This window comes from Drosophila nasuta, chromosome X, assembly GCF_023558535.2.
Source record: "Drosophila nasuta strain 15112-1781.00 chromosome X, ASM2355853v1, whole genome shotgun sequence".
Lineage (NCBI taxonomy): Eukaryota > Metazoa > Arthropoda > Insecta > Diptera > Drosophilidae > Drosophila > Drosophila nasuta.
In genome coordinates, this window is record NC_083459.1 from 17,828,583 (window position 1) to 17,950,478 (window position 121,896).

Here is a 121,896-nt window from a genome sequence, read left to right on the forward strand (position 1 = left end):
AAAAGATTGTGCATAAATTACAATTGTATAATATACAATTAATCTATTAATTTGAAACTTGACTGAATAAAGAAATGAGCGACAAAAAAAAAGAGAAACAATGCAAAGCATATATATTTTAAGTAAACTTGAATTTAATATTAGGTTCATTGACGCACAGAATCTTTAATTTTTAAGTGCACAAAAAAAAAATCAGATAACAAAATTTAATAACTTGCCTAGCAAATAACATTTCTTATTTACTAATTTTGATTGGCTTCTTTTGTCATCTGTTTGCAGCTGTTGCGCACTTTGCAAAACAAAACTGGCCTAGAGCTGCGGCAACTGAAGTTTGAGAACATTCATCGACATGGCAATGAGGCCATTGACATCTCAAAGCATGACCAATGGAAGGTGCAGAGCAGCCAATATAATTTTCTGCCTCGTCTCAACAGCAGCAGCAAAAATGTAAGTGATAAATAAATAACTTAACCACAAGTTGAGTTCACTCCGTTTCCCATTTAATTTCCATTTCCATTTCCATTCCCCAAAACGTAAACCCAAACCCAAACCCAATCGTGAAGTAATCAAATTGATTAGAGGCTCAGTCAGAGGGTCACGTGAGCCGCCTTTTCACCGTTCGATCGTTCGTTCGCTCATACGTTTCTTCATTCGTTCGTTCGTTCGTCATTGCGTAGGTGCAAAAAAAGCGTCACAAGTTAACCAAGCGCGAGTCAGTCATATGAGTTCCACAATCTAGGCTGCGAGGGTGGCCACTGGCCACATCGTTTGACTTAGCAACAGTGATTAGGCATTGAGGCGAATTACAATAAGAACCGCTAAGTAGACACATATCTCGCTTAGTTGCCAATTTCAGTTGCACTTAAAGGCAACATAAAACAATGGAAATTCGCTTTAAAAATCAAAGCAAATAAAGAAATATTACATAGTTTAATTTTAAAGTAAATTTTCTTAGCTGCCTGTGGCCATTTAAATGAGATACTCTATAGAACTGCCCTCGGCTAAAAGTAAACATTAAATGGGAGCAACTGAAACTAGGTAAAATGATTTAATAAGCGAAGAAAGTAGCCGCTTTTCATGGCATTGAAATTCGTATTTGCAAGTCGCGCATAAGTCAAGCTCATTAAAATTATCTATCAAAGAAATCTAATCACATAATCGAATCTCTTGTAGTGTCTCGCACGTTGTCAGCGATCATTTCGTATGTTATTGTCAAAAATCAACAAGAATCGCACATATATTATCATATATTCAGACTGTTTGTGTGCAAAATGATAAACGTGAATAAATACAAAACAAAATTCTGCAAATTGAAGGAGCACGCGACTTTCGTTCAAAGAGTGTCTTGGTGCAGTGCAAGTCATGATCAATTAGAGATCAGACTCAGTACTAACTTAAGGGCCAATTGTATCGAAAGTAAAAAACAAGATTTGGCAAACAAACAAGATACAAATTTAGCTCGCTATTAATAGTATGTAGATATAAGACTTGTGCACTAATCAGAAAATTATACATCCACTTCGAGTCACGCGATTTAATAAAAGCAAAGTTAGACTAAAAATAAAATAATATGTACACAGTAATCAGAGATTACTCGTCAAAAACTCAAAGGCAGTTAAGTCCGCAAAGTATATCATATTGGGGGCTAGATGAGTGTGGTAAGTGAGGCCCAGATAAGATCGTCAGTGTTCTATGAATAATACCTGAAAAAGCATAGTATCAATGGCAGTTGAAGTTTATATATATGTTACTGTTTCGCCGCCATCTGATTGTATAGTATTTTGGTTTTTTTTTTTTGGCACTGCTTTTATCTTGCAAATTGAACAAAGCAAGAAAGAAAGCAAATGCAGATAGGTAGATAGGTAGACAGCAAACACAAAAAGGAAACACAAATGTAACACTTCAGGTTTTGAACGGAACTATGAAATATATTCGATATGCATTTCCGGATTTGACCGGCCTTTAAGCGAATTAGCATGGCAATAATATGCTGCACAATACTTATTTCAACTGGAATAACAAAACTTGATTTTTGCCTCGATTTATGATGTATTATTTTATTTACATCTGTTGTTGATTGAGAATTTGACTTTTCGAATCAAATATTTACTTGTGCAAAGAGCGAAAGCTTCGACTCTTCGACTTTGAAGCTTGTCAAAATAGTAGTCATCATTACCTAGCCAAAATGTGGCTTACGCATCGCTTTCTCTCAGCTATTCTCGCTCGTTTCTCTCTCTCTCTCTCTCTCTCTCGTTTTCTATATACATATGTATATATATTATTTAGTATAGATCTCTTAAACTTTGAGATGTTCTAAGCTTCAATTTAATTTACATACACTTATGTATATTACTTTGTACTTAAGCTTTCGCTGAATTTCTCATTGACGTCAGTCAAACAAGCAAAACAACACAAAAAAATGAGGGAAAAAAACACGAATTATTGGTAATGGGGATAAGTCAGCGTTTAGCAATAAATTCTCAACAGCAATGGCAAATAACCTACCAATAATAAGCATAAATGTTGACTAAAGACCGAACCGACGTCAATTGCTCTGGCAATTCGCAAAAAAAAAAAGAAGAAAAAACAACAAGATGACAAGTTTTGTTAAATATTTAATATAATAATCAAGGCCAATAAGTTGTCCCCTCTTTCACTATAGTATAAATTTGTAATTATCTGTGTATTAAGTGCAGAATAAGTCAGTATTTGAAAGAAGTCAGTTATCCCGCCGATGACGGAGCTTCTAAGGGCAAACAGAAGTGTGGCAGCTAATCGCAGCAGAGCGATCGCCATGGCTATTTATATAGAATGCCATCAGACATGAGTTGTTTGTTTATCGGTGTGTTTGTCAAGTGAGTCGAACTTGCGCAAATCATATTGAAAGTCAAATAAGGCTTAAAGAACTTGCAACTCACAGTTCGCAGTTCGCGTGGCCTTTTGACGTCACTTGCACACACTCGCACACACACACGACAAACAAACGTCGAAGAAGCATGCCGCACCATAAAATACTCTCGCATAGACGACAACCGCAGCTCAGTGCCTGAGGTCACAACGCAGTCGATATGCTTCAACAAAGAGAGCGAGAGCGCGAGCGCGAGCGAAACCAAGAGAGTGAGGGCAGAACAATAGAGAGATAAGCGATACCAACGAACGAACGAAGCGCGCGCGTTGTGTGTGAATCATGCGAATGAGCAAGCCGTGGATTCCCCCGGCAGCGGCATGAATGAAACGAATGCCGCGATAGGCGGAGTAGAGATGACGACGACGACGACGACGACGCAACGACGCAACGACGACGACAAGCGACGAACGAGCGTCGCTTCGTTCGGCTGACGTCGCGACGTCACGCGGCCGCGAAATCTTTGCGTATGTGTGTGTTGCGAAACCGAAAGCACAGTTAAGCGAGCGAGCGAGCGAGCGAGTGCTCCCAAAGGGTAGTCAAAGGGAGAGCAGAGGGAGTTGGGATGAACTGTGGGGGGGAGTTCGTTTTCACTTTCAGCCAACATGTCGTATGATTGATTTTGATTATTAATCAGCAGCGACAACGTTTCGTTGCTGCTGCTGCCTGCGTAAAGAGTTCACTCAACTTGCCAGCTTTGCAGAGCGCGACTCGCCAGACACAAGGGCGGTGCGTTGGTGCGAGGGGGCGGCGAAGGGCATGGCACATTTTTGCTAGCCGGTTTTCAATACGCTTTAGATTCCGCTAGCAACAGCCATAGTTAATAACCTTTTGAGATCGAAGCTGAAAAATACTTTGCTCTGCTATACTCATAAATTATATTATACTTAGTATGTAATTGTATATTATTATACTAAGCTTTATACTAAATTGAATTGCTAGCTGAGGTAAAGCATTTTTTTTATTGCCTTAGATCATGCGCGATATTTCTACTGATTACAAATACATTATTAAGTCATGGCATCGTTACAGACAAAATATTAACTGTTTGTAAAAATAAACTATTATAAAAATAGAAACAAATAAGAAAGCTACAGTCTACAACACTCAAATAAACGCTACGAATTTTCGCGAAAATACTTAAATATACTAATGGTTATGTTGTTTATACAATATAGTAGTAAAACATACAAAGTTGTCAGCCAAACAAAATTATGTTCCGATTAAAGTAGGTGTTTTTGCCATACAAAATCATTTCTTAAATAATTTCTACAATTTTTATCTGATCACAACCAAATTTTCTGGACTCAAAAAGACTTTACTAGTAAAAAAAGTAATAAATATAGTTTTGATTAAAAATTAATTTGGCTGATTTCTTTATTATTTTGTTTTATCTGTTTGCAACGAGTCAATCAGAAAAGTCGATGAACAGCCTATAGATAACATAGAATGTTAGTAATTTTTTACCAAACAATAAAGAATGATTTAAATACAGGCCTATTGTTTGTTGTGTTCCGCTTCAAAGAATTAGAGTTAGGAATAGTATTATTTATTTTTGCGTAACGAAGTCTCCTTTCAATTAATATTTATATTAATATGAATCAATCGCTTTATCGAATCTCATTTCCATTCCACATCACACATTTAATTTGATTGAAAACTTGTTTCACATGATTACTAACCTTTCACTTTTCCCTCAACTTTTCTCTCTTTTCTCGAACAGTTTCTACGACGTGTGCATCATGATATCCAGTTCTATGTGGCATCGTTCAGCTATCTGCGGCACGCCCAGCTGCACTTCGACTACGAGAATTGGCAGACGCAGAGCGCGCTGTCCGCCGAGCTGTTACGCTATCGAACCAGTGCGCGAAACATTCTCTGCTTAGTCGAGGAGGCCATCAATGCGACCAATCGCCTCTATGCGCCTAGTCTCAATCAGAGTCAACAGGGGCAACAACAACAACAACAACAACAAAAACAACAATTGTTGTCGCCTGGCGTCGTTGGTAGCATCAAGACCGTGTCACGAATGGCGATGGAGAAGCGTCTGCTGCAGTTCAAGACACCGCTGGTCGAGTTGCACAATCAGGCGGTGCTGGCGGCAGGAAACAAAGCCGCTGCTAAGCCGCAGGAGCCACATGTGTTAGACGCTCTATTTCTCAAGTTTCAATACATTGAGTACCTGAAGCACCTCACAAAAGCGTTGGCCAAACAGCGGACCAAAAGGAAGTGCAAGGCCAAAGCAGCAGCGAAAAAACAGACGCAGCCACGTGTGAAATCACGTGCGAAGCATCAGCAGAAACAGAAACAGAAGCAGCCAAAAGGAGCGTAGTTTCTAGTTTTCTACTTTCCACTGGCCACTTTTATTTTATTATTTATAGTTGACATAAGTAAATTATTCTATTTTATAAAATACTGTACTGAAAATCCATTCTCAAGAACGGCTATGAGACATCCGAATCCGAACTTCGAAACGCCCAAAACAAAACAAAACAAAAAACTACATTTCCAGCAATCTACATTAACTATTTATTATCAGCACGATGAACATTTTTTACCTTAATTTTAGTTTCTACTCTCATTCTATTTTTTTTTTTTGTATCATGAAGTTTTATTTATTTCCCCCAATCAAATACATTCCACGCACATTCGATATAGAGAAATAAGTATTCACTATTGTAAGATCGCACGACTTTTGCCTTGTATTATAATGCTGTGATAATAGTTGATAGACAACGCTCGCTCTTTTTTTATCGTTCAAATACGAGAAAATACACAAAACGCGTTTGCAGAATATCCATAACAAACAAAATATCTCGCCCAGTTTGCTATCAATGCATTATAGGAATATAGTAATTACGTTAAAAATATAAATCTAGATATCTAGTAGGTACTTAAACGTGTTTTTTTTTTACCAACATTTTTATGTACGACCAACAAAACTGTTTGTATTCAACATTTGTAATTCCAATATATTTACAATATATATTGTACTTTAAAAAAAATCGAGTACAAAAACGACAAAAAAATGATGTTTGCTTTGGGGGATCAAAAGCTTTATAGAGGGTTGGATGGAATTGATTTTACACTGATTTTTAAACTGATATATTTTATGGCTTTACACAATTGCTAAAAAATGGAAGCTAACATATGTAAGTTTATTTCCATTGGAAATTTAAGTTAATTTAATTTTAATTAATTTTTTTTATGAATTTTGATATTTAAAGTTATATAAAAAAAACTTGAAAAATGTTTCCAAAATTTATTAACGAATTTTGACTTTCTCATTTTCATTATTAATTGGTTTTACTTAAAAAAAATGATAGAAATGTATTTATCATTTTTTAGTAAGTCTGGCCAATAAATTTGTTGATCAATTTCGATTGAATTTTGTTATTAAATTTGATAAAAAAAACTTGACAACTTTTTACAATACTATAGATGAATAATTCGTAAATAATTTTTATTTAGAGAAAACTTTACAAATATGTTTAGTGATTTTTTTATTTAATTTTAAATGAAGAAAACTTAAAACATGTTTACAAAATTATGGATAATTATAATTGTCGATATTTCTGCATGAAATGCTTAAATATTAATTAGTTATTACCCAACTTAATTGTTTGAATTGTTGCTTATATTTTATTATTAATTAACTAAATGAATTGAATCCGCACTTTCCCGAACTTTTTCGCAATTTTCTGGTTAATTCAAAGAATTTAATTTAATAATACAATTGTTGATATTTTGTAAAATTCTTTTACTATTTTATGCAGCAAAACTAAATGCATTTTGGATGAATTTTGATAGCAAACCTTTTTCAGCATTTATTTTCGAAATTTAATTGATGCTGCCCATGTTAATTGTGTGTGGGGTCCACTATTAACGTGGCGCCGTATTACTTACAGCAACTCGAAATTCATTCCCACATTGTTGACGGCGGCAGCGGCAGCTGCTGCTGCATTGCAGCATTGCACATACGCAGTGTATGCCGGCGATTGCAATGTGATCGGCTTGTGAATGCAAGGCAAGCAGAACAAGAGACACAAGACTATAAACGAGAAACAAAACAAGGCAAGTGGGGTATGTCGATCTTGAAGATACTCCTTACATATTATTTTATTGATTTATTGTATACAAATTGAACTGCATTTGGTAATCAAAACAATACACTTAAGTGAATCAAACATTTATGAATGAGCATTTATTGAATTTACATTCAGTTAAACTTAAAACTGATATACCCAACTAGTGTAGCTCACTTGTGCTGGGTAGCAAAAGTGGCCGGAACAATTTCATTTGCTGTAGATTCTTCATTTTGCTGGAGATTCGTTTTAATTGCAGCCAGAAGTAAATTACGCGGCATTTATAGACTTGTACAAATATTTTATGAGCCATATAATAATTCCACAGTTGCATTGCCCTGATCTCTTCTCATTATTGTTGTTGTTGTCCAGTTGTTGTCGCTGTTGTAGTTGTTGTTGTTGTTGGTCGCCGTTATTGTTGTGGTTATTCTCACAGCTATGGGTTCCAGCTCTCTGACAATTTTTACGACACGAACGAACAAAACGACAATTTTGTTGCACGTGTATTTTTTTTTTTTTGGTTGGCATATTTCGTTTCGAGAGCGAGAGAGAGAGGGGCACTGAGGAGTAGTGAGTAGGGAGGAGAAAGAGGAGGAGGAGGAGGAGGAGGAGGGGCGCTGGTTCTTTTGGGCCTTATCGTGGCAAAGGAATCTACGCACACCCTGCACTTGGACCCGACTCGACTCGACTCGACTCGTTCCTTTATGTGTGTGTGTGTGTGTGTGTGTGTGTGTGTGTGTATATTACTAATGTCTTTCACCTCGTTGTCTCTCTCTCTCTTTCGCTCTCTGTGAGTTTGTCGCGGTTTCCACCAATTGCCCTGCGCCTGCGCTTGCGCCTGCAGTCGCCTTTTATCTCACACAATCAGCAATTGTCATTAATTTCGGACGCTGTGTACGTGCTCCGATTTGTCTCTTGGATTCTCAGTGACTGATTCAACAATTTAATATGCAGCAGTCGCCTGCAAAGTCCACACAGAGAGGCGATCATCTCAGTGCGCAGTGCTCAGCCGCTGGGACACACAGTAAAGATGCTTATCGCTTTGATTTTATTGTGGCCGATGCAACAGCAACAGCAACATCAGCAGCCGCAACAGCAGCAGCCACACATCCCTTGTGCTCCCCTTGTTTCACTTCTCGGAGAGAGACATGCAACTATGCATCGTTCAGCCATTCACCAAAAACACAAAAAATACAAAAAAAAACTACAACACAAAGAAGTTCAGGTTGATCCCTCTCTCTCCCTCTCTTGGTGTGCGTTTGGCAACCCTTTCTTCTTCATGTAGAAGCGCCGTTTTAATGGAATTTCCAGCAAGTGCACGTAGTGCTCATCTATCTTTAGTTTTGATAGTATTTTACGATCCTATTTATGCGATGCCCTTTATTAAATTGAAAATTATGTCTTTCTATGAGAAATGTCTAAATTGCTTTCCCTGTTTTTCTTCTGTTTTTTTTTTTTTTTTTTTGTCTTTGTGGGCACCTGGAACCTTCTCTCAATGAACTTGACTCCAACTCTCCGACTGCGACTTGAACTGATTTAATCTAAATGTTTATTTGGTTTCTTTTTAGTTATATACACACAAGTATATAACAAAATATATACATTTTTTTGTTGTTTCTTCTGTTTGCTGTTTTGCCGGCGGTCACGTGCAGCTTCTCATAAAACTGACTTTACTTTTTCGTATGTGTGTGTTTTTTTCTCTTCTTTTTTTCGGTGACAATTAATTAAAAATATCTTATTTCATTTATGTCTTCTCTCCATGTGTGCGTGTGTGTATGTGTGTGTGTAAGCTTCGTTTGTTGTTTTGTTATTTTTGAGTTATGTTTTCCGCTGCAGATTTATAGATAATGGCGTTACATTTATGGACCTTAAATGCGACTAAACCAAAACTCACGAAACCTCAAAAAAGAGACGAAAACAAAAAAACAGACGAAACCCAAACGCATTTCCTTAGCATTCGACCCACTGTAAGTAATTCCTCCAAACTCAAATGACACTCGACTTTTTTTTCTGTTGCTTATTACAGATCTGTCAACGACTTCCCCGCTCTATTCTATTTCTATTTTTTATAAGTATTTCTTTTTTCATTGACGCAGTATAATAAAATTGCAAAATTGTTTCGTCTGCAATTTTTGTTTATATTAAAAAAAAAAAAAATAAAAAATAAGAAATAAGAAAATCCGAATCTCACGACGATTGCAATAATCAAAGTGCTGGCTCAGCTTTGAACGGTTCGGGGACAACGCCTGGGAATATAGGTGTTGAAATCTCTCAATCTCTGATCGCAGCCTCAGCAGTTTCATCTTTCGTAGAAAACTTTAAATAATAACAAATTAAAAAAGAACAAAAAACGAGCAGCTGTGAGGCAACCAATTCGAAAAGCCAAGATTCAGCATTCAAATCAAATTTGAGTGCACTCATCTTCATCTGTGAATGTGAAACTAGAAGTATAAATATTCATAGTTCACTGCAATTTATGTGAGACTAGTAAAAAGTGATACCATAAAATTTATTTTAGAAGAAGAAAGGAAAATATAAATATCATTAATAATTAGAGCAATCCAAATTGCTGTTGCGTCAATTGCACTAGTTTCTTTGATTAGTTTCTTTTATGGATGGAAATAAACATACTATATATTTTATGGTCCCCCACAAGCCGATTCTCAATAGATTAATTATAACTACAATTCATTTCAAATGACCCTGAACGCTTCACACTAATAAGAATATTGATTTTTAAGCAATGCTAATTTCTATGAGAATTTTGAATAGCAACAACATTTCAGTGCTAATATGTTTAGTAGTTCAAATTTGGTAATCAATATGATAATTTCGCAAATTTCTATTCGCTTTTTCTTTTCTCTCATTTCGCCATATGTTTTTTTTTGTGTTTTATCGAGCTCAATAAAATGTTGTTATCTAAAAAAAACTTATTTGACTATTATTATTATTTGAATTATTTGAATTTTAGGACTAATTTAACATTATAAGATAAACACATTTTCTAGATATTTGAACAGTCGACAGTGGCCGAAAAATATGGGCATACATTTTAGATAAAGAATTTGAGATGTATATGAGAAAATATGTTGAAGAAAAGATGTTGAATTAAGAGAAAAATTATTTGGCTTATATTCTTAGACAAAAGTTTTTGATGTGCATGTAAAAAATATGTTCAAAGAAATTCATTAATATGACAAATAGAATAGAATAGAAGAATGAATAAGTGTCTTACATATTTAAATTGAGTTCAAACTACGATTATAATGAGAATGACTATCTCGCAATAATTTGTGAATAAAGCTAAAAAAAATTTCAAATTAATTCAAAATAACAGCTTTACATACTTCAATAAAGTTAAAACTTTTTAAAGTCAGCAATGAATTATTAAATTCAAGTGAATATACAATAATAAGTATATATAATTAAGTATATATAATTAAGTATATATAATTCAATTAATTAACTGCAATGTAAAGTAAATTTGTTTGATGAACATTCTTAACACGTATTCGATTTGTGCGAAGCCATTTGATATGCCATTTATTGTGCTCTTTTTCTTGTTGTTTGTTATTTGGCAGGAGCCGTAACACCTTTGGCCTTGTGGCCTTCTGGCCGTCTCTGCGGCGCCTTGACTCATATAAATTATGCTCGGTTAACAATGCGGATCACTCACGGCATTCATTTCAGGGTTTTCATGGTTTTTCTCAGTCACTCTCCGCCCATGTGTGTGTGTGTGTGTCTGTGTGTGTGTGTGCAGTTTTCCACTTAATACGCTGTAAAAGGTGTTTTTCAATTGCAAAACAATATTCGGTAGTTGATGCCCCATTCCCATTCCCATTCCCATTCCAAATCCCATTCCCAAACTCTCCCATCCCTGAAAATCTATTGTGTACATACTCGAAGAGAAGTGCCAAGAATTATGAAAGAATGGAGAAGATCAAAGGTGACGCGCGCCCACTTTAAAAATTCCGAAACTACAATTGCATATAATTCAATTGAGGGCGCAACAAAAGGATCGAGGCCGAGTCCGAGTTGAGGACAATAAAGTGATCAATACTGGACAACAGATAGAAAAAAAATGTTTTTAATTGTCAATGAATGTTGAACTATGTGCGTGTGTGTGTGTGTGTGTTTGTGTGTGTGTATGCGGACCCTTGACCTTTTGCGGCTGGCAAGCCAAGCTGCATCGCATTGTTCTCGTTATTATTGTTGTGCAATTTCCGTGTGCATTTAGAAAAGTCGAAATAAATTGCACACCACCCAGGTGAGCCAACGACATCGGCTTTAAGGATCGCTTCAACTATACTCTATATATTTTCCACACTCCTCTGTATGTGTGTGTGTGTGTGTGTGTGTACGTGTGTGACAATGCATGGCATCGTTATAATTAATGACCAGGTTGGCGCCAGTTGCCGCCGCCGCCAACGACGATGACGACGACGTCGCATTCGAGGCCTGTGAACCAAATCCGAACTTTGCATCTGAGATTTGTGTTATTTGTTCGATGTTTTGTTGTGCGTGTGTGTTGCTTATGTCATATTTGAGATACGCGCACAGGAAACCGGACAACAAGAATAAATGAACGTGCTTCGTCTCATTCTCATTCTCCCTCTCGATATCCTTTGACTGCGATGCCTTATCACAATTTTGCATCGAGAGTCAAGAGAGAGAGCAGAAGCCGCTGCCATCAGTCAATGAACACACACACACATACGCATGCTTACACACACCTTACCTTTTCACACACAAACAAACAGGTGATCAACAAGGGGGGAAGGTTGAGAGGAGGGGTTAGAAGAACGTGCCTCACAAGTACCTCGACAAACATTTGCTTGTTGTGTCCTCTTGAAAGGATTCGAATTGGAAAGTGTGAACAACCTCACAATCAAATGCGAACCACAAATATTTGCTCAACGCAACAAGCCGAACAAAAAACAATAGAACCCAACAAAAACGAAAAATAAAAAGAAAAGGTTGAATCGCGCAATCAAACAATGTGGAAAAGTATGTGCTGTAATCGTATTTCTTTTCTTTTCTTTTTTTTATGCTGGCTTCTCAGCTTTCTAGCCTTGACTTCGAATGCGATTTGAACCTGTTAAGCAGTTAACCATATGAGATCCTGACAGTTTCATAAACTCTCCGTTGACTTGGTGTCCACTCAACTCGCAACTCTTCGGCAGCTGCGTGCCCCGCCCCAAAAATGGGCATTGAGATACAAGTGCAAGGATGAGAAATCTTCATGACGATTACAAGTCGAATGACGAACGATCTACAATAAAATGCAGATAGCAACTTCTTGAAATAAAATCTATTATGCTCTTTCTTTTCCGATTGATTAAACTATGCAATAAAATATGAAAAGATTTAATTCAGATACTCGCATACATTTTTAAAAGCATATCCATTAAACTGTCGTGGAATAATGCGTATTTAAAGTGATTTAAAATTAAATTCAATTCCCTTATTTTATAAAGATTGTTAGTATTTTAATGAATTTAGTTTAAGTGTAATATAAATGATTATTTTATATATTATTTTTTTGTATTATTCAGAAATTAATTTTATTTTTATTACTTTATATTGCTAACTTAAGAAATAAAATTCATAATTTGCATTAAAATTTGGCATGTTAAAACTCTGCTAAGATCTGCGAAGTACGAAAAATGTTTTTTTTTTATATTCTACCACCAAATTAATACTATATACATAAAAATAACTTAATGGCTTATGTTATAGTATTTATTATAAATTTTCAAGTCTATGTTATTTGAATAATTAGTATAAAGGTACGAAGCCCCTAACAATATGAATATTATATGAATCATATTTATTTTAAATTGAGTTTAATATATATTATTTAAAAGAATGTTTTGATGTTAATTAATAATATAATATATAGTTTTTATATCATCTCCTTTTACATTTTTTTAATATACATATTATGATTTTGTGGCTTGCCTCTTTTTTAAAATAAGTTAATAAAAAAATGTCATATTATAAATATTGATTGTTGTGTTGATTTTGCTTTGAAATCGGTGAAATTGTGCATATGCTTTGTGTTGAAATGCGTAATTTGATTAACATATGTTCAGGCCATGTTAGTGAACAAGTCGCTGACCAAGTGTGGAAGAAGACCAGAGTCTGTAGAGTCTGCAGAGTCTACGGACGGAGTCTACGCAGTCTGTAGTCTTATGTCTGAAGGAGTCTAAAGTTGTCTGCCAAACAGAGAGTCAGAGAGAAGGCAGGCAGACACAAAATAGACTAATTGCCCGCGACTAATAAGACATCGTTCTCATTCAATTAAAATATCCATATCTAGTACAATTAGACGACGACAAATGTCCACATTGCGGAGACTCATTAAACTTGCACGAATTATTGCACGCACTTTGTCATACATTTTAATTTCACTTGAGAGAGAGAGAGAGAGAGAGAGAAGAGGAGAGAAGAGAAGAGACTGTGCTGAAACGAAACGAAGCGAAACGAAATCGAGCCCGATTCCCAATACAAAGAGTGAAGTGAAGTCGAGCCAAGATCAAGACTAAACTGCAAATACAAAGCAAAGTCCGAGGCTATAACTAAATCGTAAGCACAATCGCAGTGGCTTCAACTCTGCAGAGCTCAGAGCTCAGAGCTCTGGCAGCGTGCGCTCCTCACACACATTAGCAATTACGCTCATTACACTTAATTACAGCAAAACTAGGAGTGCATGAAGATTTCCAACTGCGGTCCATGGATGCAACAGCAACAGCAACAGCAGCAGCCACAGCAGATCACTGTCCAGGTGGCTGCTTTGGCCTCCGTTTCAGTTTCAGTCTCCGTCTTGGTCTCGGTCTTGATCTTGATCTTGGTCGCAGTCTCAGTCTGGTTGCTGGTTGCAGTTGTTGTTGTTGCTGGTTGTTGTTGTTGTTGTTATAACAGTGCCTCGTTGGCTTGTGTCTTTATATGCAGTGCATCGCCGCCGCCGCAGCCGCAGCCGCCGCGAGGATCACGAGCATGCAGAGCAAGTGAATTATTGCAGTCTCATTATGTGCGATGAGTTATGTATGGCGTATTGCTTTCGTCGTCAGGCCAACAAAACAGTCTCGTCAACATCGTCATCATCGTCAGCCTCAACCTGACTTCGTTGACTTGGCTAACTCACTCATTGACTAACTGACTAACTGACTAACTGACTGACTGCCGCACTGACTGCTGCTTCGAAAGTGCTCATGTATCTGCATTGTAACATCCAAACATTCAGACAGCCAGTCAAGCATACAAGCGGCCATCTATCAGTCGAAGTCGCAGTCTCTGTCTCAGTCTCAGTCTCAGCTTCAGCTTCAGTCTCAGCTTCAGCTCCATCGCCAACTTCATCCAACACAGAGACAGACACACAGTCCATGACTCCGTCGAAGAATGTAGTGTGATGGTCGCCTAAATCAAGCGTACTTAGCGAATGATTTACATTCCAAAAGACAGCAAACACACTGTTTTGCGGTATGTGATGTTATGCGAGCAGCAGCAGCAGCAACCACAACAACAACAGCAACAACAACCACTAAAAGCAGCGCACGCACTCACATACACACATACTCACACACTCGTGCATACACGGATGTGGGATGCGCGTGTATGTGCTCCACAACGAGGTTGGAGGCTTTAAGCAACAGCCACAACTACAACAACAGCAACAACAACATTACAAGCCTAACAAATTTATAAATCACCTACACTGTTTTTTTTTTTATCTTTTTTTTGGGAAATATTTTAGGCAAATTTCAATGAGACATATGGAACGTTATAAGAATCTAAAACAAATAATAATTCAGACATCGATTAGCAATAATCTATTTGATCTATTTAATTTTTCATTTACCTAAATTTAATATTTAGTATTAAATTGTTGTACGTCTTGTTCATTTATATATTCACATATTGTCATTTGTGCGGTTTGTGCAACTCAATCCGTAATACTTCATATACTCAACTTAAGCTAAATGTAATTGAGCTTTATTTTTTATACAAATTTAAATTGCTTTTTTATTTTTCTTAGAACTTTTAATGAAGTTGCCGTTGAATATTACTTTGTTTTTATTTTGGAAATCTTCCATTAAAATTTAATATTATATATAATATTTTTGAAAGAGCCTTAATATAGCTATAATAGATTTAAATATTTATATTGAACTGAAACACGATATATAAATAAGAATAAAACATATTGCAATAGTAAATATTACATTAACACATGTATTTAAAAACATATATCACATTTAATTGAGATATTTATTTTCATCCAACTAAAATGTCAAATATATTAAAATATAAGAATAATATAATCATAATATATAGCTATTGCATTAAAGAGATTAAATATCATATTTGTTAAGTTAAACATTTATTTCCGTTTAAAAAAATACAAAATTTAAATATTAAATATTTGTAATATTTTTCAAAAATGGAGTTTAATTCAATATTTATACTATAAGCTATTATTATTAGATATTATAGATAGATATTATTTATATTATATATATACCGTATACTATTCAAATTAATTCAATTTCTTGTAATATTCCAATCTATACTATATATTATATAATATAATAAAAGTATCGCAAGGACACGCTGAGTACTCTATGTTTATATGAGGATACAAGTATGACAAATAAATGTGAACAATCGATCAATATGCCATGAGAATCGCACTGTGGGGCAAGCGATAATAGCAGCAGCAGCAGCAGCCAGAGTAGCAACAACAACAACAACAACAACAACAACAACAACAGCTCCGAAAGATACACGTCGGTAGTTTGGACGTGGTCTCCGTCACCGTCACCGTCAAAGTTGATGTTGCCCGTTGCTGGTTGCTCGTTGCTCGTTGCTGGTTGCTCGTCGCTGGTTGCTGGCTGCTTGTTGGGCAGTGTTGGGCAGCATCGTCGTCGGACGCTTCGTCGCATAAATATCACCAGCAATTACTCAGTCATAAGTTTGCTGCTTGCTCGTTTGCTGTCATGACATGAGTAACTTTGCTCGACGCTCGACGCTCACTTTATAAGGCAACCTGGACCAAGTCGAGTCCAGCAACCACCGCGACCGCGACTGCGACTGCAACCAACAACAGCGACTGCGAGTTGGCTGCTCGGCTGTGTCTTGGCCATTTGCCGGCATTATCTGAGCACTGACGATGCGCCTGCGCCAAGTGCAGAGCTTTCGGCTTCTTTAATGCCAAGCCGTCTCTCTCTCTCTCTCACTCTGTCTTTCATTCCATCTCTCTCATTCGCACAAGATTGCTGCTAGGCTTTGTGCAAGTATTCGATATGGAGATGTGTGTCTGGCAGTTTTCGCTGCTGTCTGTCTGTCTGTCTGTCTGTCTGTCGCGTCTTGTCTCGTCTTGTTGCTGTTGGTGTTGGCTTGGCAAATTTTTACAACTTTAATAAACAGCTCGTTGTGCCGGCAACTAGGCGGTAATTTGTTAAAGCTTCTTTACTTCTCAACACTCGCACTCGAAACGCGCTCCAGCTCCAACTCCAACTCAGCGCAGCTTAGCTAAGGAGGCACCCAAAAAGGCAAAGGCAAAGCATCTGCCTTTTTTTCCTTTTTTTTTTTTTTTTTTTTGAAATGTGCCCCTTGACTTCCTCTCTCTCTCTCTCTCACTTTCTGTGATCCTTACGCATGGGCCCATGAACAATTTGTTGCTGTTGCCGCCTGGCTGCTTGGCTGCTACTTTATCTTCTGGCACGCATGATGATAAATTTCCGTGGCCATCCATCTAAGCGCAACAGCCACAGCAACAGCAACAGCAACAGAGCAACTCGGCAACAGCATGATCATCAGTCCCCGATCATCATCAGCAACAGCAACAGCAACAGCAGCAGCAGCGGCTGCCGCTTCTCGCCCTGGCTAAGTAGGTCCGCCGTTATTCATAACATACTCGTCGTTGTCGTCGTCGTCGTCGTCGTCGCCAAACACTCACACACGGTGCCTTGGACATAAGCACTTGCTTCCTCAACACAAATCAACAGGATGACGGAGCTGACACCAGTCCGAGTCAGTTGTTGCCTCTGTCTCAGCTTTGCCGTCATCGCACTCTGATTTCTTCTCTCCTCTCCTCTGCTCTCCTCTTCCCATCTTCTCTTTTTTTTTTGAGTATGAATTTAAGTTCGAGGCAAAGGAAAGCACACTGCACAGTGGTCAATATTATTCAAAATGTCTCGCTCTTTCTTTAACTTTGCGCAATATTTTATCAGCAACTCAACGATTATAATATAGTATTTATTCAGAAATTATAATTACGATAAACAAAACAGCACAACTTTTGTTTCTTTAGTCTAAATATAATATTTATAATAGCTTATATTATGTGTAATACAATTTTCTCGATCTTTTTAGTAACCATTTCACAACTACGTAATAAAATAGGGTATATATGTTATTTTTAAATTAGATCATAATCTATTTGTATTTTATAAAAATAATATAATTCATATGTCGTTTAAATTATTTGGAATTTGTATTTCAAAATGAATAAGTATTAAATAAATTAATAAGCTTATAATAGCATTAAATATAATTTGAAAATTTAGGTTATTTTGGAGACTTTGATATTTTTGTAATAATAATTTGCAGAAGTGAAATAAGTCAAAATAATAATAAATAATGTCAAAGTGTTCTTTAAAGTCTGTTGCAAATCTTTTAATAAAATACTTTTTTTTATATTTCCAATTATTGTTAAATCAACAACAAACTAAATTTAATACAGATTTTCCATCAATTGCTGATGCAGTGTTCAGAGAAGACTGCAACTGAGCCGCAGGCAAACTGAGGCAGCCAAGCCCAATCATTGTCCCCTCTTCAGCTCCATCCCCCAGTCTCAGTCTCCATTCGCTTTCCTTCTCCTCCTCCTCCTCCCCCTTCGCAGCCCTTAAAGCAAGCACTGACTCAATGAAATTGTTGGACATCTTTCACTAACATTAAATATTATTTATGTATGACTTGTTCATTTATATTTTTCGTTATTTTATTTGCATTCAAAAAACAACAAGCGGAGCAAAGATGATAAGATGCCAAGCTGTCAAGCTCTTCGCAGCGTCACTGGCAGATCAAACAATTTGCAGGTCTCCCAAGTTGTCAATTTGCCAATTTGATAAGTGATTCGTTATCAGCGCTGTCGTCATCATCTGTTTACTCACTCTACGCACAGCAGGTGCAAGAGTTGCGCTAATAACATCATTGTTGTTGTTGCTCAGGTGTCGCCTATCATAATGCTGAATTAATAAACATTTAAGTGTTGCACATTCTTTTTATATTATATTTTTAATCTCCAACAATTTCAGCAGCCGTGGGTTTAGTTTTTAATTTCTAGTTTTCAAATTGATTTATCGCATTTAGCTATTAAAATAGAAATGAATCGACAAACAATGCGAAAAATGACACAGTAAAATAGCAATATTTTTAAATATAATATACAAAACGAAGTGCAATCAAAACAATCCAATTTAAAATAATATAGTTATACAAAATAAATAAAAATCGTATTAAAACACGTAAGAAAGCTACTTGAAAGCTGCATTTAAAATATACCATAATGTGCAAATATATTAGATTGTTGTCCAATGAACCGAAGACCCGTAGTAAAGAGCCCCAAGTAATGATTTCTTAAGTAACTAATACAATTTGTATCTGATCTTACAAATTCTTAAAGTTTGTAGTATATAAAATGTATCAAAAATCTTCGCACTTCAAAATTACACTTGCTATTCGATTTTTGTCGATTTTGGGGGGGGAGGAAGTGGGCGTAGCAAAAACAAGTAAGAAAGCTACAGTCGAGTGTACTCGACTGTGAGATACCCGCTACCCATTTTGAATAAAAGCAATATATTTTGCGGTATTATTCTCAAAATGAACCAAATATACTGCACAAATACTACTACTACTATCGATATAGTACCGCATTCAAAATATACCATAGACGGCGCAATATACCAGATTGTCGGCCAAAGCAAATTAGACCCCTAGTAAGTAGGCGTTTTTGCCCATACATCTGATCGCAACCAAATTTTCAGGGATCATAAATACTATAGTTATTACTGTATATACCAAAATTCGTAACTCTAGATTTAAAATTACGCTTGATTGATTTAAAGGGGCGGAAGTGGGCGTGGCAAAAATTTGAAACAAACTTGATCTGCGTGCAAACATAACAAATGCTGTCGAAAAAAAATTATAGCTCTATCTCTTATAGTCTCTGAGATCTAGGTGCTCATACGGACAGACGGACAGACGGACGGACGGACAGACGGACAGACGGACATGGCTATATCGTCTCGGCTGTTGACGCTGATCAAGAATATATATACTTTATAGGGTCGGAGATGCCTCCTTCTACCTGTTACATACATTTCCTGCCGGCACAAAGTTATAATACCCTTCTACCCTATGGGTAGCGGGTATAAAAATGAAACAATCTTGATATGCGTGCAAATATAACAAGAGCTGTCAAACTATCTGTATGTCTTATTATATCTGAGATCCACTTGCTCAAACAGACGGACACACAGACGGACATTTCTATATCGTCTGGGTTGTTAAAGCTGATCAAGAATGTATATTCTTTAAGGGGTCGGAGATAACTTCTTCTGTCGTCTACATTCATTTCCTGGAGGCAAAAACGTAAAATACCCTTCTAATGATTTTCCCATTTAACATTATTATAATGAACTTAGTTCTGGGGCGAATCGCTAAACTATTTCCGGTTGCTTTGAACTTTAAGAGTATATTAAAGTATATTCCCAATTACAAATAGATTGTTGAAAAGAGAAACCTATCAATGATGACAATTTGGCTTTTGTAATAACAACAAAACTACATACAATAAATTTCAAAGGGTGCAAGAAATATGATTTTAGAAAAAAGGACCGGAAAAAAATGTATACTATTTTTTAATTGTATAAAACATTAAATACTCAAAACGTTATTTTTATTGGTGGTTACATATTTATTTACATATTTATTAGCTCCAAATTGTAGAGTAAATAGTTGACAAATATTTTTTTTTTTTGTCTTGTCATTGCTTCGGTTGACTATATCGGTTTTTTCTCTTCATATTTTTAACTCAAACAACAACAGCAACGAAATTCAATGAATTCATCATAAAATTGCGAGAAACTCTGGCGTTTTTCCCAGAAATATTAACTGTGTGAGTAAGCGTGAGACTAATGTCGCTATCGTTGTTGCTGTTTGTTGTAGTTGTAGTTGTCGTTGTCGTTGTCGTTGTCGCTGCTCTTACTTTTAGTCGTTGTTGTAGTTGAATGTTTGTTTGTCACTGGCATGAGGCACCCGCAGATACTTCCACAAGAATGAGAACAATCGAAAGAGAAATAGAGAGAGAGAGAGCTGAGAAATGCATTCAACTAACTAACTAAATAATTAATATAATCCCATAAATATAGATATATGTATATACATATCTTACAACAATTTCTGCTAATATGCGTTTTTAAAAATCTATTGTCTCTGCTGATTCAGATAAAGCAAATGGTGCACTGAGATGCATGTAACATTCATATCTAAACTCTTCATTTACTCAGGCATTACTTGCGACCTTCGAGTTAGTTACTTTACTAACAAAAGAGTCTTAGGTAACTTTCCTGTGCGTCATTGACATGTGACTTGACTTTTACATTATTTCCAGACGGTCTAAAAGATTGTTTCTAGGGCAAGTGAAGAGAGTATCTCAAAGCACTGCTCCACATAGTTTTGCTTACTTTTTGATTCAATTTCAATAATTTGTTTGTACATCATTTTGTTCTGCACAAACATTATGACGGAAGTGCTTTATTGTAAATTTTGAAATGCCGTTGAATTAATTTAAATGTTGAAAATAAAATTTCAATTCGTTTAAGTTCTTAGTTATCGTTGAAAGACATTTGTTTTATTTGAGAAGACATTTGAAAAGGCACTACTCTAAACATATAACATATATATAAATATATTATATAATATATATGTATGTATATTAATTACTTTATATTGTAAGGTAGAAAAGTTGCCTTTAGGAGTATCAGTTCAAAACTCTAATTAATATTAATGTTTTGTCAACACTTCATAGTTAAAATATATTTAGTTTTCATGATTTTTTTTTTTAATTGTGTATAATCTTGTAAGTTTCAATTGTAAAAATAAAAAATAATAGTAATATGAAACATACTAAATCAATATTACCACAAAATATTAAAAATATACTGAAACTAAGTATATTATTAGTATTTTTACGGCATATTAATGGCTATTATTTAAAAACACTCGACTGTTGCTTTCTTACTTGTTATAGATTAAATCAGCCGAAATAAAATGGTTCTAACTAAAACGTGAGTAATAAAAAAAAATATATATGTATATATAAAATACTTATTGTATATACAAAAAAGTATAAGTTTTATATAGAAAATCTATGTTTTATTCGGAATAAGTAAGCTTAGAAACTTCAAAAGTTAATAAATGATGTGATAAAGTACAATTAAAATATACAAAATAAAATCCAATTGAATTAATCAAATTTACAATTATTTAATTACCCATAATTAATAAAAATATTTTAAAGAAATCAGTTTCTTTCTTTTAATTTATCATATAAATATATACAACTGCGAACTTTAAACGTACTAATAACAATTACTAAATAAATATTGGCCACTACGAATGAAATAAGTGTATTAGGGAATGTTCGTAATCTGCGACCGTTTACTTAGTAAGTTTATTGCCAAGTCCTCAGCTATAGTAGGTGAATTGACACATGTCATTGGTATGCAAGAGATGTTTGAATTTCCTTCAGTCGCGCTTATCAGCAGCGACCAAGCCCCGCTCCCCCCTCTAAACCACTCACCTCACACGTCAAACGTCATAAAAAATTGAGGAGAGAACAATGTGAAGACTTGTTGCTGTTGTTGTTGTTGCAGAAGTGTACAATAATTGCATAAACATTCCGAAACATTCCCCGTCAAGAGCTAGCTTATGGGTATTTCCGTTTTAGTTACCACGCCAAAAATAGGCGTTGAAACAAAAAACAGCAACAAAACATGGAGAAATAGAAATGTGGGAAAGAAAGGGGGGAGAAAAAACAGTGCAGCGATTTACGTCAATGGATCCAAAATAATCGAAAGCTAAAAATAAGACATAATATTGTTCTTGTACTTAGCCCTTAGATTTATGCTATAAATTGTATTTGTAGATTGATTGATTAATTGAAGTAGTACGCAAATTTAATAGGAAAATTGAAGTGTGATAGCAACCGTCGCCGTCGCCGTCGCCGTCGCCGTCGCCTGATATCCGGCCTAATATTTTTATGTGTGACATTCCAATCGAACTAATTTCCAGCGAATAGATACCAGAATTTTGTTGCCACACACGCACACACTTTTTGTACTTTATGCTCCTCAAAAATATTCAGCAAAACTAATAATAGCGAATTTCAAAGTTCAATTTGTCAAGCTGGGAACAATGTAAAGTCCCGAAATGTGTTTATTCGCTTGAGATGCTCGTCTCGCTTCACCTGTGAGTGCTCACTTGCATTCAAATTAATCTGTGCTTCCCACGATGCCTCGATGCCTAACCCACAAATCTCGCTAGGTTAACTGTTTGCAACTACAAATGCAACGCTGACAATTGCGAAACGGGGTTTGCCCCAAATACAACATCATCCAACCCCAAAACATGATGCAACCCCTTGCTCATCTCCCGGATGGGAACTATACGAGTGGAAAATAGAGCTAAAGAAAAAGTGACTATAAGATACCCTAATGTCGAGTAGTTTGATAGTTGAAGAAATTTCACTTAGGAAGAGCAATGACATTAAAGTTCTTCAAATGTGAATATTTCTTTGTTCTTTTAACGTATTATAAATGAAATATTGAAGAAACTTAATATAAGACAAAATAATAATAATAATATCACAACAGAAAATGATATATAAAAACAAATTATTTGTAATTCAATTTGATTTGTCGTTGGCAATTTAGATTTACGATTTCAGCAAAGAAAAGTAAGAAATTCGTTCTCTGAATATAGAAATCTATTTTTATCGATAATTTTTCTTATATAAAATAATAATATCACGTACTATATGTGGAAGGAATATATAAAGTTTTATTTTTTTGCCCATTCCGATAAGTATGAAAGTAAAACTCACATTTTATGCTTCGAAATGAAATATTAAATCGAGTAGATATAAATATTTATCTATTATTTATTTTTAAGAATATTATACGAATTTCTGGCAAAGCACACAAAATGTGTTGCCAACATGAAGCGATTGTTGTGAATAGATAAGGTATTCTAAATAGGTCTCACAATAAAGTTATATGTAAATGCAATAAAGCTATAAACAAAATTGATTCACCACAATAGAAAGATAGTCTCGATCAGTGCCGTTTTATAATGACTGCAGGGTATATAACAAAATCACACTATTTTCCCAATGAGCTGAGCCACTTTGAAGTAGGTAGAAAAACCTAAAGCGGCTGCCGAAAGCCCCTTCCGTTTCCACACACCGCGCGACCTGTGGCATTTCCGCAGGGCGACAGAGTGCAAGAAAGAGACAGCGCAAAAGGCAGAGGGGAGAGGGAGAGGGAGAGGAAAGTATAGAGAGCCCTTAGAAGTTAGATGGTAGGCGGTTAAGGGGAGTACAAGCCAATTGCTTACACAAGCAAACCATTTGAACCGTTTTTAATTTCGTTTGCTTTGTATAAAGTCGGTTTATTTGTATACCCTGTACCCATTAAAAATGGCCAAAACCGGGTGTTCTGACCAAGAGGGAGTAAAGGAGCATAAACTCTGTAAATCAACATTAAGACTATGAAATGTGTTATATGAAATTAAGGATTCATTTAATTAAAAAAATATTATTTATTTGGTTCAAGTTTATGTAAAATACTAAATATAAATATTCCAATATATATTATTTGAAATGTATTATTTATTAATTTTAATATTTATATAAACATTACGTACATATACATAAAAATACACATTTCTACTTAAGCAATCAAATTTACTTGAAAGATAGTATCACATCGTATCAAATTGATGCGATCAAAAGATTGTATTGTCTAGAATCAATATTTAATAGATAAGTAATTTTCAATTTAACTTATCTATACCTAAATTGCATTTTAATTTAATTATGTATATATTGTAATTATATTTTATCTAAAATTTCGTTGTACTTAGTTAATTTTCTCTCAATTAATATAAGCTAATATTTGTGTAATTTTCCATTAACATCACAATACACAAATTGAATTTTGATACACATTTTTTCTACCTAATTTAATCATATATATAATTATTATATTTCATTATATTATCTAAACTTTCGTTGTATTTAGTATATTTCTATCTTTCTTTTCGTTATTATTGCATTACACAAATTGAATTTCAACCACAAATTTCATATACTTTATTCAAATGATAGTTTATTAATATATTTTATCTAAACTCGCATTGTCTTAAGTTCATTTTCCATCTTTCTTTCTTTTATTATATACAAACTTAATTTAAATACAAATTTCATATACGTAAATGTTAATTGAATGATATATTTTATCAATATATTCTATTCAATATTTTCAATGATTTCATCATTTTCAATGCCATTAACTGTACATTAATTTTCACAGCGTATCTTTTAGTCGATCACTCGTAGACTGTCAGTGTTCTTAGTTGTTGTCGTTTCATTTATGAAGATGGAGCCAAAGACGCAAACGTGGAGCGTTCAGTTTTTTATGATGGGAAACATTTTGTCTGTTAAGTTGTTGCTGTTGTTGGCGTTGTTGCTGCTTAAATAATGTGAATGTGGCAACAACAGCTCTTGGACATTTCCAGTGTTAACTTTGTTGGTGGGCAAACATCAGGCAAACATACAGACACAGCGAGTCCGGGACTCAGTACTCAGGCTCTAACTGTAGCTGTAGCTCTGACTCTGTCTCTGCCTCTGCCTCTGCCTCTGACGGTGGCTCCAACTCCAACTTCGACTGCGACTCTGACTCTGACTCTGACACTGACTCTCTGGGCCACGGCGGCCGCCCCGAAGTCGAAGCGGCGCACAAAAACAAAAAAACACAAAACGAAAAATGAAAAAAAAAAGCTGTAACCCATCCATGGATGATGGTTTAGAGACTGATTGTTTTGCTTTTTTATTTCGTCTCGTTTTGTTTTGTTTTGTTTTGCCTAATGACAAAGACTAATATTTTCTTCCTGTGACATATCTCTTTCATGCATTCCAAATTGACATCGGACATCGGACATCGCAGTCGCTGTCGCCGTCAGCGTCGCAGTCAACGTCGCCGTCGTCGTTGTTGCGCGCTCCATTTACAGGCGGTTTTTTGTCGTCATTGTCGTGGCAGCATTTTATGGAAATTATTTGTTGCATTGCGCTGCTAATGTGTTAAAACAATATGCCCCAGGCCGCCTGCACATTTTGCTCTTTGCTTCTTTTGTATGTGCCACAAATAAAATGAGGAAATATTTACACAAGCGGCGGCGGCGGCGGCGCAACAGCAACAACAACAGCAACAACAACAGCAACAACATCATGAACGACAACCAGCTGTGCACGGCACGCCCCTGCCGCCCCTGTGTCTCTCTGTGTCTCTCTATTAGCTCAATTTGCAAGGCAAAGACTATGTGTCTAAAGTGTCGTGTCTAGGACCACCCAAGCCAAGCAAGCAAACCGAGTCGCAGTTGTAGTCACAGTCACAATCACAGCATCGGCCACAGCATTGGCCACAGCAGAGAGCCACGCAAGGTGCTCTCGAAAGACTGCCTGGGCATTGTACAATCTCAATGCCTCAATTAACTCCCACTGCGCCAGGTGTTTGCCAACAACAAAAAAAAAGAACAAGGAAAACAACATAGAGCACAACATGGCGTATACGCAATGGGGTGGCCGATTAATTGCCAAACAACTCAATTAGAACCTGCAATAAAAGTATAGAGTATTACGTATTCAACAACTATTGCAACTAGTAGAAGCGTGCAACGAAAACGCTTGTGAAAAGACGCGAGTCTCATAAACTTAAAGTCAGCCAGACCAACAGCAAAAGCAACAGCAACAGAATCAAAGTCATAGCACTCTCTTGAGGTGTCTCACGCACACACTCACTCTTCAGCATTAATCACAAATCAAATAAATACAAATAGAGTAGAACACAACCAGAGAGGCAACGAGGCATAGCGGCAGATATAACATATATTCTACAGTGCAACCAAAAACAACACTTAACAATGACACAATGCCGTCAACTTTGGCGGCGGTTTTTTCAATGCGGTTGCACTTGCTCTGAGCTCTGAGCTCTGCGCTGTGAGCTGTGAGCTGAGCTGCGCCCATTTGGATCAGCCGAAAGCCTTCTGGCCAACGAGTGGCTAAAACAAAAAAAAAACTGAAAAAAAAAAACTGAAGACTTTTCAGAGAGACTCTGCAAGAGATCAAAGCAAGAGTGCCTCAATAATGACAATCATCATCATGATCATAATTCTACAACTTCTGCCTGCCGGTGACTCTCTGATTCTCAGCTTCTCAGTTTCTCTGACATGCCACACAACACAATACAATAACAATAATTTCTATATATGCAGAAGAAGTCGACTCCAACTGCAAGTTGTATGTGTGTGTTGAGGCTCTGTTGCTCTTTTCATTTCATTATGTGGGACATTTAATACAATTTTCTGATGATTTGTACCCTTTTAAGGACCCTCAATCAATGTGTGTGCCACCTGCGTCTCCTTCACTCAATCCCTCTCTCTCTCTCGCTCTCGCTCACGCTCTCACTCCCCGTGCTGCTGTCTCGCTCGCTTGATCGTTTGGGGCAAAGTTGACGGTCAGTTGACGTGTTGGTGAAAATAAATATTTTGAACGCCTCGTTGATCTTGACACAACGATGCTCATGATCATGATCAAGATGTTGATGATGATGATAACGAGGATCGCGATGATGATGCTGTTGATGCTGATGCTGATGCTGATGCAGATGCAGATGCTTCTGATGCTGCATTTTGGATGAGGGTTAAGCAAAAGCGGCTTAAATGCTAGCCCTTGAAGGGGGGGATTAGCCTGGAGCACATTGCACATACGCCGCGTATGCCAAAGCGACTTTCTCGCTCCACAGACAGACACACCCACACTCACACACACACACACACATGCACACATATACAAAATTGTGCGTGCTTCTTTTTGTCACTGTCACAACACACAGCAACAGCAACAGCAACAGCAACAGCAAGTGAGCGACAATCGCCGCACGCGTTCAAAAGGTTTGTGTATTTGCTATTGTTTGCTTATAGCCAAGCCAGAGGAGATGGAGACGGAGACGGAGACGGAGATGGAGGAGGAGGAGGAGAAGAAGTAGGGTTCAAAGACGAAGGCAAGGGAAAAGGCAGAGACTGCGACAGAGACTGAGACTGCGACGAGGCGAGGCCAAAAGGCGGAACTGATCAAAGTCATTCAAACATGAATGAAGTTCATTAAAAACTGATCAAATCTGTTGAGCAAGAACAATGCAAACAACAGAAGAGTAGATACAACAAAACGACGAGGCAAAGCCAACAGCACAACTGCAACAATGCCGCGAGGCTGGGGACGAAAATTGAGGGAACAAAGTTGATGCTGCTGAGACTGAGACTGAGACTGAGACTCAAACTGAGACCGAGTCTGAGGTCTTGTCTGACTGTGTGGAAACTGTGGCAGTGACATTATTGTGATGCGATTGTTGAGTGTTGTAGCAGGCAACTCTCTTCTTTTTTTTTGTTCTTCTCTTTCTCTTTCACTTACACGCTCTCTGTGTGTGGTGTGGTGTCCTGCGAGTATGTCCTGTGTGTGTTCGATTTAATTCAATTTTCCCCCCCCCCCCTGAGTTGTTCTTTTCAAATCTCACTTATGCCATACAAAATGATGACATTTCCTGATATTTGTTTCGCTCTATTGACAACACGCATCAGCAACAAAGAAGGATAGCAACAGGATAGCTGTATAAAGGAGAGCCTCAACAACAACAATGACACCGCCAACATCGTCAACGCCAAGACACATTTCTATAGCTTGAGACTTTCTCTCTCGCTCTCCTGGCAACAACATCATCATCATCAACATCAACATCTTCAGCATAACGGAAGTGTTAACGGTGCCCAAAAGAATGACAAATCTAACGGGAATAACGACAACAACTCTATATAATGCAAACGTATGTTCGCTATGCATACACATAGGAAACTTCCATTCAGTATTTCAGGAAATAGACTATGTAATAAATGGAGTATGAGTTCCATTTGATTTTTCCTTTATATCTTCAATGTTTATACGAGGATCATTATGCAATTTGAAATATGTATTTGCAATTGTTTTGTATTTCGCATCTGCATGACAAATTCATAGTAGTAATATGATAGTAGTAGAAGTTACTTTTCCAAAAAAAGTAAATAGAAAATATACTATAGCATAACTTGTTTGTTAATCTTGACGATCTAATCAGTATTAAATCAAAAGATCGATATCTTTGATAAGGTAAAGAAAGTTCTCGAAAGTTAGAATACGACTTTCCTAAACACTGAAATGTGTGTCTTCAATTTTATATAAATAATACATCCATAATAATACATACTGAATACTTGCGTTAATTTCTAGTGTTTATTTTAGAGCTTCTCGACATGTCTATAAACATATTTATAAACAACAAAATCTATTGAAATTTGAAATATAAATATTAGTAGAGTTGAGTTTCTTCAATCGAATATTATAAATAAAAGTTCTAGAAGAATGCAGAAGCAACTGGCATAAATCAACTGACAGCAACGCTAAGTTGACGCCTTGTTGAGTGCTGAGTGTGTCACGGGTGCTGCTTCCGATCCCGATCCCGATTCCGATCCCGTTGCCATTGTTGTTCAAAGCAGGCAAAGTGAGGGTGAAATAGAGAGCGAGAGACAGAGACAGAGACAGAGACAGAGAGAGCGCGATGCTGTGGTGATTATGACGACAAACCATAAAATGCAGCCAAGGATGAGGTCGCGGAGCGCGACGCGAGTTAGCTGCGGTCGTGGCTTCCAGGAATGAGTATTTGGCCAACAAACTCACTCACTCACTCACTCTCTAACCCAATGCTCGACGGTGGTCGATGGTCGATGGACGGTGGACGGTGGCTGGTCCTAGAGAGACGTGGCTTAATCCACGCAACGAACTCAACGCAAACTGCAAACTACAAACTGCAAAAAGGGAAAATGAAAATGAAACGCGAGTGCGCGACACAAACAACAAATGCAAAACAATATCATCATAAAAACGCAATACGCATAACGCAAGTCGCGCATGTCCGAAAAATGAAAACCGAAAACCGAAAGCGAAGGCAAAGCGCGCAAAGAGCTCAGACTCAATCTTCGTTTTTGGTCTTCGTTTTGCGTCTCTGTTTTAATTCTCCCTCTCGCTCACACTGCGTGGTGTCAGTGTCAAATCAAACGCAAAACTAACTAAGCAAGACAAGGACAAAACACTCTCGTGACCGCTATAAATCGATGAAGTCATTGTATATGCGGCTGCTATCCTGACAGAGTGAGATGCAAGCTGCTCTCTACACTACACAACCGTACACTCTCTCGCTCTGTCTCTGTCTCGCCCACCCGCTGCCCTCTGCTCAGCATTTGCCTTTATTCATTTCATTTTCGTAGTTGGTTCGATTTTATTGCCAACTCATAAAAGCAGCATAAACATGTTAGTAGCCTGTTGCTACCGCTACTTAAGTAAGTTACTTGCCATCAAAGCGTAGCCAGTCGCTCACAGGGGTGGCGGTGGAGGGGAAGGGGGAGGGAAGGGAGTCCCATACATATACATATGGACATGTACATACATATTTCTTGCAAGCATTTTTACCACAATTCTATTTCATTTTTCGATGCCCGCTCCAAGTTTTTTAATAAGCAAAAAATGTTCGCACTTTTTTGTCGAGCATGCGCAACTCTCACATACCCATTATATGCATTGACGACAAAGACTTCCGCCACTTCCGGGAATTATTATTTTACTTTTTTCCCTTACCAGCACATACATCAGAGACCTTAGCGATTAAAAGTACTATTTAAAGCACAATTGAGTTAAAAATAATACAAAACAAATTCCAAAATTTGGGTAATTGCCCATTTCCGGGAATTATTATTCCTTACCAGCATCAGGGACCTTAGCGATTATACGTTTTATTTAAATCACAAGCTAAAAATAATAATTTTTTCAGGAAAAATTCCGAAATAAATTTCAAAATTGGAGCAATTGCAAATACAAAATACAGAACTTTTTCCAACTAACTCTGGTAAAAATAGGTTAATGTGCCATTATTCATTAAAATGGCATGATTCAATTCGAAACGTCATTGAAAAGTGTTAGAGTTCAGCTGGTTAAGAAAATTTATATTAATTTAATATAGCAATATATTTATGAATTAGATTAGGAAAAAATATTAGTTGAAGAACAGAGTTTTTAGTATTTTAGTATTCTTACGTATATTATCATCTCATAAATTTAATTTATAAAATAAAATTTAAAAAAAAACATATTATCACTAATAGAAATGATATGAAACTACTTCAGTTTGCAAGAAAAAAACAAAAACAATTATTAATTACAATACAGTAACATTTATTTATTTGAGTAGTTTCTGAGGTACGAAGCAGTCGAGCTTACTCCACTAAAATGTTCTTCATTATTTTCTGTATGTTTTTTTTTTATACACTTTATTTGCGTTTACCTCCCCAGCCCAGCCGTTGTTCTTGTAAAGTTTTTCCTTCAGTGTCAAAGTGTAATAAAATATTACTCATGGTAATTACAATTTTTTGTGCTGCGTTGTTTCTGTTTCTTCAGCTACTGTTGTTGTTGTTGTTGCTGTTGCTTTGCTTTTATTTTCGCTGTCGGCTCAAGTTCAATGTGCACGGCAGCAGAAAAGAGAAGAAAAAAAAAACACACACACGCTGAAAAAAAATTTTAACAATTAAAAAGTGTTTTTAGGTGCTTAAAAGCTCAGTAACAACATCGGCCGAGCAGAGCTCAACACCAACACAACAGCAACAGTAGCAACAACAACAACAACAACGTCGACGAGAAACAACTAGGCAGACGCGACTGCGCCATAAACTTAACAAAAGTGCTGCTGGCGACAGTTCAACGACATGTTTATTAAGTCATATGCAAAATTTGTTAGGCCTGCCACCAAGACCCAAAACCTCTCTCAGTCCCCCAAGCAGTTCCCAACTACAACCACAAAAAAAAAACCAAACCAAAAAAACACACACAATCCCAGAGTGCGACTGTTAAATGAGAACTCGCTTTGGGATTTATGTGCTCGCACTCTATGAGATTACATAAATGACTATAAAAGTGTGTGTTAATAAAACGACAACAACCAAGCCAAGCCAAAACAAAAAAAAAAAAAAAAAAGTTGAGAAAAAAAACCACACACAGTCGACAAATTATATAATTAGTAGCAAAGAAGTTCGTGATTTAAATGTTCAATGCGAGGCGGGAAATATATTATATATAGTAGAGTATATTAGTATATATATATTATAATTGTATAGTATAGTATATAAAATATACTGTACACACGATGGGAAATATATGTAGCATATTATAATAAAGTATATTGTATAAAATATGTAATATGTAGATAACACTTACTACTAATGTACTGATTATTAAACATAATTGTATAAAATACTATTCTATAGCATTGAATTGTATATACATTATACTACAAATATGCCAATATACTATAATTTAAGCATACCAAATGGGAGATTCCACTTACTACTAATATATGTAATATGTAGATAACACTTACTACTTATATACTGATTATTAAGCATAATTGTATAAAATAGTATTCTATAGCATTGAATTGTATATACATTATACTACAAATATGCCAATATACTATAATTTAAGCATTCCAAATGGGAGATTTCCAATCAAATAACGTCTACTAGTAGCAGCTGTGAACTGTAAACAAGCAGAAAAAAAGCGAATCAAATAAAACACTCCATCAATAAATCAATAAAAACCACAAACACTTCAAAATGCATTTCACACGCGCCATTTGACAAAATAATTAAAACAGTTTATTTGTTAACAAATTAAATGCCATGAAGCTGGGGGCATTGAAGCATTCAAATTCAATCTCCAAACAACAAAATCAGCATAAACGTTGAACGTTGAACGTTGTATACAACTCAGATATTCTTTTGTTTATAACAAAGCAAATAAACCAAATTGTTTATGGCAATAAATGATAAACCAATTATAGCTTCAACTCTTTTATTTTTTGTTGGAAACGGAATGGAATGTATCATATGCATAGAAATCAAACCCAATAAATTAGAATTAAAGATACTTTTCAAATTGTCGAATTCACTAATTAATGAATTACATAGAAATGTGTAATAATTAAATGTAATCTAAAATGAAATGTAAAAAATAATATTTATTATTAGGAATGAGAATCATTTTCTAAATTATTGAGCTCCATCATGAAATTGTTACTTTATTTTATTACTAACAATTTATAAACATAAATGAAATAAAGTTCACAACAAAAAAAAACTCAAATTTGTGTAAATTACTTAACACAATCAAACAATTGATAGCTCATTCAAATTTGTCATTTAATAAAAGACACAATTTAATTGAATTATTGCACTCAAAAAGCCAAGCCGAAAAATTGAGTTGAGTTGAGTTGAATTCAATTGAATGTGGCAACAAATTATGATTGAATTTCGTGATGATGATTGCTTGTCAAATAAATCCGATAATGGATTTGCCGCTTACAGTCGATTGAGCAAATTAATGTCACTGATTGTCGTATCGTAAACACACACACATGTGTGATGTGTGTGTGTGTCCAGCTTCCCTTCTCTCTCTCTCTCTCACTTTGAGGCGATCACTTAATTTCATTGCGAGACAGCCCAGTAGAAACGTTCTGAGAAAAGTGCAGCCGAAACAATAAAAAAAGAGAAAGAAATGAAGAAAAAAACAAGGAAAATAAATTGTAAATATAAAAATGACAATAGCAAAAAGTGGCAGCAGCAGAAAGATGCAAGCGGCGGCGGCGGCGGCAGGGAAACGAGTAAACACAGGGCCAAGAACAAAGGGACTGGTCAAGAGAGACACAAAATGCAGTTATCTGCATTATAGCTAAAAATGTTTCGCCACAAAGAAAACCGAACCGAAACTGCAGGACGAACCCGAAAAATGCCCCGAAAAATGATGGGTTATTAAATGTTGTTAATCTTTTGCCCCTGCCTCCGACCCTGGACAATATTCAAATTTCATGCCGCAAGTGTGCAAAAAAAGAAAGAAAGGAAGAAAAAATGAAGTAAAATAAACATACATATATAAAGATATAGACGGTCAGGTAGCCGAGGCAAATTCTGCTCTCGACACACAGGACACAATAGAGTTAGGCAGGCCGAAAGGACGTCGTAGACGGAGAAACAGCAACAGCAACAGGAACAGCAACAGAAACAAAACCAAAACCCGAACAAGCCTCTGCCATTTGCCTTTATTGTGCACGCTGTTTAAATATTTACGAAGTTTTACAATATTTATGACAGCTAAAAATATAACAACACCTACTTTCGACAACGACCAAAAAGGACACCTTCGTCGACCCTTTGCAGCGTCGCGTCCAGTCCTTGGCCTGGGACACTTGACACTGAGAGACAGAGAAAGCGAGAGAAGGAGAGGGAGAGAGAAAGAGAGAGAGAGAGCGAAAGGTAAGGCTTAAGTGCAGCGCACATGGGCTTAGCTAACATGGCCAAAGACAAAACGACAACGACGACGACGACGACGACGACGGCTTCCTGGCTCGATTGCAATCAATAAACGGCTTAGCCACAGCGGCAGCATAATAATATTCAAATATTTTTAGTAAGTTATTCGCTTTGGCTTGGTCAGTGTTGCAGCCTAATCCATTTGTATGTCAACACTTGGCCCTGGACAGAGGAACAACAACAGGGACAACAACAAGATGTTGTTGTGTTGATGACACTCGAGATACAGCTTCCGTTTTTGCGATGTTCCGTCGTGTTAATCCGCAACAGCAAACACCGACATTGTCCTCAGAGAAAAGGTGCCACTAAGCGCCCTAAACGGAGCTTGGCGTATTTGTCCTCTTGTGTCCTTAGACTATGGATTGGATTGGCTCAATCAGCCGAAAATGCCATACCGAGATGGGCATTAAAAAGTAAATTTGCGTAAATCCGCTCTGCAAAACAAAAGCATGGATTATATTAAAAGGTGCTTAGCAAGCAACGATCTTTGTGGCTAGACAAGTGCAATCGCTCGCTTAAGCGCTTGCTTAACGACGGCTAAACGAATGGCTCAAAGTTCATTGAGAGTTAGTTGGCTCAGTTGATTTTTAAGCTCACTTCGCTTCGATCTCTTTTGATCGTTTTGAGCTCATTCACGACGATCTTCGCACACTCAATATACTGCTAACCATATAGCATAGATTCATTGAGCTCACCTGGACAGCCAGTTACCCAGGTAGGCAGGTGGAGGCATCTCAGACTCAAACTCAGACTCCGACTCTGACTCTGACTGCAGCTGGCAGCTGCCAATCGCTGTATCTGGTGCCAAGTGCTAATAGTTTGACGCCGCCGCCTGACACAGATCGTAAGACTCCAAAACTGAACAAAGAGCAGTTGGCAGACAGATCTTCAACCAAAAGATGATCTCTTAATATCAATATAATCAGCATCTTCGGATTACCAATAAAAGTGAAAAGAAATTAAAAAGAAAAATATATATATTATATTTTGTTCATTTAGTTATGAATTTCACTTTTAGAATGTATTCAGTCAATCGAAATTTGAAAGATCCTAAAGCTAAACTATACGAAAAATAACAAATTAAAATATATATATATGCATTTATGTATTACATTTTTAAGTTCTAATAACATATATCAATTCTTTGAAATACAATATTCATTTTATTTAGTCAATTTAATTATGAATTTAATATGTAAAATCCACAAGCTGAACTACATTGTTTAAATAATAATGTTACAAAATATTGATTCCATTTAGTCTATTTATTTAAGTCTTTAATTTGTAAGATCCAAAAGCTTTTGAATAAAAGTGAAAAATTAAAAAATATAACTATCAATTATAAGTTTCAATCGTTGAACCTAATTCTCTAAAATAAAATATTCATTTTATTTGGAAAAATCGTTTAGGAATTTAATTTGTAAGCTCCAGAATTTCTTTGTCAGTCTAAGCAGCATCGAAAATCTTTGATAGAAATACGAAAAAATCAAATAAAAATATATTGCTTATATTTAATTGATTTATTTCTTTATAAACACTATTTTGTTTACTTTAATTCTTAAAGTTATTTATTGAAAGAAAAAAAACCAACACAAAATCTAGGCAAAATCAAACTAAATATGAAGCTAGCTATGGCTAGCTATTTTTTTTAATGCAGTTTCAGAAAGTTGTCAATAATTTCTTTTCTTTTATTTTACCTATAGACACATTATATGGATCTTTATCAAAATTAAGAGAAGCACTTAATCTTGGAACTCTGTAAAACAAAAAAATGTTGCCAAAGTATGCAAGTAAAACGCATTGTTAATTTTATTTGTCATGTATTTATTGTTTGCTTTTATTTCGCCAGCTTATTTTATCAAGTTTCTACATAAAAATGTGTGTGTGTGCGCTAAATATATATATTTACAATTTGATCAGATATTAAAAAAAAAAGATACAAACTAGCTAAGCATAACGCGGTTAACACTCACGACTATATCACAGTTCAAACAATGCTTATTAAATGCTACTGAAAAAAAATGTTGTATGGTAAATTAAGCTACATAAATTAACTTAAACAATAAACGAAAAAAAAGCAAAAAAAAAAAATTAAAAATACGAATAAAGATACAGATACAATTATTGGTATTTTATAACTAAGAAAATGTTTTCGAGAAAATTCACGTAATACTTTCGAGTTGGTTAGGATGCCAAATAAAATAATAAACTAAATAGGAATGCAATGATAATCATAATGCGGTGCGGTGCGGTGCGGTGAGGTTGATCTTATGTGACTAGAACGGCAACAGCTTCAAAGGGGAGGTAGATATTATTAGGGGTTTGGTTGGGTGAGGGAATGTTTTGTTGGTTTGTAGTTGCTTCCTATTAATTGTAATGCTTAATTAGATTGATATTCGATTGTGATTCGGGGCGATAAATAACTTAAACGAGAGCCTATCAAAATAATTAAGATAATAGTAATACTTATGACGCCGTCGGGGGAATAATTTTGCGGGTAGGGGTGAGGTAAAAAGAGAGAGAGAGAGAGAGAGAGAGAGAAGTGGAGTGACTTTGTTTGAAAACTCCATCAAATAATTTACTTAAACTAGGCAAGCTTGGGATTGCGTTTTGGTGGAATATACATAATAATAATATTTAAGATTGTCTTTTCCTGTTTTTTTTTTCTTATTTTTGTTGTTGTTGTTGTTGTTCCGTTTGTCACTTGTGTTTGTTTTGTGTGTTTTTCACGTGCGCAGCACGCGGCGACGCTGATGCAGACAGAGACGCTGACGCTGACGTTAACTTTGACGCAGACGCAGATGACGATGATGATGATGATGATGATGATGAGGATGACAACGTTGATGGCTGCTGGTGGCGCTTGCCACGTCCACGTCTGCCCGAGACTGAAGCTGAGACTGAGGCTGCAGCTGACTGCGATGCTGAGCTGGCATCGAGCGACGGTTTGGAGACCTCGTTGAACTCTTTGCGGTTACCGCCGCCAGCATTATTGGCAGCCAGCTGCGAAAGCTGCAACCGCTGCTGCTGCCGTTGCCGTTGCTGCTGCTGCTGCTGCTGCTGTTGTTGTTGCTGCCACAGCTGTTGTTGCTGCGACGACTGTGATGGCTGCTGCTGCTGCTGCAGCTGTTGGCGCTGTCGCTGCCGCTGCTGCTGGCTGCGCTGGCGTCGCTGCTGACGCACTCGCTTGCTGTCGCGTCGCAGCAGCTGCCACATGGTGCGCAGAAATTCATAATAATGATGCTTCACAAATCGCACATCAATCGCATCGGCTTCCACCAATTGCATGGTCGATGTTGCCGCTGCACTTGCACTCGCTGTGGTTGCAAGTGTTGCAGTTGATGCTGCTGCCACTGCAGCGGCAGCACCTGGACGACGCTTGCTGCGCAGCTTGAGACGTTTGTTCATATCGCTGCGCGATATTTGTGGCAACTGCGGCGTTTGGCGACGTTGCTGCTTCATCGATGTTGATCGGCCCGGCGCCATCGCCGGATACGTGTTGTTAACGGCCGTCTCAAGTTCACAGAGCATGCTCCGTGAGCTGATCAATAGATCCCTCAGCTCCTTGGCCATCGGCGACTCGCGCTTCAAGTAATGACGATCCCAACTGATCTGGATGCGACGCAAGTAAGCAAAGCTTGCCACATAAGTCTGCATGTTGCGATACCAACGCTTCAAAGCGATCTGCGTGAATGAAGAATAGAAGAGAAACAAATATGTTGAAAAATTAGTGAACGAATTAATTGGGAAAGCGAGAATGTAAGTATATCTCGCTTAGCGGCCTTAATCACAGTTTTCTAAGTGTTTACAATGTGAAACTAAGATATTTTTCTCTGTTTTACTTGGAAAACAATGCAACTAACTATTAACTATCAATTATTGAACTACTTATAAGCAACTTAGCAAAATAAACTAATGTTAATTGACTTTAATATCATTTCAATTTTAGTATCTGTTAAACGCGAAATATATGCCACTAAGTGCACTAGTGGCGCTTAAGTGCACAATGAGGTTCTCGAGTTGAGCACAGCATTTGATATGCATTTATGTTCTTAGCTAAATATATTTTTCGTGCAAAGTAACTATGCCGCTAAGTGATCATGTGGCGCTTAAGTGCAATGTGTGATTTACTTACCGTTGAATTGGGCTTGAGCTTAGGCAAAAACTTGTAGTTGGGATTGTGCAGCGACCACATCTGCATGTCCCGTATATCGATGCCCTTGTGATCGTGGCTATTGTTGAGCGTGCGATATTCCGTGCCAGCATTGCGCTGCAGTATTTTGAAGATCTAAAAGAAATAGAGAGAAAGCAACAGGGAAGAAACGTATTTAGTAATTGCATTAGAATTGCACTTTGCAGCTTTTTTTGCCTTACCTCCTTGGGACGATGGGCGCGACGTCGCTGATTGGCCGTGGATGTGGCGTGATATGTGGGCGGAATGTGTGATCCGCCGCAAGGATTCATCCACTCGAGAGCCGTGGTATTCTCATTGTAATTGCGATAATCATCCCAGCTGCTGTTGCGCTTGCGATGTCGCTTGCGCGCAAGTCCAGCCAAGACTACAGACGACGACGACGACGACGACGACGACGAGGAAGACGACGACGACGACGACGAAGACGATGATGACGAAGAAGAGAGGGTTGGAGATGGTGATGGGGAGGTTGTGCTTGTACTGCGACTGATGATGGTGGTGGTGGTGGTGGTGATGCTGGAACCCTCGATTACGGTTAGGCCACCGTGAGCTGTGGCTGCAATCGTGGCCATCGCGAGTGTGGCATGTGGCAAGCATGTGAATTGGAACAGCAGCAGCAGCAGCAGCAGCGGTAACAGGCGATTGGACCACATATCCGCATTGTCCTGCCGCCGATGATGATGATGATGATGGCTCCAGTGGCGCCGATGCCTTTGGTGTTGACTTGTTGCCAGCCTTCTCGCTGCCACTGTCGCTGGCCTTGTGCTTGGTGTTCTTGTTGTTGTTGTAGCCGTCTTGTTGCCTTTAACTTTGGTTGCAGCGTGATGGCAACCAACTGAAAAATGAATTTATATATTTTTTTTATTGATGTTGTCGTCTTCTTGCTTCTTGCTTCGTACTTCTTGCTTGATCTATTATATATCTATTACGTATTTACTATATACTCTTATTTATATGTGATTTTGATTTTTTATATATGTATATAGAGAATTTTATTTGATTTTATTCGATTTTTATTTTTTAATTTTTTTTTTGATCGTGTGTGTTCAATGGGCCAAAAGAAAAGAAATTGCGAAATCGTCTGTTTTGTGCAGTATTCCAAAAAAAGTGTTCTTTTTTCTTAGCAAATGCAAAAAAGGAAACAGAAATAGAGAAAAAATAAATAAACACACACACACAATAAATATCAAGTGATTAACATGGCAGGAATTGTTGCCGCTGGCTATTCAGATTCGATTCGATTCGATATATAGATAGATATATATTAGCGATTTGTCTATATATAAACAGGACTTCCGTTTTTTTTTTTTTTGTAATTCCTTCAACAATGCAAATGCAACAGCAATGCAACTTGCTTGTATCTCAAAAATTTTGTTAAAATTTCTAACATTTTTTAACGCGTTCAAAATATCCGGCTTTTTGGATATTTATATATATATTTTTTTTTGCGATTTTTTGGGTAATTTTCTAAATACTTGAAATTTGTTAACAGTTAACTCAAATCTCGAAAACTTGATCCGGAGTTATTCAAATCGTTGACTAGAATATCAATTAGCACTGAGCTCGAGCAAAACTTTTTGTGCTGGAACGAATCCTTTTCAAAGGATGCAAGGAGCTGCGCATGCGTTCAATCGATTTACGTAAAATTCGAATTCAACTCGGACTATCTGATGATCAACAAGAAAGGTGGTAAATAATAATTAAGAAACTAAACTAATACACACACCGCATTATTGTTGAAAAAGATATCCACAAAACAAAATTGTTAGATGCAACAATTTTGCAATATAATAATCCAGTTTATGTCGCGATCTCGTTTTAGTTTATTATACGTATTTTGATTTGTATTTTTTTTTTTGGGTCACACGCGACGAGGCACTTAAACAAAAAAATTATTGAAAAATTGTGAAAATTGTTTTCACAGATAGTTTGTAGTTTGTTGTCTTTGAATTTGTTTGCAGAAGAAGAAGTTGTTGAAGAACACTTCTCGCGGGCACTTCTGTTCACGTTCAGGCACAAAACCGAACTGAACTCAAAGTTGCGCTGAATTCGACCAGCTTTCTTTGTTGAGCAGCAACAGCAACAGCAACAGCAGCAGCAGCAGCAACGTCAACGACAGCAACATCAGCAGCAGACACCCGATAACCCGAAACCGAACCGACCGAAGCGACGTCATTCAGACCCAGTGTTAAAAGACCATGTGAAAAACGAACGGTACGTAAAACAGAAAAACTGAAGACTGAAGACTCACTCTATATATGCGTGTGTGTGTGTGTGTGTGTGTGGGGCAGCGCTGCCTGCCAAGTCTATAGCCATATCCATATATCCAGGTCCATTTGCCTGCCTGTCTGTCTGTCCGTCTGTCCATCTGTCTGCCTGATCGAGCGAGCGAGCGAGAGTTACCTGGGCCTGCCCCGCTCTAAGTCTTTGTATACCTGAACCTGAGTGTGCATCCTACACTCACACTCACTCACACACCCATACTCACACACTCTGGCATCCAACTGCAAGGCAGACCAACCAGCTAGCTAAGCCAGCATTTTTCATTTCTTCTTTTTTCTTTTACGTTTGCGTTCGTTTTTTCTTTATTGTGTTGAAGCCGTGTCGCCATCGCTCTGTTGATAGTTCGGCAACAGGCTTATTTTCTACTCGTCCAATGAAAATATTTCACTCAAAGCGCCTCTTTCTCTCTCTCGCTCTTTCTGTCTCTATATATGCCTCCTCTCACACTCGCTTTGCAGAGCGGAATGGATAAACTACCTGAACCACATTACTCAAGCGCCTGCCCCAAGGCAATTCTCTCGTTCTCTCTCTCTCTCTCTCTCTCTATTTTTTTGGGTTCTGAGGTTGCTCTCAATATCACGCAGCCTTCAACAAAATGACCTTGGGAAGGCTGGCGGCTGTCGACCAGGGCTTCACCACCTTTCACTTAGCACTCCAAAAAAGTATGCTGATGAAAAATCAGCAAACGATCGCAAGGCGAAATTGCCTTTCTTTCATATTTCATTAAAAAGAAAAACAAATAAATAAATTTACATTTAATGGATTCAAATTTAATAATGATTAAATACATTGAATGCTAAAAGGATATATTAAGCTGAAAGAAAATAAAAGCAGAAAGCACTTATCAAACACTTATTAGTATTTTATTAGTCATTGTATAAATAAATGAATTTCTGAAATTTAGCTGAAAAGAATATATTTTCCAATCTTCCATTATATATTTAAGTTGCTTCACATAAAGTTTTCACTTCTCCATGAATAAGGCCCTAAGGTGCTTTTCAATCATTCTGATATTTTTGTGGCAAAATTAACAACAAATTAAATAGAAACATGCTAATTGCATATTATATTATTAAAAGATTTCCATTTTGTGTTCAAACAATTAAATGAAATAGTTTGGAAATAAAGAATAATATTGTTTTAAATAGTAATGAAAATATATTGTAATTATTTTGAAATCGCAATGATTTAAAAAAGTATTTAATATGTAAATCCAAGAGATTTAAAAAATTAAATGAAGAATTTCAAATAATTTTTAAAGAAATTAATATTTGCTACGATATATATTTTTACTTTTAAAGTATCTCAACTCTGAATTTCTGAACTCTCAAAGCCTTCTTTCTATTAAAAAATTAAATGAAATCGTGAGGAACTTTAATTGAAATACTAATAAAAATAATAAAATTAAATTGCATTTCAATGTGTAATGTTTAAACTTGTTAGAGACTTTAATTACTATATACCGAATTTAAAATGAATTTAATGCTTTTTATATAATGTAACTTTTAATATATCTCAATTCGTTTAATATTCGTAATTGCAAATCTCTCAAAGGCCACTTTGACGTCACTTCAACTTAAGCTTTCTCAATTAAATTCAAAATCTTATCACACTTTAAATAATTTTGTCTGCCGAGTGATTCCCTTTTTGTTTTGTAATCATGTCGAGTGAAATGTTTTGAGTGCACTGACAGATCGTCAGCTACTGTTTAGCATATTTATACATTTCTCGGCAGCTGCTGCGCCAACGTTTTTGCCGGTAATTAACATAAGCAGGTCAATTGCAAAATCCGCAGGATTAGCGCGTGTGGCAAAAGGTGGCAATATCGAGATGCCTCCTGCGAATGCCCCAAATGAAAAGGACGCAGGACGCAAAGGACACTCTCGAGTACCTGGTACCGAGTACCTAGCAAATTACTGGGCGGTCGCCTGATCACAACTGAAACGGCCTCCGTGTCGGTTCTCTGTTCTAGTTCTCGTTGTTGCTGTTGCTGTTGTTGTTGTTGTATACCTCCCCAATAGTGACACAGAAAAATAAATAGTTTAGGTCAAACAATTGACGAGTTAATTAAATGTTGTTGCCTGTCTTGTGTTTTGTTTTGTTACAAAAATTATGGTCACATTGTTTGGACCGAACAGCTGTGCTGTGCGCGCTGTTATGTGTTGTTCACTTTTGGCCCAGGACAACAGGGCCAACAGGGCCAACAAAGGCCATGGTGCCCACAGGGCCGGGAGCCGCCTCTCTGAGGCAGAAAGAGAAAGAATGAGAGATCCTTTTGGCCCTGCGTCTAACCAACGAATGCAGCAGGAAGCAGCAGCAGCAGCCGTGTTGCACAGCGGGGCAACTCGCCTTGATTTTCGCCGCGCGCCACACAGACACAGGGCCAGGACATGCTGCTGCTGCTGTAGTTCTCGCAGGACATATATCAACGTGGCAGCGTTCTTTGTGTGCCGTCGTCCCTTGGGTGACTCTCTTTCTCTCTCACTCTCTTTCCCACTCTATGATCGTAGTCGTATCTGTATCTCAATCTTGTATCTGTATCTCGTACTTTTGGCTGTCCAATTCGCACCAACAAACAACTTCATATACACTCGCACACGATTATTGCTTTGATGAGCTCCTGCTGCTGCTGTCTGTATACAACAAGAAAAGTGCGCAGGCGCGGCAGGACGCCCCGTCGTAAGGATCCGTGTGCAATACCAAATACCAAATACCCAATACCCAATACCCAAAAATGCCCAAAAACTCAATCGCAGTCGCAGTCGCAGTCGCTCAGTCTCTGTTTTACTTGCCATTCGTTCTGGCCAACAAAATATTTAGCTACAAAATTGAGTTGTTGTGTGAGGTCCCCGCTTTGCCGCCGCTGTCATGTTGTAATTTTTTACCGGCCGTATCTAATCGAAAGGATACGCTTAAATTGCGACAGCCAAAGCAAAAGCGGCCAAACACCTTGGCCGACCTCGCATCGAACGAGGCCAAAACGCACAGCACTCCGGAAGGTTGACCATTCCCAACGCAGCAACCACAGCGAAGTGCTGACTCAGAAATACCCTGCAAATTAGGTAGAAATTGAAAAACGATGCTGCTCATATTAAAATGCTTTGTATAAATGCAACAATATATTAAATAATACGCAACTAATGTCGAATATTTTGGAATTTATTTCATTATTAAATCATAAAGTCATTGTAATATTAATTATGAGGAAAAAGTTGAGCATTTTATTATATTTAAATATTTAAATCATTCAACAATTTCAATGAACATATTTTATGACAAACAGACATGCAAATTTAATTTGAATTCGAAAACCACCTTATAAAAACATAGTATAAAAAAATGATACAATTTAACATGATATAATGTAATGTAATAATATAATCAAATAATTTGTAAAGTCGTATAATACCTCTGCATAACATTAGACATTTTATGTAACACAAATGTCTATCTAACAAAAAATTAAATTTGTATTACTATTTAGTATTTATTTAATTTTTTAGTAGTGATCCATCAAATACGAAAATCGAATTATACAATTATTAAATGAATATGAATTGATTCCTACATCAGTAGTTTTTTTTATAATTTGACTTATTGTATTGTATATTATTGTATTCTAATTGAGATATACTTAAAATTATTTAAAAAAAATATTAATATATATAAAATTACTCGTATATTGGAAATATAATTACATTCTCTGTACTTTTACCTGTGCGTAACCAATATACACTTCTTCTAGGGTATAATCATTACACGCTGCTTAGCTCCTGTCCCACACACTCACACACACACACACTCACATCCATACACGCAGAAACCGTAACCGTAACCGAAACCGAAGTTGAAGACGAAACCGAAATCGAAACCAAAGCCGAACCAACAAAACCAGAACACAACCCTCCTTTGAGTTGTCTCCTGTGTTTTGAGTGCTCGCCTCTGTTTATGTGAGTGTGAGTGCGACTGTGCGTGTGTGTGTGTGTGTGTGTGTGTTTTTGTGTGTTTGTGGGTGTGCAACAACTTCATAGAGGTGTGAGTTTTTAGAGGCTAGTGCTGTTTTGATTATGCGTAAAATCGTTTCACTTTATCATGATTTTTACTGCAATTCTCACATTGAGGCAATGCTTCAGGTGTTCGGGGTCGGGGTCGACCCTCCGTCCGTCCCGCTGTCCGTCCATCAGTCAGTCAGTAAGTGAGCTAGCTGATTAGTTTGTTTATTTTGTTATCGCTGCTGTTTGATTTGCCAAATTGCCGTTGCAATCCGCATTCGTTATGGATTATAAACCCACAATTATCCATGACATGCTGCCGGCACATGAATGGAAATCTATTTTCATTTCAATTTAAGTTGCATTTACTCATTGCTAATATTGGAAAATATTTCAATTAAGGAACTCTTTCTGTTGGATGATGAATCGACTGACTGATAAAATACCTAAATGATATGACAATATAGTTAGAATTATTCAGTCTGCAAATTTTGTTTAGTACTTTTTATTAGAATGCTGGATCACTAGAATATTTGCTAATATATTGGTGTTCAATACTTACAAAAACTGAATATATTTATGGTAAAAAGCAATTTAAAATTTAAAATTATATATATTTGTATTCGTTTATTGAGGAACATGTTTAAAAAAGAGCGAAAGAGTTAAAGAAAAATAAATTTAATTGGCTTGATTCGATACAAGTATTAAAGACAAGAATATATAATATATACTTTATATATAGTATGCCTTCTTCTGCCTTTACATACATTTTCTGGAGGCACAACATTATAATACCCTTCAAGCCTTTGGTTACAGGGTATAAGAATGATAACTTCCGCTACTTATATAACAAAAATGTGATTCAGGAGCATTTTTTCAACGTCAACAAATAGGTTTATTAGTTTAGATGATCTTGAGTCAAAGTATTTGAGTTTTATGATTTTAACATATTTGTTTATTCAATAGTAAACACATATTTATATATTCACATACATATTTATTAAGAAAAAAAAAGGTATGATTAATAACCATTTGAATTATGGAAAATTAATACAACTTTCGTTTTAATTTAATAATCTTTAACAATAGCTCTTGCAATTATTTGAAGTATTAAAAAGTTTTAATGAAAATTTGTGTAACTTTATTTGATACTGATTTAGGTTTGTCATTTTCACTTTGCAATGGAAAAATACCTTCTACTGGGGTCAATAAAATTTTTTAGTATATCAGCGAATATCGTTGCATGTTTGAACACTGCAACTTATTTATTTTAGTTTGCATTCAGAGCTCAATCTGTTTATATATATAGTTTGTACAAATACTATTTTATTTAATTTGAATTTCAATTAAATTGCTAGAATTAGGAAATGCATTTCTTAATTCGTGAGGAAACTTAAAATTACAGAAATCATTTAATAATATCAGTATTCTATAATCATACAAATAATTCATATTTTATTTCATTACCATCAACTTTCTAAGGAAATTAGTTATCCCATATTATCTTGTTGCCGAAGTCAATTATTTTTGCTTCAGGCAAAGATTATAATGTATGCAATTGAAAGAAATGATTTTAATCAATGCCACAAGACAATCATAATTTAAGAATTTAAGATAAATAGAGACATCTGGCTAAACTAATTAAAATAGTGTCTTAATGAAAATTTGTAATTCACTTGTGTATTGATCAACTCTATTGATCAATTTCTTTTTCTTTATTATTGTATGCTACTAATTTATGTCTGTTGCTCAAGTTTAAGTTAGTTTTTAATCCTCCGCTAAGTAAATCCAGCTCACGTCAACAAGCGACAGATGAATAATAGTATTTTTGGTGCAGTTGGAAAATCCAAGAGATACTCAGATACAAATATCGCAACAATGATTTAACGAAGAAATTCCCCACGCTGATGCCAATAATAAAACTTGAGTCAACGGGGCACTTGCACTTTTGGGGCGGCGCTTTGAGGCGACTTCACACACACACACACACACACAGACACAGACAAAAGAGAAGAGCATGAGAATGAGAGTGAGTGCACACGGTGGCAACGCTCATTAATCTGCATTTGTATTGGAGTGTCTGCACTTGCGTGTATGTGTGTGTGTGTGCTGTACGCTTCGCTCATTGGCGCAGAGACAGTTTCGGTTGCGCTCAGTTGTTAAGTGAACGACAGCAAATGGACCAATACAAACACATAAATTATGCTCACTTCGTCTTTGCGCTCAGCGGGGAATGCGAGTGTGAGTGAATGCAGAGAGTCAGCGTGAGACACACGCAAACAGAGACAGAGAGAGAGAGAGAGAGAGCGAGAAAGAGAGGGAGAGCGAGAGAGCGCACGAGTGGAAATGTGAATGACTGAAATTGAGCGGAAAAGTGAACAAAAACCTGCTTCGCTGTTCAAGTTCACGTGTTTTTGCTGTTGTCACAGTCGCAGTCGCAGTCGCAGTCGCTGCTTCTGCCGCTGTCGCTGTCAACGTTGCGCACTGGCTCATTGCAGTCTTCTTCGTCGTTGTCGTCGCTGTGCCTCGTTGAATTCATTCATAAAACCCCGACGTCGACGTTGCCGTTGGCGTCACTGTTTGTATCATTGCTGCTGTCACTATCTCAGTCACTGTCGCTGTCGCTGTCGCAGTCGCTTTTGCAGTCACTGCTGACTCAATGGCCACGCGTTTGGATTAACAGTTAGCTCTGATTAGACACTGCTGAGTGATGAAAGGGGGAGGGAGCGGGAGCGAGGGGTTTGGAGGAGCACTGTATGACGCCGCCATTGCCACGCGCATCGAGCCAACCGCAGATCGATCCGATTACCTATCGATGTAGCCAAAGCATCGCACACACACAGGATACGAACCGAATGCGAAGCCAGCGAAGTGTGAATCAATGTCAACGTCAGTCTGTGGCAACGACGCGACGATGGCGCCGTGGCGCCAAAGCAACTCAATATTCGACGATCCGTGTGGCCACAAAAATCACAAATGGTTGCACAAAGGGTGCAACTTTCTTCTTCTCATTCGAGGTGTACTCCTTCACTTGTTTAATAATCTGAATAAAATAGTAGCAATATAAATAAATACAAATTAATACAAGTTCTCTAAGAAAAAGAATATTTTATATGAAATTTAAACAAACATAGAATATAATTTGATAAAATAAAGTGATAATTATATTACAGTTAAATTAATAATTTTGAACAACTTTAATCTTAATCTTGAAATTTTATAGATTATATAATAGAATTATTTAATGATCAGCATCATTTACAATTCTACCATATCATATCTAAAAGTGCAATCACATTTGTTACAATTCAAGATAAGATAACACTCGATTTAAAAGACGAAATAAATTTGAGTTGAAAATTATGCATTATTTTTTTTTTTATGTGCGGTGCATTTAAACTGAAGAAATTGTATAATACATTTATAAGGATAAAAATTGTTAATAGTTGAACAAAAGCAGTTCAACTAAAACTAAAGCCGAACAAGTTGCCATGCGTTAAACGGAAGCAGTTGCTAGTTCACTCAAAATGAAATTGAAGCAGTTGCTAGTTCATCAATAGAGTATAACGGAAGACGTTGCTAGTTCAGTAAGAGTATAACGGAAGACATTGCTAGTTCCCCAAAGAGTATAACGGAAAAGGATGCTAGCTCCCTAAGAGTATAGTATAACAGAAGACGTTGCTTTTAGTAAGAGTATAATAAAAGCAGTTGCCAGTTCAGCAAGTGTATAACAGAAGCCGTTGCCAAGAGTATAACAGGAGATGTTGCTAGTTCTTTTTTCATATGCAGAGAATCATGCTAACTTAAGAGTAGTTTGTTCCCCAAATTTGCTGCATTTAATTTTGTTTTGATGCTATGAGCGAAGACTTCTGTTCATAGCTATTGAAACACTAGTATTCTATGCTCATTTAATTTGGCAAAGTATTATGAACATTATTTAAAACAAAAAAGTTAAAAAGTGTGTTTCATTTAAAAAACAACGACGACTATCAAATGACTAAGTAATGATAATAGAGCTAAAAAAAATATAGTAATTGTAAATCTATTCGGTTATCATCAATTGGCCAATAGTTATTGATGCCAAGATACAATATCTGAAATCGTATTTAAAAGTGCAAGGAGAATCATAAGGCATACACAATTACTAGTTAGTAAAATATTATTTCATTGTAAAAGCTATTAAATAATACATGTACAATTTCTAATTAACACACATAAATGTGATTGAAAGCGAAAAATGTCACGAGCAACACCATTTACAATGAACAAAAACATTAACCGAAACAGTTTTAAAAATAGGTAAAGATTTTTCTTATATGTTTAAATTAACACTATATTCAAAGCTTATAATAATTTAGAAACTTATTCTGTTTTACGATAAGACATATACAAATTCATTAATTTTTTATATTTGGCATAATTTGATTAATTTTTTGAAATTACCTTAAAAATAATAATTCTAATTAACTTTAACTAAAGTGCTAATCAAGAGCTTTAAGATTCATCTTTATATAACATAATATATGTTTATCCATATATGTTATGTTTGCACGACAAGTCAATCAATATAAAATGCAATGAGTAATTTAATTTGAGATGATAATGTAACAAAAAAAAAACTACTCCTGATTTTGTCTTAATATTTTTTTCTTAGGTTACGAAATGCAAAAAAAGAAAGAACTGAAATGTTTTTATTCTTACTTTTAATTTCGAAATCAATAATTTTGATTACATTATATTACGCGTGATTTCTCGTATATTCAATGTGCAAATCAAGTTGAAAAGTATATATATATATGTATATACAGTACATTACTGCCGATGATGAAATGAAGAAATGACCTTAGGATATTTATATGGCAATCGAATTAAAAATAAATAAGAAATCCTATTTCAATCGGAGTAAGAATAAACCACATAGTCACAGCTGCGTTTTATATTGTTTGAACTTTTTTTTATACTTACTTTATGTGACTATAGTATCCACAAATTTTTTACGCATTAAATCAGTGCAATAAATATAAAATTAAACTCTGTGCATTTTGTGCATAATTCTCTCGCGTACTCTACGCAATACTTAATGGGTTAGTATAGCGATGTAGCCTTGGATAACCGGTTAGCGATGTCCCAAAATAAATGGGGCGATGTTTCCATCAAATTGACAGTTAACATAGTTGTTTAAGCAAACGAAACAGTTTGTGACGTAGGTGAGAAATTTGCCGGCAAGTTGTCAATACTTTTGCCAGCGACTGTCGCGAACACAATTTTGTTTTTTCTTTTCGTCACATTCACTTAGAACAAGATCATAATGATCTTTGTGAGTTTCGAGTGCAGTGAATGTGCCGCCTCCTCCCCCCTCTAAAGTGTTTGTATTACCCAACTAAACGATCGGCATTTGGCGAGCGTTTTGCGGCGAACCCCGCTGAGTCAGCTGCCAATAAAGTGAACACGGTATGTAGATGGGGTTTTTCAACGCTTCCAGCAATACGTACTTTTGCTATGTACACATACTTTTGTAAATTCATGTGTTGGTATCTATGAATGGAACGTGCTCGGGCTCAAGTTCGGGCATTGTACCATATATTTTATTTTCGTTTTTTCGCTTTTCGTTTTTTGCCGTGCTTTTGTTTTTTCGATTTTGGGTGGGCCAAGGCAAATGTCATTGGATTGTTACACACTATGTGACAATAGTTGAGATTTGCTGTGAACCGGAAATAACGGGAACTACTGTGACTTGAAAGCAGTCAAAAGGGTTTCCAATCAAAACACATTTTGTAGTTGAGACAAAAAAAAACGTTGTTTATTAGCTGATATAATACTTGGGGCTTACATTAGCAACGAGAACAGAAGACATAAGAAATAAATATATAAATATTGATGTGAATAGAGCAAGGAATAGAATTAGAAATGCGATATAAATAGTAAATAATATTCGGTGTGTGATGAATTAAATATAATATGCATTATGCAGTAATAATACGATAAATAATGCTATCAAATTCTAAATCAAAGTAAAATTAAAATTAAAATTACATTAAATCATAATGAGATAAATAAATAATGAATTCACGGTATTAGCTACTATATGCTATTAGTAAACATTGATTAAATAGTACACATGAATAGTACACATAACAAAAAAAAAATGTAAGTATGTTAAGTACAGTTGCGTATACTTAATATACGTATACGATATGAATTCGATGATCTTGCTGTAGATTTTTCTTTCTTTCTTTTTTGGCATTTTCTTGTACACTGTTGCTGTTGCTGTTGCTTGTCAGCTTCTTTAGCTGCTGCTACTGCTGCTGCTGCGGATTATTTAGCATAGGAGTTGCGCCAATCGCGCATATTTCTTCTCAATCACACGCAAGACTTCGAGCGTGTGATTGGCGGCAGCATACTCTGGCCAAATGTGTTTCTGATTGTAATCCACCATTGTCGTATGCGATAAATCAAAAGACAACTTGAGCAACCCCATAGCCTTCTCTCCATTGTGCTCAACTTTTTTCCTGAATTACACCGAATGTTTGTTTATCAGCCGCTGTCATATTCAACGACATCACATCTCTGAGCAATTGATGAAGGACGTACAATGTTCTCGTTATCTTTCCCACCTCTTCATCGAGGGACTTAACATCAGAAGCATCATATGTATCGTTCACATTGGCCTTGACCTCTTCGATAAGGTCATGCTTTAGCTGCAAATCTTGTAAGCTCAAAAAAATGGTTGCTGGCGTTTAAGTTTGCGTGAGAGTGATTCTTCGCCTGCGAGTAAAGAAAAATGTAAAACACATTTGTTCATTAATGCATTTCGATTTTGAGCTGCGAATATTGAACTTACATAAATCGTCAAGAGCTCTTCAATCTCCTTCTTAGTTTCATTCGCAAGCTTCGTCGCGTTGATCAATTGCTCCGACAACATTCTGCAGTCGATTTTCGTTGGCGCTGGCGTATTCACAGCCGCCCGCAGATGAACGTGATGACGATGTTTCAGTATCAAATGGCGACCGCTCAAGCGAATTGGACTCGCGTTTGTATTCGCCGGAAAGCTCGCAGTTGCCACTAACAATATCACCGCAAGGACCAAATAATGTGAAGTGACTGCAATGGGAATAAAATGCTTTGTTTAGTAAACGAAGTTATTCTGTTTAAATGCTTAAATTCTAAAGAAAACTAATTCAATTTAAAATGTAAAATAAATAAAAATGAGAAGAAAAAACTTTGAAATAGTTCAGCAAAATATTATGTATACATCGTGTGAGCCAAAAAAACGTTGATTTCGATTTAAAAGAACTAATTTTAAATTTGCTACCAATTCTCAGTTAACACTGCTTAAAACTAAGCTATCAATTAAATATATATTATAGATTAATTTCATTATGCATTCAATACAATAAATAATATTTAAAATAAAATACATATTGTAATTTGCGAAATGTAAGAATGAGTTCGATGAGTAACTGATTCCAATCACAATTATATTTAATAATAGAAATGTGATTTATTGAAGCACACACAATTATAATTTGGATATTTTTGGCTTGAATCACAGTCAAATGAAATAGCAATTGTCTTGTCTAATTGGATCTTTTGATGCCACTAATTGAGAGCTGGTTGCTGAGCCGAAAAATAACCATACCAACGACCTACATACATAAGTACATACATATATGTATATCTGCTGTTGTCTGTAGTCTGTTGTCTGCTTTACGGCTCTAACCTGATGATGAATTTTTTTTTTTGTTACTCTTTTCTTTATTTTGTTGTGACGTACACTTGCTCAAATATCAGACAGAGATTAGAAATATCAGAATATCAGAGTAAAGTAAAGTGTGTGTGTGTGAATCATTCGTTGCGCAAAGTGGATATTCCATTAAAAAATTCGTTTCGATATGGATTTTGGGGTACGATCGCAGAAGTACGTATACGACACGTGGTCCACAAGAACTTACACAATGGACTGTAGATAATTTGTTGCGCGTTAACACGAGTGCAACATGTTGTAGTTGCCGTTGCTGTTGGCGTCTCATGTGCCAGACGCTGATCGGATGAGGATGTTGAGGCTGTCGCTGACGCTGACACTGACACTGAGGCTGAGGTTGCCTCGAGGCGAACACTGGAGTCAGGACTCGAGCGTTTGGATAATTTGTGGTCTTTGCGCGCTTGAATGCGACTATTGTGACGTGCGGTGAAACCACCACGAGCACTTAGCTCTGTTGCTGTTGTTGTTGTCATTCTGGTTATATGCGATATTCTTAGAATTTGATTTGATTTGATTTTTGTTTTTGTTGTAGATACTTTTTTTAAATTGTTGTTGTTGTAGTTTGTTTTTTTTTTTTGCTTTTGAGTTGTATTTGGTTTTGGTTTTTCAAGTAGTATTTTATTTGATTTAACTTTTTATGCACATAAATTTGCTATTTGGTATTTCTAGAGTGAACAGAAAAAAACGTGTGTGTGTTTTGTGTGTTGTGCGTTGTGCGTTGAGTGCAGCGGAGAATTGCGACTCCTTAGGCTTGGTGACAAGTTCTGACTGACTGACTGCTGCTGCTGCTGGAAGCGCACAAGTTAACTCTTCAAGATCTGTAACTTATTTATATTTGATGGCGAACCACACAGCATTTTTATGTTAAATAACGGACGCGCGGCTGGCGGCTGGCGCACGCGAGCCCCGAAGCCCGAACGCCAAGCTTCACACACTCACACTCACACTCACACTCATGCGAAAGCATCTTGAGCAACGTCAAGTGATGACGACAATTGGGTACGACAACCAATCATATGTAAGACCACCACACTTACACGCACATTTGCAAAAGCACGACGACGACGACGATGACGACGACGACGACGGCGACGTCGCGAGAGTTTGCCGAGGTGTCGAGATGCCGATGTGCAGACACACACAAGTGCGCACACCCTCGCTTCGAACCGAACGCAAAGTGCACACTCACACACTCACACAGACACACATACGCAGAGAACGGAGCAGAGCAGAGCGCAGAGTTTGAGCGAAATACACACACACAGAGAGAGGGAGAGGGAAAGACAGACAGAGAGAGAGAGAGAAAGAAAGTAAGTAAGCTAGAGCTGGAGACTCAACGTCTGACGTCGATTCGATTCGATTTATCGTGGCTGCTGCCAGCCACGCGCTTGGGGAAAATTTTTTGCTGTTATTGTTTTTTTCTGCCTCTGCTTCTGCTTCTGCTTCACACACACACACACATACACACACACATTGATTGGGATTCGCAGCATGCGAGTGGCGAATGTGTCGCCTTAGCTTTGGCTTTATCTCTTCGTTTTATTTTCACTGCTGAGTCAACAACAACAACAACAGCAACAAGAAAGCCAAACACACGCTCCAAGCAATATTTGTTGCTGTTTTTTTTTTTTGTTTGTTTTCTTCCTGTCTTAGGAAGGTTGTCTTAATTTATGCGCTTGCTGCATGCCCCAAAACGGATGTGCTATTGCACATTGCACTTTGGCTAACTTACGCGGCATGTTTACATACAACGTACACAATGATTGTCCACGTTGCTGTGTTGCATGCCGCTTACCGCATGCCGTATGCCACACTTCCGCACTTCCGTTTCAAATTCCTTTGCCTTCGTCTCTTCTCCTGCGATGCATTCTTAATTTATGAATTTGTTGTACAGTTTTTTCTTTCGACGCATTTTTCATTTATGCATTTGTTGTAAAGTTTTCTCCTTATTTATTAATTTATGACTTATTTTTGAATCGCTTGAATTGTTATAAAATATTTTGTCACACATTTGTCGATCACACACTTTATTTCATCATCATCTTGGGACACTAAATTGGGCTTATTTCGATAGAAAACCAATCAATCTTATCAATATGATGCAATTTTGTCATCGAACAACGCACACACTTTTATTTGATATTCTGCAGTATTATTTGCATTTTGCATTTTGTTTTTGTTTCTTGCTTCTGCTTCTGCTGTTGAATTATAATAATTCTGCTTTTGCTGCTGCTGCTGCTGCTTTGGCATTTCCGACTCGCGACGTTGCAATACAACCAAGGAACTGAACTGAAGGCCCCAACTCAGTAAGCAACTTAACAGACAATGGTCAAATGCCGCCTTATACAATTAAATGAAAAGACGAAAACGCACAGAGGAATCGAAGAGCACACAAAGTACAGAAAGTGCGTATATAAGAGATACTTGGCCAATTGCATTTGCCACTTTCATTTAATTCTTATGCTCTCTCTTCGATCGTTTAACTGATTTTTCTCTTACGCACATTGCAACTTCATCGACATAATTCGATTACATAAAATCACTCATACGCCCCATGTGATTTTATGTATTCGTAACAAAATTCCCAAAGATTTCTCTTCTCTTAATTCTATTGCTATTTATATTTCAATTAATTTTCAGTTTTAAATTCATTTTCTAAATTACGATTTTATTAAAATTTTCTCGAAAAATTAACAAATTTCGAAGCAAAGTTGAAAAAAATGCATATAAAATGCATACTTACATTTAACAACGATTTGCACAAAAATAATTAAGATATTCAATCCTGTCATAACTTATCCAAATTTTAAGCACAACATTAAAAATATGTTTTGATGCCATTCATAAATGCTAAATTATTAAAATTAGTTGATCTTGCTGTACTCTAGAATTATATTCTAAATAATATGCTTAATAAATACTTTTTTAATGTTCATAGCCATTTTTGTTTTATACATTTTAAATTATAAAGAATAATATATCAATTGTAATTTAATTACTTAAAATTAAGCATGACTGAGAAGAAAATTTGAGCTACAATTTTTGCAATATTCCTTTAATTTTCAACTAACATTTTGAATTAATAAAAAACATATTCTCTAAATTTATATTCATTTTGAATTATTCAAAAAGCATATAACATATTTTTGAAGTATAAATTGAGTTACAATTTTTGTACTTCTTTCTTTCTTTGATTGTGAACGTAACTTGCATTACTCAAAATTGGAAATGATGATGATCGAATCGCGCGTACTTTCCGAACATTTCGATGTATTCTTTGTCTTACTTGTTTTCTATTCCTAACATCCGCCAGTGCAATAACAACGAAAAGCAGATATAATTTGATAAGTACATAAATATCAGTTGATTCGTGGAAAATGTGCCTATAGCTGACCCGCAGCTGCGTGTAATTATACAAGCATATTTTTCGCCCTTTTTCCTTGCGTATTTTTTCCTTTTTAGGCAGAACGAACGAACGTATGAGAGAAAAAAATAAACAATTGTCATGACAACGCATAAAAGTGTTGTTTGCTAATTCCAGCACATGAGGTGCGAAATGACATCGATATTAATGTAGCTTAGTTAAAGCTATGTACACTAATCTGAACGCAAGTGCGAGTGCGAGTATGAATATATGTTGCTACAATATATTCGCATTGTTGCTGTTATTTCTGTGTGTATTGATTGAATGACACAAATGCGGCTTAAGGGCGGCACTTGACTTTGCGTCTTGCTTTATTTAGAAATGACCAACACAACAGATTGCGTATCATAGTGACGTATTGAGTTGACTTTACTCAACTGGACTTGACTTGTGACTCCACAACGACCGACGACGCTGGCTGTTTCCTCGACGAAGTGAATGAATTGCATCAAGCATTCTAAATTTGTATTATGAATGGATTCAATTCATTCAAATTCTATTACTACTAACTTGCGTAGGGGAAACTCTTCTTATTACGCTACTGTTTGCCATGATTAATCATACGCATTTGCTAATCTACGCTAGTTGCAGTAGAACGTCATGAATTACTTTACTTCAAACTACATACATTTCCTTAATGCTGAACCATATTTTTTTTAGTTTTAATAAAGAGTCATTCAAATGCGATTCTTCAAAAGTCAAATTTCGATAGTGGGAATTATGATCTGGTTGAAGAAGAATTCGTTCTTTTAGAATCTCTTTGTATGCTTTGTATTAATTTTGTATTTTTCATTAATCTATCGAAAATGTATGTATTAATGTAATTGAGTTATCTTTACTTAACTCGATTCGACTTGCTTGCCGTTTCCTCGACTAAGTGAATGAATTGCATCCAGCATTCTAAATTTGTAATATGAATGGATTCATTTGATTCAAAGCCAATTACTCTTCCTTACATATTGTGAATCATGTCGATGGGGTCCGGGATTAATCTTACGCATTACTATTCAACGGCGGATATAGTAAAAGGTGTTTAGTTACTTTACTCTTATCCTCATCCTCTTAAATATTGACATATAACGCAAATATTTTATCTCGCACAATCAGATTTTTATTGCATCAGCTGCCTGCCTGTCATAAAGCAGAGCGAAATTGTCTAACAATTCTCTATCATCCGCAAACTGAGTGTCTTATTTTCTTATGGACTCATCGTAAGTTCGCCACACAAACGCATTTACAAGTGACAACTTACAAATGGAATTTATGCATCCGGCATGGAGCATAAAGCAAGAAGCACCGCGAGATTTGAATGTAAAGAAACTACAGACTCAACATTTTTGATTAAGACTTATAAAGAATCCCATTTAAACGGGTTAATTTATTGTTGTATTTGATATTATCTAAAATAAGATAGTTATCCAAAGCACAATCTTTTATATGAAAATAGAACAGTTACATTTATATTGAATATCAGAAGAGATTCAAAACTTAATAGGGAATGAAAAGTGTATACATTATATTCAATTTGTTGTTGTTGTTATTCTTAAAATACACAAAATTAATGCACTGCTATAGTATCAAAATATAGGCTATATTCAGTATATTGATACAGTGCATTATTCATTTTTACAAATAGCAAAATAATGCGGTATTATTATCTTAAAATATACGAATGAATACACCGCAAAAATACAAAAATATATAGAAGCCCATATCTGGTATATTTATATAGTAATATATATTAAAAATATACCATACTATACATATCAGATTGTTAGCTAAACAAATAAAACTCGATTGCAAAAGTTGATTCTACAAAACAAAAGTATTTCTTAAATAACTTCCACAATTTTTGTCTGATCGCATCCAAATTTTCAGGATTCTGTAATATTGTATTTATTATTGCAAACTCGTCATGTTGACGCTAATCAAGAATATGTATAGGTGCTTCTTTCTGTCCGTACATACATTTCCTGAAGGCACAACCTTATAATACCCTTCTAACCTATACAAAGCGGATATAAAAATGAATTTAATTAGACCAGGAAATCGGTGGAAAACAATGGTTGTTCCATAATGATGATTTCAAGAGTTAGACAGCATAAACAACTGAATAATACATTTTCATACTGAGTCAATAGCTAATAATAAAATTAGCTTTGTATTACATTGTTTCATGACGTTTGCGAATGCTGGCAATGTTGATAATTCACATTGCTATGTAAATACATATCCAAGTATCCAAAGGTCCAAATATATAAGAAGTGTTTTCAATGGCTGACTAAACTATCAGTAATCAGCAATGCTCTACATTACTATATCGGAGTAATATTCCATTTCCTTAGGCAAGCTGTGTATAAACAAACTAGAATAAACTAATGATGACCAGGGATGCAATTATGAGGAAATTAATATTGTAGTTTACGAATTCTTACTATATTTCAATAATAAATTACTTCATCTGTAAAAAATATGTTAGATAAAATATATATTAAATATGTTTTTTATATTCAATATATATTTTTTCTTTTTTGTAATGCCAAAATGTTTTTTACAGATTATTTTTATTAATTTCTGAAAAATACCAAAAATTCATGTTTATATTATATTATATTATATAATAAATTATATTATTTTATTTTTTTATTATTTTATTATATTATTTTCATGTTTATATGAAAACTAATAAAAAGTAATTCGAATGTGATCCGATTTATGATCTCGTTTAGCGACATTTCAATTGTAGTTTTTTCGTTTCGAACTACTTTCAAGCCTTGATAATAATGTTGATTTAATTCCATCTCTTTGTAGCTATTATATTGTACTACAATATATTGTATATGTTGTTACACATTATACAATTTCCGATAATAATCCGATAAGCTATTTAAATGCAAATCTATCTACAGCTTTATTACTGGGCTTTTATTAAATTACAGAAGCCAAGTTTGGCAAATCATTTGCTAAAAATAAACTAATCTCAGTCGAACCAATTCAACTGTAGAATAGAGGAAGGATAGAGGAAAAACCAATTACTCAGATGGTTTATGCAAAAAACTTCTTGTAAGTCAAAAAAAAAACCCTAAACACGCTTAATTATGCTTGAAAATGTCTGAAATTTTTATACGCGCTCTCGATGGAGTATATGGGTATAATAACTTTGTGCGTGTGTGAAAGAAGTTATCACAACAACTTTGATCCCATAAAGTATCTTGGTACCTGTTTGTTCTTCTATCCGTAAGAGATATACCAATCTATTAGAGAGATAGATCTACAACTTTTGAAAATAGCTGCGTTCGCGTTTATGATTTGAAAATTAAAATAAAAGATCGCAAATGTAATTCAAAAGCTTGAACCCTTTGGCACACACAATAATTAATATAATCCTTATAGCTTTTGAAAAATTGTTGATTAAAAAATATTTTTTTACAGTAAAAACCGGCTGCAGCTATCGAGTATTGTCGATTATTGATCTCTATGTGTATATTACCACAATTTAGTATTTTTGAAGTAGATAAATTTGGTACATTTTAAAAAGGGTAGCTGGAATCTCAAAGTCGAGCACACTCGACTATAGTTTTCTTACTTCTTTTTATAAATAAATATAAATTACTAATTAATAAAAAAAAACCCAATGCAACTTACAAATCACCATTTTGGAAATAAAACCAATAAAACTTCTTTTTCCCCCACTTACAAAATGCGATAAGAACTTAATAATAAATTGCTATGAACTATTTGATTTCCGCTTGATGGTGGAATGTTGTTTATTGGTGAAAAAGTTGAAAGCCCTGTTTACTAAGCACTGCAAAGAGATTTGTGTACTTTCGTAGGCGGATAAAGATGATTGGCAAATGACGACGCTTCACAAATCTAGGAAGAGAGTTTGGATTCTGTTTGCCGTTGCAGTTGTCATGAAATGCTTAGTTGAGTTTTAGCAAGCAGACATTAAGTCGGTGGCTAATAAGACAGACCGGACCGGACATGAGTGAACAGGTGTTTCGACTACATCACCTTCCCAAAAATCGTGTGAAAATACCCCAAAAAACAAAGTTCAGATTAATGAGGTGTCTCTCTCTCGCTCTCTTTCTGTCTCTGTTGTGATCTCCGTTACTCATTTATGCCTCTCGCACACGTCATCGTTAACTGACCACAGACAAGCTACGAAGTCAATGCCTACTGTCTGGCAGCAAGCCAAAAAAAAAAACAAAAAAAAGAAAAAAAATAGCGGACGATTCCATAGGGTAAATCACCGAGTGCGCTATTGTTTGCTTTTGTATTTAGTTGAAAACACCCTAGACAATAAGCCACTGATGTGCGGCATGCCAAGCTAAAAAAAAAAAAGTATATGTACTTAAATTCGAGGCACGACAAGATGGCTCAATAAATGCGTTATTCGGGTAACCATCATCGAATGGTTTCTGTTAGATTAGGTAATTACAGAAGAACTTGCATAGTCCGAATTGAGTGCGGTGAATGCAAATCGCGTGCAATGAGCATGTGATGGGTATCATTATTGGCGAGATGACTTCCTCAAGACAATTCGATTTTGTTGAAATTGTCGTCATTAGCGCGTTTTAATATATCATCATCGTCATCATAACTAACTGGCACACTCAGTTATTTGTCTTGATCATTAGCCATGGCCCATGGGGCATGGGAAGTACTACAATTTTGCGCTGTACTCTCTTATATGTATGTATATGACGTTGCCAAAAACCAGTTAAAAATCTATTTAGCAATCAGTCAGTTGGCAATTGAAGAAAAAAAAACCGATAGTGAGAAAAGCAAAGTGTCGAGCCCATCTATTGGCTATTGAGTGTTGGGATGAAGGCAGCTTTTATTTTTGGAACTTGCGCTCTTTCACTGTGTGTGAATTCGCCATTCGGCATTCGCGGCTATTCGTTGCTATTTGCACGCCACTTATTTGCTCGACATATATGGTATGTATGTAGATTATGAACGGTTGCTGTTGCGGGGAACCCGAATTTGTTTATGCTGCAAACAATGATGATTGGTGACAACAAATCTTTTGACGTTTAAGAGAATTTAACGCTAGTTTTTCACCTATTATTTTCGCTATGACACATACGAAATTACTTGTAACTTATTACTAACTTACAACTTATTCATAGTTACCATATTATGTATACGCCACATAAAACCTATAACTTGAACTTACCTTAAATGAATTCGCAGCGCTTCTGATGGTTTCGCTAGAAGAGCTGAAATTAAAAGATGGCAAAATAATGTAATTAGTTTAGGAAATTAAAGTAATAAAAAGCAGAACTAAAGCAACAATATCAATATTAAATAAGTAAGAAAGCCCTCTATTGATTTTGAATAAAAAGCAAAACAGTGCGGTATTAATTTTAAAACATATCAAATTAATGTACCGCAAAAACTCAAAAGTATACCAAGGGCTATACTTTGTATATTGATTTAGTACCAAATTAATTTACAGTAAAAATACTAAAAAATACTATATGTAGTATATATATGTTGTACTACCTTCAAAATATATCATAGCCAAAGCAACTAAGACCCATAGTAAGTAGGTATTTTCTCCATACAAAAGTATTTCTTTAATACCTTCTACAATTTTCATTTCCAGGAATCGAAAAGACTATAGTAATTATTGTATGTACAGATATTTGGTATTTATTATTAAACTTGAAAAATTTTAAGCAAACTTGATCTGCGTGCACACATTAAAAATGATATTCCTATCTCTTACACATAGTTTCGGAGTTCTATGTGTTCATACAAGTACTGGCGGACAGTCAGTTAAACGGAAAGACGGGTATGGCTTTATCATCTCGTTTGTTGACCCTGATCAAGAATATATATACTTTATAGGATCGGAGATGCCTTCTTCTGCCTGTTACATGCATTTCTTGAAAGGACAAAGCTATAATAACCTTCTACTCTTTGGGTAGCGTTTCTTTTGCAAAAACTGAACAGCTTAATGGCTTGTAAAAATGTTGTCCGAAAGGCATTGGCTGGTATTATTTAAAGAGTAAAGGTATGCGATTTAATGTGCACTTTCCAAAAAAAGTATGGAAGGATCTAAAAAACCAAAGAAATATTCATTCATTAAAGTCTAGTCACCCGCCTCAGAATATATTGTTTGTATCTATGCAACTATGTAAACTAAATATTAATCCAATAAAAATCGTTTCGAAAAAGACCAAAATAATCATTTGACTTCTATACATATTTATTTTTCAATACACTCATTCTATTCCACTAATTTTATATTATTTAAGTTATTCATTGCGATTACTCGTTTTGTTAATATCTCACATAAAATATTTTTGAACTCATTTTAAAATCAAGTTGATAAATTTTGCCGTTATCTCCGTATTTGCATTATGAACTTGTTTAGAATACGTTTCAATCGTTAGTTTTAACGCTTTCAATTTGACAACATTTTTGGTTCCGTGAATTTAAAAGTTTTTAAATTGTTGCCGTAGACTCGTTGTCTCCATGCATACGAAAAGTCTTTGCCATGTCTAATATAATATAATAGTTATAAAGTATTTAAGATTTGTTTTAAATAAATGCATAATTTTTAATTATTACAAACTAGTAGTTAGTATGTAATTGATAAAAATGATCGAAATGCAAAATATTTACTTGCAATTTAATAACTAGTATTATAATTATTGAAGAATTTTAATCTTAATGTTGCCAAAATTTAACAATACAACAGACCGATTGATGGACAATTAAAATGAAAAAATTAAAGCACAAAAAAGATAGCACTTTCATAAAATAGAAACTTCTATAAAGTATTCACTAGCTCTTCACTGCTGTGTTGCATCATTGTTGCATGCGCTCATTTCCTTGAAGTTAATTCTTGTTAAATTTTTTGTTGCATACTTTCAGGCACGCAGTGTAAATTAGCGTACGACAAGTTCTGGTTGAAGTCTGAGCTAAAATACTGGTATTTGTTTGTGTCAGCACTGACCATTCACAACCCTCCAACAGATATTCTAAAAATTATTCACTAATAAACATTTATGTGAAGACAGCAATACAGTGAAAACTCTCTTAAGCGAACACATATCACCGAGAAATAGAGTAATAGAGCATTCTCTGATTAAGCGATGGCAATGATTTGCAATTAAACCAAAACAAAGGTCATTAAAAATTAGGTGTTAAAAGACGTATTCACTGTTTTCCCTATATTCACTGTACTCATCAGTCTTATTTGTCATTTCAATAATGAATGCCGATAGATCACATATTCAAAACGATTACAGCTGATTGTATAGTATTATTGTGAGTTTGCTTTGATGCTTATTCGCGCGCGATTTTCGTTAATAATTATGTGTTCGGTTGTGTGTTTTATCATTCTCACTAGACTCTCAACTTAGTTCATTTGCCATCGCGTGTTTAGGGTCTAGTGCCGTTAAGAATGTGAGAAAAAGCTCAGCAAGAAGCCAAAGCAAAAAATTTAAAGCTTTCATGAGTAACAACGAAAAAAATTAATTTTAGACTTGCAGGTGAAACTCAACTAGAAGATACCCTAGACATTAAATAATTCCGAAAATGTATTAATAAATATCATTATAATGACTATGTATCAATATAGATGTAGGTATATTCTCCAAGTCTGACAGAATATATATTCAATTCAAAGTATATTCAATTGTATATACCCAAGTATTGCACTTTGAGTCGCCTTGGTTACTTCGTATACTCTTTTAGTTGAGAATGTTGATTAAGTTGATAAGTTTACCCTTTACCAAGTCGTATATCGAGAAGTTTGCTTAAGAATTAATATAATCTGAACGCATTTCTGAGAATCTTATCGTTGACTACGTTGTAAACTATCCGTATTTGTTCGCTGCTTTTACATTTGAATTTATTTGTGGATTCAAAGATGTAATTTATATATATAAGATACCATTAGAATTGTTAGAAATTATTTAAATTACAAATTTGAAAATATAAAAAAGGTCAATATTTTTAAAAGCAACAATATATAAAAATAAAATAAGAATTGATTTGTATCTTGGCAATTCGAATATTCTCCCATTCGATTGATTTCTAGTCGGCTAACGATTTTTGGAATGTTTGTCGAAAATTCTACAATACCAGCATCGTATTCTTTCGTCTTTGCAATATGCGTGTAGCTTTCGTTCAGAGCGAGAGCCGGTCGGTTTCTCACCTTTTTTTTTGTGCCAGCTGTTCCAATACACTTGTTGAGAGATCGAGCAAAGCACACACTTATGTACACATTCAATAACCACTGATAAAATGTAATTCCCGTTTGCAAACAACGCGGACTTTATTCTAAGTCTTTTGCTTTAGCACTCAGAATAACACCAAAAATAATAATGGAGATATGAAATTATATGATGAATAATTAATCAGGTTAGCGCGACTCTCGAAATAATACAACCGTCAATGTGAAGCGATGGGAACGAACTGAAGCGTACCAGACCAGCGATGCCCTGAGGAAGTATCATGTAGAGGGTCAACACAAATACGATTGTTTACTGAAAGCTGAGACTAAAGCAGATTCTTTGAATTATTATCGATCGAGCACGCACCAAAGCATCCTTCAATAATTCTAGGAATTTTCTGTCGTACTTCGCATATTGTTGAATTAATCTATAATTTGTTTGTGGTACATACATGCATACATATGTACAAATTACATGTACACTGACGGGACTCTGGTACGCCAGTGTAAAAGGTTCTTGTCCATGCGAAAAGCTTCAGGTGGGTCCGTGATGAATTCAACTTTGCTAGCCGAGTTTCAATCCATACATGAAACAGCGACAAAGGTATTTTCACGAAGAACAACACCATTGTCGTAATTCCATAAGCGGGTGCAAGAACCCAAAGTCGAACGATTGATTTCGAATTTTCAACAACGGAAGCAGCATGCGTCGCGTATCGATGCTGTTAAATATCCTGTATCATTTTCTAAGGACACATATTGCAAGGATCGCAGAGAAAAAAGTAATTTCGCCGTCAACAGCATTGTTGAAATCCCATAAGCGAGTGCAAGAGCCCAGAGTCGAACAACTGATTTCGAATTTCGAGCAAACGAAGCAAAACACTTTGAGTATCGAGTTTGTCAAATTTCTAGTCACAATTTCAAAGGATCGCAGGAAACATCGAGGGATCAAAAACTTGTACTAATCCTGATCGATATCTAGGGGAAATTTTCAAGTATCCCATATCGAAATATCTCTTGGTACAATATCACGAAGTTAGGACCATTTTAATCGATTCCCACTAATAAAAGAATGAAGCAACAAAGTGTACACATAACTATTTATTTGGAATATATGTATGTATGTATATATTTATGGGTATATGTATGTATATGTGTATATATATGTGTAGCTGTCAACGCGAAAGAATCAGTTGCTTACACTACATCCTCCATATGTATGTTTGTCAGTTTGGCACATATACATACACACGTACATATGCATATGTAAGTTGTATCTTCTTTTTTAATTTTGTTGTAAGCATATACATACATCGTTTAGGGTCTTTGGGACTTGACATACATATCTGTAATAGCATTTATATGTATAGGTCTCTGTGTAAACATTCTATATTTGTAGGGATGTATATATGTTATAATTATTTTCATCATTTTTTCATCATATTTATATTTTTGTCTTGTATATATGTATATATATATATAGAAATACAAATAAATAGTTGTAGCTATATATATATATTTTTTTTTTGGTTTTTAATATTTTTCTTGGTTTTTGTTTTGTTTTGTTTTTTTTTAGCTGGTTTAATCCATTATGTGTCATCAAATGATTGTTACATTCAGTTTCAATTGAATTTGTTTGTTTTGTTTGTTTAAACGAAACGTAATTCTTGATTTTGTTTGCAGTTGTTGTATCGTTATTACATATATCCCATCTCTTTGAAATTAACTCATTTACATTTGCAACTTTATTAGGTATTATATAGTATTATCATCATCATCATTATCATTACCATCTCTTCAATTATCTGCCTTATTTCATCGCTACGCATACTTATGCTTAGAATCGTCTTTAATTTTTGTTTTTCGTCTTCGATATTTGTTTAACTTTATTTACATAGTATTTGGTGTAAAGGTATCGAAAGTATTTATATTCATTTCATTTCATTTTATTCATTCTTTTGCCTATATACGAGTAGAGTACTTGAGTATATACAAACTTTAGCCTTTAGCTCAGCTTGCCCTTTTTTCATTTCATTTCGCCTTGCTTTGATTATTGACTAAGTTATGCGTAGTTTTGCCCACTTTTCCCCCGGGTGCCAACACCTAACCAAAAAAAAAAATGTACATAATAAAAATACAATAGAACTAGAGTAACATTTTCTTTCTTCTTTTTTGCTTATCAATTTACATACTTGACATTATTTTTACTAGGTTTGCATTTACATTTTTGTGTTACCTTTCTTGCTTCTTGGCTCTAGTTTTATATGCATTTCATTTTACAATTTTCTTTTTGTTTTATTTTTCATCCTCCTTTGTTGCTTTAAATTAATGATTTCATTTCAAACGATTTCCAATTCGCTTTACATGAAATTTTACAGTGAATTTCGATACATTTCGTTTCGTTACGATTCGTGTGAATTCGCATCAGTTCCTCTTCGAATTATTGCTTTTACAATGCCATCATGCCATCATCATTATCAATAAATACAAATTACACATACACATGTAGAATGCCATTTCTTGAGCACGAAGAAGAACAATATAGTATGTAAATGATACGCTTGATACGGTAAAGTAATGGTCACTAGAGAAATCGATAGTATAGTATATGTTATAGTTATGTTTTGTATTTTGTAATGTTATTTTGTAGTACTCTCTCACAACACGTCGAAGGGTATACGGATATAATAATATAAGTAGGTTTCTTTTTTGTGTCTTCTGCATCTCAAGGATTTCCTTACGAGTCTTGAGTTAACGCTACTAAAGTATTTAAATGTCGGTGGTAACCGCTTGCTTTATGTAGTCTTAGCCTTAATACTATTTATTCGATAGAAACAAAAGCACATTTAGATGACAATAGCATTAGCAACAGTAAACAGCATAAATACGGAAGAAATATTCGCATTTCTTTGTCGAGGGGACAGAATAAGAAAGTGTTGAAGGAAGCAAGGAAGCAATTGTTGGCATAATACTTTAATTCTCAATTGTTTGCATTACCCCGATTAGAACATTATCGTTTGCATTTGCTGTGTGTATATAAACATTGTTGCCTTGCCTTCAAGTTTGCGATGCAAATAAATGTTGTAGGTGGGCAACTTGGGAAGAAGTAAATCTTTACTTTCTTTTTGTTTTTGGTTTTTTTTTTTGGTTTCTTTTCATTCATTATTATTTAGTTGTTAATATGTAGAATATAAACTACTATCAAAAATAGAACAAAGAGAATTTCGCATATTTTTGTATTGATTTATGTTTTTTTCTTTTTGTATATGGTTTTCACTTTTTGTACACATTTATTGTGAGTACAAAAATGTTTGTTTTTTGGTAGTTGCGTAAGTTGTTAAGAGAACAACGACAACAACGACAACGACAACAACGACACATCAACACATCAACATTGACAACAACAATGACAACAACAGTTGCAACAAACACGAGCAAAAAATGGACACGTATAAAACTAGAACAACATTTAATCACTAGAAAATATTTATGTATTATATGTAGGACCAATAACGGTCGCATTGACGTGTAAATAGTTGAAATACCATTCATTCACATATACATATTCATATATATATTCATTATGTATATATTTGTTTGTTTGTTTGTTGTTTTTATAATATAATTCTTATTGATACATTTAGCATTAAACGTGAAAGTTAACCTTGGGTTACCGTATTGATTTTAAGTAGTATTTGTTTGAAACACACATGGAAATCTACATACGTTTATTGGGCACATTAAAAGACTCACACATAGAACATGTTACGTGTGTATGTGTATGTGTATGTGTGTGTGTGTGTATTTGTTGTGGTAGACTTGAAGCAAGTATTTCTCGTTTTTATCTTTTGTGTAATTGTAGCATCAAGCAAATGAATTTAGAGCGAGATAAAGAATTGCGAATTGACATTGCTAAATCCAATATCTGTATGTGTATGTTTGTGTGTGTGTGTGTGTGTGTGTGTGTGTATTACGTACTCGTATAAGTACTTATGATTGAAAATACACTTCATTGATTGCAATATTGACTGATTTTGTTGTGTGTTTGTTTCCTCCTCATTTTGTATTCTTCTTCACCGAGTGGAAATTTTGTAAATTTCCCTCAAATTGATTTCGCACTTGCCACTTGACTGTCACATAAGTAATACAATTAAGAAACTTTTTTTGTTGTGCAATTTACTTTCATTTTTATACATTCAACATACACAAGTACATATAAATTTTAACATACATATGAGTGTATATATATATGTATATATAACGTACTATATATTTTGTATATTTCGAAGACCGTCAAGTATGTATTGGTATGTATTATGTATTATGTATTATGTATTATGTATTATCATATTATTATGTTTATTATCAGGCATTAGGTAGATTTAGTAATTTCAATTGTTGTTGTTCTTCTTGTTGTAAGCTCAAATTGCACACAGTTACAGTTACAGTTAGAGTTAGAGTTACAGTTAGAATTACAGTTAGAGTGAAGTACACGCAAATTACAATTATCGTTGCATCGACACAACTTCTCTCTCGCACAACAAAAAACACCTCCGGCCACGATTACAACTATGTTATGTATCTATCTCAAGTACTTGTTTGATTGCTCTTGGCACACATTTATGTAGATGACGATTATGTATTATTTCTTGTATTTGTATTTGGTTTTCGTTTTGGTTTTGGCTTAACATACATACACATTATTATGGAACCTTAACACCGTCTCTCAGCTTGTCTGCTTTACGCTTTGCAATATTCTGAGTGAAACAAAAAAACAAAAAAACGTTAATCAACTTTTCCTTCTCTTTATGTACATATATATACTTTTTTTTATATATGTTCAATTCATCAATATTTCATATGTATCTGTTTGCAATGATATGATCAACGCGTCATCATTTTATACATTCTTGTGGATCGGAAGCACAAATTGTTTCTCCCTTTTCACTTTCTGATTGCGTACGACAAAAAAAAATCAACCCGATATCAACTGCTATATACATTGTGTGAAATAGTTATATTTGACTCGTGTTCTTCTAAAAAAATAGTTTGGCTATTTCCCACTTTTGTATAATTATTATTTTTGGTATTTGGTATTTGGCTTTGATTGGTATGATGCGTAAAAATGCAAATATTTATATGTAAATATATATTAGTCTCTCTATTATATATATATTTGTATATGTATATATGTATGTGTTAGTGTGTCAATAGGTCACTGCATGAAGGTAATATGTCATTCGGCTTTGCTTTCATCGCTTCGCCACTTTTTCCCTGCCCTTTTTTAACATTACAAAACTCACCCACAACGTTGCATTTACTACAAAACAAAAAAACTGCAGAACTGAAAAAAATGAAAAACAGACAACTCTTATCGTTATCGACTCTCTCTACCTCTCTCTCTCTTTCTATTTCTTTTTCTCTTTCTCTCTCGAATGCCATCGTCAATATTTATCGCTTTCATTACAAGTTTTCCGCAGTAGCTTCCACTTTTAGTATCCTACATCTTGTTTATGCACAGTTTTTTGTTGCTTTGCCTTTCGCTCTGCCGCCGCGACTATTGGTGAAGTTGATTGTGGAAGTTGTGGAGATACAAGTACTTAGCATGCTGCAAAGAGAAACCACAGAAATAATTAGTTCTATCTGCAGTACACAAGTTCTTCAGCAACAATTGTGCATTGCACTTATCGATTTGAAAAATTGATTAACATTTTCCTTCGCTTCTCGCTTCCGAGAAGTTTATATACTGAATAAATTAAAAACGATGCAAAGAAGTAACTGAAAACTAATTAAAGCTTGTGAATTCTGTCAAAACAAAACATATTTGCTGTATTATACTTCTTAGAAAACATTCAACAGTACGTATACGTAATTTACCAATAATGCGTAATTCAGATGTATTTAATTCTATGGTTTATTTGGTCTCATTTTCTCTATATCTTTAATAATTGGCAACTATTTAGTACATTTGTATATTTAATCAATTATGTATTTATCAAATAAAGTAATTGATTAAATAAAAATAAAGATGCGCAAAAGAGAAATAAATAATGTTCTCAACTATTGAATCAATTATTCAAGTTTATTTTAAAAATGAGTTTTATTGCTGCAATAAGATTTAGCAATTTGCTGCACATTTTTATTAGATTATAGATTTTTACATACAACAGTGCGTATACGAAATTTAGTAAGAATAAGTAATATAGCAGCACTTCAACTATGATTTATTATGATATTATTTGTATTTAATTTGTAAACTAGAACTATTCAATTATGTATTAAAATAAGTACAAATATATATAAAAAAAAAAGTAAGTGATTAATTATATATGCAGATGCGCGATGAGAAATAAATTGATCAAAGCGTTAAAATGATGTTCTCGACTGATTAAGTCAATTGAATTTTCGACTTTATTATTAATATGAGTTCAATAAATGTTGTAGAATCATTTGGTATTAAAACACATAAATATTGAATATTAGTAAATTGACGGAAATGGAAGAGAGCATAAAAAACAGCTTGATTGTTTATTTGAAATATAAAAATGGTTTTAGTGTAATTGTTGTAGAATCTTCTGACAGATTTCCATACACTATATAAAAAAATAAATATATAATTAAATAAATGTCTTTTTATCACTGGAGCTTAGAGCTACCAAAAATGGATCGACTTTTTGCTTAAATATTAGTCTGAATACTGTAAAGTGAATTTATAAATTTTTTTTAATATAAATACTAACAAAGGAAACTTTTTAAATAGGTATACAAATTATATAATTAGCATTACACGGAAGTTAGTCGCTGCAACTTAATTATTATAAATAATTCTGTGAATCATCCGAAGTTTTACCATTAACATAAACAATATAAATACCAAAATAAGTAAGTAATTAAATAACCTACTACGAATTAAATTAGGAGACGGACTCGATTGTTGATTCAACTCATTATGGAATCATCTGACACCTTTCGAATAAACATTATATTTATATACACATATATATGTATAGTATGTATATGCAATTTATTTAATAAATATTGAGTTAACTTAGAAATGAGAGATTGACTCGACTGTTCTATTAACTTATTGTTAACTGTTCTAACACAATTCACAATTGAACTATGTATGTCTATTCAGGTTTGATTAGATTGTTATGAATAGTTGGCATAAGCTATATATAATATTAACAGAAAATAAACTGCAAACAATTTAAAGTGCAAACTCACCAGTTGATCATCGATTTGGCAATTTTGCCTCCGCCAGTTGTGGTGTTTTTTTTTTTTTTTTTTTCATTTCGTTTGTTTTCATTTTCTGCGGTCCTCGCTGTGCGTTTACTTGGGCCGCGCCTTGTCCGTCACCTATTTGACAAAGAGATCCTTGAGCGTGGCGCACAGCGAAGCATCGCAAGTGTCCTTCGAGTCATCCTCATCGCCCTTACTAAACCAGTTGAGCGTGGAGCGCATAGCGCGTCCAGCCTGCGACTGAGCCGCGCTGGCAGCCGACTGACGACTGCGCGCACGTCCAGCGGAGCTGCCGCCAGCCGAGCTGCCACTTGCCCCGCCCGAGTCCTTGGGTATGGCACCCTTGGCACCGCTGCCACCCGCGGCACCCGAACGCAGGCCCGTCGATGTGGAGGCGCCAGCGGATGCGGAGGAGCTGCTGCCACCGGCCATGCTGGCATTGGAGCTCTTGCGGAGGAAACCCTCGATGGCTGTGCCCAAAATGGTGGCATCCACAATGTTCGCCTTGGTGGTGTCCGCCCAGCTCTTCTTCTGCTTGCTGCGCGGCTTCAACTTCGGTTTGCCCGAGTCGCCGCCAAGCGGATCCTTCTTCTGCAGCCGCTCGAGCATGTCCTTCGACAGCGCCATGGCGCTGCTCTTGCTGCGCACACTCTTCTTCCGTGCCACCGGTGTCTGCGGCGTCTGCCGCTTGCCCCCAAACCAACCCGAAATGGCCGCCGAACTGTTGTCCTGCGCCTCGCTGACCAGCTGCTTGGCATTGTTCAAAATGGATACGTCAAAGCTATTCGAACGCGTCGAACGTCCGGCATTCGGATCGAGCAGCAGATTCGACGATTGTCCGCTGCCACTCGGTGTGGGCGTGGCACTCGTGGTGCGTCCACGTGCCGCCTGCTGGAATGTGTTGCTCAAGAACGGGCTGCTCGCACTGTTGCCGGTGGCTGCCGATGAACTGGACGAGCCATCCGGATCGGGGCGATGTGTGTCCGTAGCCGACGAAGAGTTGCCTGTGAGTGAGCTAAAGATGCCAGCAATATCGCTGCGACTGCCGAGCAACCCGAGACCGCTGCCCGATTTCTTGCGACGTGTCGAGGCCCGCGCCGATGGCGGCTGCGGCGAGATGCTTGGCGCATTCGGATGCGGATGCTCGGAGGCGCGACGAAATGCACTCACGCCTCCACCTCCACCGCCGCCGCTGCCAATGCCAACGCCAACGCTGCCGGGCTGCGGACACTCGGAGTAACGGCGATTGGTGTAACGTCTGCCAGGAGCTCCGGTTCCGGCTTCGTCCACGGTCTGCACTTCGCACACCTTCTCGTTGCTCGACGTCCAGAGCTTCAAACGCGCCTTGCGCGACTGCAAGTAGATGTCGTCCATGATGTCCAGCTGCAGATTGTGTATGCTGCCAATCGGATCCGTTGACGGCGGTCCTGTGTTGCTCTCTCGACGTGAATTCAACACGCGACTGCTCCTGCAAAGATCCAATTTGGATTTGGCATTGAAACGAACTCTTATTTACCAAAATGAGTTAATCAACTCAATTAAAGTGAAATAAAGTGTATCATACTAAATAGCCATGAATAAATAAATATTAATATAATTTGAAGAATATGAAAAAAAAAGATTTTGAATCAACAACTTTCGCATTTTATTTTACAAATGACAATATTGAGCATGAAAGATACTCAAAAAGCTTGTAGGAGCTCAACAATAGAAGGGGTATTAACTTAGACTGATCAAATAGGCTATATATTTGATAATCAAATTCTCTAGATGTTCCCTAAACTGTATGTATTTCTTGGTGTAACTGTAAGCCTAGGAAAATATGTTGTTAACTTTTAATGTAAACTAATTGTATATTAAATCACCACTAAAAACGTTATTAAAATAAACAATATAATAAAGAATCAATTATATTATTTAGCTACATTTAGCAGTAGTATATTTTCAAATATATAGTATATTTTTAATACCGAATATAGTATTCGATATATTTAAGTAGTCATTGTTTATTAATTTGTATAATAATAATTAATAAAGAGTCTCTAGCTATATTATTGTAGTCAAGAATCACCTTATTAGCAATAATGATAACCAAATATATTATTCGGTATATTTGTGTATATTTTGTTTACTAATTTGGATAATAAAAGAAGAATAGACTCTTACAATTAGTTGTAAATTCAACTTACCCATTGACTGACGGATAGGCGGCAACAGATTCGCGGCGAGAGCGTCCAAAGAGCGTGGTGGGGACCTTCGAGATGGTGACAACCGAATGCCGTCGGCCAGACGGAGCCGGCGCCTGTGAGAGTGTGGCCAGGAAGGCGGCCTCTTTGGGAGATGGACCGGAGCCTTCGCCGCCGCGTTCCGAGAGTCGTCGCACCTGGCTGGCGGTGATGCCTTCGGTGACCTGTTGCGAGGGCAACGAGTGTTTGCGTGCCTCGCGCGGATCGCGCCATGGCGAGAGCAGATATGGATTGACCGGTGAGTCAATGTCGAGACTGGCGCGATTTGAGAATGTCTCCGAGCTCTCGGGCTCAAGTTCTTCGGGTAGATTTGATTCCTCGACCACAATGAGTGGCTCCTGTTGTTGTATGCCATGTCCGTGTCCATGTGCTTGTGCCTGTCCTGGACCATGACCGCCGCCAGAGCCTGAGCCGAAGCGAACAAATGGGGAACCACGCAAGCGTAGCGCATCTACAAGATGAAGTTGTTGCGATTTGAGATAAATTGTTATCCCCGATGGACGTTCATTAGTGTCGTCGTCGTCGTTGTCATCGTTGTCGTCAACATTCGTTCGCTCACTTACCCATTTTACACGAATTGCTCAATTGCTGGCCAGCTGGGAATACGCTCGTCCTGCGTGTGCGTGTGTCCTTGCTGCAAGCAAAGTAGAAGAAGAAAAACCACTCATCAAATCAAACAGCACATATGAGACTCGGTAGGGCAGAAAAATCATGCATCAAAGTAATTAAAGCTTTTGCGACTCCATCGACAACGACTTGGGATTTGCCTCTGTCTACACTAGCTATTCACCTTCTTATTTTTGTGTAGCGGGTATAACCCACTGAAAATATGGTATATTTTGAAGCCTATAATATATTTCTTCTGTATATTATATTGGTATATTTGTATTATAACACCCAATGACAATATGGTATATTTAAAAAGCAATAGTATATTTTGAATACCAAATATACTATTTGGCGTGTTTTGATATATTTTTCGTTATATAAAATCGATATATTTTTAGTATAATATCCAACAACAATGAGATATATTTTTAAACCTATAGTGTATTTTGAATATCAAATATAGTACTCGGTATATTTTAGTATTTTTGTTTATTTTGTTTTTTGTTTATTTGTTATATGCTTAACCTAACAATATCTTCAGTATTTTTTCGATATATTAATGTGGCATATTTTTAGACTATTCGCTTTTATTGCAATTGGGTAGCGGGTATTTCACAGTCGAGTACACTCAAATTTTTTGTATATGGTATTTATTGTATATCTCCAGCCACAAATTCCTGTTCATATCGTCTCAAAGGCTGATGATTATGTCCCTTTTCTTTTCTATGGATACACGATGGGTCCATAATGAGCATAAAATTATGCAAAAGTTGAAATAAAATTTCGCCATTACTCAAATACCGCAAGAGTTTTGTATTTACGACGCGCACTCTCCATGAACATTTACCTCAACAACAGAAAAAAAAAACAAAACTCTCCCTTTTCTGCGCAAATTCGCGCCCAGCGCCACAGACTAATCACCGTCCTTCCAAAAAAAAAAAGAGAGCGAAAAAAAAAACTTTCCCTTTGACACAAGTTTAGAGCCGCAGAGGTAACAGAGCAAGTTAGCGAGCAGCTGGAGCTGAAAATGAAGCTGAAGCTAAAGCTGTGGAGCAACTAGACTTTGTGGGGCGTCACCGCAGCAGGTGTAAATAGGACGAGCGCTTAAATAATTATACATATTTCATGTTAAACTACATTCTGTTGTTGTTTCGCCTTTTGCTTTTAGTATGTAACATAAACTCATTGCTGTAAAATGTATAAAGCAAATATGAGTAAGCGCAAAATATAGCTGAATATTTTCAATAAGTATTTTCTGCAGTATTTTTTAATATTAAGTATAAAAAAACAAATTTATTAGTACTCTTTCCTTCACATATTACAATTAATAAATAAACAGACAATTAATTAACAACTGTTGTGTTTAATACTAAGTTTAAATAGAAAATAACTACATTTATCTCTTTTCTTTTTCATCATATATTACAACATTCTCAGCTTTTATTCGATTAATAAATAGACAAAATCTAATGCTTATCATTAGTATTTTCCAATATTTTCAGAAACATTGAGTACCACATTAAACAATTTAAGAATTTGATACTTTTTGGGTAAACAAGTTAATTTTATGTTTGCTCTAAAATTTGAGTTAAGTGTCACAATGTTACAAAAACGAAAATCAGTTCAACTAAAATAAAGTTGAGTCAATTAAAATATGTTCACTAATTATGCCATTAACACGCTTCACATATACATATGTGACATGAGTTTGTGCATTCAATTTTCGTTTAGTTACGCATCAACAACTTTGCAATTTTCATGAAATGTCATCGCGACGCTATAATAAGTATTTTTGCATTTGGAAAAAAGTTTAAGAAAGTTTTGTTAATCTATCTATCTATCTTTTTGAAATATTTAACAACGAAAAATGCTTAAGATAGAGTAATGATGTTATTTTTTAAAATGTATATTTTATTCATTGCAATAATAATGAAATTCAAATAAAAGGGAATTTTACTAAATAAAATAAAAAAAAAGTAAATTAATATTTTGTATTGTATTGTATTGTATAAAATAACTAAAAAATAAATATGTATATTTTATTTATTTATTTTACTTGTTTTCAAGCGGTTGTGTTAGGCGTTGCGATAGCTAAATAAAAATGGAAACGAATGAGCATCTGTGCCGTTAGAATATTATGATATTTGTTAATGAAGCGTATTTCCGGGTCACATTCACTCTGCACTTTGCAAGATAAAAACTTAAAAGTTAGCAGGCAGAAAGTTAACGGCTTTTGTTGGCCAAGTTGGTCGATTGGTTGGTTGGTTGGCTGGTTGGTTAACTGGTTGGTTGGTCCGATGGTTGGTCCGTTGGTTGGTCGGTTGGTTGGTCACTTTGTCGTCCAAGTTAGATGCAGTCAGAGAGTGAGCGCAAGTTCATTTGGCTTGAAAATTGGCAATCAAGTGCAAAGTTGCCGCTTTGTGTGTTTGGGCGCTTAATTGGGCCGCCAATACGGTTGTCAGCTGCGGTTGAACGCTAACACACCGACAACGATGACGACGACAACGATAACGTCGATGACAACAAAAGAAGACTGCTGCACCCTTTTGTAAGGATTAAATTGGCAAACACATCCTGTGACGTCCCATCCAGCCAGCAGGACATGCCAAATGCATGCATGTCCCCATTGTTTGGATCCACTCAATTGGTCAACGCTTTGCTCAAAATTGTGGGTCAAGCTTTTTATTGTGATTATTATTACATATTATTATCATGTGTGTGCCATACAAAAGGTGGGCAAAGCTTGTTCGTTGCTGAGTCCCCTATTATGTAGATGATGGACACACACACACACACACACACTCACAAACACACCCACACAACAACACACACAATGTCCTTTCACCGTGCAATTCCGCAATCAGTTGGTGGTTCAATTTCCTGTGTCTAGTTTTGCAGCTCGATTTTCATGTGCGTTGATGGCCATTGTGAATGATTGATTGATTGACTCGGTGACCAGATGTCAGCGTAGCCGCATTGACTGATTGACCGATTGACACATTGACACATTGACAGATTGACACACTGCGCCAACAGATTGACGCAACTCTGTGCGACAGCCACCAGTTGAGAGTCTTATCTACTTCCGTTTTATTCTATTCTTTCGTTTTTTTTTTCCCCCATACTTATTCCAATTCCTATTCTTATGCGTACAGAATAGTGTACGGTTCTAATGCGAATCCAGTCCAGTCGCTCAATTTAGGTTAAGCTTTATTTAATGGACTTTTGCAAAAAGTTCACAAATCACTTTGACCACAGCTTTTGAGTGATTGGAGGGAAGGAAGAAACAGCATCATCGCTTCTGCCACAAGCGGAACTTTGCATCTGTAAAACTAATGCGTGTTTTCTTTGTTTTGCAGTATTGTAGTTTTTGCAGATTTGTATATATGTGGGACCATGCCAGACAGTAGCACACTACGTATACGTAATATAGACATTTACCAGCAGCTTACATTTTCTTATTATTAATGTTTACTAAGCTTCAAAGAGGATATCATTTTACGATCTTAGTTATTTTGCTACTTTATAAAGTAACATGCGGCGTATACTTAATATTTTGCCAACTAATTGCTAATTCTGCCAACAGCTTGAAATTTGTTAAGCAATATTGCCCCGTTTCTGATTAACCTTTCTGAAACTACATAGGCAATAGTCACACGATTTTAATACTTTTCAAAGTATACTGCGTATACTTAATGTGTTAATTCAGAAAAATACCAGCAGCTTAAGATTTGTTTAATAATACTATGCAATTTGAAGCAATCAGCAATCTGAACAGTCTTTTGAAAATACACGACATCAATTTATTGACAACGGTTCTAACACTTTATATAGTAACTTGCTGCGTATACTTAATATACATCAAAGATTTAGCTTTGGCTTGGTTTTGTTTTAATATTCCAAACACTCTTTTGCAACTAAACACCCAAAGAATTAATCGTCTTACTATCAAAACTTTTCTGCAACCTTATGAAGTAACATGCTGCGTATACTTAATATATTATTTCACAATTATACCAGCGGTTTGAGATTTGTGTAATAATACTGCGCAATTTTAGGCAATAAGGAATCTTTGGAACAATTTATTGACAACGATTGTAATACTTTCTAGAGTAACATGCTGCGTATACTTAATATTCATTTACAACTTAGAATTGGTTTAGTTTTAATATTCTATACACTATTTTTAAACTAAATACTCAAAGCGAATATTGATTTATGATCAAAACATTTCTGCAACCTTATCAAGTAACATTCTGCGTATACTTAATATATTAATTCACAATTATAACAGCAGTTTAAGAGTTGTTTAATCATACGGCCCAGTTCTCAGCAATAAAGTGTTCGAAGACCATTTTGAAAATAAACCACAACACTTTAACGCTTCTAATATCTTACAAAGTACCACGCTGCGTATACTTAATATGAACAGTATAGGATTTCTACAGTATTAATGCTGTGTACTAAAGCAAAATCAGCTTTGCTCTGCATTTTGAAACTAAATATACAAACCGCAAATCGTTTTAGTAAAGAAAGCAATTGATTTATAATGACAGTGTTTGAACAACAACTACAATTTTACAGGTAATGATTGCTTTTCAAATTCGACACACTACTTATTTAAAAAACTAACAAACAAGCATATATTCAGCTTACTCGAAAAGATCTTGATGTTATTTTTTTCATATTATAAAATGGTTTATTAAACGTATCTTTAAAAAAAATTTGTTTGGAAAATATTCAAATACACAAAATTATTAAAATCAAATAAAAATTTCCGTTTGTCTTGTTAGCAACAAAGTGCAGACAGAATGTTTTACACACTTATTGAGTAATAGAATTAAATGCTCTGTCTGTTCGTTGTCAGACAATTAAAATGCAGCTCAGCATACGCATTGATTTAAACATAATACATTTGTAGTTGTTAAATTCGCCTCTAGTGTTTTTGGGGCTAATTTCTTTTTTTTAGCATTTTTGATAAACATTGCTATGCAGTAGTCGTTAACTACTCTCACTTTTTTCTATGTGTTTTATTTGGCTCTTATGTTAGGTAAACCACACACTCTGTGGCTGTTGGGCAAAGTCCGACAATTGGATCAACAATTCGCCAACTTAGTTTCGGTTTGTTAGGTTTACAACCAACAACGCAGCCACAAGCGAGCACTTTCAAAAGATACCTTCAGACTTCTACTCCACACACACACAGTCCATATGATCATTGCACACCATAATTGTGTTTACTGCTCTACTTTTACTTTTTCCTATTTCGCAAAAAGGGTAGATTAATGCGAAGTGAAATACTTGCATATTTACTATTTATTAGCATCAATATATTTCATCAAATTATGTTTATTATGATGTACAAATATTGTATAATTATTAATATTAGTTTATTATTAACAATAAATAGAATCAATAATTTATTACTTCAAAATTCCATTCATGCTACTCGCTTCAATGTAAGTGAATATAAACGGGTCTATCACAGCTCATACATGACTGCTGAGCTGCTACTCACTTGTGTTTTTTCTAATTTTGGCAGCTTGCAAGGTGCATTAAGATTGGGCGGAAAGAAGAGGCTTATGTACTGTGCAAAGCTCGTCTCTCTGTGCGAAGCTCGTCCCTTGCATAAGCCGCCAAATTGTGGCTTTCTCTACACTGGCATTGACATCTACAGCCTGAAGCTATTGCTGCTTTTGGTTGCGACGGGCAACGTTCGTATTCTCATATTCTCGTATTCCTGTATTTTTGCGATACTGCATTTCAGCACACACACACACGCGTAAATTCATGCAGTCATCCCATCCCTTCATCTTACAATCCTTTTGCCAAACACAGTAACAGTAACAGTAACAAAACTGACAGCTATGACACACACGAACACACATAGCCTTGGTTCTATTTTTTTTTTTTTCTCTTTTTTTTTTTTTGGTTGTGTGCATTATAAGCACGTTGTTGATGGCAACCACTATTATGGTTGAAGAGTGAGTGAAGAGGTGAAGAGTGTAGCAAAAGCATCTTCTGCAACATGACTTTTACACATTGGTCGGAGCGCATTGTATTCTTTCAGCTCAGCATTAGGAAAAACAGTGCCAACCTGCTTAAAACTAAATATTAAACTGAGTTCAAGCTATCAAAACATCAATTATGAGCATTATCTTGATCATTTTTATTAAATGAACAAACAACAACATTTTGAAAATAAATAATTCATAACTAATTTATATTATTACTATATTGAAATAACGAATATACATCTTTATTGCATTGATGATGAGCTAAATCAACTCAGGTTAAATTACTATTATATTGAAATGTTTTTAATCCATTTAAAGTTTTAAGTACTTCATGAAATCCACCGAAATGTCAGCAAAAGTAAAGCGTTTAATGTTTCCCACAGTCTTTATCAACAGTTTGTGTGAATTGTGAGTTGAGTTATTTATCCGCACACAATCGACTGTCGAAAAATGTTGCAGCAAGGCCACAAGAACATATGGTCAATAGAACAATGGCAATGTCACTGATTTCTCGGCCCTGGATGCCAAATGGATGCAACCAGATAACAAGTTCCTATTACCATTGTGTTCCTCATTTCGAGTTAAACAGAGAGAAAAAACGAGTACAGACAATTTCAAGCTCATTCCAGTTGATTTCATCTCTGCAACTGCAACTGTAGCAACAACAACAACAACAATCACGACAAGAGACTCTATTATTATTTTTTTATATAATATTTTGTATCTTTCTGTTGCCCGCTGCCTGTTGCTTGCTTTATGCTGTATGCAGACGTGGTTCATTTAGTTGAGCAGCAATTTTATCAGCGACGCACACACAAAGTCTAAATGCCGCGGGCATCTATAAATGAATGTGTGTGCTAGTGTGTGTGTGTATGTGCGTGTGCTCTATAGTCGCCACATCACATTTGCATTTTATGCTTTTTTGTCAGCTGCATTGTTTTCTCATAAAATACAAAGCAACGACTGTTTAAAACTAAAAAGTAGCTGCAAATAGTTGACACACTTTGTCTCCGTCCATCTAGTATTTCTTTCTCTCTGTGTGTGTGTGTGTGTGTGTGTGGCGCGTGTGTGTGTGGGAGTGTGCTGGTGCTAATGTGGGTGTGCGGCATCCATAATACATTAACGCGGCAAGCGGAAACGGATATGTCACACATTTGCTGCTGTTGGCAACATTGTGCAAAGGCCTCAGCAACGTACGTGCAGCATGGGCAACGGGATTGTGGCACAGACACAGAGTGAGAGAGAAAGAGAGTGAGAGGGAGACTGGGGGAAGGCAGCCACTGGCAGGAAGCGAAGCAAAAATAGCAATCAAAACTTAACTGAATTGCAGCACATGGCGCAACAACAACTAGCAAGGCAAACCAGCAAACACACACACTCTCTCACACACACACAAGCAAACTAATACAGTCACACACACCTACAAGTTGGTTGGATGTTGAGAGAATTAAAACGTAAATGCATTTGGCAAAGCACAGTAGCTAGAGTCTCAGCTTTCACTACTCGAAATTATAAGATGCCCATTTTGGAATAGATATCTCGTTGTAATCATTCATTCTCAAATAGTTTTCCAATATTTTCTATAATATCTAATTATATTCGTTTTTTTACTAAATGTACTATGCATTACGAATAATAAGTTGCGAAATTAAGAATATAATCATTATTTTTATTCCCGCTACCCATATGAAATGTTTGTAACAAGTAGAATAAGGCATCTGCGAAAGATTGGTAAAAAACAAATTAGTGACAAATAGAAACAAAAATGGACGTTGAATATTAAAAGCGCTTTGAACACTTTTCAAATAAATTCTAATTCGAAACTATTAACTATATTTTTAAGCCATTTAATGGCGTCTGTCGACCACTGTGCACTAAAAAGTGAAGCAACACAAACAGCAGCAGCAGCAGCAGCAGCGAAGACCACAGCAACACCAGCCACAGAAAGTATACGAAAGGAACAAGAAGAAATAAGGTAGCGGAAAAAAAAGTGTTGTAGAAGCAGCAAAGAAGCTCAACTTCAGCTGCAAACGCGAGTTGTGCAAATGCCACTTCGATGCCAGTTCACTTATGCAAATAAAATTTGTTGAAATCAAACTTAAAATTTAAAACGAAAATTTAATTGAACCTACAAATTTGAGTTTACACAAAGTGAAGTGAACAATGAAAAATGTTTTTTGTTATGTTTTATTTTGTTTTGTTTTTTTTTTCTTTTGCATTGAATGTTTTTTTTGCATACGTGCATAGCATTTGCATAAGCAAATTCCATCAAACTAAATCGAAATCCTTGAGTCAATGCCAAGGCAAAATTGTAATCAACAAAACTGAATATCTCCAGCTGTTAGCTACCTTTGCCTTTTGACCACTCTCTGCAAATATTTCTGTCTCTTACAAAATTGGCATTGTCAATTGGCAAAGGGAGAAAATTTGCCTGGACTCTTTTGTCTCTGTTCAAGCTCGCGTTTGCCTAGAAATTTTCAATACAATTTGTGGTATTTGTTGGTTGCCCTGTTCAATTGAATCAAAATTCAATTGAATAGAATTTCGCATGTTGTTCATTGAATTTTTGCAGATTATGGCTAAAATACATTTTTAATTTCACAGAGAGAAAAACGGACTGCATGCTGTGCGAGCAAAATCGAGAATCGAAAATCGAGAATCGAGAATTGACAAATGAAAAGAAAACGAGGGCAAAACTTGCCTATCAATTGTCTGACATTCGCATTTCACAATTTCACAATTTTCTCTCATTTGTCATTTCTTCTATTTGTTTGTGTGTGCGTGTTCGGAACTTTTTGCTGCTTTTTGTTAATTAAATCTGGCTGTTAATTAAAAATTCAGCTGCTGGCGTACACGTCGACACACACACACACACACACACAAAACAAGTAAGAATGGTGCAGTCGAGCACACTTGAAATACCCGGTATCCATTGTCAATAAAAGATAAGCAGTGTCGTATTAATTTTAATATATACCTAAATTATTATCTCGCAAAAATACTACAAATATACTGAATGCTATATTTGGTATATTTATAATGTAAAATATACCAGATCGCCAGCCAGCGTAGTATTAATTTTAAAATATACTAAATTTGAAATACTAAACATAATACCAATTTTGGTACATTGTTTAAGAACAGATACAGAAAATACCGGATTATCCGTCAGAGTCGTTTCAATTTTGAAATATACCGAGTTATTATACCACAAAATACTAAAACTATACCAATATCTGTATTTGGTATATTTATAAAGTACTACATTCAAAATATACCAATGTGCTAAATAAACCAGATTGTCAGACAATGCAACTTATAAGCGTGGTAAGTCTCTGAGATCTATAGAAGGTGTAAATACGGACAGACGGACGGACAGACGGTCAGGCATGGTTATATCGTCTCGCCTGTTGACGCCGATCAAGAATATATTATATATAATTTATAGGGTCGGAGATGCCTTCTTCTGCCTGTTACATATAATTAATGAAAGCATAAAGCTGTAATACCCTTCTATCCTATGGGTATCGGGTATAAAAACAGTCAGGCATCTGCTGCTGTCCAGCCTATTGCGTGGGCAGACAGAGGCAGAGACAGAGGAAGAAAAGGAGAGAGACCTGCAGCTGCGTAAGCTGCTTAAACGCCGAACAATGCGGGCAACCAGCTGAGAGTTCTGCTGATTATGAGAGGTATGCGAGTGTGTGTACAGGTGCAAAAGCCTTTTAGGCATCTTTACATCTGTGCTGTGCTGTGCTGTGCTGTGTACTCGTGCTTCATTGTCCAGCCTTCTGTATATGCACACGCATCACGCTGCGTATACGTAATGGACATTTGGCATTTCATTTATTAGACATCTAAAAGCCTGCACTCTGCTATTTCAATGAGTATGGAGTGCAGCATGCGCAAAACACGAAGGGGATAACGCAGCGGCTTTTCCATTTTAATTGCATGCATTTTATAATATTTCACTTTAAATTAAATTCACAGTGCTTCAACCACATGATTATTATTTCATTGCATTGCTATTTCAAAATTCATATTCAAAATTAACAAGCTTAAATCGTATGATGGCAGCATAACATTTCAGTCTCTCTCTCTCTCTCTCTCTCATATAATTAACTACTTTGGCATATTCACTTAATACCTTTCATAATCTAACAGAGCTTAATAACAAATTCGCCTCATCAACGTCAACGTCAACGTCATTGCAATTGCAATTTCACATAATTTGAACTCGCTTTTGATATCGTTGCATCGTTGCTTTGAAATCAATTTTCCTGCTAAACTTCCATCATAATCCACCAATTAATTTTCGGCATTATTTGCATTATTTGGTAATAAATACCAATTGCCCACAGAAAGTGATTACTGCCAAAGCTTCAGTTTAATGATGTCTAAAAATAGATTTGTTCAACGTTCAATGCAATGAAATGCAATGCAATGTTCGACGCAATTCAAGTAGTTGCTTCAATTAACTGGCATTCTATTTAAGTAAGTAAAAGTCAAACGTAAAAAAATTAATTCATTTTTAATTGAAGTAGCGAGTAGCCAGCATCATCGAACTTCAAGTGTATTTATATTAATACTCATATCAAGGATGAAAATACTAATTAATTTGCAAAAATTGTAATTTCTGTGTGATTCCAAGAATTTGATAAGGATGCTTAAAACATATTTATTTTCTACCTATAAAAAGTTAAAGAAAGCAAAAGTCGATGGTTTTTCTGTATTCTGAAGGCCTTTGCTATTTTTTAAAGAATAAGTTAATGCTAATTTTAATTATATCCAACTATTAAAAATAATAATAATATGTTTTTGATGTTCAAAATAAGTGTCAAATTTCTGCAATTTATTTGTTAATTACAAAAATGTATATCATTGATTTTAATGTGTATCTTTCTTATCAAAAAAAGATTATTACTTATACTTAAAGTTATTCACCATTAATAGAGAGAATCATTAAATTTGAATGTATAATTATTATTCCGCTATAATTTAAATAAAACTTATAATGTTTGGAGTCTCTGATTGAAATCCTTTAAAATTTGAATTTATTATATTTTTTTTGTATTAAATTTTTATATTTTATTCAACAAGTATTTTGATGCCGAATTAACGAAAGATGGACGAATTGATCATTATTAATGAAGATAATTATATAAATCGAATATGTAATCATTATTCCGTGATATTACAGCTTCTGCTTTATGGGCAATCGAAATATATGATTTCATTACATTATGAAATATTATGAAATATGATGTAATTTGATTATAAAAGACTTTTTATTGACGTAATACAAAGTCTGTAAAGTAGTTGCATATTGTGTCGTGCGCAGAATTTAAAAGAGACTCTAACTTCAAAAAGGATTTTATCGATTTATCGATACTTATTAATAGTATGCGCAGATAAACACAAGAAGGGTTGCCAAAAACTTATCTAACGAAAAATGTGTTTGTTTTTTTTTAAGTTACATATCATTTATATTCCATTACAATTTATAATAATCGAAAACGTTTGTTTCCATTTTCATTTTGATAAATCAGACAAATTAATTTTAAATATATTTCATAATTTAGAATTTTAAAATGTTCTAAATTAAATTCAAAACTATAATAATTTACGAAGCAAATGAGCTGGAAATATTCTGAATTGTATGAAAAAAAAACGGTATCAATCAGTTGCGTAAACTCGATTGTTTTCTCTTTGGTTGCAGACGCCTGAAGAGTGCTGAGTGCATCTTCACATTGAAGGACGTGCAGTGGGCTTCGAAAGCTCTCTTAACTTGCCTTTAACCTACTCGATAAATGTGCAAATTACTCTCGATGCAAAACAAGTTTTAAATCGACTTTGCAAACTTTTAATCAATTCTGTTAATCAATAATCTTCTTTCAAATTATATAAGTACAAAGTGCAGAACGTTCTAAATTATTTTCCTTGATAACTGCAGTTTTAATTAGTTGACATTTTATTTACCCAAAATATAATTATAGATTCAAATCGATAAATATTGCATTGTGAAACAAATGAAAGCCTTGAGCGATGGACTATTTATAGAAGCTAAAAACATATCTGTCATTTGTCTGGCGCTCATTAAATCATGAAATATTCAGCGAATGCTTAATTAAACGCTGCATTATTCAAATTCGAATTTAAAACGAAATTTGTAGTTATAAATACATGCAATTATTTAATAAAATATTCGACAAGTTCTGATTTTATTTCTGTATTTAAAAAACGAAAAAAGCAAAAAAAAAGGCTTGATGCTCATGAATAGCATTTGAGTGCTATTTATAAACGTATTCAGGCGCATAAATAATGCAATAAGTAAATCAATTAATACATAAAATATGTGAATGTGCATTCCGAAAATGGTAAACGGCGTGTTGAATGAATAATTTATGAATTGTAATGTTGCATTTGTTTCATTATTTATGACTATTTTGATAGAGCGCGATAAATTGCGTGTGTGGTGGCAAGAAACCACATGCTGCATGCCGCATGCGGCATTTGCCACATGCCATTTGCCGCATGCCACAAACCCGCCACATTGCACACGCATCACAAGGCATTATTCATAATTAATAATCAGACATCATGCTGCCGTGTTTGTAGTATTGTTTCCAATTCCCGCTCCCGCTCCCGCTCCCGCTTCTCTGTGTTTACCTGCTCAGCGATTCATCTGTTCATTTGCCCACACACACACACATGTATAGCGAGTAAGTACATTATACTAGCAGTCGGTAATAATACTATTGCGACTACAACTACAACAACAACTATTTGCTGCTACTGCAAATTGCCAAGACGAATTCCTAACTAACTAACTTCCTTTGGCTGCGGCACCCGAAGCCGCAACACTTCCGCCGGTTGTGGCTTTTGCGGTTGCGGTGTTTGCTGCTGTTACCGCCGCTGTTGTTGCTGCTGCTGCTGCTGCTGCTATTGCTGCTGGTTTTTCGGTCCCCCTTGGTTATTGCTGCTCATTGAATCTCACCTCTAGTACACATTTCTGACTGCTTTCATTTAATTAAAAATTTATTACGTCCCCCAAGCTGGCAAGCAGAATTTCTTCCGTTCCAGCTCTTCCATTCACTCTCTTCCGTTCTCTCTCACTCTCGCTTTCTTGTTTGCTGTACTTACTAGTTCCATGATTGACATTTAGACATTTAGAGTGAAAGCTGCAAAAAATCAACATTATTTTGTTTTGTTTGCTCAACGCAGCCAACGCACAACGCTCAAGCTCAAGCGCCAGCAAAAGCAAAAGCAAACGCAAAAGGCAAATACATAATAATAGAAATTCGCCAACCTCCCCAATCCCCAATACCCACACAGAAACACACACGCAGCTCTTTACCCTTTAGCACACGCACACACACACACACACACATAGACACACACAATCAGGTGAAAGTAGCAAACGCTTGTTTCCATCCACATACGATTGCTGACATGCAGTATGTATCTGGACAGCTTTTGAGACCTTTCCACCTTTTTGTTAAACAGTTTATTCGGTTTGTTTCAAGATTTGTTTATATAAAACTGATCTATAAAGTTCCAAGTCAGCTGCTGAAATACCAGGCGAACATAAGTGCGTAGCAAGCAGAAATGCGGCAACCAAATCACTTCATTGCTGAACGCCGCAATAACAATCGAAAGAAGCTCATCCTCAAACTATACTACAAAAAACAAGTAAGAAAGTTACAGTCGAGTGTGCTCGAATGTGAGATACCAGCTACCCATTTTTAATAAGGGCAAAATATTGCGGTATCATTTTCAAAATATACCAAAAATACTAAAAAAAAAATGCTAAAAATTATACCAAATGGTATGTTTGGTATATCGATACAGTACCGCATTCAAAATGCACCATATACGGCACAATATACCAGATTGTCGGCCAAAGCAACTCAGACCCCTAGTAAGTAGGCGTTTTTGCCCATACAAAAGTATTTCTTTAATAACTTCGACAATTTTTATCTGATCGCAACCAAATTCAGGAATCATAACTACTACAGTAATACCAAAATTCGTAGCCCTAGCTTTAAAATTACTCTTGTTATTCGATTTTTTTTGATTTGCGGGGGCGGAAGTGGGCGTGGCAAAAATATGAAACTTTGATCTGCATGCAAACATAACAAATGCTGTCGAAAAAAATTATAGCTCTATCTCTTATAGTCTCTGAGATCTAGGTGTTCATACGGACGGACGGACAGACGTACGGACATGGCTATATCGTCTCGGCTGTTGACGCTGATCAAGAATATATATACTTCATAGGGTCGGAGATGCCTCCTTCTACCTGTTACATACATTTCCTGCCGGCACAAAGTTATAATACCCTTCTACCCTATGGGTAGCGGGTATAAAAAAGAAAGAGAATGTCAAAGAGCTTAAGGTACTAATGATAGATGGCGCCACTAACTAAGCAAGTGACTTGCTGCTTATCTGCTTGCTATTGATTTATGTCCGCCTGCTACTTTGGTTACTGTTAAGAACTTTCAAGCTAACAAAAACTAAATCCGTTAACATTTAAAAATTAATATTTTATTATTATATTGAATTCTATAAGTATTCAGTGGCTGAACGAACGATAGATGACGCTATTAAGTAAGCAAGTAACATGCTGTTGGGTTTTTTGCGAGCGGGTCTTTCACAGTCAACACTTGACTCAATCATTTCGTTTTAGTGCACAAATTCAGCAGGTAGTTCTGATACTGTTGCCCAAAAGTTTTACAGAAGTTAGCGAAAACTTATTTTCAAGCCATATAGTTGCAAGATTATCGCATTAGATTATAATTGATATTTATGCGAACTTAACTATTAATAGTTGAAGGTCAAATCCGAAATGTGCGGCACTTCAATAAATATTCTCTGAGACAAATTCAAGTTTACAAACTTAGCTATAAATTATTTTACCATTAAATTGTAACTAAATTAATATACGCTTTTTTAATGTCCACTATATAAAGTTAGCTTCCATTGAAATACAGAAATAAAGCAAACTTTTTTACATAAATATTTTATACTTTTGGATTCGCGTGTGTCGCATTTTGTAGTAGTGAAAGTTTTGACCTCGAGTTGTGCTCTCTATTGGGTTAGAATTTATGACGATTTATAGCAAAAGTCAAACAAAAATTAAGCAACGAGAGCGAAAAAAAATGTGGAAAAGGTTTTAAGATGCGACCACAGTGGTTGATGCTGTGCTTTGCTGCTGCTGCTGTTTTATTTGCTTGCCTCGCAATCATTTTTATTAATTTTTGAAAGAATTCCGGCAGCGGCAACAGCGCGCCATTAATAAGAAATGGCAGCCCAGAAGCCAGAAACTAAGTTAGTAATCATTTGGGAGCAGCAGTAGCGGCAGCTCCTTTTGGACAGCAACAACGAATGAACGAGCGAGCGAATGAACGAAAAAAGTTTCTTTTTGCACATACCGCAAATATTTTCCAAATTAATCTTTCGCCGTTTGGAAAAATGAAAGACCAGGGCCACACACACACATAAACACACGCATAGATAGAGAAACGCACATTGAAGTTAAGCAGCATCCCCAGAGCTATCAAAATGGTAAGCATCACACCCAGCAAAAGCTAAAACAAACTTCGAAACAGCCTTCGACCGTGTTATATTTGTTGGCCCCAAAGTTAAGCATAAATTTCACATGAGCCCTCAAATCAGCATTGTTTGTAGTCTGTGGTAGTAAATTTCCACCACACGCACACATAGAAAACCGTATCGATGGCAAAACTTAAAATAGACTGCCGTACAACGTTGCGTATACTTGACGCAACTCTGCAACTATTTTCGGGGGTAGATTTTGCCCACAAGCCTAAATGGAAAAAAAATTGCAACAATTCGATGCATTCTTGTTAATTATAAAGGGCAACATCATCCCGAGCACTATAATTAGGAATTTTCGACTAGAGCAGAGCAACGCTTGCAACTTTTCGACCCAACTTTCCCCTCGCCTGTCGAGGCAACCAACAACTTGCGACAAGGCAATTTGATATATGTATGTATGTATGTTTGATGTACTTACTCTAGTTTATTAATAACTCTCCATACTGTACTGCATTTTACTCAGGCTGCATTATTAGGCAACCAAAAAATTAATAATGCAGTTGCCGTAATGCGAGTATTTTATCCTGTGGCCTTCGCAAATTGCCAGAAAAAACGTAGCACAAACTTTTCTTTAGACTTGAGAGCCCGCATATATTTTCTCGAGTTGCCTCACATATCACAAATGAAAAGAAATGGGGATTGTTTACAATCCTCAATCGAATGTGTGAACATAATTAAGCAAGGGCAATTCCCTTGCAATCCCTTGAGATAAATCAATAAATCAATCAATCGTTTAAACCAAAGATTTTTGATACATTTGAAATGCGAATTCCATCAATGCGATGTGCTTTAACTCTAAAGTGGTTTCTTTAATTTCATTTATAATAACTAAATTGTATAAAACTTTCAAATTGAATAATTGGCAATTGTTTTTTTTTGCAAGCAAATCGATTTAGCACTAAAAAGATTTTTAATTTTTAATTTAATAATATAATTTTATGTTTCGGAATTTGATTGTTCAGCTATAAATTCTATATCAATTACTTTCGTAGTAAAAATATAGTAAGACGTTCCAGAGTATATTCCTTAATTTGATTTTCACATTTATAAACAAAAGGGAATTACGTAAATTTGTAAAGCTAATAATAAGCTAATTTTGGTTAATACTGAATTGATTCAATTGTGATGCAATAATGTAAATGAAGTGTTTTCTCATCAATTTCATGAATTTCGAGCTTCACTTGTGTGCAAATCAAGAAAAAAAAGGATTTCTATAAATTTGTAATGCTAATTCAATAATGTATCGAATTTTGTGATCTATTCAAATGCCAGCAATAATAAGGATAATAGCTGTGCAAGATAAATTAATTAATATCAGATAAGATATTCACCTACACACACATATACACACAAGCATATTTTGTAATAGTCTTAGTGCGACATTTTCATTTTCAAGTTCATGAAATTTGATGGCTGAAGTGTGCTCTGGCTCTTGCTTCAATCGTTCGTCTTCGTCTGGGCTATTGTCTCACAGCCCCGATGTCGACGACATCGAATCAGTGTTTCATTACCTTGGCAAAATTCTTACCCAACAAAAACACACACACAGACACACACACAGACACAAGTCCAATGCCAAGTTATTCCTTTGTGGCAAGGGCAGGGAGACGATTCGTCTCTCTCTCTCTCTCTCTCTCTCTCTCTTTTCGCTTTCACTCCTAAGCTATTTGATTTTGCACCAAGTTGATGGGGGAAGGGGAGCAGAGGGGGAGCTGGAGTAGCCACTTGTCCCAACGCAAACACTTGAATGGCAAAATGAAACATTATGATGACAGTTGAAAGCAAAGGAGCAGAGCGAAAAATTGAAATTGAGAGCGCATATTGTGAATTGCAAAATAATGAATTGTAAATTGCTCTGCAGGCGAGCACACACACACACAAATACACACACATATACGTATTCGCATAAGTTTATTTATTATGTTACGCAATAAAATCAAATAAAAATGAAAATCCCAGCAACTACCCCGTTGTGTGCTCCCTCTCTCTCTCTCTCTCTCTCTCTCTCTCTCTCTCTCTCTCTCTCTCTCTCTCTCTCTCTCTCTCTCTCTCTCTCTCTCTCTCTCTCTCTCTCTCTCTGTGGAGTTGGGGACGAACAAAAATTGAAAACTAAAATCGATTTCCGCTTGACAAATAACTTAAGTGGCAGTTTGTATACAAACTCACGAACATACACACACACAACTCTGTATATGTGTGTGTGTGGACAGTTTTCATGCATGCATGAGAGCCGTAGTTAGAGAGAGCGCTGAAGCTTAAGTGGAGTGGAGCATAGCTGTAGTAGTTGGAGAAGATGCTTTCAAAAATATTCCACACGATTAATTTTTGCGATCCATTAAAAAGATTTACTCAAATTGACAGAATCATCGAGTGGTGCGTTTGCCTCGCTTTGCCTCGCGTCGCGTTGCGTTGCGTATTCGACGCGTTGTCCTCGAACCTGGCCCTGGACGCATACAAAATGCTACACATCTTCCCTGTCTCCCACTCTCCTGCTCCACACTCCCTCTCTTTCATTCATATCTCAATTTGCATGCGTTAAGCTCTGACAAGAGGAGCAATGAAAAAAGAGTCGACCGAGGGCGGGGCGGGGCGGTGACAGAGAGAAGCGACCATTAAATACATGTACATAATCATAAATTCACACTCATTATCAGATTAGCGGGCAGCTTTTTTTCCCCAACATCGTCATCGTCGTCGTCATCGTCATTGCGACAACTGTTCTCTGTTGGGGTTGTGTGTGTGTGTCTGTGTGTGTGTGTGTTTGGTGCTGCAACAACAATTGCCGGGTGGACAAATTGAATTTTTTAGAATTTACACTTCACAAAGCACATGAATATCGGGTATTTGCAGTTGGTCAAAAAGCAGTGGCAACAACAACAACGACAACAATAACAAAGTGTCAATAATTCATATTCAATACTTGTATATTAAAATATCTATGTAAATTGACCATTGGCAAATACAAATGTTTATATGTAGATGTTCTCAATCAATATCAATAGTCGCTTCATATGATTTTTATGCATTCCAAGCAACCTTTAATGGGGTATATGCAACAGCAATATTAAAATATACATCAATATTTTCATGGCCAAGTACAAAAGCTGCAGTCAAGTGTGCTCTACTTTAAGACCCGCTTTCCATTTAAAAATTGAAGCAAAACAGCGCAGTATTATTCTATATTCATTATATTAAATATATATGTACATAGAGTGCAAAATATATCAGATTATGAGTCTCTAGTAAGTGGCCAAATTTCCCCATACAAAAGTATTTCTTTAATTACAAACATTCTTAGCTCAACTAACTCAAAAAAAAAATGTCGCTCGTGATATTTTCGTGAGAGAATTACCCGTATATTAAAAGTATATCCAAATATATTTATTATATAATAGTACTCTTTATGGATTAAAAGTTGTATATATTGCTTATTTCATTTATCAAAAAATCAAAATCAATATCAATTTATTAAACTACTTTACTCTTCTTATAGATATTCCATACAGAAAAAATTGCTTTTGAAAGTTGTCCGAAATTAAAATTCTAACTGAATATTTAAAGGATATTTCACAGCTGTTCATTGCAAAGCAATTGCCAAATACAATTTTTTTTTAATGCTGAATATGCTTTTGAAAATGTGTATGGCACTCACACACAGACACAAGCCTCAGTGCACACAAAGGCTTAAACGCAAATACGTATCCATACACGCACACACACAAAAGCAGACAGTGAAATTATAGAAACCACACACACGCACTCTTATACACACACACACATACACACACAATGAGGCTGTTACCCTTTTCACATTTTGCCACTCTACTCGCGCCGCATTTGTATAAAATGTAAATTAAGTTAATGGTAATAAAGTGTCTATTAAGTGTGTTGCCAGCCGAAAGAGAGAGAGAGAGATAGAGAGAGAGAAAAACACACACACAAATGCACACAATCTGTATACGCGCATGTGTGTGTGTGTGTGTGTGTGTGTGCATTAAGTGATTTCGATTTAGAACACAGTTACAGCAGCAGCAGCGGGGGGCGGGTAGAACAATTGGCCAAACACTACAATAACAAACCCAATGCCACGCCCTTCTAATGTACATGTGTTCTGCTTTTGTTTCTCCTACTGCAAAAAAAAAAGGATTTTTAGCGCATATCGTTAAAAGAAATCGATGTAGCAACTGGCAGAGAAAAAAATATAGCGAAAACTAAAACGGAAAAATTTAATAAAGTGTCAGCAAATTGAATGAATTAATTCGATTAAGAAACATAATATAATCTATAAAATAATAAAAAATTAATTGAATAAATTCTAATGATAAAAAAATAAGTGTCAAAATAGAAAACATTAATTCAATTCGTATCCCAAATATAAAAAAGAATTAGGAAATAGAGTACACAATTGAAAAATAAATACAATACTTTTCAATGAACATCAAAAACAATTGAAATAATAAAACTAAATACCAATTAAATTAAAAAATATATATATTTATAAATTTGTAAATACAAAAAAATGGAATTGGAAAAATGCAACAGTTAAAAATAAATCAACCAATGTAAAAGTGAATGAAAACCAAAAGCTGCATAATCGTTGCGCAAATCAGTCGAAAACAGTTGAGTAAACGGTCCGAATGGCATTATGAATGAGTATGGAAATGAATGTGGTGGCAGGCGGATGTGGAAAATTGTGGAAAAGTGTGGGAAATGTCTACTTATGACATGACAAAGCGTATAATTAACGTTTCGTTGAACAATATGAATATTAGAGCTTCTGATTGACGTGGCAACTTTACCAGCTGCCACGAAATATTCGATGCGATGCCAAAGATTAAATCAAAGTGGATAATCGGATGAATCTGATAGAAATGTTTGTAATTAAATTACACTTTACACTGTGACTTCTAATATTGAGCTTAGCTTGCTAATAAACTCATTTTTTTACGCTTGTTTACAACTTTACATTGTTTAGAAGATGTAAAAGTGCTTCAACGAATGAAAGTTGCATTGAAGCATTCCTTTGGCATTTAGTCACTGGCTGCAATATTGCATTCTGTGGACACAAGAAACGCGAGAAATCTTTTAATAAGAGTCCGCGTAATAAATGCAATCTCGTGCAATAAAAAGTCTGTTTGAATGTTTAAGAATTTCATCAAATGAACTGAATTGAAGCGCATAACTGAAATGATGAGTTTCAGTTGTTGTTAGTCTAAATAATTATTGCGAGTTGTTTATTAAGTTGGCAGAAGGAGGCATCTCCGATCCTATAAAGCAAATATATTCTTGATCAGCTAAGACAATATAGCCATATTCGTATTTGTCCATCTGCCAGTCTGTCTTTCTGTATGTCCGCCCATATAAACTCCTAAGTAATTAATTTTGTTTAATTTGAAAAGAAATTTGAATGAATTATTGCAATCTATTTATTTTTATTTACTTATTTTTGTTGTTTTATTTATTTAGTTTATTTAATATGTAATTCATAATGTGATAATGTTATACATTAAAAAGAACAAGTTTCTAAAATTTTCATTTAATTTACTTATTTATTCATTTATGTATTTATTTGATTCCCATTTAATGCATAATTTAATGATGTTGCAAAATTGAAAAGTCATTTAATAAAAAATGTAAATGTTTTCTCGAAATCTTTCGCAGCTATTGGAAAGCATTTGAAGTGCTTGCTTTTAGCTTATCCAGTCATGTCAAGTCCAGTTGTGTGCAGTTATCCATCTTGACGCAGCCTCTTCCTCCTCTTCCTCGTTCTCCTTCGCCTTGAATCTCGTGTCAGCAAGACAGACAGTAAGACAGTAGAAAGGGATGCACAGAGAGTAGGAGTGAGAGTGAGAGTGAGAGCGAGCGAGTAAATCAAGTTATGCGCGCACCGCAGGCATAGAACATCAGCGTCACCATCAGCAGTCAGCATCAGGAGTCAGCATCACCCCAGACCAAAGCCTAGAACGAAACATTGACATTTGCCTTGGGGGGTGTTGAATGCGTAGGAGAGAAGCAGCCAGCAGCGAGTGGCGAGGCACCAAAGGACCAAAAACTAGATGACAGAGGCATAACTTTTACAGCCAAAGCCCAGGCAGAGGCAGAGTGGCACAAACACGGCCATTACATGTGGAAAGCCTGTAGCTAAGCTGCCATAAAGCCATCAATAAAGCACAGAGCAATTGCGAGGCCATCTCCCTGTGGCTACGGCACACCAAATGACGGCAGAGTCAACTATATACACACACATACAAAGTATATGGTATGTATGTATGTATGTATGTTTATGTGTCGTCGTGTTTGCTGTTCGGGCTGTTTGGCCATTAAAAAGCGCTGCCCAAATAACTGGGTCAAAAATCGCATAATTAACCGAACATTGCTGGGCGATTAAATGCGCATTAACGAGCCAAGTGCAAGGCATAAGAATGGCGAATGATCATTATACGACGACTACGACGACGACGACGACGACGACTGTTGGCTATAGGACAGCCGATAAACCCGCAGTCACACAACAACAACAACAGCAGCAGTAATGGCACATAAAGAGTTTGGAAAAGTCTCTGCTCGATAGCAAAATACTCTAACAAAAGTGCAAGAGAAAACCAAACAGCGATGCTTCGATTTTCACAGTCACATTTTGTTAACATTTTTGAAAACGAAAACGAAAATGGTCCTGATTTCACTTTCACTAGTTTCTTTGTCCTACATCAAATATTTTGTTGAAGAAAAAAAATAAATAGTTGACTTATTTGCTTGTTGACGTTAATTATAGACTGCCAGAAGATCAATTAAGCATGTAATTATTTTTGAAACAAAACATATTTCTGACCCCACCACAATACAACTGTAATTTATAGCAATTCAATTTTCATGTTTTATTTTCTGTTATTTTAAGTTTATTTATTTAAGCCAAATGAATATATAACATTATAGATATTATTTTTACTCCTAATATAATTTTTAATGAGTGCTCAATAAAAAATTATTGAATTTTCAACTAATTTTTTTGCACTTTGAATTATTATTATTATAAATTATATATTTACATTTTTTAAGCAATAATTATAAGGTACAAAATATTCTATTTGAAGTAAGCAATATAATGTTTTTCAATGGCTGTTGAAATTTCAAATTTCATATGCTTATAATATCGCTTAGTGCAACATTCTTTAGCACACAACTGTAATACCTTGATGACAATTTCGAATGGGCCTAGGGTGCAACAGGCAGAGGCAGGAGGCAGGAAAACAAACAAACAAACTGACGATGGCTCTAAGCCATTGAAACGAATTGAAAACGGCGGCGTGTACAAATTGCCATCGTTTGAACTTGAAATAGGGCTTTAAATTTGGATTAGTAAATAAATGTGTATGTGTGTGTGTGTGTGTGTTATAAAAAGTATTTAGTATTTATGTATTAAAGTGGTGTGTGTGTGTGTGTGTGTTTATGTGAGTGTAGGCAGCGAATGAATGAGCAGTAATTTAAGTTGTTAATCCTAGCGCCTAGAAGTATGCTACAGTTTTTGCGCTTTCACAGTTGACAAGCAAATGCAATAAAACGAATGGCAGAGACAGTGCAAAGAAGCAAGCAAAGCCTTGATCTTGATGCCAATGTGATGTGACGCCATGGCATTGGCATCGAAAGGCGAGCAAACTTTTGCAGGCAGCAGCTGCCTTGACCTAAATGCATTGCACAGGAAAAGCGGAACAAAATGCGCTCCCATTAAAACAGCAACGGAGAGTTGAGGACATTGAATGAACGGGAGAGAGAGGGAGAGAGCGAAAACGTGCTGAGAGAGAGTGAGGAAAGTATAGTGTGTGTTTGTGTGTAAGTAAGCGTGGAGGCGACAGGAAATGTTGTTGCTATTGCTGTTGTTGTTGTTGTTGCTGCTGCTGACTTGGGGGATTTTGAGCAGGCAGTCAAACCATTTTTGCCCAGCACTGGCATTTCACATTCAACATCCAACATTCACATCCAACATTTCGCACTCGCATTTCGCACGCGCGCTTTCATTCACTTTGCCCTCTATCCGCTTTCATTAAAAGTAATTGCGAAAATCTGTTTGCCATATCAATAAGGCAACACACACACACACTACTACTACTATGCTGTACAATATCATTCAGTTGTTTTTACTTGTATTCATCTGCATAAACAATATGGCAAAACATTGAAAAATTTTCCATCAATTCTCTCTGCGTGTGCATTGCAGTTTTTCTTGCTTCTCTCTAATTTTGCCTAGCGAAATTTTGCCAAATTAAGGGTAAAGTGTGTTTTTTGTGTGTGTGGAATATTTGCACTACGAATTGAACACACTACTCGTATTTCTAGCCATACCACGGGTGTGGCTTGTATACACACAGCTCATAAGCACCCACCCACACATCCAAACACACACACACACAAATACATACGCAAGCATACACTCAGCTTATGCTCACTCAATTGTCAGCAGCAAAAGGCAAACAATCTCCTCCACATAATGACACGAAAACCCACCGAAAGCAACAGGCAAACAGCCAAACTGGCAACTGGCAACGTGCCACAGTTGTATTCGGTTCTCTCGCTCTCTCTCTTTCGCTTTTGTGCCACAGAATGCGGCACGTTTCTCAAGTGCAATTGGACAGCGTCATTTGGCAAACGATAGTTGAAGTACACACCTCAGTACAGTTTAGGTCAACGACCACTTAAACATTGCGCAGCTAAAATACTCATATTATAAATCGACAAGTGGCAAAGCGAAGTGAGCGCAAATTGTTTGCGAAATATTGATTAGCTTAGCTACATCAAACCTAATTGGAAACAATTATTGAAAATATAATTCATTTGTGCCATCAAATGTCAACTATAAACAGTTTCAACATTAAAATAAATTCAACTAAAGTACAGAAAAATTCAACAGCTGCAGTTAAACCAAGTAAGAAAGCTACAATCGAACCCATTTTGAATTTAAGCAGAACAGTGCGTTATTGTTCTTAAAATATACCAAATTTATATACCGCAAAAGATACTAAAATATACTAAAGGCTGTACTTGGTATATTGATATAGTATTACATTCAAAATATGCCAGACCAAATAATTATACCGTAAAATATTGAAATATATCAAAGGCTAGATTTGGTACATTGATGTGGTTATACATTCAAAATATACTAGACCAAAACAATATACCAGAAATATACGAAAAATATACCAAAGGCTACATTTGTGTGTTTATATAATACTACATTTAAAAATACCATGAAGTACAAAATATACCAGGCAATATTAAAATGATTATTTAGCAAAATGAAGCCATTGGAAAAAACTCAATTTCAAAGAACTTTTTGCTTAAATTCGAAAAATTACATTAATGCTTAAGTCCCGCAACTGTGAAAATCACACTGATGTAACTTAAGCCATAAATCGATAAGTAGAAAGCCAGCAAAAAAATAATGTAAATAAAAGCGCAACTTAAGGCTATTGTTGTGAAGATTGTGTATACGACACGTGGTGCCTTTTTATACCTACTCTTAAGAGAGTGAAAGGGTTAATATAAAATAAGAAAGTAAATGTGAATTAATATATCGTTGATTAACGTAAACAATACCAAATCTTGCGAGCACAATTTAAAGTTTTGAAACTTCTCAACTTATTATATATGACTTTGGTCTTTTATTAGAAGAAATAATTTTTCTAAAAATTATATGTGAAGGCAATTGAAATCTATTAAATTTCGTAACTTAGTTTATACGTCTTTTCTAAAAAAGATTAAGGCGAATAACACAGAGTTTAGCAAAACCCAAATACAGCTTTTCTTACTCGAGAGCTAAAATCGGTTTGGCTTTAATGTTTGCTCAGCTAACAACCCAATTTTAATATGTTTACTTGGAGAGTTTCGTATTGGTTTTCATGTCTCACAACAGGTGTTTTCCATGTCTTTCAAGTGCTGCGTATACGTAATATGAATATGCGCAGGAAATGCTAGATGTGTGTGGAAGCAAAACCCTGCGCAGCATTTATATTAATGGTAAGCATTTACTTGCATTTGCTGCTGCATAGCACTTTTGCTTTTAACATTTTGTTGCTTTTGTTATTTGGCAATTTGATCGACTTAAATTCAGTGCTGAGCTCCATCAAGCGAACCATCAAGCGTCGGCAGTATTTGCCGTATATTCAATGCTCTCAGCTGTGAGGCACTTACACGCACTGTCGGCCAGAAAACCATCGACAAGCCAGGCAATCAGAGCAAACGCGACGACGAATCGGCCAAGCGGCCAACCGACCAAATAACCAACAGGTCGGCAGGATGCTTTTGTATTCTTAGCCTCTGTGTGTGTGTGTGTGTGTGTGTGTGTGAGTGTGGCTCTGTGGCTCTTTGGCTCTGTGACTCTTGTTTATCTTGCGTGTGTTTTTTGTTGATTTTACCGATTTCTTGCGTTCACTCTCTCTCTCACTCTCTCTATCTCTGACTCCTTGACTCACATTTGCTTTCGCATTTCTCACAATTCGCACATTCGCAATCGCGTTTCGCTTCACTGTCGCTGTGGGGCAACTTTTTTAGCTTTGTTAACTTTTCACTTCATGGGCATGGAAAATTTTATTTTACATTATTGCTGCAAAGGCAGCCGAGCTGAAAATAAAAGTTAATTTTCGCTTGTCGCTCTAAGCCAATTAGTGTGGTAGTTCTCATGCCTGATGCCTTGATTCCGTCCAACCAACCAGCCAAGGCAAACCACTCTCTCTCACTCTCCCTCACTCTCTCTCTCTGTCTCTCACTGTCAGTCTCTTCTGCCAGGCTACTTGGCTGTCAGGCCCACAAATACTACGACGATACTATACTGAAATTCTGTTTTGCTAGCTGCCCCTTTTTTTATTTTGTTGTTGTTGCGCTTGTGTCTGGCAGTCGGCTCATCACCAAAGTCGCCTTAACGAAGCCAGCGAACCAGCAAATAACAAAAACGACTAATTGAGTAAACAAAGTTGCCCAAACTTGATTTCTTGACCCTGTGCTTAACAAGTAAAAATTGTCTATTATGTTATGCTCAACCCAAAAAAAAATAATAATAATAATAATGAGGTATATTACAAATTAGGCTGTTTTTGCTATAACTTAGTGGCCACAACAGTTGCACGTAAACGCCACACATTAAACTTGTCAACATCAAGTAAAAATTGTCTATTATGTTATGCTCAACCCAAAAAAAAAATAATAATAATAGTAATGAGGTATATTACAAATTGGGCTGTTTTTGCTATAACTCGCTTAGTGGCCACAACAGTTGCACTTAAGCGCCACACATTAAACTTGGCAACATCATTTTTGCTCGCATAAGAACGAAAAATATAATTATATTTTACTGCGCCTAACGCCTTTTCGCTTAAATGCCACAGTTGAGGCCCTTAAATGAGATATAGGTGAATTACTTGTAATACAAACACAGACTCTGGTTACACTTATCTTATCGAAATAGTTTTTACTAGCTCGCGAAAACGCGTTCTTATTTTGTTGCGTTTAACTGCCACAGCTGAGGCCGTTAAGTGAGATGTGGGTGTAAACACAGTCTCTGTCAGTCGAGCAGACTCGACTTTGTCCTTTGCTACTAGTTGTGAGTGACTTCACTTCACTTAGAATGCAAAGGCAAAAAAGAAAGGAAGGCAATCCCAACAACAACAACAACAACAACGATAACAATAACAATAACAACAACAAGCCAACAGACTCCCTTTTTACAGCTCGCTCTCTCTGCGTCTCTCGCATACATTGAGTTAGCTATTTTTAAACTTATTTTATTGATCCCTAAAAATAATTGCAAAACCAAAAAAACAACAACAGCAACAACAACAATAACGCAGCGAGGGTGAAGAAATGCCAAAGAAATCTGTTGAAAATTTTATCAAAAATGTTGTAGTTCGACAGACGGCAAAGACGACGACGACGACGACGACGACGACGATGATGACGACTACGTTCGCCCACCACTCACCAACCTAATCATGCTAACCATCTTAATCATCATCACTGTCATCATCGACAGCAGCAGCATCAGCATCAGCAGCAGCAGCGTCATCGACATCAGCATAATCATTGCCGCCAGACTTTGCTTTTAGGGGTTTTCGTTATTTTTTTCTGTTTTTTTGTAGTAATAATGAAGCAACCGCAAGGCAAGGCAAGGCAAGGCAACCCTGCCAAACTCAGCCATCGACTGGCTTTAAGTTGATTTAGTTTACAGTTGCGAGACGCGAAATGCGAGTAGAAGCGAGGCGAGAAGCGAAAAGCAAAATGAGAAATGCGAAATACGTGCGGCGGCCTCTGTTTCATTTTTGTTTTTGTTGTTTTTTCTGTTCTGTGCCTTTTGCCTTGCCCAACTTTGCTTATCAATTTTGATGATTGTGAGCGGCACAGCGAGCGCGACGAGGAATCACAAAAGGCTGCCTTTAAGTGAGACACTCTCTCACACACATACACAAACACACACACTCACCCAGAGGGTCACTAATACACTCGCGTTTGCCGAACCTTCGAAACAAATAATGCGAAGCCACAAAATGTTCGCGTCGAAAAATTATATATGTGAGGGGCACAATTTGCAATCAGTAAGTATTGACAATAATCTTAAGTGTATGATTAAATCGGAGAGAGAAAAAATATGTATTTTATGCCGCAATTGAATGCAGCAATTTATGTGTTAATAATAATACACAAGAGATAGCATAATAATATAATACAAATACGTAAGATTTACAAAATTCAATAAGTGAATGCGACAATTAATAATAAGAATATATATTAAGATTAAAGTTAAAGATAAACAAATCAAATTCGACAATTTGTATAATTAAGAAAGTGAATAATATATTAAGATAAAATAAAACAAACCAAAAATATTATACAATGGAAATGGGAAATTATTAGAATCAAGTAAAACAAAATAAAACATTTGCAAGTTTTGCTGGATTTTCATACATAGAATTATTCATTTTATCAAAGTGAAAATGCGTTTCAATAATTTTGAATTTGAAAAATGAGAAATGTATTTTTTAAAGGCATTTACTTAATTGAATTCAAAATGATGAAATATTGCGTCTTTTCAAATTTTGTTTTGTAAATAATTCTCATAAACAGATAAAATACTTTCATTGTGAATCGATCAGAAATAAGCAACTAAAATTTACAATTGGATTTTCAACTACAATTTATTAAATACAATTTAGAAATAAATCCAATAAAAATTAGAAGCATAGCACATATTTGCTTTTTCATTGAAACAAATTAACACAAACGTCGAATTATTTGTAACTGGGATTAAAATCAGACAATGAGATTAAAATAGGCAAAAATCTTTCATTTAATTAGCATAAACAAAAAACAGTGCAAATTATTAGTGGTGTTTGTGTGTCAGAAAGAATTTAAATGAAATGCATAATCAAATTAAGCATTGCTATTTGAATATAATTGAATTGTAAGAATTAGCCAGAATGCAGAAATAACAAACAACAACAAAAAAAAAAAGCGAAAATAATTAAACGAAATTGATGGCAACATCAGATTTTGATGCCATTTAAATGTGAATAGCTTAACAAATTGAATTGAGTGAGTGAAATGAAATTAATCGATTTTCAAGGTTACCTATTGAATAATGTGTTCTCTTGAACTTGCTTTCGATACGAAAAATATGAAACTTATCTTGTCAAAGTCCCCAAGCACACACACACACACACACACATATATATATATGTATATATAGTCGCATTGTGTCCCCATTCAATTGGCCCGCACTGTAATCTATGTGTGTGTGTGTGTGTGCGTGGAGCAATACATAATGCACAGTGGGTAGTGAGAGAGTAGTGAAACGAGTAGAGCAAAGTGAGTGTGTATGCAAAAACTTTTAGAATGGAGACGACGACCTCGCAACGTGGAATGTTACTTAAGTTGAAACGCAGCTGGGCGCTGGGGCAGTGATAATGGGCTACACACCGACACACACACACACACACACACACACACACAGACACATCCTTGCTGAGGTGTTTGAGTGGGGGGAGGGGGGGAAGGGGAGGGTGGCATCTTGTATTACACTTGCGTTTCTTACAATTTTCAGCTCGTTGCTTGTGTATTGCTTACACACTCAGTTAAGTTACGAGTAAGTTTGTGTATCTGTTACTTTATGTGTGTGTGTATGTGTGTGTGTGCGAGAGAGGGATGGGAGGTGCTCACAAAAGTTGCGCGTTGCCATTGCCAGAGTTATTTCATAAATTGTTGCCACAGCAGCAACAAGCAACAAGCGGCAAGCGGCAAGAGGTAAGCGGCAAGCAGCGAGCAACAAGGCGACAGTTAGGCAGACAGTCGACTCACTTTTTTTCCATTTTCTCTTTCTTTTTGTCATTGCTTTTATTTGAGAAAGCATAAAGAAAAAAGAAGAAAAAGGAAAAGGCGACGGAGCTGTCATTGATAAAAATGTATGTGTGTGTGTGTGTGTTTGTGAGCCTCTTGTTATCAAAAGGCAGAACGAGACATTTTGGCATGCCCCATTGTTGTATCGTCGACTAGTAGGCTTGGCTGGCTGCCAGTAAGCAACTGAGTGCCACACAAAGCGACACGCAAAAGGCGCAACAGGCAAGCAATATCACAAAGGGAGCGAGAGAGAGCGAGAGAGAGCGAGAGAGAGAGAGAGAGAGAGCGAAAGTACAGGCAGTCAGGCAACTGTGACCATGTTAAGCCATTGCTATTGCCGTTACCCACAAATTTTCTTTTCGTTTCTCATCATCGTCACCATCGCAGCTTGTTGCTTTCCCAACTTTTCGTGTGTTTTTTCGCCCTTTTTTTTGGTTGTTTTTCTTTGTTGTTGTTGTTGTTGTTGCCATTACTTTGCTTTCCCATTACAAAGTGTGCATAAAGTTCACACCTGTGAAGCAACTTGCCAAGCAGCCCGCTTTTTATATTGATTTTAATTATTAATATACATATGTAAATTTCATTTTGCATATATATTTTGTATCTTCAGCAAAGATTATTTACCTTTATAATATATATAAAATAATAAATATATGAATAGATTAATAATAAATAAGGTTATTTGCAACAATTTATTTCATTTCTCTTAAAATATAATAAAGCAATAAATCAAGCGCTAACAAATTTATATTTCTTTAACAATTTATTTAATTTCATTTCTTACAATAAAATTTAAAATGGAATTTTAAATATTTATTTAATTAAAAAAAATATATTTACTATAAAATAAAATAGGTAATGGTATCAAAGATGTTACCCCAAAAAGTAAGCCACACTTTTTTGTATTTTCAACAAACCAAGCTTAAGTCACGCGACATTTAATTTCTTTATAATAACTCATATAAATAATATAAATCAACAAATAACATTTTTTTCTCAACAATTTATTAATGTTCTGTATACAAAATTGTAAATTAAAATGCTACTTAACCAAGCTAATGAGTAAACAATTTTATCAAACAAAACACCAAAAAAGTATGCTACACTTTTTATCAGTTCCACAGAGTAACTTTAAGTCGCGTTTTCTTGAAGCAATAATGCTGTGATTTGCTTTTCTTTTCTTGTTTTTTTTTTGGGTGGGGCGTTTTCTCTCGTGTGTGACAATTTCGCAGCCTGATAAAAACGAAACGCTGACAAAATAAATACACTGCGCGAAAGAGATACACAGATAGAGATACACGGATAGCCCGTAAAATCTGTTTGCTAAAAATACACTTAACGATGCTTGGGCAATTGCAATTGACAGCTATATTAACGTAAATGTCAAGTTACTCAAATTCTCGATTGTTCAAATTCACAAAATGACATCGCACAATTGTTTGTTAAATTGCCCAAAAAGCGAAATGAAATTAACCACATGACCACGCACAAAAACGATTCGCTATTATTATTGTTATTATTATTATTATTATTACTGTTATTGTTATTCGTTTCAATTGTTTTTGCGTTACACTTATTTATGCATAAAATCGAGCCGAGGGTTTATTGAGTTTCCTCATCGCTATTTTCGCTAAGAGTTAAAACGCTTTTGTTGTCGAAAATCTGGCTTCGCTTCACTTCGCTTCGCTTGTTAATTTTGCTCGTTGTCAACTGTGAAATAGTTCAACTTGAGCACGGAAAGTTGCAGCTTATCCGTTGTTATGCACTGCGGCTAGCCTAGCCTCAAAAACTGCAGCTCCCTCTGCTCCTCCCCCCTCCTTTACCTCATTCTCAATATCCTTTCCTCCTCCTCCTTCTCCGCCTCCTACATTGCTGACGGCTTACCAGCTCGCCTGTCCAATAGCTGTCAAATTGGAGCTCAAATTAAATGGTTGGCTCACTGTAAAAGCCAAGCGCATTTTATGCTGCGTATACGTAATTTCTCGAATGAAAACCCCGCATTCAGCAAACACAAATTTACTTGCTTTTAAGCATGCTTTTCTGTTCACACTAGAGATGTTAAGCTAAATATCGGTGCGGTTACTATCGGTTAGTATCGATAAAAGGGAACTGCTGTACTATCGATACAACAAACGATCATTAAAAATCATGTTTTGATTAATATTTTTATTATTTAATAATAATAATAATAAAATATCGGTGCGGTTACTATCGATAAAGAACAGCTGCTGTACTATCGATACAACAAACGATCATTAAATCATTTTGATTAAAATTTGTATTATTTAATAATAATAATAATAAAATATCGGTGCGGTTACTATCGGTTACTATCGATAAAAGGGAACTGCTGTACTATCGATACAACAAACGATCATTAAAAATCATGTTTTGATTAATATTTTTATTATTTAATAATAATAATAATAAAATATCGGTGCGGTTACTATCGATACAACAAGCGATCATTAAATCATTTTGATTAAAATTTGTATTATTTAATAATAATAATAATAAAATATCGGTGCGGTTACTATCGGTTACTATCGATAAAAGGGAACTGCTGTACTATCGATACAACAAACGATCATTAAATCATTTTGATTAAAATTTTTATTATTTAACAATAATAATAATAAAATATCGGTGCGGTTACTATCGATACAACAAACGATCATTAAATCATGTTGATTAAAATTTTTATTATTTAACAATAATAATAATAAAATATCGGTGCGGTTACTATCGGTTACTATCGATAAAGAACAGCTGCTGTACTATAGATACAACAAATGATCATTAAAAATAATATTTTGATTAATATTTTCATAATTTAATAATAATAATAATAATAAAATGTATGACATTTAAAATGCTTTTAATGAATAATAAAACTAGATGTTACAAATGTATTTTTTTTTGTTTAAGATAAACCTTTTGCAATAAGTAACTACAATTATTATTATTTTATTAATATTATGAATACAATTTATGATATGAGACAGATCGAGTTAGACATTTATGCGATTTTTGAAATGCTTTTTAAATTTACTTATGCTTAGATGCAAATTTATTAAATTTAATTTTAGGAGTAAGTAATTTTTATAGTTGCTGATATAAATAATAGTTCATAAATTATAAATTCTGCATCCACTTGCCACACGCTTTTATTCAGTGCATTTAAGAAGAACCACCTTGGACTTTCATACAGCTTTGCACCTCTAGTGTTCACCCTGAACCACAAACTTTATGAAAAGCTACAGCAACAGCAACAGGGACAGGGACAGCGACAACGATGCGATGCGGCGCGCTCACATGTGAAGCTACTTAATTAAACTTGCCGCAAATCAGCGCGCCACGAATGCTTTTAAGATGCCACAAAACGGGGACTCACAAATATGCCAAATTGGTCGCAACTGAGATTTCGCTTCTCATTCCGCTTTTCGCTTCCCGCTGTTGGCTTAGCTTTATTAGCATATGCATGTGTGTGTGTGTCCGTGAGTGTATGTGTGTGTGTATCCGTGTGTGTGTGCTTGTATCTGCAGCCATGTGGAAGTTTCTTTTAGTGCTCGACGACAGCGTCGCGTTGTCTGCGAGTGCGAAAAAAAGAGGAAGAAAAACGAAACGAAGGAAAAAAAGAAAAGGAAAAAAAAAAGAAAGTAAAAGTGCGCGCAACAAGTCGACAACGAGGATGGCGTCTGTCGCCTGGATACCGATAGCAAGCCAGCTGTGTCCTCAGTTTATATGTATTTGTGTATATCAAGAAATATGTGAGCTCGCACACGTGCGTGTATGTGTGTGTGTGTGTGTGCTTAACGTGCTCGCTGGCTTCTTTAATGTCGCTTCTCAGGATATCCGTAACGGGAATTTCCCCAAATAAGTCAAAGTCAGAGTCATGAATATGATTTACGGACATCCTCAGCAGAGGAAAAAAAAAGAAAAAAGGGTTCAAGCACTAAGCGAAATGAAGTCACCTTCAATTTTGTTCATCTTTGCTTCCTTCGTTTTGCGGTCTTCGCTTGTTGTCAACTAATATCTTCATTCGTTGTTATTTATTTTCTTTTTATTTTCATTTTCATTTTTTTTTTCTTCTTTTTTTCATTGTGTGCTCAGCGAAATGTTCTGACAATAAGCCAACAAATGGATCCTAATGACTTTTGGTGCAATTAATATGTAGTATGTCTGTGGGTCTTATTAATTAATTAATTACATTTCCGGTCAATCTAGAACAACAACAACAACAACAACAAAAAAGGGTATGAACAACTGTCTGACAAAGTGAGTGCTAATGCCAAATATTTCAAGTCGAAGCAATGGAAAAAGTACTGCGAAGAAATCTTAAACTTATTATTTAATTGCTTTAATTTCAAATTAAATAGCAAATAAATAAATCAACAAATAATTACATATTTCATATAAACACATACATAAATATTTACTTAAGCTGTGAATTTGGAAAAAAAAAATATACATTATTGAGAACTTTAATTAAATTTAAGAATACAAAATAACTTGTAAGTGAATATAACAGATATGTAATATTTTGCAAGCAGATGAAGTTTCTTTCAAATTGTTCACCCTCACTTCCTGCGCCGCGAAACGATCGAATTCGAACAAAAAACAATAATTACTACAGATTTTGAAATTTCTGAAAATTGGGTTGATGAGAATGGTAAAAGTTTTTGAGAAATTTTTGTATGCTTAGGCTGGCAATTTAGTATATTTGGCACTCTATAGAATATTTTCAATGTAGTGCTATATCAATATACCAAATATAGCTTTTGGTATATTTCAAAATTAATACTCCACAAAAAATCGATTAATCTTGATGACATGAAACTGCAAATCTTATAAAAAAATACAATTTGTTAGCTAGGATTTGCATGTAATTTAATAATAAAAGATAGATCATAATAAAGTTTTCAAATATTTTCTATTATTTTATGTAAATTAATTTCTGTAATTAGCATTAGAATATAATACTATAAAAAAAACAAATTTCAAAACTTATATTGCTCGCCATTCTAAATTTTAATCACAAATGCAATACTAAAAACTGTAAAAAAAACCTTAAAACAAAAGTATACAACATTTTAATGAATATGTGAACTTAATTATCATAAATATTTAACTTGTAAATGAAGTGAAACATTTAAAAAAACAATTAGGCAATGCAATAAGCGAAAACAAACAACGAATATTTGACATAATTAATCCGACATTTTTATGCGCAACAGCAATAGAAATTTTTGCCGAAACTTGTGTATTGTATTCTTACGTGTATTTAGTTAACTCCCTTGGCGAATACGAATACGAATGTGAATGAGAATGGGTGTCAAGAACAAATAATCGCAAGGCGTTTGTATTTGTCTATTAGGGCGAATTTTGGTCATGCCCACAGTATTTCAATTTCATTTCGAGGCTAATCGCTGTTAAAACAACAACCATATTAACAGCAAGGCAGAGAAGAGAAGCGAAGGAGTGAAAGAGAGAGCTGAAGAGCGGGAAAGCGGGAAAGCGAAGCAACAACAACAACAATGACAGCTTAATAAATCGCATGTAATTTAACAAATTCCCAGCACAAGACACACAAAGGGCAAACGGACAAAGATAAAGCGAATGTGAGTGAGGGAAAGAACAACTCTCTTCTTCTACCTTTAACAACATGTCTGCATTACTCTTACGCACCCCATCACGTAACGCATCGCAGCGTAACTTAACGTAACGTAACGTAAGAGAACGTAACGCAGTTAATGCGCAAGCTGAGTAAGCTGCTCGCTTACAATTGAATATGAGCTTATTGGCTTATGCATGCAAGGCAAGAAATCAACTGAAATAAGAATGCACAGCTAAGCACAGGGCGGCAGACAATCATTTTCCGCCACGCACACACACACACACACACACAAATTTACAACACGGCAAAGCACTCGCATTACAGCTAAGCAAAAACATAAATTTTGTACACTTTCCTAAATGGAGTTGCATTAATCGAAGGACTGACAACGTGTTATTTCTTTTTGCTTTACGAATTGAAACACTTTTTATAATTTGTACAATTTTGTACAGCGTCACAAATGTTGTCTCACGGTAACAGATTTAAATTTCTTTAATAATGAAAAAGGTTGCTATAATCAGCAGCTGTTTTATTTTTATTGTTGTTGACAATCAAATTCACTTAAATATTGCATATCGACTTAATAAAAGACTGACTTGATATATAATATATTAAACGACAAGCCAAAATAAAATTTCATTCGACCTTTTTTTACAGTCCTTGACAATAATTTTAAGTACATATCATAGACAAAATTTTGCCAAGCCATTTTCACACTCGACCATTTACCAAGCGATTACGTTGAAGTTTTATACAACCGTTGAGGAGCAGTTGATCAAAAGTTAGCTTTAACATCTTTTTAAAGCTTTACTGTTTGACCATGCCCACTTATGTGATCCACCCACTTTAGTAGCTTGGTCCGCCGCCTAGTTAAACACACACACAGAATATGAAACACATAGAAAGAAAATTTTTGGCAAGTCATCTTAACACACGATCAATTATCAAGCGATTAAGGTTCTGTTTACAACTTTTTACTTAAAGTCACCACTGTTGAGCAACAGTTGATCTAAAGTACCCCAAGTAAGCTTGGAAATCTTTATGAAGCTCTCCAGACTTACCACGCCTACTTAACAGATTCGCCTTCACTTTTAGCTCACTCCGCCATCTAGTCAAACACATTCACAGGATGTTCAAAGATATAAACTAAAATTTTTGGCATCCCATTTTCACACACGATCGATTACAAAGTGATTACATGGAGTACGCTGAGGTTGTTCCTGACCACGCCCATTTAGCACATCCGCCCACATTAATATCTCGGTCCGGCGCCTAGTCCAACACTTTAGCAAGCAAATTTCATACAAATTCACAAATTTTTGGCAGGCCACATTTTCAATGATTGCATTTCTGCTCAACTGTTGAGCAACAGTTGTACTAAAGTACCAAAATCTAGCTTGTGTAATCTTTATGAAGTGCAATTGCTTGACCACGCCTACTTAACACCTTCGCCTTCACATTTATCTCGGTCCGGCGCCTAATCAAACACACACACAGCATATGACACACATACTCACAAATTTTTGGCAATAACTTTTTCAGTCTCACACTGAAATCAACCAGCAGCAGCTTCTCTTCCAATGCATTGCAATGTCTTTGAGTTCTGCACAACTGTTTAGTCATAGTCACAACTGTTTAGCAACTGCTGATTGAAAACAGCTTAAGAACTACCTACACAATTTTTTTTTAAATCTCCTGCTAGACCACGCCTACTTAGCACGTCCGCCTTCACTTTTAGCTCGCTCCGCCGCCTAGTCAAACACATTTACAGGCTTTTCAAAGGCATAAACTAAAATTTTTGGCATGCCTTTTTCTCATACGATCGCTAAACAAGCGATTACTTGTAATGTGCTGAGGTTTTGCTGAACTGTTTAGTAAGAGTTGATCTAAAGTATCATAAAGAAGCTCTGCTGCTTGACCACGCCCATTTAACACATCAGCCCACACTAATAAGTCGGTCCGGCGCCTAATCAAAGACCTCAATATGAAAATTTCACACAAATTCACAAATTTTTGGCAGATCACTTTTCCAATGACTGAATTTCTGCTCAACTGTTGAGCAACAGTTGGTCTAATTAAACTAGAAAACCTTTTTGAAACTCTACGGCCTAACCACGCCCACTAAGCACATACGCCCACATGAATTTCTTGGTCCGCCGCCTTAGCGACAAATTTTTGGCAAAAAATTGTTCTGCTTAATCGATTACCAGCAGCTTACTTTGTGAAAGACTTGCATATTCAAGACCTTAGTTCAACTTGTTCACTGATCGAAATATCAACGTGAGGAAGCAATTTTAACTCAAATTTAATATGCTAGCATATTTTTATATTCCAAAATTATTTCCAGGATAAATTTCATGTGAAACTTTACAGAAAATCAACGTGCAATTATGTGTTTATATTTCAAAATTCCAAAAATTTAAGCTATAATAAACTTTAGGGCTTCTAGTCATAAATAAATGCATTTTAAAATTTAAACAGCCTTTAATTTGAATGCATTTCAACTGTCGTTTAAATATTTTTAAAATACGAATAAAAAAAAGCTAAAATTGAGAAAAATACAATAAAAAAGATCTCAACAAATTAACAAAACAACATTTTTCGTTAAGCCAATGAAAAACTAAACTATGAAATAAAACTGAAGCTGATCATTTTCTTGATTTATTTTTATTGTATTAGCAAATACAATTCCTTAGGAAGCAGCTGTTGATATAAAAAAATCAAATAAATACACATTTTTTTGGCCAGCTTGCAAGTCAACATTTTAATATCCCTTTGAATGCATTCCGTTGAGTAAAAGTCATAAAAGAAAATAATGTATGTAAGGAATGCGAAGCAAATACAATAAATTAGATATACTCGTATAGGAAAAGAGTGAAGAGAAGAAAATTAAAGCTGAACTGTAAAAAGTTTGTGTCGAGCTCAGCAATCCTGAGCACACGCATAACGTCGATAGACACTGTGGACATTGTTGGCCAACACGTAGTGAACGCCTGACGTGACGTTACGTAACGTAATGAGATTTTGCGCCAGCTTTGTGCTTTGCGGCCATAGTCGATGTCTATAGCACACACACACACACACCAACACACACACACAGCAACACTTCAGCACGTTGGCAATGGAAATCGCATAGCTAAAGATTTATGTACTAACAATGCTCAGCTCAGCGAGTTACGAGTTGCGAGTTGCTGCACAGCTTAAGAGTTGTTGCCATTGTTCTTAGTCGCAAGTTTGATTAAAATTACATGCATTACAGCAACAGGAACAGCAACATCAGTATAACGCTTACGTTGCATTGCGTGACAAAAGCGAATGCACTGATTTCACATTTGGTAAGCTGACAAATATTTCATTTCACACGTGTCGTATACTTGATATCGATATTTAGAGCAGTCAGCCTTCTAATTCAACTAAGAGAAGAGCGCAAAGCAATTTTCTGTGTGTTGTGAAGCAACTAATCTAATCTGATTCACTAAAATCAATTGACGATGATTATCAAAGTTTAAATGGTTTCCGACTACAAATTGAATTCAATTAAAATGACAAAAAAAAAAAGAAATGTTTAAGCCGAAATTCAAATTTCTTAATCAACTCAAATTGATTGACGACAATTTCTTCGTTTAAATAGTTTCCCAATACAAATTGAATTCAATTACAAAATTTGAAAATTCAATAATCAACGCAGCTGCTGGCTTGCAATTATTTAACCAAGCAACTAAACCAAATTAAGTACTAAAATTGATTAAGAAACGATTATTTAGCTTGAAAATATTAAACTGAAAAAAGCATTAATTAAGTACAAATAAGAACTAAAAAACTAAAAACTTGTTAAATTCAATACCCAGCTTTGAATTTTTGATCTAAGTAACTCATCAAATTGAAATACTAAAATGGATTGACTCTAATTAATTCAGTATAAATGAGTAAGTAATAATTGAATGAATGTTAATGAAGTACATAAAAAATAAATACAATAACCCAATCGAATGACTAAAATTGATTATCGCTAATTACTTAGTTCCCATTATTTAAAAATAAATACAAAAAAAATATCTAATATAATATAAGAAAAACTGTTAGTTGTAATATAAAATTTAATTAAAAGCAAGACAACCCAATAAATCAAATAATTTAAAATGTTCTCTTCCTAAAATTCTTTTGGGAATTCTGCTTTTTATGTTAATTAAACCAAACGCCGCTTATTCCATATACAAATTAAATTATATTTCGAATAGAATATTTAATAGCAAACTAAATTTGCTTGGTTAAACGGATTGTTTTTTGTGTAAACAAAAAACTTTAGAATGTTTTTTAGAATTACTTAAACTAAACTGTCTCTGCTCTTGCCATGTTTCATGAATAATTTTTAATCTTATTAATAAACTAAAAAGTTTTCTTCATCGACTTGCTTAAGTAATTCTCAATGTTTACTTTACTTATTGCAAATATTTGCGTAATTTTCTGTTCCTTGAATCCATATATATTGATATTATGTCTATGTTTATTTTGTACAATAAAACTCAACTCTAAGCTGCAATTGGAGTACATAAATAAATATTTAATGAGAATTCTCTAATAGAAAACTTAATTTCAGGTTTAATCGAATTAGTACAAGTAAGAAAGCATCTGTCGAGTGTTCTCGATTGTGAGTTACTCGCTACCCATTTTCAATAAAACCATGTATAACAAATATACCGAAAATATACTGCAAAAATACTAAAATATACCAATTGCTTTATTTGATATTTCGATGTTGGGCTACATTCTAAATATACCATTTAGTACAGAATATAGCAATATACAAAATATACCAGATTACCTGCTAATGCAGCTGAGATGACATTTTAAAAGTATTTCTTAAATAACTTCGAGAAGTTTTATTCAACGCCAACCAAATTTTCAGGAATTTTAAATACTGTCGTTAGTATCACAAAGGAATAAAACTAATAATTATTTACTTTCTTAATACCAAAATTTAACCAATTTCTTGTTTGATGAATTATTTTGCACTTTGAACACTAAGCTAAGAATAATATATATCTAAAAAAACATTTTTAAAAGCAAACTTAATTCACTTTCTTTAACATTTTTTATGATTATTTAAACTCACATCAACCAATAATCTATTGTCTTGCAAAAAACTAATAAAACGCATCAATTTCAAAAATTTCGAGCTTTAATAATTCTCATCGTATTCTGCTGTTAATTATATGTAAGCATAATTACAATGTAGATTTCTTGCACTTGGCAAATGGCTAAAATTTTGCAATTATGCTAAGTAATTTGGCATTTGGCGACATTTGGTTGTTCGAGTGCAATAATGATTGTTTCCCATTGTATTTGTATTTGTTTTGGTATTTGTATTTGTATTTGTTTTGTGCCGTTCCGGTTTCCGTACCGGAAATGGAAGAAGAAGTAATTAAGTAATTATAACAGTCGAAATTTTCGTAGCTAATATTTATGTTAATGCGAATGTTAATGTTAAAGTCGAAGCTAAAAAACTAATTACATTAAAGCGTACAAGCGACTGCTGTGGCAATTGCTGTGCCGATTGCCCCTTAGGGGTGTGGTAGTAGAGGGGGGGGGGTTGAGACACCAGAACACAAGAACATACAGCTGTTGTCGCAGTCAGCTTACCGCTTGCCCGTGGCCAGCAAGGAACAACAAGGACTGCTGCTAACTGACAGTCGTGAGACAGGCGAAAGACAGTTGCGAGTTGAGGTGATGATGGGGAGAGGGAGAGGGTGTGGGGAAAGGGGAAAGGGGAATGGGGGCGAGAAACCAAGGATGTTTAGCTGAAAGGGAATTGAACACAGACGGAACAACAGTTGGCTACTTGGTTGGCTGGCAAGCCAACTCTCTCTCTCCCTCTCTCTCCGTCTCCCTCTCTCTCTCTCTCTCTCTCTCTCTGGCAATGAAGCACAACTTGCCACACTTCATAAACTCTCAGTTGCGGATTCTGTAGCATGCTTAAAATGCAAGGTTTCTCCTTCTTGTTCTCCTTCTTGTTGTTGTCGTTGTCTTGTCGTTGTTGTGGGTGTTGCTGTTGTTGCTGTGGGTGTTGTTGTTGCTGCTGTTGTTGCTGCTACTTGCAATTGCCATTGTCATTTTGCTGCTGTCGTCGCCTTGGCTTTTATGTGTGTCACAGCCGTTAATTGTTTCACGTTTAAATTGTCGACATTTTGCTTCTGTTTCCTCCCACTCTCTCTCTCTCTCTCTCTCTCTCTCTCTCTCTCTCTCTCTCTCTCTCGCTTGCTTGACTGTATTAGTTTTAATTAAACACCTGAGCGTCTAGCAGACTAATTATAGTGAATGTCCGTTGCGTTGCGTTGAGTTGCGTTTTACGTTTGTCTTTCTTCGTTTTGTTACATTTTTAATCAAAGTCATTAATTCGCGCTTGTTAATAACAATTAAATGTGGGCTTTAGCTTTAGCTTTGGCTTTTGCTTTACTTCTTTTCCTTTATTCTTTTTATATAATGCTTTTTTATACCCGCTACCCATAGTGTAGAAGGGTATTATAACTTTATACCGGCAGGAAATGTATGTAACAGGTAGAAGGAGGCATCTCCGACCCTATAAAGTATATATATTCGATATAGCCATGTCCGTCTGTCCGTCTGTCCGTCTGTGTGTCTGTCCGTCCGTCCGTATAAACACCTAGATCTCAGAGACTATAAGAGATAGAGCTATAATTTTTTTTCGACAGCATTTGTTATGTTTGCACGCAGATCAAGTTTGTTTCAAATGTTTGCCACGCCCACTTCCGCCCCCGCAAATCAAAAAAATCGAATAACAAGCGTAAATTTAAAGCTAGAGTTGCGAATTTTGGTATATACTACAATTATTTAAGTAGTTATGATTCCAGAAAATTTGGATCAGATAAAAATTGTGGAAGTTATCAAAGAAATACTTTTGTATGGGCAAAAACGCCTATCTACTAGGGCTCTGAGTTGCTTTGGCCGACAATCTGGTACATTGTGCCGTCTATTTTGAATGGTGTGCTGTATCGATATACCAAACATACCATTTGGTATATTTTTAGTATTTTTTTAGCATTTTCGGTATATTTTGAAAATAATACCACAATATTTTGCCCTTATTAAAAATGGGTAGCGGGTATCTCACAGTCGAGCCCACTCGACTGTAACTTTCTTACTTGTTTTTTTTGTGTGTGTGTGTGTGTCTATTTCATTTCATTTCTTTTTTTGTTTGTTGTCGCTGTTTTTCTTTGTGGGTCCGCATCACAATTAAGCATTTAATCAATACAATTAAAGCCTTGGATCTAGCTGCTGAACATCATTAAAAGAAATGCCCAAAAAGACGCAGACACAAAACGACAATGACGAGATGTTGAGATGGCGATGGCGATGGCGATGGCGAGATGACGATATATAAAAATAAACATAAAACAAAAAGGCAACGATAAAAGGAAGCCAGCAGAGCCAAAAAACTTATTGGTCGACTCTCTCTCTTTCTCTTTATCTTTCTCTCTCTCTCTCTCTCTCTCTCTTTCATTCGCTTACAGCTGCCCTAAAAGATACAAAAGCGGAATTAAAAGTTTCTTTTTTTGTTCTAGGAACCAAAATTTAAGCCAACACACAAACACACACACACACACGCACGCAGCGAAAGAGCGAAGAAGAGAGAGGAAGTGGGCAAAGAGGGGGGAGGGGGGGCTTCAAGTACCACCCAACAAAAGAGTCGCCTCATCTTTGGAAAGAAAATCCTCTAAAATGCGCACACCAAGTGCGCCCAAAATAGGGAAAGGGCAAGGGCCAAAGAGAGGTGGGTGAGGGGAGAAGGAAGGGGGGGACACGGCAAGTTTTTACGCAAATAAACGCACGTTTTTGCACAACTTTGTGCCACTTTCATTTTTATTCAGCTCTCTCTCTCTCTCTCTCTCTCTTTGTCTATCTACCTCTCTCGCTCTTTCACTCTTTATTCTGCTGTTATTTTATTTGCCCCTTTTTATATGCTACACTTTTTGTCATTGTCGCTTTGTGCGGGCTTCAATGTGTGCATGTGTGTGTGTGAGTTTGTGTTTGGGTTTGTCTTTGAGTTTGTCTACGTATGTGTGCGTATGTGTATGTGTGTGTGGGTGAGCCTTCAATTCTGTTTATGCTTGTTGTGTTTTTTTTTCCGGACCGCGCCAAATTCTTTGGCTAATGGAACTAGTAATTACAATTATTTGCCGAGCATATCTATTTGCGCCCATTTTTTCCTTCATTTCAATATAAACAGCATATAATAATATCCAATATTGTATGTAGCTAACAATAGTTTAGCTTTTCTTGCATCCTAAGTAAATAATATTTTGTGTAGCGCAACAGTTTTATTCATCATCTTTTACATCAAAATATGATTCTACTTTATTATAATCTTACATTCTTATATTTCATTTACAATACAAGTTTGATATATTTTTAGTATTTATCTAGTATATATATATATATATATATATATATATATATATATATATATATATATATATATATGATATATTTTTAGTATTTATTTAGTACATTAATTTGGTATATTTTAAGAATAATACCGCACTGTTTTGCTTTTATATAGTATGTAGCTTTCTTACTTGTTTTTATTTTTTCATTTTAAGGTAACTTTCCTTTTGAACAAATAAATAAAAAGGAAAATAACAGAAGTTTTATTTAAATATATATAAATTTTAATTATTGTCAATGATAAAAAAAATAAAGCGAAAGAAACTTATGTCAAATCAAAACTCAGCTAAATTTAACAAACAAAAAAGTTTTACATGAAAACTTACTACTTTTTTTAATAGTCGCATAAAATGGATACAAAAAACTTAAACATAAAAAAATAAAAATCAAATTGATTGCAATTTAAGAGTCAGCTAAATAAAGCATAAAGTTTAACATAAAAAATTCTTTTTTTAATTTTTGTTATAAATAACATATAAAAAAATACTTATTTGCTTGCCCCAAAGTAATGAAAGCAAAACTAATTGACTGCAAATTAAGAGTCAACTAAATGAAGCAAAAAATAAATGTAAAATGCTCAGAAAAAAATATATACTTTTTCTTTCGGTGTATAAAAAGCAAGTCTATTTTTTATTCCACAAATTTTACGAACCAACAAGCAACGAAAACCACAGAGAAAAGAGCTCGAAGCTGAGATACCAAGTAAACAATTAATGAAGTTTTTAGGGCATTTTCTTTGATTAACTTTTAAGCTGCGTGTTGTATAAATGCAATAACTATGCTGAATATATAATTTATATGGAAACAAGTGCCTGCTGCTGGCTGTTATGCCCTTTTAACGTGAGTGTGTGCCAGGTATAAGGAATTAAATCAAATGAAACTAGCGAAAGAGAAAAAGTGAAAAACACGGCTGAATAAATCAAAATTAAATTTTCGCTTTCTTGACACTTTGCTGTCTCCCTCTCTCTCGCTCTCTCGCTCTCTTTCACTCTTTCTCATTCTCTCTTTCTCTTTTTTGTTGTTGCTTTCTCTCTTTTTGTGTGCTGTTGCTTCACTTATGTTGTCATTGCCAGAGCGCCTTTTATTTTTATTACTTTACGCATAAGCTGTGTTTCATTTTTCTTCCCTTTATTATTATTTATTTGTTGTTGCTCGGCTTCTGCTTGTTTCTATACCCTGTAGTATGCCACAAAGTAAGGTCTTTGCAATCTATACTAAGTAAAATGTTTAAATTCTGTATTAATCAATGAAATCTTTTCTGTGATGTTTTGTTACCGATTCTTTACTTCAAAAAAATAAAACAAAAAAAAACAAAAATCTGTGCTAACACTTAAATCTCTGAATCACAAAATTAATTATGCAGAGTCGAATGTAATTTGCTTGCCACACACTAATTTAATCATTTTTTCACATATTTGTTGTTTGACTTGTTAAATGTATTTACCTCGGCTGTGCAGTCAATTGGCTTTCGCTGTTGCTGTTGCTGTTGCGAAAATATTTAACAGGCAATTTATTTTTATGAAAATCGCAACGGCAGCAACAGCAACCGACGATGTAACTGTAATTGCAGCTGAAGCAACGCCAGCAACGCATTAAATCGTTTATAAATCACTTTCGACAACTGTCACACACACACACACGCACACACACACACACAAGCGTAGCCTCGCTTCAGCTTCAGCTTTAGTGTTGCATACTTTTTGGCGCTGCAATAAAATGTCATTTATTATTGTGCATGTTTTGGGGCAGGAAGCTGAAGAGAAAACGCTTTCAATTTCGATTACGTGTCGATTACGTTTTGCTGCCAAACTTGTCATTAAAGTATGTTTTGCATTTTGCTCATTAAAAATTCCAATAAATCAAAGACTATTTTTGTCTTATACTTGATGCGATTATGCCTTGGCCTTCTCTCTCTCTCTCACTCTCCCACTCTCTCTCTCTCTCTCTCTCTCTCTCTCTCTGTCTGTCTCACTCTTTCGTCTCCATTTGATGTAGATTTTCAATTGTTCGCCTCGATTTTTATTATTGCTCCTCTCGAGTCGAACTGCATGTAAATATTTCAGAAAAGCTGTCAACAATTTTGACTTGCCCTTGGGGACAACACTCTGTACATTTTTGTGTGTCGCTCCGCCTATGCAATCAACATAAACATAAATTGAAATATATGACAATTTCCATGTACTCTCTTTTTCATTGTACCTTTTTTTTTTGTTCGGTCGACAAGCGAACAACAACAACAAAAAAACACAAAATACATTTATATGCGATGCCCGAAAGGTAAACGGAAATATAATTAAATATTGCGCGCCGTTTGATTCCCAAAAGAAATAAAGATATTTACCAAACAAAAAAAAATAGGAAAAAAATTATATTTGCTCTCTGGCCGCAATGGAAAAAATGGCAAAATGTCAATATTAATTGCCACTATATACACAAACAAATATATATATTTTACAACGTGCTGAATGTAATTACAAGCCCATCCGGACGACACACTCAATCGAAGTTCGACCTTTCGTAAATTAAATGGTGATAAATGAATTAACCCAAAAGACTCCCAACCTCCCTCCTCCTCCCCCTTCCCCTCATAATACGTATGCAAATACCATACAATATTGTCCGTTCACCACAAACGTAAACAATAATAACAGGTTCTTTTGAGCATCGTTTTTCAGGATTGTTTTTCCTGAAATTTTCAATTTTGCCTTCAAATCATTGGAATCCATCGAATTTAAAGCTATTAAATGATCCCTAATCTCTTTTTGAAGTAATCACACATAGATTATAGATTAATGTTTGCACACATTATGTGCGTTCCTCATAACTTTTGGGAATAGCTTAAATTACGACTCAATAAAAATGCTGAAAATTAACAAAGAAAATGCCTAAACCGAAATTATGATATTTAAGAGTGATTCGTTAAAAGATATATGCATATATGTGTACCATACTCGTATATAGAAGAAGATTCAAGATAAGCGCAATATACACAAGAACAAGAAAAAAACACGCGCACACATTTATCAAGTGTATAAAATTCATGTTATGATTGAAATTCACAGCATCACAAAGCCAATAAAAAACCGCTTGGCATTAAATAAGGGAAGGGAAAAATATACATATTTATATATACTATGTTACATATGTTGTAGATGATATGTGGATAAACAACAAATGTCCTCAATGTAATTCATATTTTGTGTCTTGTCATCTTTGTTTTCAATAATCTTTCTTTCATTCTTTTTCTTTTTTTTTGCTTGTCACTTGGTATTTTGAGGTATTTGCAAAAAAAATTCCAAAAAAAAATTTGTAGATCATTTCAAGGATAAAAGCACAACAGAAATAATTAGAGATATCAACAACAATTTGAAATTATTGCGCTCACCGTTGGGACCAAAAAATCACTTCGAGGTTTTAACCGTTAAACACAGCGAAATTATTCGCTTTCGTCAAAGAACTTTTGATTTAATTGCAAACAACAGAAAAAAAAGTATTATTCAGAATTTGTATTGATTGGATTTGATTTGATTTATTTTTTTTTCTTTTAGCTTTTTACTTTTTTTTTTTTTTTTTTTGAATGATATTAGTGTTACTTGTGTTTTCAACTTTGAAAGTGTTGTTGTTGTTATTTGGTGGCAAAGTGCCGTCTAAGCAAACTTCAACTGGTTGTCGCGATGCTGCTCAAGAGCAGAGTGAAATTTGTGGATGCGTTGAACGACAGCGCTAGCTCCGGGTTCTGTGGCCAGCAGCGACGACGATGTGCACGAGAATGAAACGTCCAGCAGAGACGAGACGAAACGAATGCGAAACGATGGCGAAACGATGTGAAACGAAACGAAACGAAGCGACGCACAAAGCCGATTCCGAAGCTGCGGCCGAAGCCGAAGTTGAAGCTGAGGCTGAGGCTGAGACTGAGGCTGCCCAAAAACGAATGCTGAATGGGAATGTGAACGAGAACGCGGTCGAGGGCAAAGACAAGGCCGAGGGTAGTGCACGAGGACACACACAATCATGAGGTTGGCGT

The 121,896-nt window shown here is 35.5% G+C and overlaps 3 protein-coding genes and 1 long non-coding RNA gene across 5 annotated transcripts in view; 1 reads left to right on the top strand and 3 right to left on the bottom strand.

The window, feature by feature from the left end:
- The window catches only part of LOC132795858 (uncharacterized), an 8,804-nt gene extending 3,472 nt beyond the window's left edge, over window positions 1-5,332 (top strand). Inside the window, exons 3-4 of one of the 2 annotated variants that reach the window (XM_060806773.1) lie at window positions 280-447; window positions 4,629-5,332. In XM_060806773.1, the coding sequence (XP_060662756.1) occupies window positions 280-447; window positions 4,629-5,237 (777 nt within the window). In that variant the 3' untranslated portion in view covers window positions 5,238-5,332. Of the gene's footprint in view, window positions 1-279; window positions 448-4,185; window positions 4,357-4,628 lie in introns of those variants that run through there. The other variant, XR_009633470.1, reaches the window with a different exon arrangement.
- A 31,026-nt stretch (window positions 5,333-36,358) lies between these two features.
- LOC132796610 (uncharacterized) lies at window positions 36,359-39,772 on the bottom strand. Its single transcript, XM_060807848.1, has 4 exons — window positions 39,751-39,772; window positions 38,206-38,861; window positions 37,967-38,119; window positions 36,359-37,515 (listed from the first exon to the last, which is right to left on the bottom strand). The coding sequence occupies exons 1-4, from the start codon at window positions 39,755-39,757 to the stop codon at window positions 36,532-36,534; spliced, it is 1,800 nt and encodes a 599-aa protein (XP_060663831.1). The 5' UTR covers window positions 39,758-39,772; the 3' UTR covers window positions 36,359-36,531.
- A 10,345-nt stretch (window positions 39,773-50,117) lies between these two features.
- Window positions 50,118-63,913, bottom strand: LOC132795656 (uncharacterized). Its single transcript, XR_009633451.1, has 4 exons — window positions 63,667-63,913; window positions 60,670-60,712; window positions 51,143-51,402; window positions 50,118-51,066 (listed from the first exon to the last, which is right to left on the bottom strand). It is a non-coding gene; the product is annotated as an uncharacterized LOC132795656 (long non-coding RNA).
- A 3,087-nt stretch (window positions 63,914-67,000) lies between these two features.
- On the bottom strand, window positions 67,001-121,427 carry LOC132796581 (mucin-19). Its single transcript, XM_060807799.1, has 5 exons — window positions 121,258-121,427; window positions 73,736-73,806; window positions 73,116-73,623; window positions 70,912-72,394; window positions 67,001-69,292 (listed from the first exon to the last, which is right to left on the bottom strand). Exons 2-4 carry the CDS (start codon window positions 73,737-73,739, stop codon window positions 71,044-71,046), a joined length of 1,863 nt encoding a protein of 620 aa, XP_060663782.1. The 5' UTR covers window positions 73,740-73,806; window positions 121,258-121,427; the 3' UTR covers window positions 67,001-69,292; window positions 70,912-71,043.
- Window positions 121,428-121,896: the final 469 nt, after the last annotated feature.

Excerpts from the sequence above, each read along its gene's own strand:
- LOC132796610 (XM_060807848.1), bottom strand. Across the intron at positions 38,120-38,205 it reads GCGCCCATCGTCCCAAGGAG|ATCTTCAAAATACTGCAGCG; the intron begins GTAAGGCAAAAA and ends TATTTCTTTTAG. Across the intron at positions 37,516-37,966 it reads AGCTCAAGCCCAATTCAACG|ATCGCTTTGAAGCGTTGGTA; the intron begins GTAAGTAAATCA and ends TCATTCACGCAG.
- LOC132796581 (XM_060807799.1), bottom strand. Across the intron at positions 72,395-73,115 it reads GCCTATCCGTCAGTCAATGG|GAGCAGTCGCGTGTTGAATT; the intron begins GTAAGTTGAATT and ends GGATCTTTGCAG.